The sequence below is a fragment of the Aulonocara stuartgranti genome, assembly GCF_965226115.1.
Source record: "Aulonocara stuartgranti genome assembly, chromosome: 3".
Taxonomy (NCBI): domain Eukaryota; kingdom Metazoa; phylum Chordata; class Actinopteri; order Cichliformes; family Cichlidae; genus Aulonocara; species Aulonocara stuartgranti.
This window is the reverse complement of record NC_138941.1, coordinates 72354184-72498362: the sequence shown is the minus strand read 5'-3', so window position 1 is coordinate 72498362 and position 144179 is coordinate 72354184. Positions and strand designations below refer to the sequence as shown.

General features: G+C 42.3%; 6 protein-coding genes, 1 long non-coding RNA gene and 1 pseudogene across 10 annotated transcripts in view; 7 read left to right on the top strand and 1 right to left on the bottom strand.

Annotated features, from left to right (window-relative positions):
• Window positions 1–18563, top strand: part of LOC309703197 (uncharacterized protein) — a 22474-nt gene extending 3911 nt beyond the window's left edge. Inside the window, exons 3-4 of the mRNA XM_082527909.1 lie at window positions 16520–16607; window positions 16709–18563. Of these exons, the coding sequence (XP_082384035.1) occupies window positions 16520–16607; window positions 16709–18114 (1494 nt within the window). The 3' untranslated portion in view covers window positions 18115–18563. The remainder of the gene's footprint in view (window positions 1–16519; window positions 16608–16708) is intronic.
• Window positions 5684–11217, bottom strand: LOC309703596 (uncharacterized protein). Of its 2 annotated transcripts, none has more exons than XM_082528514.1 (3): window positions 10978–11217; window positions 8816–10001; window positions 5684–8456 (listed from the first exon to the last, which is right to left on the bottom strand). In XM_082528514.1, the coding sequence occupies exon 2, from the start codon at window positions 9873–9875 to the stop codon at window positions 8817–8819; it is 1059 nt and encodes a 352-aa protein (XP_082384640.1). In that variant the 5' UTR covers window positions 9876–10001; window positions 10978–11217; the 3' UTR covers window positions 5684–8456; window position 8816. The 2 variants fall into 2 exon arrangements, with proteins under 2 accessions (XP_082384640.1, XP_082384641.1); XM_082528515.1 differs by having other exon boundaries at window positions 5684–8453.
• Window positions 18564–29576: 11013 nt separating the features above from the next.
• Window positions 29577–95709, top strand: LOC309703497 (uncharacterized protein). 2 transcript variants are annotated; one of them, XM_082528370.1, is made up of 11 exons: window positions 29577–30455; window positions 64427–64777; window positions 67300–67632; window positions 84820–84918; window positions 85606–85932; window positions 87179–87505; window positions 88012–88335; window positions 89304–89627; window positions 90460–90786; window positions 93321–93641; window positions 93720–95709. In XM_082528370.1, exons 1-11 carry the CDS (start codon window positions 30425–30427, stop codon window positions 93809–93811), a joined length of 2856 nt encoding a protein of 951 aa, XP_082384496.1. In that variant the 5' UTR covers window positions 29577–30424; the 3' UTR covers window positions 93812–95709. The 2 variants fall into 2 exon arrangements, with proteins under 2 accessions (XP_082384496.1, XP_082384495.1); XM_082528369.1 differs by lacking the exons at window positions 29577–30455; window positions 64427–64777; window positions 67300–67632 and adding exons at window positions 75626–76494; window positions 83569–83919; window positions 84409–84741.
• Window positions 45651–54267, top strand: LOC309703516 (uncharacterized protein). Its single transcript, XM_082528408.1, has 8 exons — window positions 45651–46112; window positions 48059–48406; window positions 48830–49165; window positions 49242–49352; window positions 50758–51081; window positions 51648–51977; window positions 52842–53150; window positions 53257–54267. Exons 1-8 carry the CDS (start codon window positions 46082–46084, stop codon window positions 53346–53348), a joined length of 1881 nt encoding a protein of 626 aa, XP_082384534.1. The 5' UTR covers window positions 45651–46081; the 3' UTR covers window positions 53349–54267.
• On the top strand, window positions 55152–63126 carry LOC309703757. The gene is made up of 3 exons (XR_014276022.1): window positions 55152–55394; window positions 62161–62278; window positions 62737–63126. It is a non-coding gene; the product is annotated as an uncharacterized lncRNA (long non-coding RNA).
• LOC309703635 (nuclear factor 7, brain-like) lies at window positions 57473–59434 on the top strand (annotated as a pseudogene). The gene is made up of 2 exons (XR_014280834.1): window positions 57473–57555; window positions 57657–59434. The product of XR_014280834.1 is annotated as a nuclear factor 7, brain-like (transcript).
• On the top strand, window positions 68018–70354 carry LOC309703663 (uncharacterized protein). The gene is made up of 2 exons (XM_082528610.1): window positions 68018–68553; window positions 70070–70354. The coding sequence occupies exons 1-2, from the start codon at window positions 68199–68201 to the stop codon at window positions 70255–70257; spliced, it is 543 nt and encodes a 180-aa protein (XP_082384736.1). The 5' UTR covers window positions 68018–68198; the 3' UTR covers window positions 70258–70354.
• A 1427-nt stretch (window positions 95710–97136) lies between the features above and the next one.
• Window positions 97137–109459, top strand: LOC309703508 (uncharacterized protein). Its single transcript, XM_082528395.1, has 9 exons — window positions 97137–97379; window positions 100775–101125; window positions 101966–102298; window positions 102366–102473; window positions 105593–105916; window positions 106372–106698; window positions 107255–107572; window positions 107865–108182; window positions 108872–109459. Exons 1-9 carry the CDS (start codon window positions 97343–97345, stop codon window positions 108961–108963), a joined length of 2208 nt encoding a protein of 735 aa, XP_082384521.1. The 5' UTR covers window positions 97137–97342; the 3' UTR covers window positions 108964–109459.
• The last annotated feature ends 34720 nt before the right edge of the window (window positions 109460–144179 follow it).

Below are 144179 nucleotides of genomic sequence, written 5' to 3'. Positions count from 1 at the left end.
CATCACTGAATATGTTTCCAAACCAACTTCATTCTAAGCCAAAGACTAGAAAATATGGTGAAGCAAATCTTCCCTTTGGCTTCACCTGCACAAGTGCCGAGGTAGGTCTCCCTGCAGGGTTGGTTTTCCCTTCATCGGGAGCAGCGCTGGGCTGTTTAAATCACGGACAAACAGGATCCCACAGCTGTTTATGTTTTTAAACCCATTTTGCACAGAGACATTTGTTGAAAAATGTATTGATAGCAATGTTGAATATTATTACACAGGAAAAAAAACAACTACAGTAAAATAATCACATCATGACGCCTCTGCCTTTGTAAATGGAGGGACAGTAACTGCCTGTAAAACCTGCAGACAGTCAGATTAACAGTATTTTGTCTCTATCTATCATTCTGCAATTCATCTCATGTAAACAATAACGTGGTGCACAGCGTGACGTGAAAATAGCCACATACCTTTGACGTTGCGTGACGAACTCTGTATTCCTCGTCCACACGTAAACGCAAAAAAATACTTTTAAAAATCTCAGTTTTCGGTGATTTGAAACGCCGTTTACGTGGACGAAACAGCTGCGTTTTCAAAAATACCCGTGTAGGTGCGGACGCAGCGTAAAAGAGTTAGTAGTTTATTTTATTACTACCTGTAATTTATTGCAGATTACTTGTATTTGCTTAATTGTTTACTAAATGTTTGAGGTATGAAATAAACCGCAATGGAGCAAAATATGGGTGTGTGTGGTTGGAGGATGTGTTCGTGCGCACGAGGGGGGCGGGCAAATTTTTCTTGTAAAACAAAGGGGGGCCCAGCAAAAAAAGTTTGGGAACCACTGGTTTAAACGATGTTAGCACAGAAATATTAGCTTCTGTCATGACTGATGAAGTTACTAGTTAATAAAGTTTCCAGTAAAGTGATTAATCACAGTGTGAACAAAGCCTGGCTCCTTTAATCCTGCATGACAAACCTCAGGATGCAGGTTATTATTACTCTTTCCTGCTGGCACACCTGTCACACCTGAGAGTCAGCTAGAAACTTACAGTGACGTGGACATCATGCAAAGACTGCCAGACTCTGTAATACTGCAAATGATCAGTGACTCAGGTTAACACTAAACTTTAAACGGCACCTCTGTGTCTCTGTGTGCTGAACATCTAGGATTGAGTCAGGCTGCGTCAGCTGAAGCTGTTATTTGTATACAGGGGTGGGTTTTTATATAAATTTATATGGTTTCTTGTGTTCTGGGGGCCTCTGGATGTCTGGAGTTTTGATCTCCTCCATACCTGCTTCACACCCTGGAGGACAGGGCTGTGGCCCCCCCACACTCCCTAGCAGATCGTTACATGGAGAAACCTTTGGAATGCAAGCGTGTAACTCCCTCCAAGTTGAAAAACGAACACAAGGCGTTCTTGATTTACTGGCATTTATTGCACACGGGCGCCACCAACGATGCCACCAGAGATGCCGTAACGATGCCGTGAGAACTGTACAACAACATAAAATAATCAATTTCCACCGTACATTGTTCTCATAGAGAATAAACAATAAAGTACATTATTAAACAACACAAATGCTTACAATTTCACCTTCACAAAATGCTAACATATACACGTGGTTACCATAACTCGCTCGCTCTATCACAAACAAACATCTTATTTTCTATCACAACATATACAAATTGCATACCTCATTGGCCGCATTAACTTGCAGGGGTTAAATGAAATGCTTCTTGTAGTGTCACTCTTTCCCATGGTCGAACACTCCGTTGCATGCGTCTACATATCTCTACCACCACCAGGGAGAGACGAAAGCATGCTGCGCTCTACCGAGTGTAGCGTGTACCAGAATATACCGTCGACCTCAAACAACAGACTAAACATTGGTTCCACCCCGGAAACATTCTGTAAACCCTTGTAAATGTATTTACACCAACAACATACATTACATCGCACATATATTAACAATAAGGTATTTCACTTATTCATTGTAACTTGAACCATAAAATTGTCTCAAATTGCATAACTGCTGCTGACGGCAGCCACAAAGCACGCTGATCCACACAGGTATGCACACGGGTGTTCACTGCTCGTAGACCCAAATTACACCTTTCTTGGCTGCTACTTCGAAGCACATCTGTCCTGCGTACTGCACAACAACATTGAATATTTAGTATTTACTGCTGTTTACACTTAGCTAGATTAATGCGATGGTGTTGTGTTTAGTATGTTGCTTTGTTTTTTGGTTTTTTTGTCTTTTTTTGCTTGTTTTCTATTCCTCTCTCAACAGGTGATCCAGGAGATTTTTTTTTCTCCCCCCTTTCTCACTGTCCCTCTCCCCTTCTGTTTTTCCCTTCCTTCCTCTTTCTTTCTCCCTTTCCTATCTCTCACTCATGTCTGTCCCGTCTGTAACATCTGAAAATAAAATATAATAAATAATAAAAACAAAGATCGACCAAATGGACCAATACGGCAATGCCACGATGATCCATTTGGCAAAGTAAATCCATTGGGTATCCTTGTTGGTCTTCAGACAACAATTCTGATGGCTAAAGAACCAAATGGGACAGGCGAAAAAAAATAAAAAAATAAATAAAAAAAATAAATAAACTGTGTCTCTGTGTGCTGAACATCTAGGATTGAGTCAGGCTGCGTCAGCTGAAGCTGTTATTTGTATACAGGGCTGGGTTTTTATAATCGATTTCTCGATTAATATCGTTTCTGGCTTGGATAACGTAAAATCGATTCATTAAAATCCTGAATCAATTTTTTAATATAAATTTATTTTGCCCGAAATGCCAGAATCTCAGGTGAAATCTCACAAAATTTCAACAACCACCAAACAGCTAAGACAGTAAATGAGAGCAGGAACATGGACTCTGCACAAAGACGTAAACACACAGCGCGACCCGCGGATCAGAATCAGTTAGATGTCGCCTTTCTCACGGTCGGGGCTGAAAGCCGACAGCTGGCTGATTCTGATCTGTCGGCGGGTCCGCGCTTTGTGTTCACGCCCTTTATGTGCTGATTCTAAAGCAGATTCGGGACCTTGTGAATCGGAATTGAATCGATTCTAGAAATCAGTGACGATACCCAGCCCTACTATATAGAAAGGCCCGAGGATCACTGGAGAGACCCCAAACTTCCTCAGTTGTCAAAGATTATATTTGTGCTTGTGTGTCTGACTGTCTTGTGTCTCCTCTGCAGGGAGAGTTCAGGTCCAGGATCAAACAGGGGACATAAGGAACAGAAGCAGCTCCATTGATCCGACTCCTCTGATGGCTGATCAATCAGTTTGATCTGTGTGTTCTTTGATTATTGATCAGTGATGTCAGAGTGGAGTCAGTGTGATGTTGTTGTTGTGTGTTTGAGACTTTTAGTGTCCATGAAGGTCTCTGCTGCCGTAGATCCTCTGAACTGTGACAGAGGTCTCACTCTGGAGGAAACTCTCAGCACTTTCCAGCAGCTCCTCCATCATGGAGGACGTTCCCTCACTGTAACAGGTGGAGGAGAGAGGAGAGGAAGCACAGGTGGATCCTCTGAGGAAGAGGAGCGTCCTACAACCACATGATCACATGACCAGAATGGTATAAGTACAAAGTCAGATTAATGGGTTTGCAGGTGTCCTTAAAGTCAGATTCCTGACATCATGTTCACCAGGGAGGACAAAGGATAACTGTTTGCTGAGCTGAGCACTATATGCAGTCCGCCTTTGTTTCCGCGTCTTCATTCACTTTGAATTAGTTCCACACGGCTCACTTGTTTCTCCTTCTCCCAGCTCTGAGCTGCAGCCGGGGCCTGGGGGCGGGCACTCGGCGCCTGTGATTAACCCCTTACATGCCGCTCAAACATAGACAGGTCTCAGACCGTGGTATCGATCCCCGGTATCGGGGGACTTTTAACGAGTACGAGTACTTTAGAAAATGTGGTATCGAGGCCGATACCTGATACCGGTATCGGTGCATCCCTAGTGGTGACGGCAATAAAAAACACATTTCCTGTTTGTATACATTTTTTACAAATAAGACATTATGGGAGAAGGAGGGAGGAGTGTGCACAACACAGGATGAATGGACTCAAATGTGGAAAGCACAATGGAAATGCACTACCTCACAAAGATGGAGGGAATTTGGATGGAAAGTTTTGATTAGGTTCTTTATCACCTCTTACCAAAAGATTTATTATGATAGGAATCCCCCGTATGCTGGAGAAAATATGGACACAGATGACTACACGTCTGATATGTGCAGGCAGAATTTTAAAGCTTGTGTGAAATGGGGTCAATGCAGTTCTTAAGCATGCATGCAAATGTTCATTAGTCAGCTGTGAGCGAGTCTTTTCCATTCATCTTTAAATGCCAGATTTTCACTTGGTAAAATGGACTGATTCTTATATAGCTCTTTTATACTCCCCCAGAGTTGTAAGTGCTCTATACAACACATTCACCCAGTCACACCCATTCTCACAAGCAATACCTCTATACTGAGGGCTTTCTAACTACACTCACACACATTCATACTCCGATGGATGCATCGGAGAGCAACTTGGCGTTAGTATCTTGCCCAAGGATACTTGGCAGACTGGAGGAGCCTGGGATCGAACCTCCAACCTTTCAATCAATAGGTGACCTGCTCTACCTCCTGAGCTACAGCCACCCCATCCTTGCACATTCCCCACTCCCGCCACAACAAAGCAATTAATGCTATGAAAGACTTCACCCACAGGAGCCCCCTCCTCACTTCACACCTATGAGGGTTTCACACCACCTTCTCCCACTACAACCCTTCATATTCATGAAGCAGATGTGAGGAAGCAGTTTAACCCTTTAGAAATACTAAAGAACCAATTCAATTCAATTGTATCTATATAGCGCCAAATCACAAGAAAAGTAGCCTCAAGGCACTTTATATTGTAGTAGATACAGAGAAAATGTTTGTTTAGGTCAGTTATATTTCTTTGTGCAGTCATTTGGTTTGTTAAGTTTGCAGTTCTTTGCCTGAGTTCAGTTTTGTTTCTTTGACATTTTTTTGAGCTTAACATTAATTACTTTTGTAAATGTAATATTTGGGTTAAATGAATGAAAACTGTTTTTCTAATAATTCTTGTGACTCCTTCTGCTTTTTCAACTTGGTTCATCACACAGCCCTAAATATTTGTTTAATGTCCTGGTCAAATATTACTCCAAGGTGTTACTGGAGGCCAAGGTAATGCCATCCAGAGCAAGTATCTGGTTGGATACCATATTTCTAGGTATTTTAGGGCCAAGTATAATCACCAGCATAAAGTTAGTTGTCACCCAGGCTTTTATATCAAGCTCTGCTCTGTTCAAGCTATTAATTACTGCACGCAGGAGAGCCAAAACACATCAAACATTAAAGTTCAGTTATGCCAGCTTTAACCTTGGGATGCCTCAGCTTCTCTTTTATATCCCCCCACACTCAACTCTCTGCATCAGGAAGCTCCTGCCACTGGTCACCCTGGGAGTTTCGTCCTTCTACACCCGAACAGTTAGCAGATAACATAGTGAAGCATCGCCAAGAAGTTTTTACAAGGTCATGCTGACACAAAATTTGACTCTGACTTTAAACACTGGTCACTTCAGGTGTTGCTCTGATATACAGAAAATGACATCACGGCTCAAACTCTTTGTCAGTAAACCATTTCTTTATTTAACATATAAAATTTTGGTTTAATTGTTGCAGGATTTCATTACACAAACAAGCTGAAAAAAAACTGCAGAACACATGGATCAATGCATTCTTTAAAAATATAACAGGAAACAGATTTCTTAATCAAACTGCTGGAACAAAGTGAACCACTCAACACAAACACTACAGTGGAACAGTTTAGAAAGCTTAAAATGTAACAAGAGGCACATTTTCATTCATAGGGGCCTAATCAGATCTTTACAGAAGACTCCACCTGAAGTCTGTGGAGCTTGATCTCAAGGGTTTAAGTCTGACCCTGAAACCAGAAGAGGATCTTTCTGTCTCTGCAGATTCACTGCGATCCAGAGATGGCAATGATTTCAGTCCTGCATCACGCTGATGTTTGCACAGAGAAGATAATTTAGTAAATGTTTTTGAACATTGGTAACAGTAAACTTCATAATCATTATGCAAATTTTTACTCTGTGAATGTACTCGTGGCCATTGACCAGTGGTTGTTGATCAATGCTCATAAGAATTTGCATATTAATGATGAAGAAATTGACCTCACAGCCCATTGTTCATTCATTGGGCCGATTTCAGTCGTTATGCAAATGTACTGTTTACAAGATTAACGTAAAAGCGGGAATCAAGACGTAACAGTTTATTTGTAACATGGAATCGTTTGTGAGTGGAGTATGAACTGAGATTACTCAAACTCTTTCACAGATGAAGTTCTCTTTAATGGGTCTGCGCTCATGCTTAGTATGATCACATGATTGTGAAAAGGTTTTGTCACAGTGTCTGCACTTGTATGGTTTCTCTCATGTGTGGACTCGTTTATGCTTTTCAAGCTGACGTGCACGGATGAAAGATGACCCACACTGATCGCAGACATGCTTTTTAACGCCACTGTGAAGGAGTTCATATTGTTTGAAGTCCTTTGAAGTGGTGAAGCCTCTCCCGCATTCTTTACAGTACCGTATTTTCGCAACTATAAGGCGCACATAAAAGCCTTAAATTTTCTTTAAAAAGTGCGGCGCGCCCTATAGTGCAGTGCGCCCTGTGTGTGTTGTAAGGAGGACGTAGTAGAGAACACCATGAGAACACTAAAGGGTGAAGTGTGGGCGTTGATTGTATATACCGGGACAATCGCACATACCTGTATAAAAGGTCAGGTATGTGCGTTATGCAGAACATCATTGTTTTAACAACCCTGAAAACGGCAAAGAGACACGCTTATGAAGCGCAGTTTAAACTGAAGGCCATCAGCTACGCGGAGGAACATGGAAATCGAGCAGCCGGGAGAGAATTTAAGATTAATGAATCGATGGTTCGCAAGTGGAGGAAGCTGGAAAACAAGCTCTGAAAGGTCAAGAAAACACAGCTGAGTTTCCGCGGACATAAGGCGAGGTGGCCCGAGTTGGAGGAAAGACTCGAGCAGTGGATCATCGAGCAAAGAACAAGTGGGAGAAGCGTTTCGACGGTCACCATTCGACTAAAAGCAGTTTCGCTAGCAGAAGAAATGAAAATTGAACATTTCCAAGGAGGTCCGTCTTGGTGCTTTCGTTTCATGAAACGGTGCCATTTTTCCATCCGGACCAGGACTACGGTAGCGCAGCAACTTCCAGCGGATTATAATGAAAAGCTGGCCATCTTCCGCTCCTACTGCAGCAAACACATCGGCGACAAAAACATCCAGCCCAGCCACATCACAAACATGGACGAGGTCCCGCTCACTTTCGACATCCCGGTGAGTCACACTGTGGAGAAGCAGGGGACCAGCACGGTAGCGATACGCACAACGGGGTATGAAAAGTCTTCTTTCACTGTTGTGCTTGGCTGCCATGCTAATGGACAGAAACTGCCGCCTATGGTGATTTTTAAGAGAAAGACTTTGCCTAAAGAGAAGTTTCCAGCATGAATCATCATTAAGGCAAATGAAAAGGGCTGGATGGATGAGGAAATGATGAAAGAGTGGCTGAGGGAGGTGTATGTAAGGAGACGAGGTGGTTTTTTCCACGCATCACCATCGCTCTTAATCTGTGACTCTATGCGTGCCCATCTCACAGCCGATGTGAAAAAACTAGTGAAACAAATGAACTGTGAGCTTGCTGTCATTCCGGGAGGCCTGACAAAGGAACTCCAACCGCTGGGCATCGGTGTGAACCGGCCGTTCAAAGTAAGGCTGCGAGCGGCGTGGGAGCGATGGATGACCGATAGAGACCACAGTTTCACTAAGAGTGGAAGGCAGCGCCGGGCAAGTTACGCCACAATTTGCGAATGGATTGTAGATGCTTGGACTAACATGTCTGCTGGCACTGTTGTTTGAGCTTTCGCAAAAGCCGGCATCATTTCCGAGGAGCCGCACGGCACTGAAAGTGACTTTGACGGTGAAGACCGTGAACCTGGAATGTTTGATGGAGATTTAGCGCAGCTGTTCAATTCAGACACAGAGGATGAGGACTTCGATGGGTTTGATTGATGACAATTACCGGTATTAAAAATGTGAGTACTAAACTCAGTTTTGCTTCCGCTTAATTGTTAAATACGCATACTTGTATGCGCCCTATAACCTGGTGCGCCTTATGTGTGTGTTAAATACAGTAATGGCACACACAACTGAGACTGCGCCTTTTAGTATGGTGCGTCTTATGGTCGTGAAAATACGGTAGTTCATTTTGTCTCCAGTGTGTCTACGTTGATGTATTTTCAGAGTCCTTCAATGACTTAAAGTTTTTCCACAAAGGTCACAACAAAAGTCTTTCCCACAGCGATTACAGGGTTGAGAAATTGATCCATTTGTGTCGCTCTGCTTCTAAACAAAAACACAAAGACAGTAAGTCAGTCCTTCAACATTTTTCTCCTGAACGTCACCTGAAATAAAGAGCATCTCTGCCAAAGTCCAATTACATTTTACTGTTTACATTATCACACTCAGATCAATTTAATGTGCTATAAAAATGATAAGAGTAAAAACATTAAATTAAAACTAGTTTAATGCTACAATAACAATAACAATTCTCAAACACTATCCCTAAAAACCTGTGATTAGAGTCTGAATAATCATTCAGAGCTGCCTTTCCATGCAGTAGAATTGCTAACATGCTAACACAATTTGATGAGCAGAGTTGTTTCAAACAGTCGGGCTGACAAGATAAAAATATAAATACATACCTCACAGTAACCGCACTTGTAGAGTCTTTCTGGTGTGGATCTGTTGGTGTGCTTTCAGGTAATGTGGAGATTTAAAAGTTTTCTCACACAGGTCACATTTATAAGGTCTCTCCTCGGTGTGGGTAAACATGTGACGTCGTAACTCTGCGTTTGTTGTAAACTGTTTACCACACTGATCACAGCTGTACACGTCATGTCTGGTGTGAATGCGTAGGTGTGTATTTCGGCTCCCTATCCGGCTGAAAGTTTTTCCACAAATGTCACAGCTGTACGCCTTAATTTCAGAGTGGGTAACTAGATGACTCTGTAAGTTGCTACTGTGAGTAAAAGCTCTGCCACACTGATCACAGGTGTACGGTTTAACTCCATTGTGGATGAGTTGATGTGATTTTAAGTTTGAAATGTGCGTAAAAGACTTTCCACACTCGTCACAGCTGAATGGTCTCTCTCCAGTGTGGATCAGTTGGTGTGTTTTTAATGTTTGAGACTGGGTAAAAGACTTTCCACAGTCTCCACAGCTGAACGGTCTCTCTCCACTGTGGATGAGTTTGTGTGTTTTTAAGTGTCCAGACTGCGTATAAGATTTTCCACACTCGTTACAGCTGAACGGTCTCTCTCCAGTGTGGATGAGTTTGTGTGTTTTTAAGTGTCCAGACTGCGTATAAGATTTTCCACACTCGTTACAGCTGAATGGTCTCTCTCCAGTGTGGATCAGTTGGTGTGTTTTTAATGTTTGAGACTGGGTAAAAGACTTTCCACAGTCTCCACAGCTGAACGGTCTCTCTCCAGTGTGGATGAATTGGTGTGTTTCTAAGCTTCCAGACTCGGTAAAAGACTTTCCACAGTCTCCACAGCTGAATGGTCTCTCTCCACTGTGGATGAGTTTGTGTGTTTTTAAGTGTCCAGACTGCGTATAAGATTTTCCACACTCGTTACAGCTGAATGGTCTCTCTCCAGTGTGGATGAGTTTGTGTCTTTTTAAGTTTCCAGAATTGGTAAAAGACTCTCCACAGTCTCCACAGCTGAATGGTCTCTCTCTGGTGTGCATGACCTGATGCATTTTTAGGGAAGCTTTCACAGTAAAATCTTTCCCAAACTCGTCACGGTTGTATTTTTTTCTTCCGCCTCTTTCTTCAACGAAATTGTCGGCCTCCTGAGAGCGTTGACTTCTCGATCCACGTTGGTCCTGCAGTGACAGAGATACAAACAGAGGCAGTGATTTGTGGGAAATGCATTATTCTAACCGGCCTTTTAGTAGTGGTATTTTGTGAGCTTATATATATATATATATATATATATATATATATATATATATATATATATATATATATATATATATATATATATATATATATCCCCCAACTCCACATATATATGTTGGAGATTTGTGTTCATACTGGAGTGCAAAATTAGAACCAATGGAAGATGGACAAGAAAAGTTCAAAGCCATCATGTCTTCAGTTCAGAAAAAGGAGAAAAGAAGAGGAGAAACGAGCAAAAGATGCAGGTAAGCAGATGTGTGATTGGATAATGGCAGGTCATCCTGAACCAATCAGAGTCAGAATACTTTATTAATCTCTAAGGAAATTATGTGGGTTACAGTTGCTCCAAAAAGAGATGGTAAAAATAGCAACAGTAACAGACCAAACTCCAGACAATACATTATGTTACAGATTTTAATATTAAATAGTCATTGTCAGTTGTTGATTTGTCCTGTTCTCATTGTATGATAAATTATGATGGCTGTTTGCATACTCTCTCTCTTCATGTGTGTGTGTGTGTGTGTGTGTACGTACAACAGCTTTATGTTAATGTACAATCCTTAATATGTTTTGTCTGTGTGTGTGTGTGTGTGTGTGTGGGGGGGGGGGGGGGGGGGGGCGCCAGAGGGAGTTTTCGCCCAGGGCACCAAACTGGCTAGGACCGCCACTGTTTGTATGTGTGTGCAAAAGCAAATGTGCCAGGCCTCAAAGACAATGGGTGGTTTGCACAACAAAAGCAGGATGTGAATCGAGCATATGACCCGTACAAATCTCAGCAGGGGTGATTAACGCACCAGAAAATAAAAAAGTCAGTGATTCTAGTAGGTGTTGGTTTCAAGGGATTTCTGCAAATTTGCGCAGGGTTAGTAAATGTAGTGTTGAAGTTAGCTCGGTGCTTACCTTTAGATGAGCCCACAAACCGAGAGATGAAGCTGGAACTCTTTCCAAACACAGGAAACAGGTCAGGGAGCAGAGACCCACGTGGTTCACGCTGATCGCAGCTACGATCCAGGAGACAAGGGTGGGCAGATCGATGCAGATATCGATCCAAACGTTGGTAGTGGTATATGATCGATACTTTAGTTTGTTTCTCTCCTGGAGGCTCACTATTTACTCGCTCTGGATGAAAAAGCAGCTCTGTCTGTGTGAACACCTCTTCTTATGCGGCAGACGCACTTTGCTCCGCCCCCTTCTTCCTGCCCTGCTGGGATTTGTTACTGTGCCGTCACGTGACTCAGATGCGCTCAGAGACGCATTTGGACTGCAGAGAGAGAGAAAGAGGAGCAACATGTGGAGATATTTTCTGACTGTAAATGAAAATGCTGGAGAACAGCTGGAAGGCGTGTCAAGCCACAGGGGACCACAACAAGCTGCAGAGTTCAGCTTATTTTTTCACACCTCAGTTAAACGCTGTGACTGAAGTCTCACTGCACACACTCAAACTTAGTGTTTGTGTACACCTTGGTCATTATAACCTGACACTGATCAGCGCTGCTCTGACGACCACACTCACATCCATGTAAGCATTTAACTGGGATGATCTGGATTTACTGCACAATGCTGAACGTGTCCTTACAGTACAGGGAATAACTCTGTGTGTTCCTGTAGAGAAACTCTGGGTTTGTGTGCTGACGAGCATCTCTCACAGTATGATACAAAGGCTCACTCATACCTTTCCACACATGTGACAAATTCAAAAAGATGCTGAAACCTTTAGAACATCATAAACTACACATTGTTGTACTCTTTTAGGATGGAACAGCTTTCAGATTTATTTACTCTTGAAAGGATAAAAGATGTTTTTAAGAATTTTGCATTCAAGAGGAGAATGTTTAAATAAGTCATGTAAATGAGAATGTCAAAGTTGGTGGCTGCAGTATATACAAATTGGTGTATCTCAAAAATAAAATTATGAAGACACTCAAAATTAATTTGGAAACTGTTTTATGCAACTTTTTTACATTTACAATTTTCAGGGATGAACCTCTGAAATTACTTTAACTAGAAATGCATGTAAAAATACCACTATTGCAATTTATGTAGTTACTGATGACTTAATGCATACATATGATTAAAATTTGGGATATAATGGTTGTATTGATGTATAGCAACTTCAAATACTCCCAGAAATGGCACTGCAACATGTAAAAATATAAAGATAAGCTCAGGCGGACTGGGTTCTTTAGTAGGTCTAAAGGGTCAAACTGCGTCCTCACATCTGCTTCATGAATATGAAGGGTTGTAGTGGGAGAAGGTGGTGTGAAATCCTCATAGCTGTGGAGTGAGGAGGGGGCTCCTGTGGGTGAAGTCTTTGATGGTGGTGATGGCTCTGTGCTGGTGGGAGTGGGGAGGTGGGGGGATGATGGACCAAAGTGTCTCTATTGTTGGGGAAGGTGGAGGTGTCGAGGCTGCTTGATGTCTCATCAAACCAGCAGTAAAAGTCGTTGAGGGTGTTGGCCAACAGCAGGTCGTCAGTGGAGTGGGGCTGTGTGCTTATATCCTTACTCTCATTTCCCTTAGCGCATCTGTAACATGCAACTTCTGTCGGTGCTACTGGAAACTGCATTTCCATCACACTATATGTTGTGATGATCTCAGTTCAGTCATGGTGTGTTCTGCAATCCTGCTGAATTGTGTTCCAGTCCCATCGACTGTGTATGAGCGTACAAACAAGCGTATGGCGGGGATGAATCGGAATGTCGTGAGCCTCGGCATCACATCATCATAGTGGGTGTCACAGTAATACTCGGGCAATTCGGAGTCTGGCGAGTCTGAGAGGTCCCATGCTTGTATGTCTCCCTCTGAAAAATGAGAGCAATAACAAGATGTTATATTTTGTTGCATAGATACTCACACACACACACCCACACACATTTAACCTACCATTTGGTTTATTTAGTTGTCAGACGCCTTATGATTTTAGGTTTGCACAGGGTAGAATGCATGCCAGTCTTCAGACAAGTCGCAAAATCATCAAAAACAAGGCGTTTTCTAAGATCCTCGTACGCAGTGTTGAGCCTATCCCTCTTGATGGTGTCGTCAATCTGGCTAAAGAGACGCAGCATAGCTCTCCAGTCGCACCACTGTATAAAAACATGTCCTTAAACCATGTAGTGCGCTCTTCTATGTTATTCTATGAATGTTATTTGTGACCATCTGTTGTGTTAAAACTAGTAACCCCTGTCTCACTCTTAGTTCAACATCCCGAAATCCCGATTTTTAAATAAAATGATCTCATCAACCCGTGAAAGAAACCCCAGTAGATGCGTAAAAACTAGTTAAATTAAAACTAGTGGTTTGATTAAATGAAACGCTTGTGAACAAGCTGACTTTACCCATTCAGAAGAAATTCCCACTTGTGCCGTTTTTAAAATGAAATGCATGCATCGCTGCAAGCTGAGATATTGTCAGGATTATAAAATTAGTGTGATTAAAACACTATTACCAACACGTTTGACTAGATGTAAATAAAAAGCATCCCCTCTTTGTTAAGGTGCACTGTGAAGCAACGCGGCTTCCAAAACAAAGAATTGCTTTTAAGAACACACACGTCTGTATAACTGAATGTTGAGATACACCAAAGTGATGAAAATAGTTTCATTAAAAACCCTATGGTTTGTTTAAATTAAAACCCAGTTAAAAACACATAAACTCATACAACCCCTCTGACGCCCTGTGTGTTTCCACACATGAACTCGCATGCCCCCGAGCGCACCTGAACGCGCATGCGCACACGCACGAAACCGGTCAAACCGCTTTGATTGGCCGCCAACTTGGACTAATGCCCCCTTATTACCACTGTGGGGAAAACACGTAAGACTGCAGTGAAGCGATGCAGCAGATGAATCCCTGGCCAAAGGTATCGTACTTAAATCAGACTACTGATCCAGCCACATCAGCCTTTTGTGAGGTCTGTTTAAAGTAGACTAAAGATGAACTGCAGCTTCCTGACTGTGAGCACAGAAACACATGTTCATACATACAGCTGCAGCAAACTTACATTCATTTTAAATAGATTTGTTACTCTGATGTCTGTCTCTGTGTTAGTCCTCTGACAGACTGGTGACCTGTCCAGGTGTGCTCTACCTATGACTACTGGGACAGGCTCTAGCCTCTGTAATAGAAACTTTCTGTTATTCTCATTTAAAGTATTTAAGTGCTTATGCATATGCTTAGTTGTGACACTGTTATAGACTGTTCAGTGAAAACTAGATGAACTTACTTCAGCAGTTTGAGAAAACAACTCCCTTTACAGGTGCTGATAAGGCCAAGCGCACAAAACAGCACAACCATTGATCCGTTTTTGTGGATGGATTGATCCGATCCACAAAAAAACATTTGTGTCATCGTGTTTAGATTATTGTAATGTCCTGTTTACCAGCCTGGACAAATCACGTTGTTCTCACCTCCAAGCGAGCTCACATTACTGCTATTTAATTTTCTTTATATTGGCACCAAATAAATTTCAGGATTTGTTTCAAAATTCGCGTGTTAACACACAGAACACTAAATGATCACGTCCTAGATTATTTATCTCAGCTTCTTACAAAGTAAACTGCTGCTCGTTGTCTCCGTTCAGACTCATGATGTGTCAGTTGTTCCCTGTAAACGACTAAAGACTAAGTGTGACAGAGCCTTTCAGTCTGTGGCACCAAGGCTGTGGATCAGTCTGCCTCCACAACTACGTTTAGTCGACTCTGTGGATTCTTTAAAAAGCTGTTCAAATGTTTCTGTTTTACAGACTTTCTAATGACAAACATTTTATTGAATTATTATTAATTTATTTTAAAACTACCTGTTTATTTTACTGTCTTACTGAATCTTTATTTTCACCTAATGTTCATGTTTATTTGAGCCTTTTGTGTGAAGCGCTTTGTGACCGCTGTGAAAAGAGCTTAATAAATAAACTTCAATTACTTATCTCTGAAAATCAATCAGTCAATAATTAATCAGTGAGTTTGTGCGTTTGAGTTTGTGTGTTGATGGAGGCCACGCTGCTCTCAGAGGACTGTGTGTGGTTGTGGTAAACGTGTGAGCTGCTGCTGCTTCTTCCTCACATGTTTGATATGTTTCATATTTCCAGCTGATGCTGATCACCCTAACCTTAACATCACAGACCATCCTTTGGTTCTTCTTCTGTTCCTCTGAAACTTCCTGTGTGGTGCCTTTCAAATTAAAAGCCCTCCCTGACTGTAAAGACTGGACTGTGCTGCAGCTGGTGGAAACAGTGTGTAGGTGTGTTGTGTTTGATGGAGGACTGAAGTGTGTGTCCAGCTGAGCTCTCTGTGTGCTCATGTATACAGATGCTGATAAACACATGTTTGTATTTGGACCCTGTTACTGATCAGGACCTGCTGTGTGTTTCCTGTCCACAGGTCTAAAAAGAGTCACACTTCCTGCTGTGGTTCAGATGTTCAGCGTGTTGCTTTGTTTCTCACATGTTGGCTCCACGGTCTCTGCTGCTGTGGGCTGATGTCATGCAGCAATACAGCTGCTCAACATCTGGCCTTGTTTTCATCAGCAGATATTTGGCTTTTAGATCAAATGATATTTGCATGCAACCTTCAAACACGTGTGGAGAATTCATTATTTCTTTTTAGTAAATAACAGAAAAAAGAAAGTAAGAGAAAATTTATTCTGTAAAACGTGAAAAATTCCACACACATGTAACTCACCACTGTGTGAACATCACAGGGGAGAAATCGTTTCTCTGAGTCAGAGATGAGTGTCAGTAACACAAAAGTAACACTCAGTGTCATGCAGTGACTTTTACACAACCAGATCAGATGAACCAACTCACACTAAAACATGCATTTTGCTGCACTCTTTACACTTATTTCTTTTCTTTCTGCTCTTTTATATATTTTGTAAAACCACAAAAAATATTTTATATCAGCAGCAATTTTCCTCAAACTGCTGCATCACAGCTTTCATGCTCTGACCTGCATGTGAAATGAGATAAAAGCTCTTTATCAGTAACTTATACAACTTCTGGCAGGTTAATGTCTGAACTTTGGAGTGAAACACACCCTTAGTTACAGGAAATAACACCACTGTCTGTAACAAAGTGAATCCACCTTAACACCACCTGTGTGTGTGTGTGACTGCATTACACTCCCACTGCTGGGAACCTGAACAAGAACCAGAACAAAGTCTAAAATAGAAGCTGACAAACAGCTGCACCACCGAGTGACACTTTATTTTATAAACTTCACAACAGGTTTCATGTTGTGACCTGTGGAGGTGAAAAGACACAAAACCTGTTTTACAGCTTTTGAGCTGCAGGCAGGATTGAAACACACCTTAGTTAAAAGTCCAACAGCAACATTTGTCTCCTCCCCTCACGTCACTCAAATGCGACAAACCAGGAAACAGGAAGTTCTTCGTCCTCAGTAAAGAGAGACGCACAGACGATCAGACTGAGCTCAGACCAAACTAGCAGCTTCCTCTGAGTGAGTCCAGCTACAGGAGAGAAAAGTGGAAAACTCCAACACTGCTGCTTCAAGCTGCTGACGCTCCACACACTGAATGTGAGTTTGAGCAAAAACACGACTCAAAGGAAGTTTCAGTGAAGGTGGTAGAGGAGGGAGGGGAGCCAGGACTGACTGTACTTCCTGTCTGCTGTTTTCAGCTTCACTCACAGACTCAATGGCTTCCAGATCAGAGGAGGATCTCTGCTGTCCGGTCTGTCAGGAGGTCTTCAGAGATCCTGTTCTTCTGTCATGTAGCCACAGCTTCTGTAAAGACTGTCTGAAGAGATGGTGGATAGAGAGACCAACACACGAGTGTCCAGTTTGTAAAAGAAGATCTTCAAAGGAAGAACCACCTTTAAGTCTGGCTTTAAAGAACCTGTGTGAGTCGTTCTTACAGGAGAGAGATCAGAGAGCTTCAGAGGCTCTCTGCAGTCTGCACTCTGAGAAACTCAAACTCTTCTGTCTGGACCATCAGCAGCCAGTGTGTCACATCTGCAGAGACTCAGAAAAACACACCAATCACAGATTCAGACCCATCGATGAAGCTGCACAACAACACAAGAAGGAACTTCAGGAAACTCTGGAGCCCTTAAAGAAGAAGTTAAAGGTTTGTGAAGAAGTTCAAGTGAAGTTTGATCAAACAGCAGAACACATTAAGGTCCAGGCCCGACACACAGAGAGGCAGATTAAGGAGCAGTTTAAGAAGCTTCACCAGTTTCTAGCAGAGGAAGAGGAGGCCAGGCTGGCTGCACTGAGGGAGGAAGAGGAGCAGAAGAGTGGGATGATGAAGGAGAAGATGGAGGCTCTGAGCAGAGAGATAGCAGCTCTTTCAGACACAGTCAGAGCCACAGAGGAGGAGCTGAGAGCTGAAGACGTCTCATTCCTGCACAACTACAAGGCTGCAGTGGAAAGAGTCCAGCGCTGCCCCCTGCTGGATGATCCACAGCTGCCCTCAGGAGCTCTGATAGACCAGGCCAAACACCTGGGCAACCTGACCTTCAACATCTGGAACAACATGAAGGACATGGTCTCCTACACTCCTCTCATTCTGGACCCAAACACTGCTCATCCAGAACTCATCCTGTCTGAAGATCTGACCAGTGTGAGACCAGGAGGAGAGAAGCAGCAGCTTCCTGATAATCCAGAGAGGATTCATTTGTTCTGCTCTGTCCTGGGCTCTGAGGGCTTTAACTCAGGGACTCACAGCTGGGATGTTGATGTTGGAGACAGTACAGGGTGGGGACTGGGTGTGTTAGCAGAGTCTGTGCAGAGGAAGGGAAGCATACGGTCTGGATTATGGATAATATGGTTTGATGAAGGTGAATACTCAGCACTCTCACCATCAGCAGAATCTGCTATCTCAGTAGAGAAGAAGCTCCAGAGGATCAGAGTGAATCTGGACTGGAACAGAGGAAAGCTGTCGTTCTCTGATCCTGATACTAACACACACATACACACCTTCACACACACTTTCACTCACAGGATGTTTCCATATATTGACACTGATGATAAACTGAAGGTGTTGCCATTGAAGGTGTCAGTGTCAGTGCAGCAGATGAGTTGAGGATGATGATGTTTCTAATGTTGTTTCCTGTCAGTGAGTTGAAGCTGTTAAACTGCAGCTGTCCTCCTGCTGCCTCGTTGTTCCAAAGCTCTTTGTTTCTCTTTTAGTTTCACTCTTTCTTTCTGTTTCTGCTGTCCACCTTTTCACATGGAAAATCATTTCACTGTTTCTCACTGAATGACTCCCCAAACTAGATTTGAAATTCTATAAAGTTTCTAATCATTACAAGTGATTCATGTTTCTATTTGATGTGTAAATGGAGATGATTTAGTTTGCTGGGATATGGACTGACATGTGTTGAATGGGAGGAGCAGTTTGTTGTTGTCTTCTTGTCTGTTTATGACAACAATAAATATGTTGTTGAAACAATGATTCATGTTTAACTCCATATATGAAATGTTTCTGCTCTTTGAATTCTGTTTGATTAAAGACTTTCTTCATGACACAAATGAGATTTCAGTGTATTAATAGAACTAAATAAGCTCAGAGTTGAAAGGCTGGAGTATTATGTACGTGCTTCACTGTCAGGATCTTCAGGGGGATTCAAAGGGAAACATCAAACTGCTGTAATGAGATAAACTAGTTGGGCTGAACACACTTATCTGTAGTTTGTCTCCATCCAGGATCATCAGAATATAATGAACATGTGTGAAGAGCCACAAAATGCTGCTGCCCTCTCAGCATGATGAGCTCCAGCCTTTGTTAGCAGGACAACAGGAAACATGAGACAACTTTCAGAGACAGTAACCAACTGTGGCCACAAGATGGCAGCAGCTGATCTGAGATCCTTTATTGGACAGAAGGACTCTGCTCTGTGACGTCATCAGAGAGACGGCCTTCACTCTGATAGATCTGACGTCATGTCTGCACTGCGATGATGAAAGCTGATAAACACATTGTTATTGATCCATGAAATCACCTCTGTCCTCTCAAGTGTAGCTGTTTACAGAGCTGAAGAAGTCCTTCATCATCAAAACAGACAAACATGTATTTCCTGTATTAAGTGACGTCATCCTCACTCTGACCTCTTACATACATTCTGTTCAGTTTTCCTGCTGTAAGAAATAAAGTGTGTGAAAATAGAAATGCAGGGAAACATCCATTAATCACAGCTGAGCCGTTTGTTTCTGACTCACATTCAATGAGGCTTCAGGTGTAAATACCTCAGAAGTGTTTGTGAGTTCAGTAGAAGCAGACCCAGTCGACCATCATGGCCTCCACAGCACTACACAATGCAACAGAAAGGCCTTCATCATCTGCTGAACCACCTCTGAACCACGACGCTCTCCCTGCATCTAAAAGCTGTTAGTCAGGATGAGATGCTGCTGTGATCGCTCACAATTTACCTGTGAGACCTTTGTAAATATTGTCTTTGTTTCTGGAGGAAACACCTTTAGTCTGTTTGTATTTGGAGTGCAGATCTGGGCGTCCATCACTTTAACCTGCACACGTTTAGTTATTGAGTGTAGTTGATGTTTGGCAGCATTTTATAAGTGACAGTTCATGAACGGTGAAGGAACAGAGGACGCCTGACCATCCTACCTGTGTCAGTAAGAAGACTTTCATCACAACTTCACAACTTAACACAACTGAAACCTGAATTCAGTGTTGCATAGTTTACTAACAGTGTGTGCTGACACTGAAGTTAGCAGTTTGTTTCCTAAGAGCTGCTGGGACAAACCACAGTGAGCGGCTACAGAGTTTAGTTAAGGTGGTTCTAACATGTGACCTGTTGAATTATTTACAGGGATTTATTTTTCATTTAAAGCATCATTTGTGAAGTTTTTATGAAGTTTACTTCTTTCATGTTCTTTGTGTAACGTTTAATGTAATTTCCAACAAGCAGACCTGTGATCACTTTGACTCAGTACGATGGATTGTTTGGATTTGTCTTTGTTTCTCTGGCTTTTCTTGTGTGTCTTTGTATGTTGGATAGAGTCATGTGACCTGCCCATGGACGACACATGGAAATGAGCAGTTTAGCTCAAATCTGGCAAGTTTCCATCTTCTACTGTTTCATATTGATTTTATTGAAATGAGCCATCCTGTTAAATAAGTGAAAATAAAAACAACTGGGTAACTTTTAGTCTGATCCAGTTTTTTTCTTCTTGAGTGAGTGTTTACATCTCAAAACGCTCGCTCACAGCTTTTCATCATCCTGTTTCAATGAATAAAACAGGTGTGAGGTCACTTCCTTTGGGTGGAGTCAGCTGCTGGTCACCTTGAAACAAACACACAGCTGTTCCACTTGTCAGCTAATCAGCTTGTAGCATATGCACAGTTTACAGAACCCCTTTTCTGTAAATTTAATTAATTAACCTGCTAAGCAGATAGCATATGATATGAATACCACTGTACTTTCAAAATATAGAAAGTGATTTGTAGAGGGACAAGCAAAATTTACTCTTTTAAACTCTGCCAAATTAAAAAAAAAAGACTAGTTTGTTTGTTTTTTAAAGTACAAGCTTACTGGTCAGAGCTAAAGTCCTACACAAAACTTTTTGCTTTGTCTTAATTTGAGGCTAAAAGCTGATTATCTGAGCACCAAAGATTTGTTTCTAAACCTCAAAGTAGATGTAACATGTCATCAACGTTAAAGAGTTTTAGGGGGAAGAAAACTATTAGAACCACAACGCAGAGCGACTTTCCTTTTATTGAGTGGTTTTCTTTTTTTAAACACTCGTATTAAGAGGAAATGCAGCTTCTGTTGCGACGTGTGAACATCTTTCTGTGTGCAGTTTAACCTCTCCACTAGTGCAGACCCGTGCAGTCTTTTTTTGTTCTCTCATTTTACGGATACAGTTTGTTTTTTTAAATAGAGCTAATCTCAACATCGCCATCACACATTCAGACTGTTTGACTTTCATTTAGAACTCATCACTTCCTGTTTTTCTAGGATTCTTTGTCCTGGGCTCAGAAAGAACAGCCTTCATTATTTTGACCATTTAGCGAGACCAACAGGAACATCACAAGTCCTTCATTCCTTTTTTAATGTCTTTATTTGAAGTTTACTGATGTGTTTATTCTTTCTGGCTGTGTTTTTTTCCTTTGTTTAAGAAAAATAGAATTGAATTAATAATCTTCATAACTTCTTTTCAGATGTAGTCTGAAACACTTTCAGTTTGTTGAAAATTGATGGATCCTTAATGAATGGGCCTCAGAGCCGCCCTCAGTGTCTAATGTGGACACAAAGTTTCAGGTTAAATGCACAAATGAGGTAAGTCCTGTATTCATCCTCGTCCTCTGCTTCTGTTATTATTCATCCAGTCTGGCTGCAGACCTTAGGTTTAGTAGTGCAAAGGATAAACATCCTAAAGGTCAAAGTTCAGTTCATTTTATTGATAAAGAGATAAGAGTGTGTTTTACAGGAGAATGTGACATGTTATAAAAGTTGGTGGCAGCAGCTGAACTCTGAGCTGTGACAGTGAAGCAGTGTGAGAGTGTCAGTAGATGATCAGCAGAGGAAAGTGAAGCTGCTGTGAGCTGATGTCCTGAAGGGCTTTTAAAGAGTCTCTGAGTTTGACAGGAACATGAAGATGTTTGTGGTGTTTGTGATCCTCCTGCACGGTAAGTACACCTTCCTCTCTCTGCTCTCATCATCAGCTTTTCTTTCATCTCTCTCTCTTTAATGTGTTGAAGTGCAGCAGGAGGAGATTTCCATCAAACACTGGATTCTGATTCAGATCAAACTAACAATCCAAAGCAGCAACTTTCAAATCTCTGGATTCTTCTTGGTGCCTTTCAGATGAGCTCATGTTACAACTGGTTTTCCAGTCAAAGCACACAGATCAGAATACACAGCACTTGGACTCTCGCACACTCTTGTTGGTAGCTGTTTCATTCAGCCTGATCTGTATATATAAACTCTTCAGATTTGTCAAACACCTGTGATATAGTTATTTCTAATCATCCCTGTAAAAAGCACAGCATTTCAGTTGGGTTATGGTCTGGACTTTGACTGACCCATTGCAAAATCTTGATTCTTTTCTCCTTCAGAGATTCAGACATGTAGATTTGCTGGTGCGCTTCCTCCAAAGGACATTGTTCCAGAAGTCATGTGACCTGTACTGCCATGTTTAGAAAAGAAGCTTTGTCCTCGTAGACTTCTGCAAACTGTCTTTATTTGTAATACAATTTAAGAGGCAGTTGTTTGGTTTGCTTGTGTTTGTATTTGTGCCAGGACCACCTGTACATTTCACTAATAATGTTTTGTGCATGAATTGCACATCAGCTTTAAGGGTTTCTGTGCAGCAGCTGTTACAGCTGAACTGTTTGATCATTACTTTTGACCTTTTCAGCTGTTTAATTATACATTTCTGATTCAACAGGATATTAATTTTTTTATTTTTTCTCCTTGCACAGTGGTCATCTGAGTGGCATCTCAGACTTCAGAGCTCAGAGTGAACGTTGAACGTCGCTTCACTCAGACATTTACATCAAAAACTGTTGAACAAACCAGGAGAGAGAGAAACCGAATCTTTTCACACTAAATTTTTATTCTCTGCTTAACGTTTTGTTGATCAGGAGAAGCAGGATTAGGATCTTGGGCAGAGTTTAACCCTCCGTTGTGCGTTATGTGAAGGAGCTCCACTTGTTTCTGTGGTAACTTAAGCTGCAGACCTTCAGATTTTTCCAAAATTGGCTTCGTAGATTAGTTTTCATGAACCCTGCTGTAGAAAGTCCTGTTCATTTTTGTGGTTGGTCATATGCTGCCATCATTACACCAACACTGCATCAAAATTCTGGTCCCTTTCAAAGGTCCCTCAGAGAATGCAACACTTTCTCTTTAAAATAATTTCTTTGATTTCAATCTGATTAAATTTAGATTACATGGATAGACTGAGTGTGGAAGTTGCAGATAAGGTAACCTGCATTCCAGCACGTGGATGCTGACACAAACTCAAAGCATGCTGTTAATTTGTCTTTCTGCTTGTGTGTCCTTACAGTTTCCCAGCATGCCTTGGCTGTGGTGGTGGAGGTGTATGAGGAGGCAAAGTCTGTTCTGCTACCCTGTCAGTACTCTGGTATTATTCCTGAGAAAAATCCCACAGTGATGTGGACTCGCAGTGATCTCAGTCCCACGTTTGTCCACCTGCGACGAGAAGAAGGTGATGATCTCAAAAAGCAGAACCTCCGCTACAGCGGGCGCACATCAATGAGGCCTGATGCTCTGGAGACTTCAGACTTCAGCCTCACTCTGAGAAAACCAGACCTGATTGACAGCGGCGTCTACACCTGCTCCATCAGTGATGGGAAAGAAGAAACGGGACAGAGAAATGTGCAGCTAAAGGTCAAAGGTCAGCAACTGATTATTTAAAAAACAACTGCTTACCACATTTATGAGAAAATACAGGGATTTAATACAGTTATTATTAAAAAAAGAATTTCACACTGTACTGAATGAATTAGCTTTTCTGGTTTACGTTATTTTCACTCATTAAAAGGTATAAAATATCAACTGCACAAAAATATACTGCTTTAATGCATCATGTTACTTTCTCATATTATTTGTGGTTTGGCCACTGAATTGATTTAGATTTTGCTTTGCTTTGTTTTGGTGGGGTTGTTGTTTTTTGCTTTTTATTTCTTTTCCAAACACCTGATAATAACCTACACTCTTAGAGAGCTAAAAGCATTTACATTGCACATCATGCATCCATCCTTGGAAAGCACAGCTGGTTGGTTATTATCATGTTGTGGTCTGTTTATACTGTAGGTGAACTGCTTTCCATCAAACACCAGGATTTGGTACTGGAAGACCTCCAACTGAATAAAATACATATGCTTTCATTAATTTTGAATACTTATCAGCAGATTTAACCACAAAAACAGGGGGCAAAATATTTTGTGTATGAATTGCCATTTCTTCTTTTCACCTCGAGATGGTCCAGGACACCCAGGCTCAGGCGACCGAGGACCCTCAGGATTGGGTTTAGACAGATCGGTACCCGCATTTGGTCATGCTGTCTCCTCTGACAAGCAGGGCTTGCAAGCAGAGACTTGGGCAGGGCAAGACCAAAAAAAGTTTTTGTGTTGACCAGGGCAAAAGCTGACACCAGGGACCCAGCGTCAGCAGACAAAATCTGTTACTAGCTTGGACCTAGATGCACCTGATTCTCAGGTTACACAGGTTTCTCAGGGATCTCTGATTGCTCCTGCTGGGGCTACACAGGGCTCATATCCTGTTTCTGTTCCTCACCCTGAGCACCTGCTGATGTTAGCACAGGCAGGGCCCACCTGTAGCCTTGGGCTGTCTATGAAAGAAGCTGGTGAATTGGTGCAAGGGTGCGGAAGGAGACAGAGGGCAGCCTGGCTATTGGTCTGGTGATAGGGTGGCTGGCCACAGGTTAAGCCAGCCCACCCTCTTTACCAGAGACTAAAGTGGAGATGGGGCACAGTTGTAAGGATGTGGAGCCAGAGATGACAGGTGAGGTGTGTCTAGATGGTGGGTGGAAGCTGGGATTACAGTCTCTGGAGCTGGGTTTCCATAATAATCCCCTCATGGCAGAAAGTTTCACATATAAAACAATGATGTGCACTTAAAACTTCAGTCCTGAAGTTTTTCAGAAATCTTGAAAAATATTTTTGTGGCCCCCATAAATATTCACCCCTATGGAAAAATTCTGGAGGTTCCCCTGTCCTTAGCGCGTGCCTCTAAGATCTGTTACAAACAAACTGCATATTACATAATCGGCTCTCAAACCTGGTCAGCAATTCATTTTGATTTGATCAAAAATAATTTCAAACAACTTCTATAGCAATTAAATTAAATGGTACTAGTCTTACAGAGTAAGCTGGTGAGTAACATATTTCCAAGAAGTACAGTAACCTAAGCAGAAAGTTAGCGGCCATCCAGGTCTTTATGTCTTTTAGACATTCCTGCAGTTTTTCTAATTGGTGTGTGTTATCTGGCTTCATAGAGCTGGGTGTCATCTGCATAGCCGTGAAAATGTATGCTATGTCTTCTGATGAAACTGTCTAAGGGAAGCATGTGTTAATAGAACTGGTCCTGGGACTGAACCCTGTGAAACTTTGCATGAACAAATGAGTGACTATTAGATAGATATGATTCAAATATGATTAATAAATGGTAGGACGTCCTTGAGCACTCTTGCAACTCTGAAACCTGCTGCTGTCTGTCATGTTGTGTTTGTTGTCCTCTCAGTCTGTCAGGTGGAGGTGGAGGAGGGGGTGGAGTCTGTCCAGCTGCCCTTTATAAATACAGAAAACCTGCCTGAAGATGCTAAAGTGGAGTGGAGACACTATGAACCATTTAGGACCGTTTATGTGTATCAAAACGGCTCTGACCAGCCTGACAAACAGGACCAAGTTTATGTGGACCGAATACAGATGAATGAAGACCTGCTGAGAACTGGAGACCTCAGTCTGACCCTGAAACAGCCCACAGAGAGAGACAGTGGAGAATACAGATGTGAAGTGGACAGCACACAGATCTACAGATACAAAACTGTGCTGCTCAAAGTCAAATGTTTGTGTGTGTGTGTGTGTGTGTGTGTGTGTGTGTGTGTGTCTCTGACTGTCTTGTGTCTCCTCTGCAGGGAGAGTTCAGGTCCAGGATCAAACAGGGGACATCAGGAACAGAAGCAGCTCCATTGATCCGACTCCTCTGATGGCTGATCAATCAGTTTGATCTGTGTGTTCTTTGATTATTGATCAGTGATGTCAGAGTGGAGTCAGTGTGATGTTGTTGTTGTGTGTTTGAGACTTTTAGTGTCCATGAAGGTCTCTGCTGCCGTAGATCCTCTGAACTGTGACAGAGGTCTCACTCTGGAGGAAACTCTCAGCACTTTCCAGCAGCTCCTCCATCATGGAGGACGTTCCCTCACTGTAACAGGTGGAGGAGAGAGGAGAGGAAGCACAGGTGGATCCTCTGAGGAAGAGGAGCGTTCCTACAAACCACATGATCACATTCAATTCAATTCAATTTTATTTATATAGCGCCAAATCCCAACAAAAGTCGCCTCAGTGCGCTTTATATTGTACAGTATAACCTATAATAGATACAGAGAAAAACCCAACAATCATATGACTCCCTATGAGCAAGCACTTTGGCGACAGTGGGAAGGAAAAACTCCCTTTTAACAGGAAGAAACCTCCGGCAGAACCAGGCTCAGGGAGGGGCGGGGCCATCTCCTGCGACCGGTTGGGGTGAGAGAAGGAAGACAAGATAAAGACATGCTGTGGAAGAGAGACAGAGGTTAATAACAGATATGATTCAATGCAGAGAGGTCTGTTAATACATAGTGAGTGAGAAAGGTGACTGGAAAGGAAAAACTCAATGCATCATGGGAATCCCCCGGCAGCCTACGTCTATTGCAGCATAACTAAGGGAGGATTCAGGGTCACCTGGTCCAGCCCTAACTATATGCTTTAGCAAAAAGGAAAGTTTGAAGCCTAATCTTAAAAGTAGAGATAGTGTCTGTCTCCCGAATCCAAACTGGAAGCTGGTTCCACAGAAGAGGGGCCTGAAAACTGAAGGCTCTCCCTCCCATTCTACTTTTAAATACTCTAGGAACAACAAGTAGGCCTGCAGAGCGAGAGCGAAGTGCTCTAATAGGCTGATATGGTACTACAAGGTCATTAAGATAAGATGGGGCCTGATTATTTAAGACCTTGTATGTGAGGAGCAGGACAATAATGAATTACAGTCGTCCAGCCTGGAAGTAATAAATGCATGAACTAGTTTTTCAGCGTCACTCTGAGACAGGATATTTCTAATTTTAGAGATGTTGCACAAATGGAAGAAAGCAGTCTTACATATTTGTTTAATATGTGCGTTGAAGGACATATCCTGGTCAAAAATGACTCCAAGGTTCCTCACAGCGTTACTGGAGGCCAAGGTAATGCCATCCAGAGTAAGAATCTGCTTTGATACCATATTTCTAAGATTTTCAGGGCCGAGTACAATAACCTCAGTTTGAGCTGAATTAAGAAGCAGAAAGTTGGTGGCCATCCAGGTCTTTATGTCTTTAAGACATTCCTGCAGTTTAACTAATTGGTGTGTGTTATCTGGCTTCATGGACAGATAGAGCTGGGTGTCATCAGCATAGCAGTGAAAATTTATGCTACGTCTTCTAATGATGCTGCCTAAGGGAAGCATGTATAATGTAAACAGAATTGGTCCTAGCACTGAACCCTGTGGAACTTCATAATTAACCTCAGTGTGTGAAGAGGACTCTCCATTTACATGCACAAATTGGAGTCTGTTAGATAGATATGATACAAACCACTGCAGTGCAGTACCTGTAATACCTACAGCATGTTCTAATCGCTCTAATAGGATATTATGGTCGACAGTATCGAACGCTGCACTGAGGTCTAGCAGGACAAGCACAGAGATGAGTCCACTGTCAGAGACCATAAGAAGATCATTTGTAACCTTCACTAAAGCTGTTTCTGTGCTGTGCTGAGCTCTGAAACCTGACTGAAACTCTTCAAATAAGCCATTCCTCTGCAGATGATCTGTTAGCTGTTTGACAACTACTCTTTCAAGGATTTTTGATATGAAAGGAAGGTTGGAGATTGGCCTATAATTAGCTAAGACTGCTGGGTCTAGAGATGGCTTTTTGAGTAAAGGTTTAACTACAGCCAGCTTGAAGGCCTGTGGTACATAGCCGATTATTAGAGATAGGTTGATCATATTTAAGATTGAAGCATTAATTAATGGCAGGACTTCTTTCACCCCTGACCAGAGGGGTTTACTATGAAGTCACATTGATGGATTTTTGTGTCAGGAAGTTGTCTATTTTTCTTTATTTCAAACATGTAAATAATCAGTAAGTCACCATGACGGTATCAAAGGAACATGTTCCAGTTTGAAGGTCGGTCTCTACCAAAGCAGACCTGTGATCATTTTAAGATTGTGACCTGTGGTCTGTATGTCATCTGTCCTTGTCCTGGTCCTCTAATTTACTACATGAACTGAACTACTGAACTGCACTGAAACAGGAAGATCACCCTGTTGGCTGTAATGTTAGGGTTTATAGAGCACATCACATTCTGTACTGAGACTAAACATCTTTTAAACACTTATTTATTAAATCCACGCTATGCTTTACAGAGAGCGATAAATCTAAGTTTTTTAGAGCAAGGCTCCATGATGTAAATCAGCCTTAATACATGTAGTGTAGTGTTTCATGCCCACTTTGTGTTGTTTTGAGTTCGTCTATGGACATTTCACAAATCGCTACAGGCAGGACTATGTGAATAAGCACTCAACATGTTTGACATATATTTTTATAAGGATGCTTACAAACATGCACTATTCTTCTTAAATAAATCCCAATAAATGTATCTTGCTAACGTTTAATGTTCTTCTTCTGTGGTGTTTGTGGTCTAAATGACATACATCACCCCTGAACCAGGATTTGAGGCTTATTGAGAAAACTTCAACTTCTCTATTTTATTAAGGTCGTACACATCTTGTTGGAGTATATCGCCATGGTTACTGAAGCTGCAGCGATAATATGATCTAGAGAGGTTAACGTTTGAGATTAGACATCAAGGGGTTCAAAACCACAAACTGGACTAATCAGATCTCTGGGAAAGAGTCTCACTCTTCCTGGGGGAGGGTCTGCAGGTTTAAGAGCATCTAAATTCTTTATCTGATGAGGATAAGGAAGAAATACACATTCTCAGAGAGAATTTATTTTTGATTTTTTTTCCCCCGATGGCTACAATTTTAAAGCATTTTTGTTGTTCATGAACATCAGGAAGAATTGCAGAATGTGAAACTGAAATTACTGCGTCCAGATGATCAGAAATCATTTGTGGGATTTCTTTACCTGGGTTATTGAGCATGCATCGAGTTTTCCTGTAATCCAATGTTTTTCATACAGTTTGGTGCATCCGAATCATTTGATGGTAATGAGGTAAATAATGAGCCGACATTTTCCTCATGACACCAGCGATAAGCTCTGAACCCTCATTTTACCTGAACACGCCTACTGCTGATTCAGGAAAAATGTCCACGTTACCTGGTGAAAGTCACACTTTGTAACGTGCGGTGGAGACGACGCCAGCTGCAGATGTGTGCAGGTGGATAGCGAATGAGCAACAACTTCTAACTTTCCACAAGTACTCATTTATTTCAAATATCAAAAATAAAAGCGCCAGCTCTACCACACACGAGAGCACACTAGTCCGCGTACACAACGAAGAAGAATAAAAAAGAGGGTAACCTACCAGTCATGACACAAGAGACGCCACCATGCGGCGATACACTGCATTACAACACGCCACTGTTGAGTAAGTGTATTTGTAATGTTTTATCGTAAGTTTAATCAATAAACAAGTTCAGGGCGCTGAGAGTTTAGTTTGGAGATAAGAGGTATAATACATAATATTATACCTCTGGCATAATACATATGCCAGTGAAAGTAATAACCAGTTAACCTGGAAGACAGGACACTGTTGTTAGAATAGAATAGAATAGAATTCAACTTTATTGTCATTGCACATGCACAGGTACAGGGCAACGAAATGCAGTTTGCATCCATCCAGAAGTGCTTTAGTGATATAGATATATTACAATATATATTAGCAATAGTATAGATATGTAAGTATATTACAGAAATGGGTCTATTATGGTATGTTATAATGTACACGGTATGAAGTATGTTGTGAATATTCTATAACTAAGTATGTACAGGCTGTAGTGAGTACAAGCTATGTACAGGCTATGAACAGGATATAAATATGAAAAACTATACAGAATATGAAATAAATAACTTTACAGAAATCTGAGATATACAGCTATACAGAAATGGGAACTATGCAAGTTGTAAACAGTTGTAGGATTAAAGATTATTGAATGTACAGAATGATTATTTACACAGAGCTATACAGTAGTGCAGTTAAGATAAGTGAGGGTGTAGATAGTTTCTACAGAGGCTATATAAAGTGCTAGTGGTTGTGAGTGGTGGTTCAGTCCATGTTATTATTGTGTGTTTGAGGGTACAGTTGTCCATTGTGGGTGTGTGTATGTCCAGTCCATGAGTTTAACGTGGGTCAGATGTCAGGAGGCAGAGTTCAGGAGTCTGACAGCTGTGGGGAAGAAGCTGTTCCGGTACCTGGTGGTCTTAGTCCGGAGGCTCCTGTAGCGCCTCCCAGAGGGCAGGAGGGTGAAGAGTTGTTCACGTGAAACCGAAAGTAAACAGTATAGCTGGTGTTACTCCCTCCACTGTCTTTTATCGACGGCTCCAAATGAGATATAAATCCCCAAATATTAAGAGCAACAATGAGAAGTATTTGGATTTAACTGGTTGCTGTTTCTTGCAGGAGATTGAAGATGCTGCTGTTGCTCCTGCTCCTCACGAGCGGTAAGAAACTCTTATATACTTTATGTAAACAATGTTTATCTTGCACTCAGACCGAAGTTTTATCGCACAGGTATATACACGCAGTGTGTGAAATTACCGATGTAATGATGGCTTTATTTGTAAGAGAGCGAGGGGTGGTGTGAGAAAGTCTGGACCGACTTTGTGTTGAAAGTTTGAGCCTGGGAGAGGCTAACTAGCCGTGCTAAGCTAGCTCGGTGACACAGGTCATGGCTGCAGATCTGAGATAAAAGGCTTTATTGACAGGTCCGATAATCCTTTATATCACAACATCATTCTCAGACAGGTGACAGGAACATGCAATGAAGTGGCCATCTATATCTGCTATTGTTACCAAAGTGTGACTGACTGGAATGTTAAAATCGAAAGCTTTTCTTTTTTTTTGTTCAGAACTGTGAGGATTGTTTATTTCCTGTTTAATCTCGCAAACTACCACTGATGCGGTAACCGGAACTGATTCCCTCTGAAAAGTTTGATTTCACCGCAGCGTTTCACTAACTTCCCAGAAAATAAAACTAAGTTGTTTAAGTAAAAATCTTTTTCAAAGAAGCACCGTCAACGTGCATAGTTTAGCTGGGCAGGAAGTCAGAAACAGTAACAGTCTAAAACAAAGCGACAACAAAAACCCAGTGCAGACTAAACTTCACTTAAAAGTATGTTGGAGAGTCGTGGACACACTTGCAGATTTGTGTCTGGGCTCGGTCAAAAAGTCAGATAATATAATATAGAATACAAATTAATAATTACTGAATTGATTACTGGTGAAAAGAGCCGAAAAGAGAGTTTGATTAACAATTTCATGGGGTTGTTTATGGTCTGCCTCCTGAAGTCAAACATAAACAGACAGTGACAGAAGATACTTGACCACATGAGTTATTTCGGTGTTACATACCAGTGATTTACAGTAAATACTACTTTGACACTGTTCCAAATGACACAGAACAAAAGTAATGCTCATAATAAAGGCTGCTATATAAGAACAGACATAAATAATGAAATCAGGATAAACTTTAAAATCCCTTTAAAGGCATCTTGATGCATTCTTAATCATCCAGGAAAGTAAATCTCCAAAAGTTGATTCTGTTCATCTGGACGTAGCGTTTTGTGGGAGAAACGTTTCGTCACTCATCCAAGTGACTTCTTCAGTCTCAGCCAGAGATGGGCAGTAACGCGTTACAAGTAACGCGTTACAAGTAACGCGTTACTGTAATCCGATTACTTTTTTCAAGTAACGAGTAAAGAAAGGGATTACTATTGCAAAAACGGTAATTAGATTACCTTTACTTTCCCGTAGGAACGCTGCGTTACTGTGTTACTAAAACCGTGATTTTTTTGCGAGAATGTCTCATGACAGTGACGTAAGCGAGTGCGACGGTCATGACAACAGCTGTGTGCAGATCAACAATGGATCACATATCGAGTACGGGAGAGAGTATGAGCGTGCAGCGTTTAAAGTGTGGAAGTACTGACCTTACTTTGAGTTTGATTCCATAAAAAGTGACAAAAACATTAGCGTCCATCGTGCGTGGGAAGAAAACATCTTTTTACAGCGAAAAAACCCCTAAACTTCCAAGCAAGCTCCGAGTAGCTACGACGTAATGGGAAACTCACAGAGAAACTGCCGTATCCTTCCACTGACCGCTGCGGCACACCTGCACCAGGGTAAACCTCCGCCTACCCAACTCCTGCTTTACAGGTGAAAATAGAGCAACAGGACCGCTGAGTCTTTGATTTTATTTATTTTCTGCTGTGTTTTACTTGCATCTATTTGAAAGACTGAGTGTAAACACAAAAAAAAATATTTTATGTGCTGGAATGTGCAGAAAATAGGTTTAAATATTAAACAAATTTCTTCCAGTCAGAGAATGTTGCATATAATTAAATTTTTGCTTGATGCATAAAGTTAAAAGATTAAAATTAATAAAACTATAAAAGTTTTAAAAAGAGACTTTTCCATTTGATTACATTTTGTATGATGGATTATGCAGAAAAAGTAGAATTGGGCTGAAAGATCTATCGCTTTATCACCTCTTCAGGTTGTAAATCGTGTTTTTAAAAAGTAACTAAGTAACTAAGTAATTAATTACTTTTGAAAATAAGTAATCAGTAAAGTAACGGGATTACTTTTTGGGGGAAGTAATCAGTAATTAGTTACTGATTACTTTTTTCAAGTAACTTGACCAACACTGGTCTCAGCTGACTGCAGGTTTCCTCAATCTTATTTCCCCAACCAGTACATTTGCATAATGACTGAAACCAGCCCACTGAGGAACAATGGGCTGGGAGGTCAGTTCGTTAATCTTAATTATGCAAAATCTCATGACCAACAACCACTGACCAAAACCCACTGATCAAAGGCCATGAGTAGCATTCAGAGTTGGGGAATGGCTGCAATCACAGCATTGTAAGATGGCGAAAGATGTACCCTTAGGCCCCCTCCTTGATTCAGAGATGGTCTTTCCCTTTTCACGTAATTGGCCTCCTTGACTCTGCGCTCAAACCAGCGTTCCTCCCTGTCCAGGATGTGGACATCATCATCATTGAAAGAGTGTCCACTGGCCTGTAGGTGTAAATAGACTGCAGAGTCCTGGGCTAAACAAACAAACAAACAAACAAATAAGAAAAAACCCATTAATATTTCCAAAAATGTAGTGTTTGTTTTTTAAAATTTCAAATATTGTAGAACAAGACAAAACTGCAAACGTGAACGCATTTTTATTTTCTTCTCACTCTTAACTGAAGCTGCGAGTCCTAGTTCTGCCCTGGTCCTCCTCCATTAGGACATGCCTAGAAAAACCTCAGTTTGGAGGCATCCTTGTAAGATGCATGAACCAGCTCAGCTGCCATCTTTTGATACGGTAGTACTCTAAGCCTAAATCATAATATAAAATGAGTAACAGTAGGGTGGACATTAGGTAAGGCTGCACTTTTTGCAGCGATCTTGTTTAGAAAACTATTTTTGTATCAGTAATATGTTTTCTTTTTGTCTGTTAATAATCATGTGAAACTGCACATGATTATTTGCAGCTAACAGGTTGTTAATGCTATCCACCAAGTCTAAAAACAGCATGTTAATACTTGGAGATCCTGAAGACATGCTCATCCAACTGAGCTAAACCTGCGCCCGAACTTGTTACCTGATAACTGATTACCACCTATTTAAACGTTAACTGTAACGGAATAGAGTTTCTCATATTGTGTATTTTAAATGTGTCAAGCCAGTACATGTATTCCATTACTCCCCAACACTGACTACATCTCTGCCTGTTGGAATATTTTTAGTTGATCATTTAAAGCTATTTCTGCTCCTAGTGGTCCATTTTTGCAGCTGGGACCTAACCCAAATTCTTCCTTAGGAGTGTTTTGGGAGAATGTGTTCATCCATTCAGGACAGAAAAGGACACTTGGATAATCTGTGCTGAGGAGCATTAAACTGTTCTTGATACATCGAGAGGTCCTTCAGACACAGCAGCCTTTTCACTCTATTTAAATATGTAAAGATTAACATTCTTTGTAAAATGTTCCCTAAAGATAATGTTACTTGTCATCTATTATTTCAACACTAAACCAAACCCAAACATTCCTTTGATTTCTGTTTTTGTGTCTTCACAGTTTCCCAGCATGCTCTGGCTGTGGTGGTGGAGGTATATGAGGGGGAGAATTCTGTCCTCTTGCCCTATGTTTACAAAGGTTCTATACCCGAGGACAATCCCACAGTGATGTGGACTTGCAGTGACCTCAATCCCAAATCTGTCCACCTACAAGGAAAAGGAGGAGACGATCTTAAAGGGCAAAACCAGCGCTACACTGGGCGCACATCAATGAGTCGTTATGCACTAAACACAAAAGACTTCAGTCTCACTCTGAGGAAACCCAAACTGACTGACAGCGGTATTTACACCTGTTCCATCAGTGCTGGAGGAGAAGAACATAGACTGAGTGACATCCAGCTGCACGTCAAAGGTCAAATCTGCTGTTATGAAAGAGTAAAAGTCAGTACAGTAGATAAAGCTCAAATAGTCCCAAAAGCAAGGCAAGGCAAGGCAAGGCAAGTTTATTTGTATAGCACAATTCAACAACAAGGTGATTCAAAGTGCTTTAAGCAAGAAGAAAAGCCAAGTTTTTTCTGAAAGTCTTGATTAACCTAACAGAAAGATTTACAATGGACCTAACCTTAAGATGAAACAACAAAACATGAGCAAGAAAGTGAACTCAAATAAGATCTTATTGATACAGCCTCTGTGGTATATGGCATTACATTCTTTTAGGTCTGCAGAGTTGTCTTCTCTTCTCAGGGAGACAAATCTCAGTAGACTTTTTACATATTGTCCATGAGGAAAAATTCAAGATTTCTTTTAAAACACTGAAACATTCATTATGATCCCTCAATTGTCTGTAGCTGTAGCACCAGTTCATAAATTCCAGTTTAGTTATCACTCAAAGCAAAGAGTAGTGATCCACATTTGTAAAATCAGAGGTCAGAAATGCAGAAACTTGTCATTTGCCATGAGTGTGACTGCTATTGGTCCTGTATTTGATATTGTGGTTTCTTGTCCTTTCAGATCACCCCATGGAGGTGAAGGTGGAGGAAGGCTCAGCGTCTGTCATCCTGCCCTGCAAAACTGAACCTGACCTGCCTGAGGACACCAGAGTGGAGTGGACTCGCTCTGACCCAGAACTCGTGATAGTTCACGAGTATTCAAACAAAGGTGGCAAACTTATGAAACAGGACAAGTTTTACAGAGACCGAATGGAAATGAATGAAGACCTGCTGAAAACTGGAGACTTCAGTCTGACCCTGAAACAGCCCACAGAGAGAGACAGTGGGAGATACATCTGCACCATCTACAGGGACAAAGACATCCTGAGACAGAAAGTAGAGCTGCACTATGTCAGAGGTCAGAGCTGGTGGACAGTGGCTCAGATTAACTTCAGAATTCAAAGGTCATAATTTATTTATGCATTTATTTTTTGTTTCTCCACAGAAAAACTTCCACTTTGGGCCACAGCTGTCGTAGTTCTTCTTGTTCTGCTGTTTTTTGTGGGTCTCAGTCTCATATATAGTGTAAAACCCTATTTCATGTCAGGTGAGTCTCTCGTGCCAGACACACTAATGGCTAACAAGTGTCCCCTGGTGGCTCCTTAACGGTCACTCAAAAGTCCAGAGGCTGAAACAATTCCTGTCCTTCAGCTTTCTTTAAAACTCTGAAAACTTGCTGCTGCTGTTTGTACAGTTCATGTTGTTTGTTGTCCTGTCAGACTGTCAGGTGGAGGTGAAGTCAGGGGTGGAGTCTGTAAAGCTGCCTTTCAAAACCAAAACAAAAAAAATACCTGAAGATGCTAAAGTGGAATGGAAGGACAGATACAACAACAAAGTCCATGTGCACCAGAATGGTCGTGATAGGATTGAAGACCAAAGCCCAGCATACAGGGAGCGAACAGAGATGAAGCGCAACCCGCTAAAAACTGGAGACCTCAGTCTCATCCTGAAATACCCCACAAACAAGGACAGAGGCACCTACACCTGCACCGTCTACAACAAGGAGGGAGAAAAACTCCTGAATGACACACACGACACACACGTGGAGCTTAAAGTCAGAGGTCAGTGTGTACTTAGTTTTCACTTGTATTTCATATAATATTAACTTGTGACCATTCACTGATGATAATGGGGAAAATGTTGTGCTTCTGCAGGAATCTTTATATTGAGACCAAGTCGTGCCATCAAACTGCCTTTGTTCACTTTGACTCTCAGTTAAATGAGGCATTTTGTGTCTGTGCCAGATCTTTTTCGCTGAATGAATATACTGAGGCTATACACGTTAATTAATTACCTAGATTAGATTACTTTGTCTTCATTTGGCTGCTCATTTTAAAGGTTGCCACAGCAGGTTATCTTCCTACATCTCCCCCTCTTCCAGCATCCACCCCTAACAGTCTTGCTGTTCTCCTTCTGTCACAAATCACCTTTGATATTGATCTCCACCCAATCCACCCCGCCTGCATTCTCCTTTATCACCTCCCTTTGCACTGTCCATTCCTTTCAAGGGCTGACTCCAGGTAGTTAAACTCATCTACTTGCACTACTTCTGCTACTTCCATGTTCACCTTTCCACCTGTCTGCCTCTCATGCATGCACTTGTATTCTGCTATGCTTCTACTGACACTGCACATCACCCTTGTTTGTGAAAATCATCTCTCTCTAAAGTTAGAGGATACTTGTTAAACAACAGGAAGTGTTAGAAAGACTGGTGTGAGCCTGCTTGTTGCTGCAGATCTTCTGAAACCTGGGGGTGGAGTTTTAAGACTGTCACTCTGAGTCACTCTGATTTTCAATGTCCAACTTTGTTCTATATTTTTTTTTATTGATTGAAGCCACAGCAGAAAAGACATAAGTAGGATGTGATAAAAGAAGTATCACCAGCCTCACTTGCCCAGGAGTGTGTAATCTTTCTCCACTCCAAAATGCAGAAAGCTTCTGCTGTAATCTACCTGCAACTGGTGAGGAAGAAAAACCTGCTGCTGCCTGTACAGCTCATGTTGTGCTTTGTTGTCCTCTCAGTCCCCCAGGTGGAGGTGGATTCAGGGGTGGAGTCTGTCCAGCTGATCTGCAAAATCAGAGTTCGTCTGATAAAAAAAGACCTTATAGTGGAGTGGACGGAGAACAACAAGAAGGTCCATGTGTATCAGAACGGCTTTGAACAGCCTGAAGAACAGCACCAGGATTACAGAGACCGGACAGAGATGAATGAAGACCTGCTGAAAACTGGAGACCTCAGTCTGACCCTGAAATACCCCACAGAGTGGGACACAAACACCTACACCTGCACCGTTTACAGCAGGGAGGGAAACATCCTGCTGATGAAACAAGTGGAGCTTAAAGTCAGAGGTCAGTGCGTACATAGTTTTGCCTTGGATTTGAAATCATACTCATTTTTGACCTTTGTAAACAATTTTTTAAAATTTTTTAACTAGAAATGCAGCAATGAGAGTTATTGCAATACAACAACTAAAAATAATGGGTCAGTTACTGATGATACTAAAAACATTTTATCCGACCGTTTTGGAAAGCCATATTAAAGCCATATTAAAGCCATATTAAAGCCATATTAAAGCCATATAAAGCCATATTAAAGCCATATAAAGCCATATTAAAGCCATATAAAGCCATATAAAGCCATATTAAAGCCATATTAAAGCCATATTAAAGCCATATTAAAGCCATATAAAGCAATGGCTGTTGAATAACCTTTTGCTTCGGTGCACCCAGATTTTTCAACCACATCAATTAACACCGCATTTTCACATTTGCACTTTTTCAGGGGGAAATTGCCATCCATACAGACAATATTGATTTGTAAATGATTAACTAACAATCTTGTCAACACAAAGTTCTTTATTTGAAGAACATTTCTACAAGAAAGATAAGTTACTGAAAAAGTGGTTGTGCTTAAAGTGCTTTGGCACTCTTTGGCAATATTGTAGACAATGATAAACTTAATCATCGTCTGACGCTTAAAGGCAGTGGGAAGAGGGGACACTTGGGCCTTTATCACAGCATTCTGGATACACTGTGTATCGTATTAGCAGCAGTCACAAATGCAGTATTGCCGGCCATGGTCTTTCCACACTCACCATAGTAAATGCAGTGCATCATGTTGCCAGCTTTATAACAGATAACCGCCTTAAAAATATTCTGCAGAAGAACAAAGACTGAAGAAAAACATGAATCAACATATGAACATTACCTGATGCTGCTTTTAGCCTTTAGCCTTTAGACTTTTAGCCCCGATGGCACAAACATGCCAGAAAGCTCTGTGTTTGTCTTTGTGTAGAATCTGTTTACCTGCTCTCATTTACTGTTTTAGCTATTTTGGTGGTTGTTGAAATAGTTTTGTGAGCTCCCAGAGCTTCTGGCAAAATTAATTTACATTGAAAAAAATGAATTCAGGATTTAATGAATTAATATTGCTTTATTCAAGCTAAAATAATTTTAAATCAATTATTGAAACCCAGCTTACTACTCACCTCTGTCTATCCGCCTGCACTTTCAAACATGTAGGCTGACAGGACTATCTGAACCACGACCAATCAGAGAGGTCCCACCCCTGACTACATTTGATTGGTTTAGACCACGATAGGGGCATAATGTGTGTTTGTTGTTGACCACATGGAGATTTTTCAGAGTTGCTGAGACTTTAAAAAAAACTTTTTTTCTTTTCCTTTTTTTTTTTTTACTCAAAAGGCTGGTCGACCTACGATTTTCTTTTAGTTGCACCACTGAGAAATTAAGTCGCATATGTGAACAAATTGATCACACTCTAGAGCCCTGAAAGGGAATGGGTTTTTTGTGTGTAGCTCAGTCTATTTCAGATTTCCATTACACCAGCTTAGTCTTCATGCTTCAGGTGAGTTTGGGAGAGGTCAGTTCTTGGCAGTCTGAGGCCTGCTTTAGTCCCTGATCTGAAGACTGCATCCCTAATTCTTAGATGTTTTTAAAACCTGATATATTGTGATTCATATTCAAATGTTTTAAGTTGGAGTTGATTATATTCAGCAATCGTCTGAGTGATGCAGCTATTTTGTCCAGATCACTTATTTTAATTGTGTGCTTTAAGTGTGGATACGTGTCACCTTGTTTATAGTCCAGTTCATGTTGCTCACTGGTATTTTTCCACATCTTCCAGTGTTACATTTAGCTTAGTTTTAGTTTGCAGTGCTTTGAATTTTACCCAGTTTCTTGAGGCTTTCTTGGCTATGCCAACATTGCATTTGTTACATATATATTCATGAAGACATGAGATCCATTTAGCTTCCTGTTTACAAACCTTAAGATCACTGCTGGGTTCTTGTTGGTGTTGGTGAAACAATGACATTGTTTGTCCTGGTGCGTTGTTCCAAGTCTGCAATCCTGCTCTCCAGGTACGCTATCTGCTTCTTCTTCCTCACATTTTTAATACAGAGCAACTTTAACTTAACAAAGTCCAATATACTTTTCTATTACATCCCAACAGCAGATATAAAAAAGACTTTTTCTGAAAGACTATTGTCAGCTTCCTCATCTGTGTCCTCGTAGGCCCAACGTTATCTGGTGAACAAGCTCAGTTAGCTGTGAACTTGTCAGCTTAAAATTGATTTTAGTTTGAATATCACAATATCGATTCAGTAAAATCCAGGATTGGTTTTTAAATATGAATGTATTTTACCAGAAACGCCAGAATCTCAGCTTAAAGCTCACACTGCTGTTTTAGCTGTTTGGTGGTTTCACAAACCACCAAACAGCTAAAACAGCAAATGAGAGCAGGTAAGCGGATTCCATACAAACAAGTAAACACAAAGTGCAGACGGCACATACATGGACACACTGTCTGTGCTTAAAGATGACAAATTATACTATTTCTGACTGTTTGAGTCAAAATTGAATTGAAACGAACCAGAATCAAATCGATTATAGAAATCAGTGATGATACCCAGCCCTACTGCCGACTAGCCAGCTTCTTGGCTAGTCGGCAGCTACTCTGCTACTGTTCTGCTACTCTGAGTCCAATATCCAGTATCAGAGTCATAATCCAGACAGGGTCATACCAGAGGTTTTGGACACTTGATTATTTTTCAGATTGAAAATCAATCTCAAAAAAATTGCTTGCATTTTATCACCTTGCATTGTCTATTGTTTTGTTATATTGAGTGGTTTTCACTTTGACAATTTTGCACTTACTTGGGCTAAGAGAAACATTTCATCCCATAAAGGGAAATTGAACTTGAAAGTCTAAATATGTTTAACTTCTTTCATAGGACACCCTTCATGGAACAAGTTCTTGATTCTCTTTCGAAGACAGCAAGTAAAGCTTTGAGTCTGGACATGTGACAATAACACTTCTTTTAGCAAATGGTTATCTCTGCCACTGACTGGACAGAGAAGAAATGCAGCACTGTCTTTGTTCAGTGGAGAAGTCGGACATATTTCAGACTGAAACTAGTCAAACAACTCATGTTGTGCTTTGTTGTCCTCTCAGTCCACCAGGTGGTGGCTGATTCAAAGGCGGAGTCTGCCAAGCTGCCCTTCAAAACCAGAGTTAACCTGTCTGAAGAGGATAAAGTGGAGTGGAAGGACAGAAACATCAGGAAGGTCCATGTATATCCAGAAGTGTCTGACCAGCCTGAAGAACAGCACCAGGTTTACAGAGACCGAACGAAGATGAATGAAGACCTGCTGGAAACTGGAGACCTCAGTCTGACCCTGAAATACCCCACAGACTGGGACACAAACGCCTACACCTGCACCGTCTACAGCAGGGAGGGAAACATCCTGCTGATGAAACAAGTGGAGCTGAAAGTCAGAGGTCAGTGCTGCAGTGTGTGTGTGTGTGTGTGTGTGTGTGTGTGTGTGTGTGTGTGTGTGTGTGTGTGTGTGTTAGGGACTGTGGGGAATCTTTGTGCATTAGTTATTTGATACGATGTCTTGCACTATCCTACTGTATATTACTGTATACTACTATTCTTATTGTATATATTGTATATCTTATTCATCTGTTCCTCTGTCTCTCCTGCTGCTTTGAGCATGTACATGACCAAAGAATTCCCCTCGGGATAAATAAAGTTATTCTTTCTTGTAGAACTGCGGTTTTAAGCAATGTGGTTGAAAAATTTGGGTGCACCTAACTTTTGTGCTGGTGCACCTAAGAAAAAAAGTTAGGCACACCAGTGCAACCATGGCAAAAAGTTAATCTAGAGCCCTGTATAAAATATTTGATCAGATGATAATGGTAGAATGTATGTATATATTTATTTATTAAAATAGTTTATTGTAGAATGGAAGTTCAGAAATTAAAAGATAAGATAAGATAACCTTTATTAGTCCCACACGTGGGAAATTTGTTTTGTCACAGCAGGAAGTGGAGAGTGCAAAAGTTATGAGGCAAAAATTAGAATACAATAAGAATAAATACAGTACACAACTGTACAGAATAAAATAAAATACTATATACAGTAGAATAAAATAAAATAAATATACAATAAGATAAAAATAGAATACAAATACAAATACTATATACAACTGAGTAAAAATACAACGATGACAGAAAGGATTATTGCACTTAGTATTATTGCATATGTATGGATGTGTGTGCTTGATCAGTTAAAGTCTTTATTATGGAGTCTGACAGCAGTGGGGAGGAAAGACCTGCGAAATCTCTCCGTCCCACACCGTGGGTGCCGCAGTCTCCCACTGAAGGAGCTGCTCAGTGCTGTCACAGTCTGCTGCATGGGGTGGGAGATGTTGTCCAACAGGGATGACAGCTTAGCCGCCGTTCTCCTGTCACTCACCACCTCCACTGGGTCCAGAGGGCATCCTAGAATAGAGCTGGCCCTTCGGATCACCCTGTTCAGTCTCTTCCTGTCCCCAGCAGAGATGCTGCCGCCCCAGCAGACCACGCCATAAAAGATAGCAGAAGCCACAACAGAGTCATAGAAGGTCTTCAGGAGTGGGCCCTCCACTCCAAACGACCTGAGTCTCCGCAGCAGGTACAGCCTGCTCTGCCCTTTCCTGTAGAGGGCGTCTGAGTTATGAGTCCAGTCCAGTCTATTGTTCAGATGAACACCAAGGTACCTGTAGCTGTCCACAGCCTCAATGTCCATACCTTGGATGTTCAGTGGTTGCAGTGGAGAATGCTTGTGCCTGCGGAAGTCTACCACCAGTTCCTTGGTTTTACTGGCGTTGATCTGGAGGTAGTTCAGCTGGCACCAGTCCACAAAGTCTTGAGTCAGTCCTCTGTACTCCTTGTCGTCCCCATCAGTGATGAGGCCGACTATTGCAGAGTCATCAGAGAACTTCTGCAGGAAGCACTGGGTGGAATTGTGGGAGAAGTCTGCAGTGTAGATGGTGAAGAGGAACGGAGCCAGAACCGTTCCCTGTGGGGCCCCCGTACTGCAGACGACCCTGTCCGACACACAGCCCTGAGTCCTCACATACTGTGGTCGGTCGGTGAGGTAGTCCAGGATCCAGGTAGTGAGGTGATGGTCCACTCCAGAGTTCTCCAGCTTGTCCTTCAGAACTGAGGGAAGAATGATGTTGAAGGCACTGGAGAAATCAAAGAACATGATTCTCACAGTGCTTCCAGCGGTCTCCAGGTGAGCGAGGGAACGATGTAGGAGGTGAATGACGGCATCATCCGCTCCAATGCCAGGCTGGTAGGCAAACTGAAGTGGGTCCAGTGATGAGCTTGTTAGGCGCCGAAGCTGAGCCAGGACCAACCGCTCCAGGGTCTTCATCAGGTGGGATGTCAGAGCCACCGGCCTGTAGCTGTTGAGGTCCTTGGGGCGTGAAGTCTTTGGCACTGGTACAACACAGGAGGTTTTCCAGAGCTGTGGGACTCTTCCCAACCTCAGGCTCAGGTTGAAGAGGTGCTCCATCACCCCACACAGTTGGTCCGCGCAGGACCTGACGACCCTCGAGCTGATGCCATCTGGGCCCGCTGCCTTCTTGCCATTAATCCTCCTCAGTTCCCTCCTAACCTGGGTGGTTGAGAGAGACAGGCTGGAGCCTTGTGTTGAGTGTGTATTGGATGCTGCAGTTGGGGGTGGGGGGGAGTGAGCAGGGTGAATAGAGGAGGTGTGAAGTGTCTGAGGTGGAACAGAAAACTCACCTAACAGTAAAATAATGGTTTAGTCCTTAACAGCTAGAGTATTTAAGGCTGCCAGTTGTCATTAGACAGGAGAGTGATTGTGCTGTGAGAAAGCTTAATCTGCCAGTGATTGTCATGGCCTTAAAGCTATATGGGCAAATAAACACTTCTTGCTTACACCATACTGTGTCTCAGTCTTCCTTTCTGTAAATCCAGCCAAAAAAGGCAACCCTTGGCTGTGAGCCAAGACCAGCTGTGACAGGAGAGTTTACTCTGATGCACATAGACCAAAGATATAAGTTAAAAGAAACCACAGCACCATCAGACTCTGATCATCTCCAATTGCTCTAAAACTCTTTAAAGATTTCTGTCCTCTGCTCTGATCTGCTTCTATCCTTTACCTTCCTCTATAACTCTGAAAACAAACCTGCTGCTGTCTGTACAGCTCATGTTGTGTTTGTTGTCCTCTCAGTCTGTGAGGTGGAGCTGAAGATGGCGGCGGAGTCTGTCCGGCTGCCCTTCAAAACCACAGAAAACCTGCCTGAAGATGCTAAAGTGGAGTGGAAGGACAGATACAACAGGAAGGTTCATGTGTATCATAATGCATCTGACCAGCATGAAGAACAGGATGAGGATTATAGAGATAAAACAGAGATGGATGAATGCCCGCTGAAAACTGGAGACCTCAGTCTGACTCTGAAAAACCCCACAGAGGGAAACACTGGGAGATACACATGTTACATCCGGAGAAAGGAAGACATAATCAGATTGAAAACAGTGATGTTAACAGGAAAAGTAAAAGGGGGGTTGCATGCTCCCTCTAGGTGTGATCTTTCAGAAATACAATATCGCTTTTCATAGTTATGCTGATGATATACAGATCTACTTTGAACTAACTGATGATCTCTGTCTCTGCACTGTTTGTGTGAGGTCAAATAATGGCTCTTAGGAAACTCTCTTAAATGATAAGAAAACGGAAATCGTGGTATTTGATAGTAATATCCCTCACGGCCAACTTCATGATGCCCTTGGTTCCCTTGCCAGTTCCATCTCTGACACTGTTAGCAATTTGGGTGTGTTGCTGGATAGCTCTTAAATTTGATAAACAAGTGTCTGCTGTAGATAGATCTAGCTTCTACCAACTGTGGCTAGGCATGCCCTCTGACTGGAACTGGGAGGTTTGCCTCTATTATCCCTGTTCTTGCTGATCTGCACTGCACCCATTAAATACCGTATCCAATTTAAAATACTGCTGCTTACTTTTAAAATGATCAACAACACAGCGCCAAGCTACCTTATTGAATTCCTTAGATTGTACATCCTTGTTAGAGCACTAAGATCAAATGGTGCAAAATCTAGAGGTGACTGTGCGTTTGCCTTGGCTGCACCTGATGTGTAGACTTATTCTGTTTCTCTTTTATACATTTCTTTTATGGCTTTGTGCTTTTACCATGTTTTTATTTGATATGCATTTCATTGCTACTTAGGTAACTGTTTGTACAGTCATTTGTATAAAGAGTAAACAGGACTGGTGAACTAGCGCAGCAGTTTTTCTGGACCTTTGCTGCCCTATTATGGTTTTTTTTTTCTGAATCTTTGGTTTTTATTCAGCCTTTTCTCTATTTTTTTTCCAATGAGTCTTAGCTGCACACAGCCTTTGAAACACATTTAACACGAAACCACCGAAGACTTACATTAAAGTCTCTGTTTCTGTACCTATTTTCGTGTATTCTCATTTGTTTGGCTCCCTGAGTGTCAATTCCTCCTTCTGTCTCATCTTCCTCTGTTCCCTTGTCTTTCACTGTTAGGGTGATATTCTGCCAAGTGTGAAGTTGATGAGCTTCACAGTTACAACAGGTTAACATGTCTGAATAACATGATGAAAGTACAAGCATGAACATTTTAAACATGTTTTTTATATTTATTTATATTTCAATAATATGTTTTAATCCAGCAGTTTAAGGTCGCGCCCAAGTATATCAGTCTCAGACTAAAGTCTGTGCTAATCGACACCATTGCAAAATGTTCATTTTCAGAGGTGGGCTTTCTGCATCATTATCCTGTTGCATAATCTGAGTGAGCTAAAGAGCATGAACTGATAGCTTCATATACTGTATTACTGTGTCATACAGTAACAAACGGCGCCTTAAACCATCTACAACTGAACAGCTGTACCTAATAAAGTGGCTTCTCACAAATGTAGTGACGAAACCCCTGTGGCTGAGACTTTGTTATCGAACTTAAACTTTATGTGAGCCCTTTATTATTCAGTATTGAACGTAGCCAGTCTGCTCTTTATTCCAACTGCTTTCTTTCCACATCTGTCTGCACAGTAACGGGACTTCCTCTGTAGTTAATTTATGCTTTCTATTTCGTGTTGCATTATTTTATTTTTAGAGCACGTTACCTGACTGGTTTTGTCCCTGCACTGTTCTGTGTAGCATCTTCAAATGTCCACTAGATGTCACAAAGACACAGTGAACGTGGAACATGCGTGAACCTGTCGTGTGGATTGTGACATGCTCTGAATCCACAGACACGCACAACAACAGGGAAATTACACAAAATGCACTCAAAAGATTGAAGAGTTCGTTTTAACCTATGACATAACAGGACTTAACCATCAAAGACGGCAGCAGTGATTGTAAGGAGCGGTTCTGAATCAGGCCTGCATCAGCTGCGTGAGTCGCTGTGTAAACCACACACAGCAGTGCTCAGTCTGTGACTGTGCTGCAACAAACAAAAGTAAAGGTGTTCTTATGCTGTGGCGTTTGGATGGTTCTACGTGCTGAGAAGCAAAACAAATCCTGTTTGTCGTGTTTTTCCTGGAACACACCAGCAGCTGTCAGTAGTTACAGCTGGAGGAAGGCGGGGCGTTTCCCTCACATACAAAACACAAAGTTCCAGGAACAGTGAGGCGTGTGTGGGAGCTCTGCTTTATCCGGGGTTACCGGACTTTGTGGCTGCTGTGGTTTATAAAGGAGGATGAAGATGTTGCTGTTTCTCCTCCTGAGCGGTAAGAAACTCTCTGAGCTCCGTTTACCTGTTTAACCTGCACTCAGTCACAGCACAGCGCCACAAATTCACTCATTCCCGGAAAACAGCGAGTGTGTGAACGATGTCTGAGAGGCCTAGGACCAACAGACTGCGGGCTTTCAGGTGAAAGTTTCTAGCAAGAGACACTAACTAACCACAGTAGCTATGTGCTACAGTAGCTCAGTGTGCGTGGGCGACGCTGATATGAGACATGAGTGCAGGGCTGATAAGCGTTAAGTCGCATGTGATTATTAATGTTTGGAGAAAACGACACGAGGTCAGTGTGTTGCTGTCGGTCATCAGAAAGCAAACACCTCTTTTCTTCTCTGCTCTGCTGTGTGGTTTTCCTGCGATCTAAAACTATTTTACAAATGCGGACAAACCTGAAAAAATACTAATTACACAATATATTAAAAACCTAAATGCATGTGAGGAACCGTGGAGTCATTTTTGACTAGCACATGTCCTTCAACGCACATATTAAACAAATATGTAAGACTGCTTTCTTCCATTTGTGCAACATCTCTAAAGTTAGAAATATCCTGTCTCAGAGTGACGCTGAAAAACTAGTTCATGCATTTATTACTTCCAGGTTGGACTGTTCATTATTATCAGGATGTCCAAAAAACTCACTGAAAAGCCTTCAGCTAATCCAAAATGCTGCAGCAAGAGTGCTGACAGGGACTAGAAAGAGAGAGCAGATTTCTCCTGTTTTGGCTTCCCTTCATTGGCTTCCTGTTAAATCCAGAATTGAATTCAAAATCCTGCTCCTCACATACAAGGTCTTAAATAATCAGGCCCCATCTTATCTTAATGACCTTGTAGTACCATATCACCCTATTAGAGCACTTCGCTCTCGCTCTGCAGGCCTACTTGTTGTTCCTAGAGTATTTAAAAGTAGAATGGGAGGGAGAGCCTTCAGTTTTCAGGCCCCTCTTCTGTGGAACCAGCTTCCAGTTTGGATTCGGGAGACAGACACTATCTCTACTTTCAAGATTAGGCTTCAAACTTTCCTTTTTGCTAAAGCATATAGTTAGGGCTGGACCAGGTGACCCTGAATCCTCCCTTAGTTATGCTGCAATAGATGTAGGCTGCCGGGGGATTCCCATGATGCACTGAGTGTTTCCTTTCCAGTCACCTTTCTCACTCACTATGTGTTAATAGACCTCTCTGCATTGAATCTGTAGCGACTTCCTCAGTCGCTAGAGGCCGGGGACTGAGCTTGCCTATTTGCCTGATGCGCTGTCAACTTTACGCCATAATGCGAGAGGTGGAATTGCTTACTTGTTTATTAAAGTGCTTGAAAAGTTTACAGAGCAATAAAACATCACAGGCTCTAACGCAACAATTAAGGGGAAACTCGTTGTGCTGCGGTCAACAAAAACTACGGCTACCCAGCCCTCTGTCAAAATCAAACCAGTGAAAGACAGACTGACAACGCTCTCTTAATGCCACCGCTAGCACCCATGTGACTCCCATTACACATCACCATAGCAACCAAACAAATGAAAACCCAGTGATCATCAAAAATTCAATACATTTAGTTATGGCTCCTACAGAATCAAATCTGTTATATGATTGTTGGGTTTTTCTCTGTATCTACTGTACAATATGAAGCGCCTTGAGGCAACTTTTGTTGTGATTTGGTGCTATATAAATAAAATTGAACTGAATTGAATGTGCACCAATGGCCTGATACTCACAGATTACATCAATTTCTAATTATGCTTGAATTAACAAATTTCTAGTTATTTACAAATTGAAACAATAAAGGGCAATTAAGTTCTAGATTTTATTTATGTTTTGGTCATTTGTGTGTTTGTACATCTGGTTTCCGGCTATAATGTCACTTTTCATTCATCATTTAAACTCTGGGTCAAACCCACAACATGTATTTGATTTGAGTTTCTCTTTGTGTGTCCTCAGTTTCCCAGCATGCTCTGGCTGTGGTGGTGGAGGTGAATGAGGGGGAAAGGTCTGTCCTGCTGCCCTGTCTGTTCTCAGGTATTACACCTGAGGACACCACAGTGATGTGGACTCGCAGTGACCTCGATCCCAAATCTGTACATCAACGACGAGAAGGAGGAGACGATGGTAGAGGACAAAACCAGCGTTACAGCAGACGCACATCAATGAATCGTTACGCTTTCATCATTAAAGACTTCAGCCTCACTCTGAGGAAACCCACAAAGACTGACAGCGGCAACTACACCTGCTCCATCAGTGCTGGAGGGAAAGAACGGAGACTCAGAGACATCCAGCTGCAGGTCAAAGGTCAGCAACAAGCCCAACACCTGCCATAATTACAGGTCAATACTCTAGTCAAAGGTCAGCAACAAGCCCAACACCTGCCATAATTACAGGTCAATACTCTAGTCAAAGGTCAGAGGTCAAACTGACGCAAATTAATTCCGAAAGTCTTGTAAAAATACAGATGAAACCCGCAGCATTATTTAGCACAGATGTAACCTCAGAGGACACACAAACAACAAAGCAGGAGATGACTGCAGAGAACTGCTGCAGCCTCTGGAAAATGTGACAGACTCATGTCAGCTCGTGTGCAGAGGGCTGTGTTTACCACACATATTTCTGTAAATATGTAAATAAATGACATTCTATGCATCACCCAGCACAAAACACTCAGAGGAATTTTGCTGCCACTTTTACAGTTGACACTTTGGTTTCTTGTCCTCTCAGACCAGCAGGCGGAGGTGAAGGTGAGGGAAGGGTCACAGTCTGTCATCCTGCCCTGCAACACAACAACATCTGACCTGCCTGAGGACAGCACAGTGGAGTGGACTCGCTCTGACCTCGGACTCATCACAGTCCATGAGTATTCTAACAGAAATGATGACCTTATGACTCAGGACGAAGTTTACAGGGACCGAACGAAGATGAATGAAGACCTGCTGAGAACTGGGGACCTCAGTCTGACCCTGAAACACCCCAAAGTGAAAGACACGGGACGATACATCTGCACCATCTACAGGGACAAAGACATCCTGAGACAGAAAGTAGTGCTGCAGGTCAAAGGTCAGTGCTGTAAGTTGAGGTCAGAGGTCAGTTTTCTAGATACAGGTCAGAAATCTTTTTTTATGCTTCTCCACAGAACCATTTCCATCCTGGTCCAAAGTTTTAGTGGGTCTCCTGGTTCTCCTGGTTGTTCTTGGGGTTTCTGGAGGTCTGTTATTTTTTCATTTGCGGCAGTATTTCATGTCAGGTGAGTGTCTTCTACTACACTACCCATAATGCCGAGCGTTAGCAGGTGTCTGCACATTTTTCAAACCTCTTTTCCCCACTCTGCGACACACCTGCCGGGGATCAAACACTGGTTTGTGGCTCTATAAAAAGGAACTCCGTAAATCTTTGACATCTGACAAAAAGTCAGAGCACTCTTGAGACAACCATTCATTTAGTGTTAATGGTGATAACTTCATCAATTTCTTCACAAATACAATTTTAACCATTAGAGAAAGAATTACCCACAAGATCAAGGTGGCACGGAGGGAGGTTAGCCAAGTATCGGAGCTGCAGAAAGGTGCTACAAGAAGGTGCCTAAGAAGTCCAGCAAGCTGTCGATGTCTGAGGCCTTGCAAACTGCCAACCAAATACGCACAGACTTGACCAACTGCCAAAAAATGTAGTCAGATGATAACAAATAGAGAAGGTCCTACCAGTGGCTGGACAAAGCTGGACAGAGGCACTAATCATGGCAGCACAGGAACAAGCTCTGAGCACAAGATCCATAGAGGCTGGGGTCTATCACACCAGGCAAGACCCCAGGTGCAGGCTGTGTAAAGATGCCCCAGAGACAATCCAGCACATAACAGCAGGGTGCAAGATGCTAGCAGGCAAGGCATACATGGAACGCCATAACCAAGTGGCCGGCATAGTGTACAGGAACATCTGTGCCGAGTATAACCTGGAAGTTCCGAGGTCAAAATTCTCCTAGGGTGGTGGAGAATGACCGAGCTAAGATCCTGTGGGACTTCCAGATACAGACGGACAAAAGGTTGGTGGCTTACCAACCGGACATAGTGGTGATAGACAAACAGAAGAAGACGGCTGTAGTGATAGATGTAGCTGTACCGAGCAAGCTCAGGGTACGCAGTGTTATTGTATATGCATGTTTCTGCTTTAATCTGCTGATGCTGCTTTGGGCTTGGTGGAATTTAAACACAACAACATTGCTGGCAGAGGTAATGTGATTTCACTATAGTGTAAATTGCATAAACCAGCACATCAAACAGGAAGTCTAGATTGATTCTCTCTTTAACAAAACCTAAACTCTGATCCAATTCAAAGCTTAGACAGAGCTGATAGTTGAGTGGATTTGACATGTTCTCATTGCCTTGAAGCCTTCTAAATGTCTTCCTTTCTTCTTCTGATGAAAACCCAGAAGTCCTGAGTAGTCTTTCAGGCATGGTATTCATCAGCCCCAGGCTGAGGCTCAGTCTGTCTGTTCTTCTTCATCCAACATGTCTGCAGCACTTTACAGGACGCTGCAGACGAGTTACCAAAGAACGAGTCAGGAACAAACTGAGACACAATCTGACTGAGACTAGAAGACAAGGAGGGACAGGGAGGTCATGTGACCATCATGTTGTGCTTTGTTGTCCCCTCAGTTTACAAGGTGGTGGTGGATTCAGGGGAGGAGTCTGTCCGGCTGCCATGCAAAACTATGGTCAGATTACCCAACGATGCTAAAGTGGAGTGGACGGACAATTCCATTTCCAACAGGAAGGTCCACGTGTCTGACCAGGTTGGAGAACAGGACGAGGTTTACAAAGACCGAACAGAGATGAAGAGGAACCTGCTGAAACCTGGAGACTTCTGTCTGACCCTGAAATACCCCACAGACAAAGACACACACATCTACACCTGCTCGATCTACAGCCACGAAGGAAATCGTCCAATCATGAGCAAGAAAGTGGAGCTCATTGTCAAAGGTTAGTCGTGTGTTTATATTCAGAACTCACAGATATTTCATATAATCCAAATTTGTGACCTTTTACACACTAATTTTCATTATGTGTGTGTGTATATGTATATGTATGTGTATATGTATATGTATATATGTGTGTGTATATGTATGTGTATATGTATATGTATATATGTGTGTGTGTGTGTGTATATATATATATATATATATACACATACACACAGAGCGCAGGAAGCCCTGCAGTTACAGAGAAACTGTCTGAGTCGCATTGTTGCTGCAGTTTACCTGCAACTGCTGTGAAGAAAAACAGGCTTTAGATTTTGTTGATCCAGCTAAAACAAAGAAAGTATGGATATGTTGACCTTGTTTCATAGGACACCTCTGTGATAATAAGTGCAGTATCATTGTCTTTCAATAACTGCAAATAAAGCTTTTATTCTAAAATAACCAGCTCTGCTGCTGATTGGACATCAAAGGCAACTTCAGGGGAATCAGTCAAACATGTTTTAATTGCAAATATTTAACTTATTCAGTGCAATGCTTATTGTGCTCAGTGCTCTGTTGTTGTTTCAGTCCCCCAGGTGGAGGTGGTGGATTCAGGTGTACAGTCTGTCCAGCTGCCCTGCAAAGCCACAGTTAATCTGCCTGAAGACGCTAAAGTGGAGTGGACGGACAGTTCACACAGGAAGGTTCACATATGGCAGGACAGACCTGACAACCTTGAAGAACAGTTTGTGTTTTACAAAGATCGAACACAGATGAAAAACAACCTGCTGACAACTGGAGACCTCAGTCTGACCCTGACATACCCCACTGACTGGGATGGAAAGACCTACACCTGCACCGTCTACAACGGACAGGGAAACACCCTGATGAAGAAACAGGTGGAGCTTAAAGTTAGAGGTCAGATAATACTTTGTTTTTCACATGTGATGTACATAATATGGACGTTTCACCTTTTTAACACTTAATTTATCGCCATACTTTGTCCTTCTAACTGCTAGATTTCCTCAGTGAGCTAGGAAAGGTAGAGCTTCCTGATCAGCAACAGTTTGGAAATCGATCAGCATGAAGCTGAAGGAGAATCTGTCAGAGCACAATCTTAAAGTGAACTCTGAAGCTGATCTGCAGTCATCCCAGCGAGGTTGTACAACAATAATCGAGACAAGGACGCACAACACAAAGAAAGTCTACTTGGAAATCTTTCTTTAGTGAAAAAAGCAAGAGCAAACCAGATTTACACAAACTAAAAGCATCAAAAGTCAACAAAAGGTTCTTGATTGAAAAATTAGAAAATGTGGAAAAGGGACTTACAATATCATTTCCATTACCTTAGTTTCAACTCTGTTTGTGCTTTGTCTTTATTCAGTTGGAGAAGATTCTCAGCTGCTTTTAATGGTGTAAGCATCAGTTCCACATCTTTAACTTAGAAACATTTTGGGGCTTCAAAAAAAGAGATGTACAACTGATTGTCATCTGCATTGTGTAACAAATAATGTCAAAGTGCCTGAACTCTGGTGAAGAGGGAATGGATATAACAGAAATAGTAAGGGTAAACTGCTTGTCTTGCCTATGGTGTGTCACAAGGTTCAGTAGAGGACCTGTGCATCCACGTAATCATCAGCTGTGAACAACAGAACAAAACACTGAGACATGGACAGGCAGTAAAGTCCAAGCTTTATTAATCTCATATGAGAGGGAAGAATTAAAGTGTCAACTCAAATAGAAATTTTCCCTCACAGCTCATGTTGTTTGTTGTCCTCTCAGTCTGTCAGGTGGAGGTGGAGGAGGGGGCGGAGTCTGTCCAGCTGCCCTTTCAAACTACAAAAGACCTGCCTGCAGATGCTAAAGTGGTGTGGTGGGACATTCATGACAGGAAGGTCCACGTGTTATCAGACCAGGCTGGAGAACAGGACCAGGTTTACAGGGACCGAACAGAGATGAATAACAACCCGCTGAAAGCTGGAGACCTCAGTCTGACCCTGAAACACCCCACAGAGAGAGACAGTGGGACATACAGATGTAAAGTCTACGGGAGAACCAGCAGATACAAAAAAGTGCAGCTCAGAGTCAAAGGTTTGTTTGTTTGTTTGTTTGTTTGTTTGTTTGTTTGTTTGTTTGTTTGTTTGTTTGTTTGTTAGTTAGTTCGTTCCTGTCTGACTGTCTTGTGTCTCCTCTGCAGGGAGAGTTCAGGTCCAGGATCAAACAGGGGACATCAGGAACAGAAGCAGCTCCATTGATCCGACTCCTCTGATGGCTGATCAATCAGTTTGATCTGTGTGTTCTTTGATTATTGATCAGTGATGTCAGAGTGGAGTCAGTGTGATGTTGTTGTTGTGTGTTTGAGACTTTTAGTGTCCATGAAGGTCTCTGCTGCCGTAGATCCTCTGAACTGTGACAGAGGTCTCACTCTGGAGGAAACTCTCAGCACTTTCCAGCAGCTCCTCCATCATGGAGGACGTTCCCTCACTGTAACAGGTGGAGGAGAGAGGAGAGGAAGCACAGGTGGATCCTCTGAGGAAGAGGAGCGTTTTCAGGCTATGTCCACATGTGCATGGGTACTTTTTGGACTTTCATCCACATGATTAGCGATCCACATGGATCCCTGACAACCAAGGGTTTTTATTTATTTATTTTTTTTACAACTGCTAAGTGAAGATTCTCAGATTCAGAAGATTTTCTGTATTTACATGAGGACAAAGAAACAGATTTTGTCTCGCACCTTCAGAGGTTTGTGTGTCTTTATCTATTTGTTAGATGTCAGTCTGCATCCTGTTATTGTTTGTGGGCTTTTGATTGGCCAACACTTCCTCACAGTTATGGTTATGTTGCCGCCTGGTGCTTCTGCATGCTCTTGGCAGCAGTTGAGTTTATTTATTATTGAGATTTTAAAAAAATACTTTGAAAATGTGTTTGAAAAGATATCTTGTATCATGTAATATATTAATTTTACTACATGAAAGAAAAACACAAGCGTGCCTTCACTTCAGTTATAAACCCAATCATAGTGTTAAAGTATTAAAGTTGTTTGTCTCAAACTGACCTGTGACCAGCTCCACTCAGTATGAGCTGTTCACTGTTTCTCTTTGCTTATTGGTTGGATCTGCACACAGAGGTCAAGACTGATATTTTTACATTTTGTATTTATATAATGATAAACTGTGAAATAAAAACTTTGTAAGGTTTCATTTGATCAGTGTTGTTCTTCTTCTGTGGTGTTTCTGATGCTCCTGATGTGTTTGGGGCTGAATGTGGGCTTCAGGAAAGTTCGATTTAAGACTTTTTTTAAACCTCATAACATCACAGAGAATTAAAATTTGGGCATTTTAAAAAAGTTAGATGGAAACTTTGGTATCTATGTCATTGTGTTGATTCTGTCCTGAGGGCATTAAACACCTCTTTGCCTGCAGAAACAAACTGTCTCACACATATGAAGTTGTTTGCACACAGACAAAAACATCTTCCTCCTCTACACCGATTTAACAGGAGAAATTGGATCAGATTAAAACGGTATGTGCTGCCTATAAAAATAAATAACTCTCATTACATTCATCAGTTACTCTTTTTACTTATAATAAAGAGAAACTAACTGCTTCTGCTTAATAATCCAGAGTTATATTTGCCTTTAATCAAGGGTGAAATGTACCGTGGTACTCCTTTTCCCACTCCACAGGTTATCAGGTATGTTGGAGTTTCTCCACCTCAGTATCAGGCTCAGAGCTGCTGAATCCTGTCATAAAGGCCACCTGGTGAATAATTCCTCATATCCTGTATCTGATTGGTCTGTGGGAATGTGGTGATTTTAAAGTTTAAAGATCAGCAAATATCTGAGCTCACAGTTTTCTCCCTCTCTTTTCACACACGCAGTGTTTCAGATATTTATAAATACAATCTTCTGAATATTAGCTTCCACTAATTAGGCAAAAAGTAAAGTCTGATGAAACTAAGTCTCTTTCATTTTAGTAAAAGAACATCAACAAACTTATCTGATAAGAGGAGGAGTGCAGTTTCCTCATACTTTCCATCCTGTTCATCCACTTTTCTGTTAGCCACGCCCCCACAGGTGAACCAGCAAATCACTGCCTCCGTTCTCACAAACGTCTGATCTGTGGCCGGCCGGACTTCATTCCACAGATGTGCTTTAACAAAGTGTGAAGCTGAACTCTGAGCTGTGACAGTGAAGCAGTGTGAGAGTGTCAGTAGATGATCAGCAGAGGAAAGTGAAGCTGCTGTGAGCTGATGTCCTGAAGGGCTTTTAAAGAGTCTCTGAGTTTGACAGGAACATGAAGATGTTTGTGGTGTTTGTGATCCTCCTGCACGGTAAGTACACCTTCCTCTCTCTGCTCTCATCATCAGCTTTTCTTTCATCTCTCTCTCTTTAATGTGTTGAAGTGCAGCAGGAGCAGATTTCCATCAAACACTGGATTCTGATTCAGATCAAATAATACGACTGCTGGAAGTTTCAATAACTACGTACTTTATCAAAAAATTTTCATAGTTTACCATGTTTCTGTTTTTCTCTTTGTTCATTAAGTTTAGTTCATTCACACGTTTGGTTACAGTGTTGTACTGTGCAGTTCAAGAGGATGTATTCTCTTTAATAGAACTTTTTCAGCTGTTTTACTTTAATTCCTCTTTAACTTTTCACACATTAGCTTTAATTAGCTTCGTGAGTCATTTCAAATGAAATATACATATGGAAAATAAAATGTGCCCATTAGAAACAATTAGGCACTGATAAGATTCATCTGGTTCAGAGACATCGTTTCTGTGGACACCGGCAGCTGGAGACCTGATGGTTCAACAGTCGATCCTGTTATAGTTTCTTAAAATGTGAAATGTAAATTGTCAGTGGACATCCGTGTGTACTCCATGTGATGAAGAGAAGAGATTTATGTCAGGTCTGAGTGGACCTGAGAGGCAGGATTAGAGGTTTAGTGAAGTCCTATCCGGTTTAACTGAGTGATATGAAGTGATCCACTTCTTACCAGGATCAAGTAAAAAAACAAACAAAAAAACAGTGAATGTCCATCAACCTGCAAACAGTGAGAGCCTCTATGGTTTTTATATAGATTCCACACTGAAAAAATAAAGATAAGAATATTTTTATACAAAATGTAGATTCTTAATAACATCTCCAGAAGTCGATTCTGTTCATCTGGACGTAGCGTTTTGTGGGAGAAACGTTTCATTACTCATCCAAGTGACTTCTTCAGTCTCAGCTGACTGCAGGTTTCCCCAAATCTTATAAAGAGTATGTTTGCATAATGACTGAAACCAGCCTGCTGAAGGAACAATGGGCTGGGAGGTCAGTTCCTTAATCTTAATTATGCAAATTCTCATGACCATTAATCAACAACCACTGATCAATGGCCATGAGTGCCTTTCACAGAGTTGGGGAATGGCTGCAATCACAGCATTGTAAGATGGTGACAGATGTACCCTTAGGCTCCCTCCTTGATTCAGAGATGGTCTTTCCCTTTTCACGTAAATGGCCTCAGTACTGGAGTACTTACAAGGTTTATTTACAGGAAAAAAGCAAGACTGGACTGGAACACCAAGAGAAAAGAAATAAATCTTGAAATCATGAAGCGTACCTTAACACAAGCAGATGTTTGATAATCAGAGAGTTCATTGTATTTACCAGTTTCCAAAGGACATTCGTGGTCCTCATTTAAGTTAAAGCAGATATTTGTGTTAGAAAAGTCCCTAAAAGACACAAGTGTCAAGCATAGTTTTTTGGCAGTTTTTACTGGTGTCACATCTTTTTTTAGGTTAAATTTAGCTATGACATCAGCAACCAAACTGTTGATGATAATCACTTTCTGGTAAGTTTTATGTTCTGAAATCCTCCATTATGTCTAAGATTTGGAAATACAGCAAAATCAAAATCAGGGCTAAAATGAAGAAATCCATCCTAAAATCATACAGAATGTCTCATCACTCACAGAACTTTAATACTGTACTTATTTGTGACCTGAGGTAAAGGGTGTTTGACTGGCCCTTACTGAGGTTAGCAGTGTGTTTTACCCAAAATATGTGAGTCAGGTGCACTGATGATTACTGATGAATAAATTAAATCTTTTAGTTATGTGAGAAATCTGATAGTTTTGCTTCAAAGTCTAAATAGATTCTACAAAAGTAATTAAAATTAAGAGTAATGTTGTGACATGTGCAGCTGGAATGGAGGAAAACCTGTTTTATAGCTTTTGAGCTGCTGGCAGGATGAAAGTCTAACTCTGGAATGAAGCACACCTAGGCTACAGGTAAAACAACATTGTTCTCCTCCCCTCACATCACTTACATGCAACAAAACCAGGAAACAAGATGTTTTTCTTCTTCAGTGCAGAGAGACGCACAGACGATCAGACTGAGCTCAGACCAAACTAGCAGCTTCCTCTGAGTGAGTCCAGCTACAGGAGAGAAAAGTGGAAAACTCCAACACTGCTGCTTCAAGCTGCTGACGCTCCACACACTGAATGTGAGTTTGAGCAAAAACACGACTCAAAGGAAGTTTCAGTGAAGGTGGTAGAGGAGGGAGGGGAGCCAGGACTGACTGTACTTCCTGTCTGCTGTTTTCAGCTTCACTCACAGACTCAATGGCTTCCAGATCAGAGGAGGATCTCTGCTGTCCGGTCTGTCAGGAGGTCTTCAGAGATCCTGTTCTTCTGTCATGTAGCCACAGCTTCTGTAAAGACTGTCTGAAGAGATGGTGGAGAGAGAGACCAACACACGAGTGTCCAGTTTGTAAGGAAATATCAGTTTATGATCCACCTTTAAACCGAGCTTTAAAGAACCTGTGTGAGTCGTTCTTACAGGAGAGAGATCAGAGAGCTTCAGAGGCTCTCTGCAGTCTGCACTCTGAGAAACTCAAACTCTTCTGTCTGGACCATCAGCAGCCAGTGTGTGTCGTCTGCTGTGCCTCAGAAAAACACACCAATCACAGATTCAGACCCATCGATGAAGCTGCACAACAACACAAGAAGGAACTTCAGGAAACTCTGGAGCCCTTAAAGAAGAAGTTAAAGGTTTGTGAAGAAGTTCAAGTGAAGTTTGATCAAACAGCAGAACACATTAAGGTCCAGGCCCGACACACAGAGAGGCAGATTAAGGAGCAGTTTAAGAAGCTTCACCAGTTTCTAGCAGAGGAAGAGGAGGCCAGGCTGGCTGCACTGAGGGAGGAAGAGGAGCAGAAGAGTGGGATGATGAAGGAGAAGATGGAGGCTCTGAGCAGAGAGATAGCAGCTCTTTCAGACACAGTCAGAGCCACAGAGGAGGAGCTGAGAGCTGAAGACGTCTCATTCCTGCACAACTACAAGGCTGCAGTGGAAAGAGTCCAGCGCTGCCCCCTGCTGGATGATCCACAGCTGCCCTCAGGAGCTCTGATAGACCAGGCCAAACACCTGGGCAACCTGACCTTCAACATCTGGAACAACATGAAGGACATGGTCTCCTACACTCCTCTCATTCTGGACCCAAACACTGCTCATCCAAAACTCATCCTGTCTGAAGATCTGACCAGTGTGACTGAAGGAGAGAGGCAGCAGCTTCCTGATAATCCAGAGAGGTTTGATTGGTCCTGGTCTGTCCTGGGCTCTGAGGGCTTTAACTCAGGGACTCACAGCTGGGATGTTGAAGTTGGAGACAGTACAGGGTGGGTACTGGGTGTGTCAGCAGAGTCTGTGCAGAGGAAGGGATACATACTGTCTGGATTATGGACAATATTGTTCTATGAAGGTAAATACTCAGCACACTCACCATCAGCTGTCACTGATCTCTCAGTCCAGAAGAAGCTCCAGAGGATCAGAGTGAATCTGGACTGGAACAGAGGAAAGCTGTCGTTCTCTGATCCTGATACTAACACACACATACACACCTTCACACACACTTTCACTCACAGGATGTTTCCATTCATTCAAACTGTTGATGATGGTAAAGCAAAGGTGTGTCCGTTGAAGGTGTCAGTGTCAGTGCAGCAGATGAGTTGAGGATGATGATGTTTCTAATGTTGTTTCCTGTCAGTGAGTTGAAGCTGTTAAACTGCAGCTGTCCTCCTGCTGCCTCGTTGTTCCAAAGCTCTTTGTTTCTCTTTTAGTTTCACTCTTTCTTTCTGTTTCTGCTGTCCACCTTTTCACATGGAAAATCATTTCACTGTTTCTCACTGAATGACTCCCCAAACTAGATTTGAAATTCTATCAAGTTTCTAATCATTACAAGTGATTCATGTTTCTATTTGATGTGTAAATGGAGATGATTTAGTTTGCTGGGATATGGACTGACATGTGTTGAATGGGAGGAGCAGTTTGTTGTTGTCTTCTTGTCTGTTTATGACAACAATAAATATGTTGTTGAAACAATGATTCATGTTTAACTCCATATATGAAATGTTTCTGATCTTTGAATTCTGTTTGATTAAAGACTTTCTTCATGACACAAATGAGATTTCAGTGTATTAATAGAACTAAATAAGCTCAGAGTTGAAAGGCTGGAGTATTATGTACGTGCTTCACTGTCAGGATCTTCAGGGGGATTCAAAGGGAAACATCAAACTGCTGTAATGAGATAAACTAGTTGGGCTGAACACACTTATCTGTAGTTTGTCTCCATCCAGGATCATCAGAATATAATGAACATGTGTGAAGAGCCACAAAATGCTGCTGCCCTCTCAGCATGATGAGCTCCAGCCTTTGTTAGCAGGACAACAGGAAACATGAGACAACTTTCAGAGACAGTAACCAACTGTGGCCACAAGATGGCAGCAGCTGATCTGAGATCCTTTATTGGACAGAAGGACTCTGCTCTGTGACGTCATCAGAGAGACGGCCTTCACTTTGATAGATCTGACGTCATGTCTGCACTGCGATGATGAAAGCTGATAAACACATTGTTATTGATCCATGAAATCACCTCTGTCCTCTCAAGTGTAGCTGTTTACAGAGCTGAAGAAGTCCTTCATCATCAAAACAGACAAACATGTATTTCCTGTATTAAGTGACGTCATCCTCACTCTGACCTCTTACATACATTCTGCTCAGTTTTCCTGCTGTAAGAAATAAACTGTGTGAAAATAGAAATGCAGGGAAACATCCATTAATCACAGCTGAGCCGTTTGTTTCTGACTCACATTCAATGAGGCTTCAGGTGTAAATACCTCAGAAGTGTTTGTGAGTTCAGTAGAAGCAGACCCAGTCGACCATCATGGCCTCCACAGCACTACACAATGCAACAGAAAGGCCTTCATCATCTGCTGAACCACCTCTGAACCACGACGCTCTCCCTGCATCTAAAAGCTGTTAGTCAGGATGAGATGCTGCTGTGATCGCTCACAATTTACCTGTGAGACCTTTGTAAATATTGTCTTTGTTTCTGGAGGAAACACCTTTAGTCTGTTTGTATTTGGAGTGCAGATCTGGGCGTCCATCACTTTAACCTGCACACGTTTAGTTATTGAGTGTAGTTGATGTTTGGCAGCATTTTATAAGTGACAGTTCATGAACGGTGAAGGAACAGAGGACGCCTGACCATCCTACCTGTGTCAGTAAGAAGACTTTCATCACAACTTCACAACTTAACACAACTGAAACCTGAATTCAGTGTTGCATAGTTTACTAACAGTGTGTGCTGACACTGAAGTTAGCAGTTTGTTTCCTAAGAGCTGCTGGGACAAACCACAGTGAGCGGCTACAGAGTTTAGTTAAGGTGGTTCTAACATGTGACCTGTTGAATTATTTACAGGGATTTATTTTTCATTTAAAGCATCATTTGTGACGTTTTTATGAAGTTTACTTCTTTTATGTTCTTTGTGTAACGTTTAATGTAATTTCCAACAAGCAGACCTGTGATCACTTTGACTCAGTACGATGGATTGTTTGGATTTGTCTTTGTTTCTCTGGCTTTTCTTGTGTGTCTTTGTGTGTTGGATAGAGTCATGTGACCTGCCCATGGACGACACATGGAAATGAGCAGTTTAGCTCAAATCTGGCAGGTTTCCATCTTCTACTGTTTCATATTGATTTTATTGAAATGAGCCATCCTGTAAATAAGTGAAAATAAAAACAACTGGCTAACTTTTAGTCTGATCCAGTTTTTTTCTTCTTGAGTGAGTGTTTACATCTCAAAACGCTCGCTCACAGCTTTTCATCATCCTGTTTCAATGAATAAAACAGGTGTGAGGTCACTTCCTTTGGGTGGAGTCAGCTGCTGGTCACCTTGAAACAAACACACAGCTGTTCCACTTGTCAGCTAATCAGCTTGTAGCATATGCACAGTTTACAGAACCCCTTTTCTGTAAATTTAATTAATTAACCTGCTAAGCAGATAGCATATGATATGAATACCACTGTACTTTCAAAATATAGAAAGTGATTTGTAGAGGGACAAGCAAAATTTACTCTTTTAAACTCTGCCAAATTAAAAAAAAAAGACTAGTTTGTTTGTTTTTTAAAGTACAAGCTTACTGGTCAGAGCTAAAGTCCTACACAAAACTTTTTGCTTTGTCTTAATTTGAGGCTAAAAGCTGATTATCTGAGCACCAAAGATTTGTTTCTAAACCTCAAAGTAGATGTAACATGTCATCAACGTTAAAGAGTTTTAGGGGGAAGAAAACTATTAGAACCACAACGCAGAGCGACTTTCCTTTTATTGAGTGGTTTTCTTTTTTAAACACTCGTATTAAGAGGAAATGCAGCTTCTGTTGCGACGTGTGAACATCTTTCTGTGTGCAGTTTAACCTCTCCTCTAGTGCAGACCTGTGCAGTCTTTTTTAGTTTCTCTCATTTTACGGATACAGTTTGTTTTTTTAAATAGAGCTAATCTCAACATCGCCATCACACATTCAGACTGTTTGACTTTCATTTAGAACTCATCACTTCCTGTTTTTCTAGGATTCTTTGTCCTGGGCTCAGAAAGAACAGCCTTCATTATTTTGACCATTTAGCGAGACCAACAGCAGCATCACAAGTCCTTCATTCCTTTTTTAATGTCTTTATTTGAAGTTTACTGATGTGTTTATTCTTTCTGGCTGTGTTTTTTTCCTTTGTATAAGAAAAATAGAATTGAATTAATAATCTTCATAACTTCTTTTCAGATGTAGTCTGAAACACTTTCAGTTTGTTGAAAATTGATGGATCCTTAATGAATGGGCCTCAGAGCCGCCCTCAGTGTCTAATGTGGACACAAAGTTTCAGGTTAAATGCACAAATGAGGTAAGTCCTGTATTCATCCTCGTCCTCTGCTTCTGTTATTATTCATCCAGTCTGGCTGCAGACCTTAGGTTTAGTAGTGCAAAGGATAAACATCCTAAAGGTCAAAGTTCAGTTCATTTTATTGATAAAGAGATAAGAGTGTGTTTTACAGGAGAATGTGACATGTCATAAAAGTTGGTGGCAGCAGCTGAACTCACAGTGTTAGTCCTGTAAAACACTCATATACAGTATTATTATTATGAGTATTTATTGTATGGACTCTAACTGTAAACTCAGTAAAGGGAAAATATTTTAGCTCAAACACCAAAATTCATTCAAATTAGATTTTTCCTCCACACGATTCAGATTTTATTGCTGGCTTCTTCATAAAGTTGGATCTGACTTCAGTGTAAATGACCTTTGTCTGATGTCTCTTATTTAATGAGCTTGTTTCTCCTGCTTTTCCTCACTTTCCTCAGTCTGCCCCGATCTGATCGAGGTTAAAGTTTCTGTTGGAATGATCTGAGCAACAGACGTCCTCCCTCACTGAAGTGTGAAACTTTGTGTGGTTCACAGTGTCAGTGTGAGCAGTGTGAGAGTGTCAGTAGATGATCAGCAGAGGAAAGTGAAGCTGCTGTGAGCTGATGTCCTGAAGGGCTTTTAAAGAGTCTCTGAGTTTGACAGGAACATGAAGATGTTTGTGGTGTTTGTGATCCTCCTGCACGGTAAGTACACCTTCCTCTCTCTGCTCTCATCATCAGCTTTTCTTTCATCTCTCTCTCTTTAATGTGTTGAAGTGCAGCAGGAGGAGATTTCCATCAAACACTGGATTCTGATTCAGATCAAACTAACGATCCAAAGCAGCAACTTTCAAATCTCTGGATTCTTCTTGGTGCCTTTCAGATGAGCTCATGTTACAACTGGTTTTCCAGTCAAAGCACACAGATCAGAATACACAGCACTTGGACTCTCTCACACTCTTGTTGGTAGCTGTTTCATTCAGCCTGATCTGTATATATAAACTTTGTCAAACACCTGTGATATAGTTATTTCTAATCATCCCTGTAAAAAGAACTGTTGGCCCACTCTGCTGTACAACATTGCTTCAGTTCATTGAGGTTTTTGGACATTTGTTTATGCAAAGCTCTCTCTTAGTTCCACCACAGCATTTCAGTTGGGTTATGGTCTGGACTTTGACTGACCCATTGCAAAATCTTGATTCTTTTCTCCTTCAGAGATTCAGACATGTAGATTTGCTGGTGCGCTTCCTCCAAAGGACATTGGTCCAGAAGTCATGTGACCTGTACTGCCACGTTTAGAAAAGAAGCTTTGTCCTCGTAGACTTCTGCAAACTGTGTTTATTTGTAATACAATTTAAGAGGCAGTTGTTTGGTTTGCTTGTGTTTGTATTTGTGCCAGGACCACCTGTACATTTCACTAATAATGTTTTGTGCATGAATTGCACATCAGCTTTAAGGGTTTCTGTGCAGCAGCTGTTACAGCTGAACTGTTTGATCATTACTTTTGACCTTTTCAGCTGTTTAATTATACATTTCTGATTCAACAGGATATTTATTTTTTTATTTTTTCTCCTTGCACAGTGGTCATCTGAGTGGCATCTCAGACTTCAGAGCTCAGAGTGAACGTTGAACGTCGCTTCACTCAGACATTTACATCAAAAACTGTTGAACAAACCAGGAGAGAGAGAAACCGAATCTTTTCACACTAAATTTTTATTCTCTGCTTAACGTTTTGTTGATCAGGAGAAGCAGGATTAGGATCTTGGGCAGAGTTTAACCCTCAGTTGTGCGTTATGTGAAGGAGCTCCACTTGTTTCTGTGGTAACTTAAGCTGCAGACCTTCAGATTTTCCAACATTGGCTTCGTAGGTTAGTTTTCATGAACCCTGTTCATTTTTGTGGTTGGTCATATGCTGCCATCATTACACCAACACTGCATCAAAATTCTGGTCCCTTTCAAAGGTCCCTCAGAGAATGCAGCACTTTCTGTTTAAAATAATTTCTTTGATTTCAATCTGATTAAATTTAGATTACATGGATAGACTGAGTGTAGAAGTTGCAGATAAGGTAACCTGCATTCCAGCACGTGGATGCTGACACAAACTCAAAGCATGCTGTTAATTTGTCTTTCTGCTTGTGTGTCCTTACAGTTTCCCAGCATGCCCTGGCTGTGGTGGTGGAGGTGTATGAGGAGGCAAAGTCTGTTCTGCTGCCCTGTCAGTACTCTGGTATTGTTCCTGAGAAAAATCCCACAGTGATGTGGACTCGCAGTGATCTCAGTCCCACGTTTGTCCACCTGCGACGAGAAGAAGGTGATGATCTCAAAAAGCAGAACCTCCGCTACAGCGGGCGCACATCAATGAGGCCTGATGCTCTGGAGACTTCAGACTTCAGCCTCACTCTGACAAAACCAGACCTGATTGACAGCGGCGTCTACACCTGCTCCATCAGTGATGGGAAAGAAGAAACGGGACAGAGAAATGTGCAGCTAAAGGTCAAAGGTCAGCAACTGATTATTTAAAAAACAACTGCTTACCACATTTATGAGAAAATACAGGGATTTAATACAGTTATTATTAAAAAAAGAATTTCACACTGTACTGAATGAATTAGCTTTTCTGGTTTACGTTATTTTCACTCATTAAAAGGTATAAAATATCAACTGCACAAAAATATACTGCTATAATGCATCATGTTACTTTCTCATATTATTTGTGGTTTGGCCACTGAAATGATTTAGATTTTGCTTTGTTTTGGTGGGGTTGTTGTTTTTTGCTTTTTATTTCTTTTCCAAACACCTGATAATAACCTACACTCTTAGAGAGCTAAAAGCATTTACATTGCACATCATGCATCCATCCTTGGAAAGCACAGCTGGTTGGTTATTATCATGGTTATGGTCTGTTTATACTGTAGGTGAACTGCTTTCCATCAAACACCAGGATTTGGTACTGGAAGACCTCCAACTGAATAAAATACATATGCTTTCATTAATTTTGAATACTTATCAGCAGATTTAACCACAAAAACAGGGGGCAAAAATATTTTGTGTATGAATTGCCATTTCTTCTTTTCACCTCGAGATGGTCCAGGACACCCAGGCTCAGGCGACCGAGGACCCTCAGGATTGGGTTTAGACAGATCGGTACCCTCATTTGGTCATGCTGTCTCCTCTGACAAGCAGGGCTTGCAAGCAGAGACTTGGGCAGGGCAAGACCAAAAAAAGTTTTTGTGTTGACCAGGGCAAAAGCTGACACCAGGGACCCAGCGTCAGCAGACAAAATCTGTTACTAGCTTGGACCTAGATGCACCTGATTCTCAGGTTACACAGGTTTCTCAGGGATCTCTGATTGCTCCTGCTGGGGCTACACAGGGCTCATATCCTGTTTCTGTTCCTCACCCTGAGCACCTGCTGATGTTAGCACAGGCAGGGCCCACCTGTAGCCTTGGGCTGTCTATGAAAGAAGCTGGTGAATTGGTGCAAGGGTGCGGAAGGAGACAGAGGGCAGCCTGGCTATTGGTCTGGTGATAGGGTGGCTGGCCACAGGTTAAGCCAGCCCACCCTCTTTACCAGAGACTAAAGTGGAGATGGGGCACAGTTGTAAGGATGTGGAGCCAGAGATGACAGGTGAGGTGTGTCTAGATGGTGGGTGGAAGCTGGGATTACAGTCTCTGGAGCTGGGTTTCCATAATAATCCCCTCATGGCAGAAAGTTTCACATATAAAACAATGATGTGCACTTAAAACTTCAGTCCTGAAGTTTTTCAGAAATCTTGAAAAATATTTTTGTGGCCCCCATAAATATTCACCCCTATGGAAAAATTCTGGAGGTTCCCCTGTCCTTAGCGCGTGCCTCTAAGATCTGTTACAAACAAACTGCATATTACATAATCGGCTCTCAAACCTGGTCAGCAATTCATTTTGATTTGATCAAAAATAATTTCAAACAACTTCAATAGCAATTAAATTAAATGGTACTAGTCTTACAGAGTAAGCTGGTGAGTAACATATTTCCAAGAAGTACAGTAACCTAAGCAGAAAGTTAGCGGCCATCCAGGTCTTTATGTCTTTTAGACATTCCTGCAGTTTTTCTAATTGGTGTGTGTTATCTGGCTTCATAGAGCTGGGTGTCATCTGCATAGCCGTGAAAATGTATGCTATGTCTTCTGATGAAACTGTCTAAGGGAAGCATGTGTTAATAGAACTGGTCCTGGGACTGAACCCTGTGAAACTTTGCATGAACAAATGAGTGACTATTAGATAGATATGATTCAAATATGATTAATAAATGGTAGGACATCCTTGAGCACTCTTGCAGAAATTGTGTCTAAAGACACGTTGATGGTTTTGAGGAAGTAATTAAAGATATATTGGAGGAAAAGAGTCTAAATAAATTTCTCCCCCTGACTATAGTTCTTCTGATCTGGAGGAGATTAGTGCCTTGTTCAGCTCCTTCTTCCAAACCATCTTGAAGTGTCGCAGAGCAGAATGGAGGTGGAAAAAGGACACTTGTCTGTTTCAAAACCTCCCCTGATATGTGTAATGCAGTTTCGATTGATGAGGTTGCCACCACAAAGGCTCCCAGTTGATCTTGTGTTTTTCATCCATCTGCCTCAGCCAGTTGTTCAACTGTTTTGAACCAGTTTAAGCAAGTGACTCTGGGATTCATACAGGATGTGGTTCATCACATTAAGCCCTCAGGTTTCCCTCAAGATGCTGCTGCTCCTTGATTTTAATAAACAGGTTTTTCCTAGTATAGGTCAGTTACTGTTGGCCATCATGAATACCAGTTTGTCTTTTGGTGTGGTTCCTGCAAACTTTAAACATTCATCAGTGCAACCTTTATTTAAGAAACCTGATATTGATCAAATTATGTTAGCTAATTTTATGCCTATCACTAAGCTGCCTGTCCTTTGAAAATTTTTAGAAACAATTGTTTGTACTCGTTTGAAGTCTTATTTGGAAAAGCGTGATAGCCTGGACTTTTTGCAATTCAGATAGTTTTGTTTTATTGTCCTCTCAGACCAGCAGGTGGAGATAAAAGTGGAGGAAGGCTCAGAGTCTGTCATCCTGCCCTGCCAAACAAGACCTGGCGTACCTGGTGACACCTCAGTGGAGTGGACTCGCTCTGATCGAGAACTCATGACGGTCCATGTGTATCCAAACAGAAGTGAGAACCTTAAGAAACAGGACGACCTTTACTGTGGTCGCACAAAGATGAGTGAAGACCTGCTGAGAACTGGAGACCTCAGTCTGACCCTGAAATACCCCACAGAGAGAGACAGTGGAGGATACATCTGCACCATCTACAGGGACAAAGACATCCTGAGACAGAAAGTAGTGCTGCAGGTCAAAGGTCAGTGATGCATAAATAAGTCAAAGGCCTTAGGTGTAGATGCAGGTCAGAGATCAAAGGTTATGTTGTTATTTTTTTTCCTTATGTTTCTCAACAGAACCATTTCCATCTTGGGCCATAGCTTCCATGGTTCTCTTGGTTCTCCTGGTTCTTCTTGTTTCTGGAGGTCTTTTATTTAATTTCCGATACTATTTTAAGTCAGGTGAGTGTCTCCTACTACACTACCCATAATGCCGTTGCTTAGCAGGTGTCCTCTGGTGGCTCCTTGACTGTGGCTCACACAAACTTGTTCCAGAAGCTGAAAGAGTTGAGAGTTACATGAGACACATGAGATCTTCATGGTTTATGTGCTGATGTGTGTGAGACATGGCCGACTGTGGAGGCTCAGTCTGTCTGTTCTTCTTCATCCAACATGTCTGCAGCACTTTACAGGACGCTGCAGACGAGTTACCAAAGAACGAGTCAGGAACACATCAGGAACAAACTGAGACACAATCTGACTGAGACTAGAAGACAAGGAGGGACAGGGAGGTCATGTGACCATCACAGCTGCTGCTGATGTCATCATGTTGTCCTTTGTTGTCCTTTCAGTCCCCCGGGTGGTGGAAGTGGTTTCAGGGCAGGAGTCTGTCCAGTTGCCCTGCAAAGCCAAAGTTCACCTGCTTGAAGACACTAAAGTGGAGTGGATAGACAGTGATAATGACAAGGTCCACGTGTATCAGAACGGCACTGACCACCACAATGAGCAGGACCAGGTTTACAGAGACCGAACGAAGATGAAAGAAGGTCTGCTGAAAGCTGGAGACCTCAGTCTGACTCTGAAATACCCCACGGAGAGAGACACAAAGACATACACCTGCACTGTCTACAGCACTAAGGGAAATGTTCTGATGAAAAAACAAGTGGTGCTTCAGGTCAAAGGTCAGTACAGCCTCAATAATAGAAATGTGGTTAGTTCATTTATGGACCCTTCAAGTAGAATGTACATGAACTGCTGAGGTTTTTAGGGCAAAAGTATTCATATACTGTGCTTTGCATACAGTATATCTAGAGGTACCCCTAGTTTCTTTATATTTTGCTGCCAATGAGCCAAAGTTTCTTCTAATTTTATAATTTCATAAAATGGTCTTGAGCAATAGTTCTCCGGGTTTTCTGAAGTTCTTTCAATGTTTTACTTTGGGCACTGGCTGCTTTTTCACCCATTTTCATTCACACAAATACAAATTGAATATTTAAATAGAACTTTGCATTTAAAAGATCAATTTTAGTACTTAGACTGGTCTTTGTACATTATAAACTACAAAACAGAATTAAACACAGTATTTGAGTTTCTGCCAAGGGTGCAATTGCAGTACTACAATTGCTTACAAGAATAGGCACATTCATGTTCTCTACTTGCGCTTTTTTGTGTTTTAAATGATGAACACAAATGCATCAGGGACTTCAGTTCAAACCTGGTCCACAGATAGCTGTCTGTTCACTGTTTTTGTCAGTCATCATTCTTTTAGTTTAATTCAATTCAGTTTTTTTATACAGCATCAAATCACAACAACAGTGACCTCAAGGTGATTTACATATAAAGGTAAAGACTAACGATTAAATACCGATTGGTAGATAGACACATAGTGAGTGAAAAAAGGTCAGTGAAGAAGAAAAACTCAATGCATCATGGGAATCTCCGGCAGCCTACGTCTATTGCTGCATAACTAAGGGAGGATTCAGGGTCACCTGGTCCAGCCCTAACTATATGCTTTAGCAAAAAGGAAAGTTTGAAGCCTAATCTTAAAAGTAGAGATAGTGTCTGTCTCCCGAATCCAAACTGGAAGCTGGTTCCACAGAAGAGGGGCCTGAAAACTGAATGCACCTCCCATTCTACTTTTAAATACTCTAGGAACAACAAGTAGGCCTGCAGAGCGAGAGCGAAGTGCTCTAATAGGGTGATATGGTACTACAAGGTCATTAAGATAAGATGGGGCCTGATTATTTAAGACCTTGTATGTGAGGACTACTTCTCAGGCTTTTCAGAGAGTTTTTAGGACAACCTCTGTCTGCATAACAATGAAAATGTGCCCTGTAGTGACACTGTCTAAGGGAAGCATCTACATTGTGTTGGTCCTAGAACGGAACCCTGTGGAACTCCATAATTAACCTAAGTGTGTGAAGAGGACTCTTGTATCTAACAATCAGCTGCAGTTGAAGCAGCAGCATTGTGAGAAACAATGTTTCTGAGGAACTCTTCAGAAATGAAAGCACAATATGGACCCACTTCAACACCTCTCTTTATGTTTGATTGGAGTGTTTGATGTTATATTTGTTCATTAATTTTGCTGGAGACCTCCCTGCTGGGATGTCCAAATACATTAATTTATCTAAAGAAAATGTGATCACTACCTTTGCTGTCTGTACAGCTCATGATGTGCTTTGTTGTTGCTCTTAGTGCCAGAGGTGGAGGTGGATTCAGGTGAGGACTCTGTCCAGCTGCCCTGCCAAACCACAGTTCACTCACTGAAAGAAGCCAGAGTGGAGTGGACGGACAAAGAGAACAGGAAGGTCAACGTGTATCACAACACCTCTGACCTGCTTGCATTACAGCATCGTTTTTTTCAGAAACCGAACAAAGATTAATGATGGCCTATTGAAAACTGGAGACCTCAGTCTAACCCTGAAATACCCCACAGACTGGGACAGAGGAATCTACACCTGTACTGTCTACAACAGGTATAGAAAGATCCGGATGAAGAAACAAGTGGAGCTGAAAGTCAGAGGTCAGTGCTGATTGACTGGTTTGAAAAACTCTCTAATGCGTTAAACCAAAATAATTAACTTTTAAATGAGTGAACCTGTTTTGAAAATGTTAAGAATACAACGTAGAGACATTTGTGTTTAAATGTAGAGCACAAAGTAAAAAATTGTTAGAAACATAAATACTCAAATAAAGCACAAATACACAAACACTATTAAACTAAAATACAAAAACAACGTATTTGTACTCTGTTACTTCTCACCTCTCAAGATGTTTCACTCGGATTTTGTTCTCAGATATTGAAGTTGTGTCCCGTTTTCATCATCCTACAAAACTATTCATGTTCAGCATGACTGATGGAACAAATCCATTTAGTTTGTCTCATGCCATCTGATCATCAGCAGTTTTGAGTGGGATTAATTTGCATTCATTGAACATCGTTTTCGAGTCAACTGCATCAAACTTTGATTCCAGCCAAAATCAGTGATGCTGAAAGGGAATACATGAGGCTGTACAGCTTCTTTAGAAATGAGAGATGAGCTGAGTCGATCCCAAGGATTCAGTAATGTTGCAGCAGAAACAAAAACATTTTGATTTGATGAAGGTTTCTGTGGCTTCATGTTGCAGATGTGTGTGAAAATCTGATCAGTAAAATACAATTAAGATTCATTGGCAGAGAGGATTGTTCTGGACAGAAACAAGATCATGACAGAGGGCATGTTTGATTTAAACTCCTCTTCAATGATACATTTTAAATCCCCCCAAAAAACAGCAGACAGCAGCTCTACAATGACAGGAGACATTACAGACACTGATCACCTCAAACGTCTTTAAAACCTGCTTTGACTTTCTACATTTCTGTCCTGTTACCTTCTGCTCTGATCTTCTTCTGTCCTCCAGCTTTCTCTGCAACTCTGAAACCTGCTGCTGTCTGTCATGTTGTGTTTGTTGTCCTCTCAGTCTGTCAGGTGGAGGTGGAGGTGGAGGAGGGGGTGGAGTCTGTCCAGCTGCCCTTTATAAATACAGAAAACCTGCCTGAAGATGCTAAAGTAGAGTGGAGACACTATGAACCATTTAGGATCGTTTATGTGTATCAAAACGGCTCTGACCAGCCTGACAAACAGGACCAAGTTTATGTGGATGAATGAAGACCTGCTGAGAACTGGAGACCTCAGTCTGACCCTGAAACCGGAGAATACAGATGTGAAGTGGACAGCACACAGATCTACAGATACAAAACTGTGCTGCTCAAAGTCAAAGGTAGGTGTGTGTGTGTGTGTGTGTGTGTGTGTGTGTGTGTGTGTGTGTGTGTGTGTCTCTGACTGTGTTGTGTCTCCTCTGCAGGGAGAGTTCAGGTCCAGGATCAAACAGGGGACATCAGGAAGAGAAGCAGCTCCATTGATCCGACTCCTCTGATGGCTGATCAATCAGTTTGATCTGTGTGTTCTTTGATTATTGATCAGTGATGTCAGAGTGGAGTCAGTGTGATGTTGTTGTTGTGTGTTTGAGACTTTTAGTGTCCATGAAGGTCTCTGCTGCCGTAGATCCTCTGAACTGTGACAGAGGTCTCACTCTGGAGGAAACTCTCAGCACTTTCCAGCAGCTTCTCCATCATGGAGGACGTTCCCTCACTGTAACAGGTGGAGGAGAGAGGAGAGGAAGCACAGGTGGATCCTCTGAGGAAGAGGAGCGTTCCTACAAACCACATGATCACATTCAATTCAATTCAATTTTATTTATATAGCGCCAAATCCCAACAAAAGTCGCCTCAGTGCGCTTTATATTGTACAGTATAACCTATAATAGATACAGAGAAAAACCCAACAATCATATGACCCCCTATGAGCAAGCACTTTAGTGACAGTGGGAAGGAAAAACTCCCTTTTAACAGGAAGAAACCTCCGGCAGAACCAGGCTCAGGGAGGGGCGGGGCCATCTCCTGCGGCCTGTTGGGGTGAGGGAAGGAAAACAGGATAAAGACATGCTGTGGAAGACAGACAGAGGTTAATAACAGATATGATTCAATGCAGAGAGGTCTATTAACACATAGTGAGTGAGAAAGGTGACTGGAAAGGAAAAACTCAATGCATCATGGGAATCCCGGCAGCCTACGTCTATTGCAGCATAACTAAGGGAGGATTCAGGGTCACCTGGTCCAGCCCTAACTATATGCTTTAGCAAAAAGGAAAGTTTGAAGCCTAATCTTAAAAGTAGAGATAGTGTCTGTCTCCCGAATCCAAACTGGAAGCTGGTTCCACAGAAGAGGGGCCTGGAAACTGAAGGCTCTCCCTCCCATTCTACTTTTAAATACTCTAGGAACAACAAGTAGGCCTGCAGAGCGAGAGCGAAGTGCTCTAATAGGGTGATATGGTACTACAAGGTCATTAAGATAAGATGGGGCCTGATTATTTAAGACCTTGTATGTGAGGAGCAGGACAATAATGAATTACAGTCGTCCAGCCTGGAAGTAATAAATGCATGAACTAGTTTTTCAGCGTCACTCTGAGACAGGATATTTCTAATTTTAGAGATGTTGCACAAATGGAAGAAAGCAGTCTTACATATTTGTTTAATATGTGCGTTGAAGGACATGTCCTGGTCAAAAATGACTCCAAGGTTCCTCACAGCGTTACTGGAGGCCAAGGTAATGCCATCCAGAGTAAGAATCTGCTTTGATACCATATTTCTAAGATTTTCAGGGCCAAGTACAATAACCTCAGTTTGATCTGAATTAAGAAGCAGAAAGTTGGTGGCCATCCAGGTCTTTATGTCTTTAAGACATTCCTGCAGTTTAACTAATTGGTGTGTGTTATCTGGCTTCATGGACAGATAGAGCTGGGTGTCATCTGCATAGCAGTGAAAATTTATGCTACGTCTTCTAATGATGCTGCCTAAGGGAAGCATGTATAATGTAAACAGAATTGGTCCTAGCACTGAACCCTGTGGAACTCCATAATTAACCTCAGTGTGTGAAGAGGACTCTCCATTTACATGCACAAATTGGAGTCTATTAGATAGATATGATACAAACCACTGCAGCGCAGTACCTGTAATACCTACAGCATGTTCTAATCGCTCTAATAGGATATTATGGTCGACAGTATCGAACGCTGCACTGAGGTCTAGCAGGACAAGCACAGAGATGAGTCCACTGTCAGAGACCATAAGAAGATCATTTGTAACCTTCACTAAAGCTGTTTCTGTGCTGTGCTGAGCTCTGAAACCTGACTGAAACTCTTCAAATAAACCATTCCTCACCAGATGATCTGTTAGCTGTTTGACAACTACTCTTTCAAGGATTTTTGATATGAAAGGAAGGTTGGAGATTGGCCTATAATTAGCTAAGACTGCTGGGTCTAGAGATGCTTTTTGAGTAAAAGTTTAACTACAGCCAGCTTGAAGGCCTGTGGTACATAGCCGATTATTAGAGATAGGTTGATCATATTTAAGATTGAAGCATTAATTAATGGCAGGACTTCTTTCACCCCTGACCAGAGGGGTTTACTATGAAGTCACATTGATGGATTTTTGTGTCAGGAAGTTGTCTATTTTTCTTTATTTCAAACATGTAAATAATCAGTAAGTCATCATGACGGTATCAAAGGAACATGTTCCAGTTTGAAGGTCGGTCTCTACCAAAGCAGACCTGTGATCATTTTAAGATTGTGACCTGTGGTCTGTATGTCATCTGTCCTTGTCCTGGTCCTCTAATTTACTACATGAACTGAACTACTGAACTGCACTGAAACAGGAAGATCACCCTGTTGGCTGTAATGTTAGGGTTTATAGAGCACATCACATTCTGTACTGAGACTAAACATCTTTTAAACACTTATTTATTAAATCCACGCTATGCTTTACAGAGAGCGATAAATCTAAGTTTTTTAGAGCAAGGCTCCATGATGTAAATCAGCCTTAATACATGTAGTGTAGTGTTTCATGCCCACTTTGTGTTGTTTTGAGTTCGTCTATGGACATTTCACAAATCGCTACAGGCAGGACTATGTGAATAAGCACTCAACATGTTTGACATATATTTTTATAAGGATGCTTACAAACATGCACTATTCTTCTTAAATAAATCCCAATAAATGTATCTTGCTAACGTTTAATGTTCTTCTTCTGTGGTGTTTGTGGTCTAAATGACATACATCACCCCTGAACCAGGATTTGAGGCTTATTGAGAAAACTTCAACTTCTCTATTTTATTAAGGTCGTACACATCTTGTTGGAGTATATCGCCATGGTTACTGAAGCTGCAGCGATAATATGATCTAGAGAGGTTAACGTTTGAGATTAGACATCAAGGGGTTCAAAACCACAAACTGGACTAATCAGATCTCTGGGAAAGAGTCTCACTCTTCCTGGGGGAGGGTCTGCAGGTTTAAGAGCATCTAAATTCTTTATCTGATGAGGATAAGGAAGAAATACACATTCTCAGAGAGAATTTATTCTTGATTTTTTTTCCCCCGATGGCTACAATTTTAAAGCATTTTTGTTGTTCATGAACATCAGGAAGAATTGCAGAATGTGAAACTGAAATTACTGCGTCCAGATGATCAGAAATCATTTGTGGGATTTCTTTACCTGGGTTATTGAGCATGCATCGAGTTTTCCTGTAATCCAATGTTTTTCATACAGTTTGGTGCATCCGAATCATTTGATGGTAATGAGGTAAATAATGAGCCGACATTTTCCTCATGACACCAGCGATAAGCTCTGAACCCTCATTTTACCTGAACACGCCAACTGCTGATTCAGGAAAAATGTCCACGTTACCTGGTGAAAGTCACACTTTGTAACATGCGGTGGAGACGACGCCAGCTGCAGATGTGTGCAGGTGGATAGCGAATGAGCAACAACTTCTAACTTTCCACAAGTACTCATTTATTTCAAATATCAAAAATAAAAGCGCCAGCTCTACCACACACGAGAGCACACTAGTCCGCGTACACAACGAAGAAGAATAAAAAAGAGGGTAACCTACCAGTCATGACACAAGAGACGCCACCATGCGGCGATACACTGCATTACAACACGGCACTGCTGAGTAAGTGTATTTGTAATGTTTTATCGTAAGTTTAATCAATAAACAAGTTCAGGGCGCTGAGAGTTTAGTTTGGAGATAAGAGGTATAATACATAATATTATACCTCTGGCATAATACATATGCCAGTGAAAGTAATAACCAGTTAACCTGGAAGACAGGACACTGTTGTTAGAATAGAATAGAATAGAATTCAACTTTATTGTCATTGCACATGCACAGGTACAGGGCAACGAAATGCAGTTTGCATCCATCCAGAAGTGCTTTAGTGATATAGATATATTACAATATATATTAGCAATAGTATAGATATGTAAGTATATTACAGAAATGGGTCTATTATGGTATGTTATAATGTACACGGTATGAAGTATGTTGTGAATATTCTATAACTATAAGTATGTACAGGCTGTAGTGAGTACAAGCTATGTACAGGCTATGAACAGGATATAAATATGAAAAACTATACAGAATATGAAATAAATAACTTTACAGGAATCTGAGATATACAGCTATACAGAAATGGGAACTATGCAAGTTGTAAACAGTTGTAGGATTAAAGATTATTGAATGTACAGAATGATTATTTACACAGAGCTATACAGTAGTGCAGTTAAGATAAGTGAGGGTGTAGATAGTTTCTACAGAGGCTATATAAAGTGCTAGTGGTTGTGAGTGGTGGTTCAGTCCATGTTATTATTGTGTGTTTGAGGGTACAGTTGTCCATTGTGGGTGTGTGTATGTCCAGTCCATGAGTTAACGTGGGTCAGATGTCAGGAGGCAGAGTTCAGGAGTCTGACAGCTGTGGGGAAGAAGCTGTTCCGGTACCTGGTGGTCTTAGTCCGGAGGCTCCTGTAGCGCCTCCCAGAGGGCAGGAGGGTGAAGAGTTGTTCACGTGAAACCGAAAGTAAACAGCTGGTGTTACTCCCTCCACTGTCTTTTATCGACGGCTCCAAATGAGATATAAATCCCCAAATATTAAGAGCAACAATGAGAAGTATTTGGATTTAACTGGTTGCTGTTTCTTGCAGGAGATTGAAGATGCTGCTGTTGCTCCTGCTCCTCACGAGCGGTAAGAAACTCTTATATACTTTATGTAAACAATGTTTATCTTGCACTCAGACCGAAGTTTTATCGCACAGGTATATACACGCAGTGTGTGAAATTACCGATGTAATGATGGCTTTATTTGTAAGAGAGCGAGGGGTGGTGTGAGAAAGTCTGGACCGACTTTGTGTTGAAAGTTTGAGCCTGGGAGAGGCTAACTAGCCGTGCTAAGCTAGCTCGGTGACACAGGTCATGGCTGCAGATCTGAGATAAAAGGCTTTATTGACAGGTCCGATAATCCTTTATATCACAACATCATTCTCAGACAGGTGACAGGAACATGCAATGAAGTGGCCATCTATATCTGCTATTGTTACCAAAGTGTGACTGACTGGAATGTTAAAATCGAAAGCTTTTCTTTTTTTTGTTCAGAACTGTGAGGATTGTTTATTTCCTGTTTAATCTCGCAAACTACCACTGATGCGGTAACCGGAACTGATTCCCTCTGAAAAGTTTGATTTCACCGCAGCGTTTCACTAACTTCCCAGAAAATAAAACTAAGTTGTTTAAGTAAAAATCTTTTTCAAAGAAGCACCGTCAACGTGCATAGTTTAGCTGGGCAGGAAGTCAGAAACAGTAACAGTCTAAAACAAAGCGACAACAAAAACCCAGTGCAGACTAAACTTCACTTAAAAGTATGTTGGAGAGTCGTGGACACACTTGCAGATTTGTGTCTGGGCTCTGTCAAAAAGTCAGATAATATAATATAGAATACAAATTAATAATTACTGAATTGATTACTGGTGAAAAGAGCCGAAAAGAGAGTTTGATTAACAATTTCATGGGGTTGTTTATGGTCTGCCTCCTGAAGTCAAACATAAACAGACAGTGACAGAAGATACTTGACCACATGAGTTATTTCGGTGTTACATACCAGTGATTTACAGTAAATACTACTTTGACACTGTTCCAAATGACACAGAACAAAAGTAATGCTCATAATAAAGGCTGCTATATAAGAACAGACATAAATAATGAAATCGGGATTAACTTTAAAATCTCTTTAAAGGCATCTTGATGCATTCTTAATCATCCAGGAAAGTAAATCTCCAAAAGTTGATTCTGTTCATCTGGACGTAGTGTTTTGTGGGAGAAACGTTTCGTCATCCAGGTGACTTCTTCAGTCTCAGCTGACTGCAGGTTTCCCCAACCAGTACATTTGCATAATGACTGAAACCAGCCCACTGAGGAACAATGGGCTGGGAGGTCAGTCTGTTAATCTTAATTATGCAAAATCTCATGACCAACAACCACTGACCAAAACCCACTGATCAATGGCCATGAGTACCATTCAGAGTTGGGGAATGGCTGCAATCACAGCATTGTAAGATGGCGAAAGATGTACCCTTAGGCCCCCTCCTTGATTCAGAGATGGTCTTTCCCTTTTCACGTAATTGGCCTCCTTGACTCTGCGCTCAAACCAGCGTTCCTCCCTGTCCAGGATGTTACATCCTCATCATTGAAAGAGTGTCCACTGGCCTGTAGGTGTAAACAGACTGCAGAGTCCTGGGCTGACGAGGTAGCTCTTCTGTGTTGTGCCTATACTGTCCTTTTCCAGTATAGGTTTGATTACAGCAGTTTTTAGTGATTCTGGAAACACACCTGACATTAAAGAAAAGTTGACGATCTGTAACAGGTCTGACTCTAAAGTCTTTGAGACCTTTTTGAAAAAACTTGTTGGCAGGACATCTAAACAGCAGGAGGAGGAGTTCAGTTGACCTAAGATGTCCTCCAGGTCTTTGCTGTTAATCGGGTGAAACTGTTTCATGGTGTTTAAACAGTTTTTTGGTGGACACAGTACATATCCTGGATCTGCTGTTGATGTACCAATTGCTTGTCTAATTTTTTGGATTTTTTCTGTGAAGAATTTGGCAAAGTCATTGCAGGCCATGGTCGAATGAAGTTCAGCTGCCACTGACACAGGAGGGTTTGTTAGCCTGTCAACTGTAGAAAATAAGACCCGAGCATTATGGCTGTTTTTAGTGATGATGTCAGAGAAGTAGGACCTCCTTGCACTCCTCAGTTGTAAATTATAATTGTGAAGTTTCTCTTTATAAATGTCATAATGAACCTGGAGGTTTGTTTTTCTCCATCTGCGCTCAGCTTTCCTACACTCTCTTTTTTCATTTTTCACCAGTGTGGAGTTTCTCCATGGAGACTTTTTCCTTCCAGAGATAACCTTCACCTTAATGGGGGCAATAGTATCCATTACATTTAACATTTTTGCATTAAAGCTATTGACGAGCTCATTGACTGAACCTTTGGACAGGTCAGGTGTTAATGGGAAGACCTGGTTAAAAATTGCACTACTGTTTTCAGTTATACACCGTTTTGTGATCACTGTTGTTGATATATTTGTGTGGGCTGAGATTTTACTTTCAAAGAAAACACAGTAATGATCAGACATGCCCACATCAGACACAGTAATGTTTGAAATGCTCAGGCCCTTGGAGATCAGTAGGTCAAGAGTGTGTCCTCTATTATGTGTGGCCTCTGTTACATGCTGAGTCAGCCCAAAGTTGCCCAGAGTGTTACTCAGGTCTTTAGTCCCTTTGTCCTGAGGGTTGTCCACATGGATGTGAAAATCCATGTGGACATCATCTTATCACTCATTAGCTTATTATTCAAACATGACAAGTGAAATCTCTGCAGCTTAAACATGTGAGAGGTTGATCGCGCAGAGAATCGCTGAGCGTTATGTGAGTGCGTGTGTAAAAGCAGCAGGATATATATTTTAGTTCTGCTGAGCCAAATAAGACAGGTCAGGGTGAAGAAGTGACAGCCAAAGAAAAGCTTACCACAAAACGGAAAAGTTATGACGCCTTTGTTACTGGGACCAGTACTTTTAAGAAAGACCCCATTAGAAGGAATGAGGCGCATGAGGAATGCATCATTGCTCAGTCTGTAGTATTTTTCCCAGAACAAACACCAATTGCAAATAACATACTAAAAATAAACCCGAAAAATCTGTTTAGAACAGCTACTATGTTGCAAAGAGTGAACTACCACTGGCACAATTTAGCAGTCTTTGCAAACTTCAAACAGAAAACGGCCTCGATCTTGGTTCCACTTGCCTCTTACCCGTGACTTCAGTGGAAATTTCAAATTCAGGATCTGACACAGACTGATTCATGTCCTACACAGTTCTTACAAGTTCATAGAAATGTCTGTTCAATTAGAACCAAGTATTTGAGTTGATGATTGTAATTTTTATACAATGTTGTAATTTGTTTTTCAACATTTTTTGATTAATGTTTTGTTTCTGTTACAATATTATACTTTAATGTATAATATTGTAACAGAAACAAAACAGGAAACAAAACATCAATCAAAAAATTGCTCTCTTTTTATCTGAGTTACTGTGGTACGACATTATCTCCTCTTTCATAAAGGATGCACCAGTGCTGCCTCCTCTAGTAAATTAGGTAATAAAAGAAAAAAATTAGTATTTAGAGGACTCTGATCATGACTACAGATACTTCAGGGCAGGGGTCTCAAAACCTAAATGAGCTGTGGGCAAATGCTGGCACTGTCATCTCATGTGAGCACCACTTTAGTGTTCAAGTAGTACAAAACAAACAAACAAATAAGAAAAAACCCATTAATATTTCCAAAAATGTAGTGTTTGTTTTTTAAACTTTCAAATATTGTAGAACAAGACAAAACTGCAAACGTGAACACATTTTTATTTTCTTCTCACTCTTAACTGAAGCTGCGAGTCCTAGTTCTGCCCTGGTCCTCCTCCATTAGGACATGCCTAGAAAAACCTCAGTTTGGAGGCATCCTTGTAAGATGCATGAACCAGCTCAGCTGCCATCTTTTGATACGGTAGTACTCTAAGCCTAAATCATAATATAAAATGAGTAACAGTAGGGTGGACATTAGGTAAGGCTGCACTTTTTGCAGCGATCTTGTTTAGAAAACTATTTTTGTATCAGTAATATGTTTTCTTTTTGTCTGTTAATAATCATGTGAAACTGCACATGCTTCAGCAGCTGGAGCCCAAACTCCTCTCCTGTCATTAAGGCCACCTGGTGAATAATTCCTCATATCCTGTATCTGATTGGTCTGTGGGAATGTGGTGATTTTAAACTTTAAAGATCAGCAAATATCTGAGCTCACAGTTTTCTCCCTCTCTTTTCACACACGCAGTGTTTCAGATATTTATAAATACAATCTTCTGAATATTAGCTTCCACTAATTAGGCTAAAAGTAAAGTCTGATGAAACTAAGTCTCTTTTTCATTTTACCAACAAACTTATCTGATAAGAGTAGTAGGAGGAGTTCATTCTCTCACACTTTCCATCCTGTTCATCCACTTTTCTGTTAGCCACGCCCCCACAGGTGAACCAGCAAATCACTGCCTCCGTTCTCACAAACGTCTGATCTGTGGCCGGTCAGACTTCATTCCACAGATGTGCTTTAACAAAGTGTGAAGCTGAACTCTGAGCTGTGACAGTGAAGCAGTGTGAGAGTGTCAGTAGATGATCAGCAGAGGAAAGTGAAGCTGCTGTGAGCTGATGTCCTGAAGGGCTTTTAAAGAGTCTCTGAGTTTGACAGGAACATGAAGATGTTTGTGGTGTTTGTGATCCTCCTGCACGGTAAGTACACCTTCCTCTCTCTGCTCTCATCATCAGCTTTTCTTTCATCTCTCTCTCTTTAATGTGTTGAAGTGCAGCAGGAGGAGATTTCCATCAAACACTGGATTCTGATTCAGATCAAACTAACAATCCAAAGCAGCAACTTTCAAATCTCTGGATTCTTCTTGGTGCCTTTCAGATGAGCTCATGTTACAATCAGCTGTGTGTGTGTGTGTTTGCTTCCTGTGTTTTTTGCACTGATCTATGAATGAATCATAGATTCCTGGATACCATCCAAAACTGAAGAAGTCAGTTGGACGAGTGATGATTCACTTCTGCCACTGAAAACGCTACGTATAGATGAACCGAATCAACTTTTTGGGTTTTCCTTATTCTCTTTAATAGGACTGCATCATCTGTTTTTACTTCAATACCTTTAATAACCTCTCCTTTGTCAGGTATTTTTAATCTGCCTACATCCTTGTAGAAAAGTTAACATAAAGTGTGTATATTGGAAACAATTAGCTTCTCATAAGAAGCATCTGATCCAGACTTTAATACTCTGCCTGAACACAAAATGTGTCTTTGGACAGCAGCAGGAAAACCCAATGGTCCGACAGCCGTTGGTGTTATACTTCTTCACCGTGTGATGAAGACATTTATGTCAGGTCTGAGTGGACCTGAAAGGCTGGTGCCAGAGGCAGGATTTTAGTTTAGTGAGTTTCTGTCAAAAAGTCAAAGTGTTCTGGAAAAAGCAGTTCTCTGAAAAAGTTCATTAGGAAACATTGAAGCTCCATCAGTCTACAAACAGCGAGAGCCTCTATAGTTCTTTCACAGTCCATAGTGGAAAAACTACATTTCTATGTCATATATAGATTCTTAAGAACCACGGGATTCCTCCTTTTATTGATTTACTTTATTAAAATAGGATCACTGTAATTTTCATCTCTTTTGTTCCTTGTTGCTGTCAGAGGATTTAACTCTGCTGAGGTTGCTGCTGAAAAAAGTCAGAGACTGCGACGCCAGCTGCTGTTGTAGTAAAAAATTTGTCTGTGAGCTGTGATACTGATATCTGTTAACTCTGACACAGCTCTAAATCGACAGAAATTCATAATGTTTTAGTTGGATATGCATTTTGTACAATTGTTTGTAGACAAAGGTTTTTGAGATTTTAAACCCCACTCTGCACAGTGGGGACGTGGACGCTGGTATGGTTTGGCTGCCGCTGCTCTCTCTATACTTAGAGCTTGGTATACTTAGACTAGCTTGTTGTATCGTCTGCACCTGTGCCTGTAATGGCTGCATGGTCTGGTGTGTTGTGCTTCATTGTCTTAGCTGTTTGGCCTGTGTTCTCTTGGCCATTTTTACTGTCACTTGTTGGCTAAATCACTGGCATTTACTGTCCACATGATGAGCTTTCTCCAAAGGGTAGCTGGCCGGCCTCTCCCTTAGAGATAGGGTGAGGGGTTTAGCCTTCCAACAGGGGCTCAGAAGGGGGCTGCTGCTCCTCCTTTTCAAAAGGAGACAGTTGAGGTGACCTATGATGCCTTCTGGAGATCTCCTGGGTAAGCTATTCCAGACATGTCCAACTGGGAGGAGGCCCCAGGGTAGACCTAGGACATGGTGGAGAGATTATATCTCTCAGCTGGCCTGGGAACGCCTTGGTGTTCCCTAAAAAGGCTGGAGAAAGAAATGGATAGATACTATAATTATAAAAGGATTATAATGCTCAACCTTTCCAAAAGAAATATGAAACATTGTCTTGCAACAAAAAAACATTCAAGAAAGAAGACAGAAAGTGAGGCTTGGACTCTATGGATAATGGTGACGTATGTTTTTGACACTGAAAAAATAAAACACTGCTAATATCCTTATTCAAAAATCTTTCTCTCACTTTCGCAACCCTTGGCCGTGCGCTACGTCCGTTTTTTTTCCTCCTTCTCCATGACTTGGCGTGGTACTGAAATAGAGAGACACGAGCCTTCGCTGACACGGCCCCATAGACCCACCCATCTCCTGTAGCTCAAGACTGAAGCTCAAGTTTTTATAATTTTCACTCTTTAACAATTAATTTTCTAACAAAAGAGTTTTAATCAATTTAAAAAAAACTTAGTTATCCTTCATCCTTCAGCTGTCTCAGCCTCTTCAGCTTCCAGAGAGAAACATGTATAATGCATGTTTTTGCCAATCCAATCAGTCCATTTTTGTAAGTTTAGCTTGTGTTATCTTGCCCTGCTCAGTATCTGAGAGAATGTTTTGGAGGAATAGTGTTTCTCTTCACTGCTGCACAGAACTGATGATATTCTGATTCACGGTGCACTGAGGTTATTCAGGGTGCAGCCTGTTCACTCATTTTAAAATGTAAATAACAAAGAGTTCGTTCCTTGAATTTATGTTTCTGATTACATTTAGTGTTTCTTGTTTTTTAGTAAATTTGGGTTCTTTCTGTTTGTGCTCAGTTTCCCAGTATACCACATTGGCTGTTGTGGTAGAAGTTTATGAGGGAGAAAGATCTGTCCTCCTGCCCTGCCTGTACTCAGGTTTCATACCTGAGGACTCCACAGTTATCTGGACTCTCAATGATCTTGTTCCCAAACCTGTCCACCTACGAGGAAAAGGAGGAGATGATCTTAATGGGCAGATCCAGCAGTACACAGGACGCACATCAATGAATCCCTATGCTCTCATCACAAAAGATTTCACCCTTACTCTGAGAAGGCCAACAAAGACTGACTCGGGCAACTACACCTGCTCCATCAGTGCAGGAGAAAGTGAACGGAGACTGAGAAGCATCCAACTGCATATCAAAGGTCAAACCCTAAAACCTGCTGTACTTATTGGTCAGAAGTCAGTGCTGCAGACAAAGGTCACGTAAAGCTGAAGATAACTAAATTGTTCTAAATGTCTTGATGAAACCAGCGCAGTAAGAAACTAGGACTGCTGTGGAAGCCACACCAAAAAGCTGAGCTCAGTCACTCAAAATATGACCTTTTACACATCAGCCAATTTGAAACATTCAGAATTTCCTTTCCTTAGATGTGTCAGAACAAGTGATTTGATGATAAGCAGGTGATTTAATGCCCATAATATTCATTGTGATCCCTCACCCATTTGTGAGTGTAGCAATATTACATAAATTCCAGTTACAATAGAAAACAAAAAGAGCCAAAGACTGTTTTGGTACATTATTAATGTTTACAGAACAGAATCAAAGATCAGGAATGTGGATACTGAACCAAGCTCCATTTACAATCAGTGTCAGTGCAGCTGATTCTACGGTTGTTTTCTTATCCTCTCAGACCAGCAGGTGGACATGAAGGTGGAGGAAGGCTCACAGTCTGTCATCCTGCCCTGCAAAACAAAACCTAACATACCCGAGGCCACCAGAGTGGAGTGGACTCGCTCTGACCTCGGACTCATGGTGGTCCATGAGTATTCAAATCAAAGTGGCCAACTTATGACTCAGGACGAAGTTTACAGAGACCGAACGAAGATGAATGAAGACCTGCTGAGAACTGGAGACCTCAGTCTGACCCTGAAACACCCCACAGAGAGAGACACAGGACGATACGTCTGCACCATCTACAGGGACAAAGACATCCTCAGATGGAAAGTAGTGCTGCAGGTCAAAGGTCAGTGCTGTACTTACAGGTCAGAGGTCAATGTTGTGGACACAGGTCAGAAAACTTTTCGTTTTCTTTTCATCACAGAACGGTTTCCATCCTGGGCCACAGCTCTCCTGGTTCTCCTGATTCTTCTTGTTATTTCCGCGGTTCTATTATTTCATTTCCGGCACTATTTCATGAAAGGTGAGTGTCTCCTACTACACTACCCATAATGCCGATGGTCAGCAGGTGTCCTCTGGTGGCTCCTTGACTGTGGCTCACACAAACTTGTTCCAGAAGCTGAAAGAGTTGAGAGTTACAAACAGCTGATACAGAGAGCTGAAGAGAAACTTCCAGGTTTGTTCCAGAAGTCAGAAAACCTCCTTCAGACTCAGTCATTGATCAGTGAAACAGCTCCACAACATGACTTTACTAAACAGTGTGTGTGCTTCACTGCATTGATCTGACACAGAGGCTGCATGTGGACAAGCTGTTCTTCTTCTGTGGTGGTAAACAGCAGCTGACATGGAAACATGTGCTGACAGTAAATGTTGCAGCAGCTTCAGTAAATGTTCCTCCTTGAGTTGTGCTCAGTCATGTGGTGGAGAGCTTCAGATGTTCAGACACATGAGATCTTCATGGTTTCTGTGCTGATGTGTGTGAGACATGGCCGACTGTGGAGGCTCAGTCTGTCTGTTCTTCTTCATCCAACATGTCTGCAGCACTTTACAGGACGCTGCAGACGAGTTACCAAAGAACGAGTCAGGAACACATCAGGAACAAACTGAGACACAATCTGACTGAGACTAGAAGAGAAGGAGGGACAGGGAGGTCATGTGACCACCACAGCTGCTGCTGATGTCATCATGTTGTGCTTTGTTGTTTTCTCAGTTTACACAGTGGAGGTGGATTCAGGGGAGGAGTCTGTCCGGCTGCCCTGCAAAGCTATAGTCAGATTCCTTAAAGACATTAAAGTGGAGTGGACAAACAGAGACAACAGGAAGATCCACATATATCAGAATGGCTCTGATCAGCCTGGAGAACAGGACGAGTTTTACAGAGAACGAACGAAGATGAAGACAAACTTGCTGAAAACTGGAGACCTCAGTCTGACTCTTGAATATCCCACAGATGAAGACACAAACACCTACACCTGCTGCGTCTACAGTATGAAGGGAGACATCTTGTTAACAAAAACTGTGAAACTCAGTGTCAGAGGTCAGTGCTGTTGTCATTGGGCAGAACGTAGTTCATTTTTATTTGTATTTCATATGATATACATTTATGAGATTTTTAAGACTAATTTTCCTCAAATATTTTAACCTTCAACTCAATACAGTTCCTCAGTGATTTAGAAAGGCAGAGTTTATTGATTAGCAGCAAGTTGGTTGAAATTTACCAGCATAAAGCTAAAGGAGCATTTCTTAGAACATGTAGAAAATGAGACAACCCATATGGAAAAGATATATATATAAATCTTATAAAGTTTGTATCTGTCTTGTGTGAAACTTGTATGAAAAGCATATAAGAGTGAAAACAGATATAAGATCCCTTGAAAAATTAAATAATGAAACTTGTATGTTTTGGATACTTACTAAAACGATGTATGAAAGTAATGAGAAAGTGGCCACTTTCATGAGTGATCACATATAAGTTTTTACTATTTCTTTTCCATATGGGAATGACGGTTTGTAAAAGTTTTTCAGCAAATTTGAAAAAGGATGATTAACATTATCTCATGGATTAGATACACACACACACACACACACACACATACATATATATATATATATATATAGATATAGATATAGATATATATAGATAGATAGATAGATCTATCTATCTATGTATATATGTAGAACAACGTCTGTCTGAGATATTTATTTACGTACGGATACAAGAACTATTTCACACCACCTGTAAGAATATAATGCAAAATATCTGTCTGGCAGAGAATCATCTGCACTTACATTTTTGCTGGAGTATGAAATGTTTTATTTAAATACTATTATTACTAATAATAAACATGCATAGCCAATTGATCTGTATCTGGAGCAGAAAGCCTAGTTAACAAAGAAAGTTGATGATCACTTTGTTAATAAACATGATCTCTGACTGGGGTCAGGTAACACAATTAAAGCCTGGATATCCTGAATTTGCTTCCCAAGATGCCCCCAGGTAACTAGTTGTTTCCTGCAGTGAGCTACTTGATTCTCTTTCAAAGAACAACAACAAAGCTTGTCTCTGGACATGTGACAGTGATGTTGAGGTCTTTAAGAAACAGACAGCTGTGACGCTGATTGGAAAAACAACAAAGGCAATATTGTCTCTGTTCAGTGGCATAATCTGACTGATTAGTAAAATGTGTTTTGACTTGAAATATTTCACTTCAACTACTAAATGTAAATCATGCTCAGTGTTGCTGCTTTTTTCTGTATAGCTCATATTTTTGGTGTCTTCTCAGTTTACACAGTAGAGGTGGTTTCAGGGGTGGAGACTGTCCTGTTACCCTGCAAAACCAGGACTAACCTGCCTGAAGATGCTAGAGTGGAGTGGATGGACAGTGACTATGAGAAGGTCCATGTTTATCAGAATGGCTTTGACCAGCTGGAAGAACAAGACCAAGATTATAAAGATCGAACACAGATGAATAAAGAACTGCTGAGAACTGGAGACCTCAGTCTGACCCTGAAGTACCCCACAGACTGGGACACTGACATCTACACCTGCACCATCTACAGCAGGGAGGGAAACATCCTGAAAAAGAAACAAGTGAAGCTGAAAGTCAGAGGTCAGTGCTGTAGATCAAGCTCAGGGATCAAAGCAAAGTTAGTTTTCATTTGTACGTAGTTGTGGTAGCGGGTCTTGCCACTGTCGATGCTTTTCAGTAAGGATAAGAGTCAAGTTGTGGTTTGCACACACTATAAATACTTCTAATTGTATATTTAACGTGCCTGGCTGTGGAGTGCCGACTGCTCACAAGCTCATGCGGATGTCTGCTGTGCAGTTTCCTGTATAAGAGGAAAAAGGTTAATGAGCTATGGAAGACAGGTCCTTCAGTTTTACAGGCACTGTTTCCACACCACTCTACAGCTGTGCAGTTAAAGCACGCCCCAACAGCCACATACCCCAGGGTGAGCTAGAAATATGTTACAAGGATCCCAAACTCATCTGCCATTTTCTGGGCTTAAGAGAGAAACAGACTCCACTTGTTTGTGAGGTTACAGTTTTGTAAAAAGAACCTTGTGTCACATTATATAAGAAGAAAGCTCATTTTCTGCTTTGTTGTGCTGTCAGGTATCAAGGTGAACGGGGTTTCAGACAGCGAGTCTGTCCAACTGCCCTTCACAACCACAGAAAATCTGCCTGAAGATGTAAAAGCAGAGTGGATAGACAGAGAGAACAGGAAGGTCCACGTGTATAAGAACGGTTCTGACCAGCTTGAAGAACAGGACAAGGTTTACAGAGGCCGAACAGAGGTGAATAAAGACCTGCTGAAAACTGGAGACCTCAGTCTGACCCTGAAATACCCCACAGACTGGGACACAAAGACATACACCTGCACCGTCTACAAGGAGGGAAACATCCTGATGAAGAAACAAGTGGAGCTGAAAGTCCAAGGTCAGCGTGTGCTTGAAATCTGAACGCCATTTTTGACATTGATTTCTGCATCCATTTTCTTTTGCCTAATTAGTTCAGAGCAGAGGTAGGTGGGTGCCTGTAGCTTACCCCAGCTACCATGGGGCAGGAGGTGGATACACCAAGGATAGATCGCCAATGTGTTGCAGATCACAATCTGTTGTTAACACAGAGAGACAGACAACCATTCACATTCACATTTATGGGCAATTTAGAAGCTAACCAAACAATAATATCTTTGACCTGTGGGAGGAAGCCAGAGTACAGACAGTACAGACAGAACCCACGCAGACAGAAAAAAAAATGCAAAATCTTCACAGACAGACCCCAGCCAGGCGGTGGAGTCAAACTCAGGCAACAGTGCTAACCTTCTCGCCATTACCCACTTAATTTCTCAAATCATTTAAGCATATTAAAGGTGGTGCTTGATTCTTATATCACATTAGTGATGGTACGTCTGTCTGTGGTGTGGATCCAAACAGAAAAATAACTGTTAATAAACTTCTCAGTGGGCAGTGGCCTCGGGGACTGTCTGGAAGTGGGAAGCAGCCCAGCCAATGATTCAGTTTGCTTTGAGGAAACAGTCCATCTGATGTTATCAGATCATCAACTTTGAAGGAATTCATTTGATTTGACTGAATTCAATTTTCAGTGATGCTGTTTGACCTTGAATCTTTTTTAGAAATACAAATGTTCCATTTTATATCTACGACAAAAAGACCCAGACAAAAGCTCCACACTGACAGGAGAAATTGCTGTAAAGTAGGAAATGGACAAAAATAGCACCATCAGTCTCTGATCATCTCTAACATTTTGAACTTGTTTTCACTTTCTAGATATCTGTCATGTTACCTTCTACTCTCATATGCTTCTGTCCCTCAGTTTTCTCTACAACACTGAAAAGCCAGCTGCTGTCTGAACAGCTCATGTTGTCTTTGTTGTTGTCTCAGTCTGTCAGGTGGAGGAGGAGGAGGGGGTGGAGTCTGTCAAGCTGCCCTTCAAAACAACAGAAAACCTGCCCGAAGATGCCAAAGTGCAGTGGAAGGTCAGTGGTGATAGGATGGTCCATGTGTTTAAGAACGGCTCTGACCAGCCTGAAGAGCAGGACCAGTTTTACAGAGACCGAACGAAGATTAATAAAGACCTGCTGAGAACTGGAGACCTCAGTCTGACCCTGAAACAGCCCACAGAGAGAGACAGTGGAGAATACAGATGTAAAGTCTACGGGAAGATCAATAGATACAAAAAAGTACTGCTCAAAGTCAAAATCACAGGTTGTTGTTTTTTCCTTTGATTCTTTGTATGTATGTGTTGTTGTTGTTGTTGTTTTTTAACTAGAATTCCTAAAATATGTTTGATATACACATGTGTGATAGAAAACATTTTAAACTTGACATGAAGACATTTGGATCAGGAATAAGTTGGCTTGTTTTTATATTTATTTACGTGTGTGTGTGTGCGTGTGTGTGCGTGTGAGTGTGTGTGTGTGTGTGTGTGTGTGTGTGCGTGTGCGTGTGTGTGTGTGTGGATAGATAGATAGAGATCAATTTGGCTCAAAGTAATTAATATGGTGTGCATTTATAGTTCATTTCAGGTGTTTTCAGTTACTTAAAACAATTAAAAGAGAAAGGAGTTAAAATAAGCAATTTGTAAGATTTAAAGTAATTGAAAGTTTATTCTTGCTAAGTGGAGGCTCGACAATTTATTACTGCTTCATTCCTAAAGCTTAGAGTCTAAAGACCATTTATTTATTAATTTATTGAAAAAAGTTAGTACAGCAAGCCATAAAATAAACGATAAAAACCCCAACAAAAAACAGAGCCATTCATAACTCTGCACCATCTATGTTCAGAGATTGAGGCTCAAATCGGCTCAAAGTGTCCCATTTTCACTGATTGTTTCCCGACGACATGCTTCACGTGTGATATGGATCCTCTGCTGAAGGAATCTGCTTTCTATCCACAACCTGTTGATCCGTATCTGACTAACAGCAGCGCAGGAAGCCCTGCAGTTACAGAGAAACTGTCTGAGTCCCATCCAGTCAATGCTGCTCAGTGTTGCTGCTGCTGGCTGTTCAGGTCATTTTCTGCTTTGTTCTATTCTCAGTCCCCAAAGTGGAGGTGGATTCAGGCATTGAGTCTGTTCAACTGCCCGTTGAAATCAAAGCTCACCTGCCCAAAGACGTTAAAGTGGAGTGGAAAGATGGTTCATACAGAAAGATCCACATATATCAGAACGGCTCTGATCAGTTTGAAGAACAGGACAAGGTTTACAGAGACCGAACAGAGATTAATGAAGACCTGCTGAACACTGGAGACCTCAGTCTGACCTTGAAATACCCTACAGACTGGGACACAAACACCTACACCTGCATCCTCCTCAGCAGGGAGGGAAAGATTCTGCTGAAGAGAAAGGTGGAGCTGAAGGTCAGAGGTCAGTGCAGCCTCGTGTAAGCATGTATGCAAAATCTAAGGTCCATTTTTGGCATTGATTTCTTGCAATATGAGCCTAACTGTGACGACCAGATGTTGTCAGTACTTCGCAGGGACTTGTTTCCATACAGAAGAATATCTGATGAAGTAGAACTTAAAAATACCAATACACATGATCACTGCAAAAGTATATTAAATGAAATCCAGATACTTATAAGCTGTGAACAGTGGTTTATTCTATTATTCTTGAACAAAATACAGAGTACTGCACCAACACTGAAGTCCAGGCTTTGTTAGCTGAGATTTAATTAGACTATTACCACCAGAATCTGCAGCCATTATAATTGGGAGCCAAGAACACTGTGAAGGCCCTCTTGTATCTGCTCCATTTATTATTTTATGCCTTTTTGCGGTCCTTAACATGCTTCAAAAATACATGAAATTTTGCACATGCTTCAGGCCTGGTTGACATATTTTATTGATTTCATACATGGGCATTTCAAGATGGCTCTAGAACACCACCTATACAGGATGTGATGAATTCCTACAGAGACACACTTTGAACATTCACACATACACATACATATGCCACCTGTAAGATTTCAACAACAACAAAAATCAGCCCAGGCACTAGGAGGTGATGCATCCATATGTTGTCTGCCATGGAGCCCAGACCTACAACTCCATCCAGGCTTTCCTGCACCCCTTTGATAGTCCTAGTTCACAATGGTGCCTGCATTTTTATTTCATCTGAAATATCTGGCCTCCTTAGTGTGCCTCCCAAATCTTAGCCACTCTCTTTAGATGTTCTTGAATTGACTGGAGTTTAGCCCTCTCAGTGCTCCTAATCTTCAGTACCTAGGTGGCTCTAAAGTGCTGCCAAAGTCCATTTCTAACTTGACTGAAGTAATTGCTGTCCCACACTGTCTTCCTTCTCTCACCCCAACTGGTTGCAGCAGATGGCCCCACCCCTCCCTGAGCCTGGTTCTGCCGGAGGTTTCTTCCTGTTAAAAGGGAGTTTTTCCTTCCCACTGTCACCAAAGTGCTGCTCATAGGGGGTCATATGATTGTTGGGTTTCTCTCTCTCTACTGTACACTAAAAAAAACCCACTTTAAGGCGATTGTTGTTGTGATTTGGAGCTCTATAAATTGAATTGAATTGTCAGAGGTGGAGTTTGGTAACTAGTCAATGTCACGATGGACAGATGGCACGTACACAGGCTGGCCAGACGATGCAATTCTTGGTGACATCTGTACCTTTGGAGGAAAGCTCCAAGTTTGTTCCATCTGTGTCTAAGATCTTGTGAATTATTCTTGTGATAGGGTGAATCTCTTCTCTTCATCTTCGTCTGACTCCTGAAATCAATAGTAACAGTACTCTCTGTCTGAGTTTTCTATCTCTAAATCATCAGTTTTCTCCTTCTTTTACTGTCCCAGAAAATCTCCCATTCACTCTCATTCCCACAGATCCACTGTGGTTCTTCTTCTGGCTTCTTCTATCTCTTCTGTTTTGTTCTGAAATCTCATGTTGCTGTAGCCACTTGTACTTTTTCTCTTTTTCTGGGATTCTTTGCACCTCACTGTAGTCTCTGACAACTGGTGAGTGATGGGTTTTTCTCCATTCTACCACTGGCAGCATGTCCACTAAAGATAACGCTCCTGATGATAGAGTGCTAAATTGTGTAACTTCAGTTCGCTGACAGAGCTGAATATAAACGTGGAGCCATAGATGTGGCCTCTACAGATGCTGGTCTGGCTTCAGTCACCTTGAGACTCTGACTTTGTGTCGGATGATGCTGCCTCTTCCTTTTAATCATCGTTTGACACACTGTTGTTGTTATTATCACCAGAAGATCTCTCTTAATTTACATATCAGCTTTCCTTGGACCCCAACGTTTTCTTCCTCCTCCTTTCCATGCGACATGTGCCTTATCATGTTCCTCTTTTGGTCTTTGATGTAGGCACCCAGGCTGTAAACACTTTTATTGCATGTGGCAAAAACAGTTTTAACCCGATTGGTCAAAACGTTGGACGAAGCCTTTAGACGCCATGTCAGCCTCATGTTTCATCTTCTGCACCTTTCCAGCATCTCCCTGTATGGAGACGTCTCTTCTCGCGTCACCATGGCAACCATCGCTTGTCATCCAGGCTTGTAGAGAGAGAGAAGGGGGAAAGAGAGCATTCCCTAACAGCAGAATTTATAGCCCTGTTTTTCTCTAGGAGAGTCCACCTTAAATCTTTATGCTTTCTGGTGCCATCACCATCCAGGCAGACCATCCACCTCAAATTCCTTCTCCCTGTTCATATCTGTTAGTGTCTAAGTCTAACAGTCTAAATCCAAAACTATTCTACAAAACATATCTCTGTGCAGTAAAGAATGAAACAAATGTGTGATACAATTTGTGAGGTCATTGCATAAAATACAATAATGGGGCTATGTGAGCCTTAAAGATAAAAATAAACATTATTGTCCTACAGATTTCTCTATAGCTCTGAACCTGCTGTCTGTCTGTCCTGTGTTTGTTGTCCTCTCAGTCTGTCAGGTGGAGGTGAAGGAGGGGGTGGGATCTGTCCAGCTGTCCTTCAAAACAACAGAAAACCTGCCTGAAGATGCCAAAGTGCAGTGGAAGATCAGTGGTGAAAGAATGGTCCACGTGTATGAGAACGGCTCTGACCAGCCTGAAGAACAGGACCAGTTTTACAGAGACCGAACGAAGATGAATGAAGACCTGCTGAGAACTGGAGACCTCAGTCTGACCCTGAAACACCCCACAGAGAGAGACAGTGGAGAATACAGATGTGTAGTCAAAACAGAGGAGATCAAGAGATACAAAACAGTATTCCTCACAGTCAAAGGTTTGTTTGTTTGTTTGTTTGTTTGTTTGTTTGTTATTTTCATAGTTCCTGTCTGACTGTCTTGTGTCTCCTCTGCAGGGAGAGTTCAGGTCCAGGATCAAACAGGGGACATCAGGAACAGAAGCAGCTCCATTGATCCGACTCCTCTGATGGCTGATCAATCAGTTTGATCTGTGTGTTCTTTGATTATTGATCAGTGATGTCAGAGTGGAGTCAGTGTGATGTTGTTGTTGTGTGTTTGAGACTTTTAGTGTCCATGAAGGTCTCTGCTGCCGTAGATCCTCTGAACTGTGACAGAGGTCTCACTCTGGAGGAAACTCTCAGCACTTTCATTTTATTTACAGCACTTGAGATTATTTATTTAGCTATTTATTTATTATTGATTATGATCGTGGCTCAAGAGTTGGGAGTTCGCCTTGTAATCGGAAGGTTGCCGATTCGAGCCCCGGCTTGGACAGTCTCGGTTGTTGTGTCCTTGGGCAAGACACTTCACCCGTTGCCTACTGGTGGTGGTCAGAGGGCCCGGTGGCGCCAGTGTCCGGCAGCCTCGCCTCTGTCAGTGCGCCCCAAGGTGGCTGTGGCTACAATGTAGCTGCCATCACCAGTGTGTGAATGGGTGGATGACTGGATATGTAAAGTGCTTTGGGGTCCTTAGGGACTAGTAAAGCGCTATATAAATACAGGCCATTTACCATGAGAGATTTTTTTTTTTAAACTAACTTGGACAAATACCCGTTTAAAAAAAATATCTGCAGCATCACATTAATGTAAGCGTGCCTTCACTTCAGTCACAATCATGGTGTCAACGTATTAAAGTTGTTTGTCTCAAACTGACCTGTGACCAGCTTCACTCAGTGTGAGCTGTTGATTATTTCTCTTTGTTTATTAGTTGGATCTGCACACAGAGGTCAAGACTGATATTTTTTACATTTTGTATTTTTATAATGATAAACTGTGAAGTAAAAACTTTGCTCACAATCACAGTCTTCACCAGAGTAACATCAAAGCAGTAATCTTTGCCAAGTGTGCGCCATAGTAAATCCAGTTCACTGTGTATTTCTGCCTTACCCTTGTACATATTACCCCAGTCCCAAGTATACTTGTGTAGTTAATTCCCATGTGATCATTGTTATCACTGCCTACACTTAGTCACTGTTTCACTCCACCTGTATATAGCAACTGAACTCCACACCAGTGAGTATTCACGTTTTTCACTTTTTCACTAATAAATACCTGACACACACATCTGGTGCCCGTGTTGTATCTGTTTTGGGTCTATACGGCTCACACCGTGACAAAGACTTCAACACTGCATCTAAATGCTGAAGTACTTTTTACTGACATTTACAGAAAGAACTGTTTGAAGAAACTTAATGTGCAGAGAGAAAATCTCCTGAACTCAACCTTTACTACAATCTCTGTGGACACGGGCAACTGGAGACCTGATGGTCCTGTTATACTTCTTTACAATCAGAGTCAACAGTAGAGAAATCTGACTGTGCTTCAGCACAACAAGAATAAAAAGCATTTCAAAAATGCTGCTGATGCACTTTAAATGTCGTCTGAGCAGAGAATCACTTTTGCTTTGCTGTGTAGTGTGGGACAGCACAAAAGCACTGAGGACTCTTTTGTTGGTATTTAGAGAATTCAGACAGCTCTGACCCTTCAATCTCACTTCACTCGGTCTAAAACATTTATAACGGATCATTTATTTTCCCATTATACTGCCTGTATCCACCCACTGAAAATGGACGTGGATGGTTCATTGACTGCAAGCAGGCTGGTTGCCATGTGTGCCAGAATAGGGAAGCAGGAGAAATCTAAAAAACCTGCAGATAGTGGCTTCAGTGACACTGTTCCTATCACTCAGTTTCACTTCAGCTCTTTGTATGTTGGCTGGTAGATGGTACAACAACAGCACAGACAGGAGTGGCCCACAGACTGACCACGTTTACTGTTTCTCTTCATTTATTGGTTGGATCTGCACAGGGACTACAGATGAGGCTAAATCTGATATTTTTACATTTTTGTAATTTTATAAACTGTGAAATAAAAACTTGATAAGGTTTCATTTGATCAGTGTTCTTCTTCTTCTGTGGTGTTTCTGATGTGTTTGGGGCTGAATGTGGGCTTCAGGAAAGTTTGATTTGAGACTTTTTAAACTTCATAACGTCACAGAGAATTAAAATTAGGACCAATTTAAAAAGTTTGACAGAAACTTTGGCATGTATGTCTACGCTTTGTTTCTGTCCTTTGGTTCACTAAATGCCTCACAGCCTGCAGAAACAACATTAAAATGTGAATTTGTTTGCACACAGACAAAAACATCTTCCTCTACACCGATTTAACAAGATAAATTGGATTAGAACAGTTTGTGCTGCATATAAAAATAAATAAATCCCACTACATTCAGTAACCTCATCAGTTAAAACTAACATCTTATGTTTAATAATTGAGAGTTATATTTGCTTTTACTGAAGTCAGTTTCTTTGCATAATAAGAATATTATCAGTGGTGCCTGGTGATGACCACACTGAGCTTTTTCCCCCCATACTTACATAAATCATGTCCTGTTTTCCTGTGTGATCCTCGAGGCCTCAGAATAATCCTGCTGTGCAGCTCTCTGCTGTTGTCCTGTGAAAGCAGCAGATCCATAATGCAGACTTCTGTTTGTGTCGTTAGACGCTCTGAATACTGGTTTATCACAGTCCACACAGAGCTGTTTAGAGTCCACTTCAGGAGTGACGGCTGCCACAGTGCCCTGCTTACCTGACCTCTGCTGGATTGTTGGTTCAGGCCACATAACACCAGGTTATCATGTCAGATCTTTATTTCACATGAACCCACAGAGACTTTAAATCAGCAGGAATCCAGATGAAGCCCTGAAACAGCAACATGACCTCATTGATGGGCAGCTAACTTGGTGTTGAGGAGTTTGCCTCAGGGCTCCTCAGCTCAGACGACAGCATGCTGTCTCCAAACCAGGACAAAACATAGAAACCTGTCTGTGGCTGTGTATCCAGCACTGGGCCACGGTATGTATGTAGTATGTGGACAGGGTGAAATGTACCGTGGTACTCCTTTTCCCACTCCACAGGTTATCAGGTATGTTGGAGTTTCTCCACCTCAGTATCAGGCTCAGAGCTGCTGAATCCTGTCATAAAGGCCACCTGGTGAATAATTCCTCATATCCTGTATCTGATTGGTCTGTGGGAATGTGGTGATTTTAAAGTTTAAAGATCAGCAAATATCTGACCTCACAGTTTTCTCCCTCTCTTTTCACACACGCAGTGTTTCAGATATTTATAAATACAATCTTCTGAATATTAGCTTCTGCTAAATAGGCTAAAAGTAAAGTCTGATGAAACTAAGTCTCTTTCATTTTACCAACAAACTTATCTGATAAGAGTAGTAGGAGGAGTTCATTCTCTCACACTTTCCATCCTGTTCATCCACTTTTCTGTTAGCCACGCCCCCACAGGTAAACCAGCAAATCACTGCCTCCGTTCTCACAAACGTCTGATCTGTGGCCGGCCGGACTTCATTCCACAGATGTGCTTTAACAAAGTGTGAAGCTGAACTCTGAGCTGTGACAGTGAAGCAGTGTGAGAGTGTCAGTAGATGATCAGCAGAGGAAAGTGAAGCTGCTGTGAGCTGATGTCCTGAAGGGCTTTTAAAGAGTCTCTGAGTTTGACAGGAACATGAAGATGTTTGTGGTGTTTGTGATCCTCCTGCACGGTAAGTACACCTTCCTCTCTCTGCTCTCATCATCAGCTTTTCTTTCATCTCTCTCTCTTTAATGTGTTGAAGTGCAGCAGGAGGAGATTTCCATCAAACACTGGATTCTGATTCAGATCAAATAATACGACTGCTGGAAGTTTCAATAACTACGTACTTCAGCAAAAAATTTACATAGTTTACCATGTTTCTGTTTTTCTCTTTGTTCATTAAGTTTAGTTCTCTCACATGTCTGGTTACAGTGTTGCACTGTGCCGTTTCGACAGGAGCTATTTTCTTCAATACGACTGCTTCAGCTGTTTTACTTCAATTTCTCTTTAACTCTTCACACATTAGCTTTAATTACCTTCATGAGTCATTTCTAGTCTGCCTACGTCAGTGTAGAAACATTTATACATATGCAAAATAAACTGTGCCCATTAGAAGCAATTACACACTGATGAGATTCAACTGGTTCAGACTTAAAACTGAACCTTTATTACAGTCTTTGTTCCCATTGGCAGCTGGAGACCTGATGGTTCAACAGTCGACCCTGTTATATTTCCTTAAAGTGTGAAATATAAAATGTCACTGGACATCTGTGTGTTCACCATGTAATGAAGAGATTTATGTCAGGTCTGAGTGGACCTGAGAAGCAGATATCAGTGGCAGGATTAATGAAGTCCGGTCAGGTTTAACTCTGAGTTCACAATAATATGAAGTGATCCACTTCTTACCAGGGTCTGGACTAGAGATAAAAGTTCTCTGGAAAACAGTGATTCTCGATCAACCTGCAAACAGCCAGAGCCTCTATGTTTTTTTTATAGAGTCCACACTGAAAAATTAAAGATTATTTATTTTTTATATGGAATATAGAGTCTTAATAACAGCATAATTCCTCCTCGTATTGATTTATTTTGCATAAAATCAGCTTTCTTATTATTTTTCATCACTTTTGTTACTCATTTGCCGTTGAAGAATTTAACTCTGCTGGGTCAGAGAGCACAGTACCAGCTGCAGTCACAGTCGGGCGTCCCTCTGTGAGCTGTGATACTGACATCTGTTAACTCTGACACTGCGTCTGAATACATGATCACATAAACAGACATTCATGAGGTTATGAATATGACTATTGTACAGTTATTTGTAGACCAACGTTTTTAAAATATTCACACACACATGCATTCTTCTGAATAATGACTTCAACCAGTCAAACAGTTATTAATGTCCCTTATTGTTCCAAACAAAGTTACAGCAACATTTTTACAGATTAAACTAAAATGATTCTCCTTTATTGAAGTTTACCTGCAAACATCAATAATCTAAACCCATTGCTGCCATTAAGTATTCACACATGTAATAGAAGAAAACAACAGCAATAATTATTATTATAATAATAATACGTTTAATATGAAATATTTGAAAAATTTAACAAACGCTGAATCCAGTTTTAAAGTATGAAGATAAATGAAAAGGTTTCAGTCCCACACGGGTGGGGGGTAAATTAAATAAGTTATTTATTTAAGCTGTTAAACCCCCAAACCAAAGAAAAAAACATCTGTGAATCCAACTTTTGGTTTTTCTTTCTCTTATCAGCGAGGTTTAGGTGATGTCACGGTTAGTGTGTGTAGCCAAAAATTACATCTGAACAAAGAAAATTCTGCTCATTTCATTCATAGTTTCACTTTCAGCTGCACAACCCTCACAGCTGGATTTTGCCTCAGGTCAAAATAATCAAACACGAAGATACAAACATGCTTCTAGTTAATATGGACGATATATAAAACACAATCAATAAAATCTCCACCAGAAACCACTCACTGGTTTCTTGACTTTGATTTCTGTGAAGCTTCAGTGTTAACATTTTGACCACTGCTGTGTTGTCTTTTCGATATTTTTTTCTGTGTTTTTTGGTTTCTTTTGTTCTTTGAGGCAGAACCCACATTACTGCGCCACACATGTAGCCTCCACAGCTTTAAGTTATTACACTTAAACTTTGTTAAAGTATGTTTTAAAATGGAACACTTATAAAACTAGAGTTCACCAAACAGAGTCTGACTGTGCTTCAACACAACAAAAATAAAAAGCATTTCAAAAATGTACCTGCTCATCCACTTTAAATGTCGTCTGAGCAGAGAATCACTTTTGCTTTGCTGAGAACTGTGAAGCACAAAGGCACTGAGGACTCTTTTGTTGGTATTTAGAGAATTCAGACAGCTCTGATCCTTCAGTCTCACTTCACTCTGTGAAAAACATTTCTAATTAATCATTTATTTCCCCATGACATTGTCTGTATTCACAGACTGAAAATGGACATGGATGATGCTGGTTGACGTGTGTGCCAGAATAGAGAAGCAGCAGCACCAAGAGAAAGATGGAAAACCCTGCAGTCACACTTAACACTGTTCCTATCACTCAGTTTCACTTCAGCTCTTTGTATGTTGGCTGGTTGGTGGTACAACAACAGTACAGAGAGGAGTGGCCCACAGAATGACCACTGCCTCCCTCTGAAAACAGAGCCCTATGCAGGTAGATGGGCTGTCCATAACTGCTCAGGGACTGCAAACACACCAGTCCACTAAAGAATAATTGTGGCGTAAATAAAACTGAAAATTTAACTAAACTCAGGCTGGAGCACTGAAGTTTCATCAAACATAGAAACCAGGCTCAGTTTCAGCTGCTGTGAACAGAATTTGCGCTCTAACTGCAGGTGCAGTCAGTGTGATAGCCTAGCTGTTACTGTTTCCACATCAGTGTGAGTGTTTTCATGGTTCTTTTAAAGCTCAACCTGAAAACACATCATGGATGCATCATTTCATAGATGCAGCCAAGAAGCAACCTAGGGTTAGTATCTTGCCTACAGCAAGATATTTGTCATGCAGATTGGAGTAGCTAGGGATATGACTCAGTGAGTGAATAAATAAAAGTGTTCTGTTGACTCTCCAACATGTTTTCAAGCATATATTGTTGTAGTGAATGTCAGTCAGCTTGGATTGACCTATTCTTATAGGAGTTGTCACGATCTGCGGCTGCAGACTGTGTGTGTTTCTGTGAGGACCTAAATGCAGACAACAAGAGGCAAAACTAAATTTTAATGGAAGGCGTATTATGGCAGATACAAAACATGAACAGAACAGCTAAACTGAAATAAACGCAGAACTGACTATGAAAAAAAAAATGAATAGGAAAATCAATGCTGAGGAAAACTGAAGCTGTTTTGTGTTCTCAATACCTCGAGACATCTGTTGGAGTGCAGCAATTTCACTCTTTGAAAGATTAAAATGTTATTTCTTTTACTTCAGTGGGACTGATAACATTTATGCTCTTTGTTGTTTGTAAAACTTGTTCCTGAAGGTAGTATTAGTTAATAGTGCATCATTTCAAGATGAATTTGATTTCTGTTTCTGTTCTTCCAGTTTCCCAGCATGCTCTGGGTGTGGTGGTGGAGGTGAATGAGGGGGAAAGGTCTGTCCTGCTGTCATGTCTGTACTCAGGTTCTATACCTGAGGACAACACCACAGTGATGTGGACTCGCAGTGGCATAGATCCCAAATCAGTACACCTACGTCGAGCAGGAGGAGACGATCTTAGAGGACAAAACCAGCGTTACAGAGGGCGCACATCAATGAATCGTTACGCCTTAATCACAAAAGACTTCAGCCTCACTCTGAGGAAACCACAACTGACTGACAGCGGCAACTACACCTGCTCCATCAGCAATGGAAGACAAGAACGGAGTATCAGAGCCATCAAGCTGCAGGTCAAAGGTCAGAACAAAACCCAAAGGCCTGTTGTACTTAAAGGTCATAACTCAGTACTGACAAAGACAAACAAAGGTCAGAGGTCAAACTGAAGTGAAGTATTTCCTAAGCGGTTCTGAAAGTCTTGATGATACCAGCAGCAACTTTTGACTTGAGATTTGCCTTCACTGAAAACAGCAAAACAAGAATAACAAAGCAGAAGAAAATAGGATCTTGCAGCTACAGCCTTTGGTGATAATAAGAATTACTAAGTTCAGCTTCGGGTCAGAGGTTCATGTCAGGGAGACACACACACATCTGCACATATATTTATAAGTGCCTGCTGTCATTTTATACATCATTCAACATGAAACATTCAGGTTGTTTTGCCAGAACCAATGTTTTTATGCTAACCCAAAATTTGAATTACTTGACCCCCAACATATTCATTATGAACTTTTAGTAACTGTAGCAGCATCTCATAAATAACATTTAACACTGAAAACAAAAAGAGAGAACATTATTGTTAATGGTTGCTGAACAGTCAGGTCAGGAATGTAGATACTGTACTGTGCTCCAGTTACAATCAGTATTACTAGTCCTATATGTTAATATGTTATATGTTAATGCGCGCTCAGTCATCCAGGTAAGAAAATCCAAAAATCTGTTCGCTTAAACAGAAGTTGTCCTCCTTCTCTCCCGGATCGCCTGGAGCTTTCTTTAGATGCCTTGCTAATTATAACCAAATCAAGTAACTTGGATGAGTGAGGAAATGTTTTTCCCACAGAAAACGCTATGTCCAGGAACAGGATAAGCTTCGGGGGGTTCTAGTCCTATGGTTTATATTGCGGTTTCTTGTCCTCTTAGACCAGCAGGTGGAGGTGAAGGTGAGGGAAGGCTCAGAGTCTGTCATCCTGCCCTGCAAAACAAAACCTGACCTGCCTGAGGACACCACAGTGGAGTGGAGTCGCTCTGACCTCGGACTCATCACAGTCCATGAGTATTCTAACAGAAATGATGAGCTCATGACTCAGGACGAAGTTTACAGAGACCGAACGAAGATGAATGAAGACCTGCTGAGAACTGGAGACCTCAGTCTGACCCTGAAACACCCCAAAGTGAGAGACAGTGGAGGATACATCTGCACCATCTACAGGGACAAAGACATCCTGACAAAGAAAGTAGTGCTGCAGGTCAAAGGTCAGTGCTGTACACAGAGGTGAGTGCTATAGATATAAGTCAGAAGTCATATTTATTTTCTTTGCAGAACCATTTCCATCCTGGGCCAAACTTTTGTTGGCACTCCTGGTTATCCTGCTTCTTGTTGTGGTTTCTGGAGGTCTTTTATTTCGTTTCCGGCAGTACTTCATGCCAGGTGAGTCACTTCTACTACACTACCCATAATGCCGATGGTTAGCAGGTGTCCTCTGGTGGCTCCTTGACTGTGGCTCACACAAACTTGTTCCAGAAGCTGAAAGAGTTGAGAGTTACAAACAGCTGATACAGAGAGCTGAAGAGAAACTTCCAGGTTTGTTCCAGAAGTCAGAAAACCTCCTTCAGACTCAGTCATTGATCAGTGAAACAGCTCCACAACATGACTTTACTAAACAGTGTGTGTGCTTCACTGCATTGATCTAACACAAGTCGTGTCCAAATTCATGGGCTGCATCCTCCTGATGACCCGGCCTTCGCGGTCTACGTGGGCCAGGTCCTCAGAAGGTCGGGTAGGCCGGAAGTAAACTGCCGTGAAATTGGACGGTCTAGCCTTCTGATTAGCGTCACCGCTGTCTCGGTGGAGTTTAATAAACTCAGCCGTCTGCTCCTTGCTATCTAAAATATAACAGGACACTGGCGTAAATTCTCGACCATCTCACACTTCTGTTTAATCAGTTTTCTGTTTGACGTTTATTCAGCTGTGTGAAAACCAAGGAGGAACCCACACGGAGGATTAATAAAGTTTTACCTAAACTAATCTAATCTAATAACTTTAATCTCAGCCAAACCGATTTACTCACGAACAAACAAAACACTGAAAAAAGCCCAACAATAACATTTTTAGGTTGTCTAAGTTACTTATATATTACGTTTAACTGGAGTAGCGAAAGTCCGCGGTGATCTGAAAATGATGTGCCGGGAGTTGTGCCGTTCTCGGCCGCATCAGTGATCCTCGAGCTCCCGGCTAGCTATTGAGCTGGTGGGTAGCAGATGTCTCCGAAAACGTTGAAGCACTTTTGCAAATATGCGATGTCTTGATAAACCGAGCAGATATTTGATGTTTACACAGCTACTTTCTCTACTGAAAATATGTTAAAAGCTTACTTTGTGACCCAGAAAGATTAATAAGACTAATTTTAAAACTAAGTAATTTTTAAACTTAGTAGCGGCCACCATTGTTGGAAACTGGAATTTGGCTGGGCCACGCTATGAATTCTGGGATATGGTAGGCCACGAAGGACACACCCGACCCATTCTTCAAATTCGGGGAAAAGGAGGACGCATTTGTCGGCTGCATTCGGAGGAGTCTACGAATTTGGACAGCCTTCGGCGCGTCGCTGTGATGTAATCGGTCTACAAATGCGTCCTCAGGAGCAGTGTTGGGCAAGTTACTTTGAAAAAGTAATTAATTATAGTTAGTAGTTACTTCTTCAAAAAAGTAACTGAGGTAGTAACTGAGTTACAATATTCTAAAAGTAATTAATTACTTGAAAAGTAACTATTGCGTTACTTTAAAAAAAAAACGTTTAACCCTCTGGGTCCAGGGTATAATTGATCATTTGTAACTACTTTTGATGTTCCCACATTTTACCTTTAAAAACTATTTACTTTGCCTTGTTTGGTCTCATTCTTTTCAGCACAGCCTCACGTGTCTGAATTTACAGTCATGTTTTCATGTTGACATACTGTATTAACACGATTGATCTAAAATCAGACAAAAACATAATATCCGAGTAGAAAAAGTTATATTTTTTACTGTAACAACCACAAACATGTTTAATGATCATATTTCATAACTTTAAATGCAAATATAAATTGTCAATTTTAAAATCCTATGCACAAGTTTGCAAACAACAAAGTTATTTGCATCCATTTACCTTTTACCTTGATTTTTTAAAATAACCATTTCAAACTATTTACAGAACAATCAGCTGTTCTTCAATAAGATGCCACAAATTATTTGTGCCACTCCAAAAACATAATTTCTGTCCACTATAAAGGAGAACATCACAGCCTGATACCTGCAGGTCTGACAGCAGCAGGTGTATCACTCCTGTTTCTACCTGGAGACAGCAGTCGCCTCATTGTTCTGACACAACACAAAACTATCCACAACACTACACACTAACTACAAAAGACAACACATTAACTACAGACTCCAAACACGCTAAACGTCACAAATCTCTCACATCTCAAAACTCGCTCGCTCTCTCTTTTCCTGCTCTCTCTCGCCGTCACTCCTAAAACTTCCCCTGTTTTATTTAATTTTTTTGCTCAAAAGCAGAGAGGTCTCGCTGCGCTGTCATTAGACAGTAAACGTGACGAAACTATTGAGGAAAAAACGCTGCGTATATATTGTTTATCATGACTCTGGTTTTACGTGGCCTATCAACACAATTTACAAACTGGTATCTATCACCTTGTTGCTTTGTCTTTAAGTGGTCATGTGATTGACTTACCACGACTACTTTATTCTTCCTCAGTCAAACAGCAGCACTCATGCGATTGTTTTGCCCCCTTAGCTCCAGGTGTTGTGCTAGACAGTGATCGTGATTACCGTCCGCGGGAGCGTGCAGCTGCTTAAAGCTGTAGCGTCCAGATTACTTACAGCTACTTCCGTACAACTGATATAAGATGCGGTAAGCTGAGCACAGCTTCAACCGTCTGTTTGTTGAAAAATAGTAAAGGACCGCATTTCCTTGTTAGTAACTGTAACGCCGTTGTAAGGATAGGAATAGTAATTAGTTAGATTACTCGTTACTGAAAAGAGTAACGCTGTTAGTAACGCCGTTACTTGTAACACCGTTATTCCCATCACTGATCAGGAGGATGCGGCCCATGAATTTGGACACGACCACAGAGGCTGCATGTGGACAAGCTGTTCTTCTTCTGTGGTGGTAAACAGCAGCTGACATGGAAACATGTGCTGACAGTAAATGTTGCAGCAGCTTCAGTAAATGTTCCTCCTTGAGTTGTGCTCAGTCATGTGGTGGAGAGCTTCAGATGTTCAGACACACGAGATCTTCATGGTTTCTGTGCTGATGTGTGTGAGACATGGCCGACTGTGGAGGCTCAGTCTGTCTGTTCTTCTTCATCCAACATGTCTGCAGCACTTTACAGGACGCTGCAGACGAATTACCAAAGAACGAGTCAGGAACACATCAGGAACAAACTGAGACACAATCTGACTGAGACTAGAAGACAAGGAGGGACAGGGAGGTCATGTGACCACCACAGCTGCTGCTGATGTCATCATGTTGTGCTTTATTGTTTTCTCAGTTTACGAGGTGGGGGTGGATTCAGGGGAGGAGTCTGTCCAGCTGCCGTGCAAAGCTATAGTCAGATTCCTCAAAGACACTAGAGTGGAGTGGAAGGACAGATATACCAGGACAGTCCATGTGTATGAGAATGGACGTGACCAGCGTGGAGAACAGCACCGGTTTTACAGAGGACGAACAGAGATGAACAGAAACCTGCTGAAATTTAGAGACCTCAGTCTGACCCTGAAACTTCCCACAGATGACGACAGCTCCACCTACACCTGCACCATCAGCAGGAAGGGAAACTTGCTGAAGAAGAAACAAGTGGAGCTCCATGTCAGAGGTCTGAACATAGTTTCATACAATAAACATATTTTATATTTGACACTATTTCCTCTCCATACTTCAGCCTCTTGGCCAGTTTAGGTTCTCAGTGGTTTAGAAAGGCAGAGCTTATTGATCAGCAGCAGACTGGATGAAATAAACCATCATAAAACTGAAAGAGCGTTTATCAGCTCACTGATGGATTGTATAGATTATTTTGTATTTCTTTAAGTAGAGCTGCAGAGTTCATGAAAAAATAAATCTTGTCATAGACAAACCTGATTTGGTTTGGATGGACTGTCTCTGCTGCTGATTGAACAGAAATAAAACAAAGAAACTGTTTATGTTCAGTGGGGCAGTTGGACATGTTTCAGACTGGAACCTGTCATTGCAAATATTTAATTTGAACCAGTCAAAACATGCTCAGAGTTGCTTCAGTCTGTACAACTCATGTTGTGTTTGTTGTCCTCTCAGTCCCCCAGCTGGAGGTGGTTTCAGGGGTGGAGTCTATTCTGCTGCCCTGCGAAACTACCATAAACCTGCCTGAAGTTGCTAAAGTGGAGTGGAAGACCAGATTCAACAGGAAGGTCCACGTGTATGAGATCAGATCTGACCAGCTTCAAGATCAGGACCACCGTTACAGAGACCGAACACAGATGACTGAAGACCCGCTGAGAACTGGAGACTTCAGTCTGACCCTGAAGTACCCCACAGACTGGGACACAGACACCTACACCTGCACCGCCTACAGCAGGGAGGGAAACATCCTGATGATGAAACAAGTGGAGCTGAAAGTCAAAGGTCAGTGCTGTTTTGTGTGTGTGAGCTGCAGATGCCATTGAAACTTGAGAAAGTGTAATAACTCCAGCTGTACATATCTTATCCATTTAACCCATTTATTATTTGCCAATGGTTGTATTCATAGTTTATTCATATTTTAACAGTTCCTCTTAGTATTCAACATCATTTAACATCACAACAACGTGGTCACAGACCTTTAGGTCCTACTGACCAACAACACCTGATGGTAATTAAATGTGCCTACCTTAAAAACTGTGCCATAAAGACATATCATAGTGTAAAAACAGAGGCACACAAACATAAATGGCTCCTAAAGCCCGGCCCCTTATGCACCAGACTTGACAATTCTAATTATAAAGAAAATAAGAAGCTATTAATAAAGTCTATTTTAGACACACAAAACCAAACCAAAGCCATCTGCAGAAGAATTTTTCAAAAAAAAAAAAGAAGATATCTCCAGGTTTTAGATTTTGATCTGCTTCTGTCCTTCAGCTTTCTCTACAACTCTGAAAAACTGCTGCTGCTACAGCTCATGTTGTGTTTGTTGTCCTCTCAGTCTGCCAGGAGGAGTTAGAGGAGGAGGTGGAGTCTTTCAAGCTGCCCTTCAAAACCACAGAAAACCTGCCTGAAGAAGCTGAAGTGGTGTGGAGAGACAGCAATGACAGGAAGGTCCACGTGTATAAGAACGGCTCTGACCAGCCTGATGAACAGCACCAGCTTTACAGAGACCGAACAAAGATGAATAAAGACCCGCTGAGAACCGGAGACCTCAGTCTGACCCTGAAACACCCCACAGATGGAGACAAAGGAGGATACAGCTGTAGAGTCTACGGGGAGATGCAGAGATACAAAAGAGTGCTGCTCAGAGTCAAAGGTTTGTGTGGTTTCCATGTGGTGGGGTGCGAGGCAAATACTGATGTACATAGTGAAATCCACGTCATCATTAACTGTGAAGAACAGCTTGCTCTAAACTGGAACAAATTACAGAGAAATGGACCAACAGTGAGGTCCAAGCTTTGTTAGAGATCCAGGCCTGCACACACACAGTGTAAACACAGTGAAACTACAGAGTACTGTGAGGAGGTACAAAAGCTCCTCCTTCTGTTCTACTCAGAAACCCACTGCTGCTGTCTGTACAGCTCATCTTTTGTTTGTCGTCCTCTCAGACTGTCAGGTGGAGGTGGACAAGAGGGAGGCGTCTGTCCAGCTGCCATTTAAAACAACAGCAAACCTGCCTGGAGATACCAAGGTGCAGTGGGGGGTCAGTGGTGATAAAATGGTCCATGTGTATGAGAACGGCTCTGACCAGCCTCACAAACAGCACCAGGATTACAAACACCGAACGGAGATGAATAAAGACCTGCTAAAAACTGGAGACCTCAGTCTGACCCTGAAACAGCCCACAGATGGAGACAGTGGAGAGTACAGATGTGAAGTCGACGGGGAGGTCAAGAGAAACAAAACAGTGCACCTCAAAGTCAAAGGTTTGCTTGTGTCTCTGTGTGTGTACATGTTTTGACATCTTTGTGAGGACACAAACCTGGCATGCTACAATACTTGTGGAGTCTAACGGTCACTTGTGGGGACAAAATGCCCATTTCGATGAGTTCGAAGGCATTTTTGAGTCTCAAATTGTGGTTTAAGTGTCAGTGTAGCGGCAATCTTCAGTCCTTCGTTTCCGCTTCTGCAGGACAAAAATCTTCTGACTCGTGCTTTTCTAACATAGTTTGTATGCCGCTGAAACTGAAAACTGCAAAACAAATATCTCCAGTTCGACCCCAGTTTGTATTTTCCTGATATTATACCAAAAACAACTATAAACAGCAACGGTTAGAAAACTGTTGCTCCTGATTACTTGCCTAACCTTTCATCAACACGGCAGCTCAATACGACCACGTTTACGACACCTACCAACACTTTAAAACCACACAACAGATGAACAAATCAGAACAAATTAACGGAGCATATTATATCAGATTACAACATAAAATAACCAAGATTAAAATTAGAAACAGTGGTTAGGTTTAGGGTTAGGACTTCATTTTTGATGTTTAGGGTAAGCAGCTTGGGAAAGCATTATGTCAGTGACATGTCCCCACAAGGATGTAAATACATACAAACGTGTGTGTGTGTGTGTGTGTGTGTCTCTGACTGTGTTGTGTCTCCTCTGCAGGGAGAGTTCAGGTCCAGGATCAAACAGGGGACATCAGGAACAGAAGCAGCTCCATTGATCCGACTCCTCTGATGGCTGATCAATCAGTTTGATCTGTGTGTTCTTTGATTATTGATCAGTGATGTCAGAGTGGAGTCAGTGTGATGTTGTTGTTGTGTGTTTGAGACTTTTAGTGTCCATGAAGGTCTCTGCTGCCGTAGATCCTCTGAACTGTGACAGAGGTCTCACTCTGGAGGAAACTCTCAGCACTTTCCAGCAGCTCCTCCATCATGGAGGACGTTCCCTCACTGTAACAGGTGGAGGAGAGAGGAGAGGAAGCACAGGTGGATCCTCTGAGGAAGACATTATTCTGTTAAATGAGAGGAAACAAAGATATGATTGCTTCGTCTCAGTCCAATCGATCTGTTTTCATGTGTACCTCAGTGTGATTGTTTATGTTTATCTTTTGTATATTGTACAGAGTCGTGTGATCTGCCCCGGCATGACAAATGTAAATAATTTTATTGTAATGAGGCAGGTGTAGTTCTCTTATATTTATATTAATCTGTTCAGTGAACAGAATAAAAATGCCCTCTTTGATCTACTGTGGTTCTTCTTCTGTGGTGTTTCTGATGGAGCAGCTGCTCCTGATGTTTGAGGATGAGACCAGAGTTCCTACAGCTTCAGGTCAGAGAGACTGAAGCTCTCCAAGTGCTTTCTAATCGGAGATAAAGTATTTGAATTTCAGGAACAGGGCCATTCCTCCAATCAAGCATCTTCCAGTTCCTTTCTATATATAATCCCCCAGTTCTACAAGCGGTTCATTCTCATCTTCATGCCCGTCCACCCTTCCTTTTTTCACTTCTTTAACTTTCTCCCTTACAATTAGTAATTGGGAATCTTCAGGGGCGAGGCCTTCCCCAATTCACAGCTCACTTCATGTTTAAGCCATTCACCTTCATGTATTAAAATAATATCAAACCTAAAATGAGGACGTGGGCCCACTGAGTGAAAGTTTTTATCTGGCCAGCTTCAGTAAGAAATACAGATTATTCAAACAAACGTTATTAACCCGATCAAAAAACAGGGAATGTACTTAATGACTTCATACAGACATTTCATGTAGACTGAGCTCAGTTTTTAAATTTTTTTTTAAACTCTCAGAGTATCAGAGCCCACCACAGCTAAAACAATCAGTCTCACACATCTAAACTCAAATTTACTGGAATAACAATTATAATCCACGAGCTAAACAGTTTGTAAATATAACGTATAAAGAAATAAATAAAGTCAAATTTCTCATCTACTGACATGCTTTTCTTATAATTCGGCAGGTTGTTCCAAAAGTTAGACTATAATTACATATTTTTCATCAATATTTAAAATCCTGACCTGTACCTGTTGGTTAGATCTGCTGTAAGTAATATAAGTTTTTCACGTTTAGTTTAAATATGATACAGTCATTTAAAAAGTAAGGAAAGTTCAGGCACATAGAGCTAAAATAAAAATCATCATCGCTCTTTACATCCAACCTCAGTAGGTGGGGTTATCACCGTGGAGACAGACGGGCCATCTTTCTTGTCAAGTTCAACCCTCTCAAGGCAGGTGTTGCCAATTTGCAACAGTTAAAAACTAACAACCTGATTACCTCACATACATATTTTATGAGGATTTTTTACTCAGAAGTACCGCTGCAGGACTTGGTTGTGCATCAGCAACAAAAAGTTTAATTTGAGCCTGAGAGGGTTAAAGTGATATCTGATGTTTTCAATGTCACTGTGAGTAGGAGAGCTTAGAGCACAGTATTTTGTATGTTTTCCTGTGACTGACAGTACAGTCATGCAGTATATATACCAGCAGTACTAAGATTAGAAACAATTACCAGATGTCTCCAGCAGAGGGAGCGTGGAGCTGTTAAACTACCACATAGTTTCCTCTCTTCAGTCGTTACATATGAGCTGAGGAACATTTGTGTCTGAGCAGCTTTCATAGCAAACATGCATGTTTATGGTAACAAACATGTGCTCACATGTTAGAATGAAGGTAAACACTCCCACAGATTTCTGTACTGTCCATGCTGAAGGACATATCCTTGTCAAGAATGAGCCCAAGAATCCTCACAGTGTTACTGGAGCCAGGTTGGATACCACATCTATTATATTTGCAGGGACAAGTACAAGAATTTACTCAATTTATCTGAATTTCGAAGAAGAAGATTAGAGGTCATCCAACTCTTTAAGTCTTTAATACAGTAATTTAACTAGTTTGCGTGTATTATCTGACTTCTTTTTTTTTCATTTTATTTTAACAGGGCAAAACCTATACAGGACATGACACACAACAAGAACAAGCTGAAACAGATGGGGCAAAAGACAGATAGTGAGTGGGGTGCTGGGATGTAAGTCAGGTCAAATGAGATGGGATCCTAGATGTATGTCATTTATTATTTAACGATTTAATTTTAAACAAAAATAAAACATCTAAATCAATATTTATGAATTTCAGAAAAGCAGAATTAAACTTTCAATAAAAACCTCATTTCATAAAACCATTTTTGTATTCTGCATTCAAAAATTGATTTTCAAAATTGTTTTTAAAAAAAAAACAGAAAGAAATCAATAGATACAAAAATTAAGATTTATTACTGACATGTAGAATGGTGATTCCACTCATTTGAAACCCATTTTACCTCCTGTTAGCTCACAGGTTAGCTATGATATTAGAAAATGAATTAGCTTTGGGATTAACTATTTGATTTGCTATCTATTTTTTAAATCCCTGTCACGGATGAACGCTGTGTGTGGACAGGAGAGAAAGGCCCAAATGTACTCTAGGATACACAATATAAACTCAAAAACCTCAGCTTTATTCCTGACACAATCAAAGAGAAAACTAAACTGTGGAACACTAGAAACAACATGACAGTGTGACACGACACAGAGCAAAGAAAACACAGGGTTTAAATACACACAAGAGTATTCAGGGATTGGGAGATAGGAGGGAAACACAGCTAATGAGACAAGGGAAGCAAAACCAGACACACTGCACACAGGACAGGGACTATCAAAATAAAACCTGAAACAATTCACAAGGACAAGTACTTGAGGCTGAGAAACCGACTGAAGGAATGTTACACATGGTACACAAGGAAAATACAGTAACCCAAACTGGAAGCAAGAACACATATAACATTCAGAAAACCAAAACCACGAATGACCAATAAGCGAACACAAAACACTGGGTCAGACGTAGGACCATGACAACCCCAAAGCAATCCAAATTAACCACATGCTGCTTTTGATGTGAGGAGCTCTGATTGGTTGGACAGACACAGGCTGGCTGCCACTGCTGTTTGTGCTCATAGCTGTGCCCAGCTAAGAAGAGTGTGATCTTGTACAAAGGCCGTTCAGCCTCAAGATTTACACTCTGACCAGCACGGATATGTGAAGACTGAAGCTAAAGCTGTCCACCACAACTGATGGAAGACTGATGAATGTATTACGCCCCAGCAGTACAAGCTATCTACCATTTTTAGTAAGCTAATGTGCTCTTCGCAAATAAAGCTTAAAACACCTCAGACTATTAGAACTAAGGCTGGGTTTGAAAAATTTCAACCACCGAACAGCAAAAACAACAACAGGATTAAAGAGCAGGTAAACAGAAAAATATCGCAAAACTCTTAGCTGTGTCTCTAATCAAACCTGTATAACTTGCTTCACATCAACAGCATCAGGTAATGTTCATGGTTTTCTTCTGTTTTAGTTCTGCAGTATATTTTTAAGGTTATCGGCTGTAAAAAGTCAGTCCAGGACAATTTCCTTCATGTTTTTCTGTTTTATCCTCAGCTACTTTGACATAAAGACAATGTTTACACCTCTGATGAAGTCTCACAAGTGTCAGCTTTGTTTTTATACGCAGATATAAAAATATGGATATGTACAGATAAATGAGCAGAATTATACTATTTCTGACTGAGTCGAGTTGTGGATTGAATTGAATTGGTACTTTGTGAATCAGAATGGAATCAGTTATAGAAATCAGTGACGATATCAGCCCTAATTAGAACCAGCACTGAGGCCTATGACATTTATACAGTGTCAGAGCAAACTGCAACCTACAGCCTTTGAACTAGCTATTAAAATGCTGACAGTAAACACATCAGTCCAGATGTTACCACATTACTTTGTGAGTTAAAAGAACTGAGACAGGCTGATTATAATAACAGCTGTCTCAGTTCTCTCATTCCTTATATTCAGTGTTGGGACTAACGCGTTATTAAGTAACGCGTTACAGTAACTACGTTATTATTGTGGTAACGAGCACGGTAACTAGTTATTATGCCAAAACCAGGAACGCGTTACTCGTTACTGGGATTTAGATAGGCTCGTTATTCGTTACTTCGTGTGGTGGCTGTCGCGGAGCTTCCACAGATTCAATAACATTAGCGAGTGGTGGAGGCCAGCAGGTGGATGAAGGAAAAGGGAGGCAAGAGGAAAAGAGACCCGAAGCGGCCGCTGGTCCGAGTGTCAGGTGAACTGAACTTCAGGTAAGAAGTTATGACCTGCAGTCTCTCTGGGTCAGATATAAACCAAGTTTAGGTGGAGTTTATTTTCGTTATGCTGACTTTTTCGTACTGCGTGCTAGCTAGCATGACGGAGTTTCTATACAGCTGGGTGGTGCTATGTTACTGATAGTGAACTTTATTTTGTTCATACAGGTAATTATTAGAGTTGCCAACCGTCCCGTAAAAAACGGAATCGTCTCATTCAGAGAAAATATTACGCGTTTCGTATTGAGGTGAAAAGGAACAGTTTGTCCCGTAATTCAGATAGAATGGAAAAGACACAAAGCTGGATTTATTCTGTGTTTACGCTGCACAGCTGCCTCTTCTTCTCTCATCCTCTCACCCTCCCTCTCCTGTTTCTACTTCAATCATGAAACTGATCAATGATCAGCTGATCGGCTCTCTTGTTTGTTTATCGCTCACTTTGCGCCAGAAAGAGGAAACCAGCGGATGTCGCGGTAAACAACAGCAGCACGTTTAAGCTTGATCAGCTGTTGTTAGAATTTATTTAATATTAATTTCTAGTATCAGCTGATGTTTGCTGGAGCCACAGCTGTAAACCTGCTGGTCATGATATGGTTTGGATATGTGGTGAGAGGGAAACATGAAGATGAAACCAGGAGATGTCCTTACTGGATCATCAGAGCTGTGATGGAGAAACAGGTTTACCTTTTAGGTGACATGAATGAGTTGAAGGGAAGTTATGAACTGTTTCTGAGAGACAAATAACACCAGGATCCTTTTTTAGGTAGCTGACAGCTGGTAACTGTGCAGGTGCGGATCTAGCAAAGTGTTGCCAGGGGTCTACGTGGCATAAAAATCCCAAATTACTGCTGGCTTTCGTTAACATAAACCCAGCTAGCACAACAAAATGGCTTTTCTCAGACGGTTCAGTTGGACAGGTGCATCTTGGGTGAAATACTTTCTTATTCTCATTTAAAATGTCTCACTTTTAAAAGAATAATTATCTGAGTCTTGCAACAAACAATTGATAGATTGATGCATATATACCATCAGAACAGTGTACATCACTGTCACAACAGTGTTTGTTTTCATTCAAAGGCTTTATGATCTTTGCTATAATGGTGGGCCGGTCTCTAGTCAAAATGCCCGGGATGATTTTTTTGTCCCAGTCCAGCCCTGTATGCAGCTCATCTGCAGTCTGGTGTTACCTACATCTTCCTATTCAGAAGGCAGAATTTCCGAGTTCTGAGTACAATCGAAAGCACCACAACTGCAGTTTTTGTGTTGGATGTAAAAAGCAGGCTAGGATAGAATCAGGCGTGGGATTTCTCTCGTGGAAATGTGCACATTATTTTTTCCTTTCTATTGGCAGGTGGCACAGTGCACTTGTGGCAAGTAAGCAAGAAGACTGGAAAACTTGCTGGGTATCCAGGTACGAAAGCAACACATTATCAAGAGAATTCTGAGTAAAACCAAAGTTACTTTCCCTAGTAACTAGTTACTCTGAAAGTAACGAGTAACTTGAAGTAACTGAGTTACTTTTGCCAGAAGTAACTAGTAATGTAACTAAGTTACTAATTTAAAGTAACTTACCCAACACTGCTTATATTATCTCCAGTCTTAGCAGAGGGCAGCGATCACTTAGATTTCTCAATCTAAACAGTGAATGCATTTAAAGCATGAACTGCACACCTAGCCATCAAAAGTTTGGTAAAGTAGCATGAATACTGTAAAGTTTTATCTGAGACCATGAATCGTGTTTGATGATATTACACTCTGACTGTTCTTCTCCTTCATTTTTCAATTAGGTTTAATCAAATGTGGCAACTTTGTCTTGTGCTGTAAGATGAACCCACTGTCTTCATGAGCACACCTTTTTAAAAACACATCCTGTTCAAAGGTGATTTGTACACGGTCAAACTAATAGGAGAAATAAAAATACGAACACATAACGAGTTTGGATGTTGGCAGATCTGTAATTGGTTATGAGAACAAACACTGATGAAAGGGGTCAGTTTCACTTCTATTGAAAGAACTTTCGCTTTCCCTCAGCTTTGGTGAGCATTTAAGCATTAAACTACTCTCCTTAAAAAGTCGATTGAATTTAATGGTTTTCAAACATTTCATCACTCATCTGTGAGACTGAAGAAGTCACTTGGATGAAACAATTTTCCAAGGAAACATCCAGTGGAGCTAAGCTTTTGGGCATATCCTTGCCTATAATTTATCCATCAAGAGATTTTTTTTATGTATACATTGTTTTTCAGTTATTGTTCATCTTGTTTTTCTTATTATCTCCTATTTTCAGTCTTAGCAGCACCTCTCAGAGTAAACCACTGTAAACTTTCTGCCATTCATCAGACAACAACATCATTGAGCCACGTGGTATTCTTAGGAGATTAAGACCAAAAAGTGACACAAAAATGAAGACACAAATTAAATGCCGAATTAAAATCTACAACATGTTTAGGAAGACTTAAAAAAATAGTGATTGACTGCAACAAACCTTAATAACTTTTATTTATTAGTATTTGTTCTCAAGTTTAAAAATGATACACATGTAAAGCTATGTCAAAGGTTAGCTATGGTATAATTAGATGTGTATGTATACTCCATATATCTTCAGTATTATATGAATCATATGATGAAAAAACACTTACCTCACGTCTTTTCTTATCACAAAACCGATGAATCATCCACTGCCCTTTAGTGGCTGCTAGCCGCGTCCTTAGCATGTTTTATTTCCTGCCACTTCCCGCTGGTCTATCACATTATTGTCTCCCCAGAAACACTCCCCTTGAAATTTTCTTTTTTCCTATATTCATTGTGTTTTGTGTGTTTTTGCACAGTTTTTCTATTTGGTGGTGTTTTCCTAAGTTGCAGTCCATTTGGCCTCTCAGGGCCACCCTACTGCTGAAGAAAGAGTCGTTTTAGTTTTTTGAGAGAAAAACTGAATTATAACGTTTACATAATTATTAAAACACCTGACCTTTAATCTTTTGGGTGTGATGCAGCAAGCTTTTCACACCTGGGTTGGGACATTTTATTTGATTCTTCTTTCCAAACATTCTCAAACATTTGTCAGGTTGGTTGGAGACTGTTGGTGGTCCTCTTCAGGTTTCTGCAGACATGTTCAAAATTTACTTTGTGCCATGCGTTGATGCTTTTCTCCAATGTAGAGGTAGAGCACTCCTCTCTGCACTCCACATTTGTGTTCCAGAGGGATTCAATAGGTAGTGATAGGTAGGTAATTACAGTGGCTTGCAAAAGTATTCGGCCCCCTTGAACTTTTCCACATTTTGTCACATTACAGCCACAAACATGAATCATTTTTATTGGAATTCCACGTGAAAGACCAACACAAAGTGGTGAACACGTGAGAAGTGGAACGAAAATCATACATGATTCCAAACATTTTTTACAAATAACTGCAAAGTGGGGTGTGCGTAATTATTCAGCCCCCTTTGGTCTGAGTGCAGTCAGTTGCCCATAGACATTGCCTGATGAGTGCTAATGACTAAATAGAGTGCACCTGTGTATAATCTAATGTCAGTACAAATACAGCTGCTCTGTGACGGCCTCAGAGGTTGTCTAAGAGAATACTGGGAGCAACAACACCATGAAGTCCAAAGAACACACCAGACAGGTCAGGGATAAAGTTATTGAGAAATTTAAAGCAGGCTTAGGCTACAAAAAGATTTCCCAAGCCTTGAACATCCCACGGAGCACTGTTCAAGCCATCATTCAGAAATGGAAGGAGTATGGCACAACTGTAAACCTACCAAGACAAGGCCGTCCACCTAAACTCACAGGCCGAACCAGGAGAGCGCTGATCAGAAATGCAGCCAAGAGGCCCATGGTGACTCTGGACGAGCTGCAGAGATCTACAGCTCAGGTGGGGGAATCTGTCCATAGGACAACTATTAGTCGTGCACTGCACAAAGTTGGCCTTTATGGAAGAGTGGCAAGAAGAAAGCCCTTGTTAACAGAAAACCATAAGAAGTCCAGTTTGCAGTTTGCCACAAGCCATGTGGGGGACACAGCAAACATGTAGGGGACACAGCAAACATGTGGGGGACACAGCAAACATGTGGAAGAAGGTGCTCTGGTCAGATGAGACCAAAATGGAACTTTTTGGCCAAAATGCAAAATGCTATGTGTGGCGGAAAACTAACACTGCACATCACTCTGATCACACCATCCCCACTGTCAGATATGGTGGTGGCAGCATCATGCTCTGGGGGTGCTTCTCTTCAGCAGGGACAGGAAGCTGGTCAGAGTTGATGGGAAGATGGATGGAGCCAAATACAGAGCAATCTTGGAAGAAAACCTCTTGGAGTCTGCAAAAGACTTGAGACTGGGGCGGAGGTTCACCTTCCAGCAGGACAACGACCCTAAACATAAAGCCAGCGCAACAATGGAATGGTTTAAAACAAAACATATCCATGTGTTAGACTGGCCCAGTCAAAGTCCAGATCTAAATCCAATTGAGAATCTGTGGCAAGATCTGAAAACTGCTGATCACAAACGCTGTCCATCTAATCTGACTGAGCTGGAGCTGTTTTGCAAAGAACTGGCAAGAATTTCAGTCTCTAGATGTGCAAAGCTGGTAGAGACAGACCCTAAAAGACTGGCAGCGGTAATTGCAGCAAAAGGTGGTTCTACAAAGTATTGACTCAGGGGGCTGAATAATTACACACACCCCACTTTTCAGTTATTTATTTGTAAAAAATGTTTGGAATCATGTCTGATTTTCGTTCCACTTCTCACGTGTGCACCACTTTGTGTTGGTCTTTCACGTGGAATTCCAATAAAAATGATTCATATTTGTGGCTGTAATGTGACAAAATGTGGAAAAGTTCAGGGCTGAATACTTTTGCAAGCCACTGTATTTGTGCACACTTCCATCCAGCCTTAATGTGCACAGCACAGTCCAGAAATGGCAAACTATTATTTGTTGTATCTTCCTTGGTAAACGTTATGTTTCTATCCACCGAGTTGATGTGAGCAGTGAAGGATTCTACTTTTTGGGTTTGGATTTTGATACAGGTATCTCTGGAACACAAACTCGGGATAATCAGGACCCCACAGAGTGGGCTCATAGGTTGCTACTGCTACTTGAAGCAAAGAGTTTTTTTTGTTTTTTTTTTAATTCTATCATGGGGGACCGGCAAATCCAATAACAACTGCTTTTCCGCTCATCTTTCATCCAGCCATGTTTCAAAAAATCCTTGGAGCACAACAAGTTATACTAGCCTGGGGCTAGATTAGAATATAGATTAATTTTTATCTGATTTGATAAATGATGGTTAAATTCATTCCCATGAATTATTGTGTTTACCAATGAATAGAGAATGTAGTTAAGGTAATTACTTCTTATGACTCAGAGGTTTCTTAAAGTGTGCAGAGAAATCACTGATTACAATAAACATAAAGAAAAAGCTGTCAGGGTATTTCAGCCTTTCACATATTTTACTCTTAAGTTTCCATCCGTGTTTGTTTACTTTTCAGATTTAGTGTGTACAGCCAGACATAATGGCAGACTGCCAAAACTGACTACTACTCATAGTTTTACACCTATTGATCCACTGTCAGCCACACCCACAACTTCCTAATCCCTGTAGCTTTGTCAGCGGATCACGTCTTGTCCTGTGTCTGTATGAGCTTCGTGCCTTCTTTCAGTGAAATTGTAAAGAGGGATTGAGACAGTGTGAGGGTTTGTGGAGTGCTGTAATGAATGCTGTAGTGGAAGAAGTTCTTTGTTCATGTTGTTTTTTACTACAAATAATGAATAGAAGATGCAAACAAAAAGAGTGAGAGGGGCAGGAAAAGTTGAAGGTGGGGCTTTGTGTGTGTTAGGCTGAGGCTACAGCAGTCACCTCCAACCAGAGCACTTGGGTGCGAAAACTATGACGTCCTCCTCTTCCCTCAGAAGTGATCTGTGGCCGGCCGGACTTCATTCCACAGATGTGCTTTAACAAAGTGTGAAGCTGAACTCTGAGCTGTGACAGTGAAGCAGTGTGAGAGTGTCAGTAGATGATCAGCAGAGGAAAGTGAAGCTGCTGTGAGCTGATGTCCTGAAGGGCTTTTAAAGAGTCTCTGAGTTTGACAGGAACATGAAGATGTTTGTGGTGTTTGTGATCCTCCTGCACGGTAAGTACACCTTCCTCTCTCTGCTCTCATCATCAGCTTTTCTTTCATCTCTCTCTCTTTAATGTGTTGAAGTGCAGCAGGAGGAGATTTCCATCAAACACTGGATTCTGATTCAGATCAAACTAACAATCCAAAGCCGCTAAATCTGAACTTGTTACAATCACTTGCTCTGTGTGTGTGCGTTTGTTTTTGTTTTTTGGGGGTTTTTTTGCACTGTCCTATGAATGAATCAGATTCCTGGAAGGGTCCAAACTATTGGTTTGTTTAGCTTAAGTTTTGTATTTTCACTACAACTTGTGGAAGTTTCATTAACTATATATTTCAGCTACAATTTCCATTTTGCATCATGTTTCTGTTTAGCTCTTTGTTCATTAATTGTAGTTCTTTCACATGTTTGGTTACAGTGTTGTACTGTGCAGTTCAACAGAATCTATTCTCTTTGATAGCACTGATCAAGCTGTTTTTACTTCAATGCCTTTTTTTAACTCTTCACACATTAGCATTAACCAGCTTTGTGAGTCATTTCTAATCTGCCTATGTCTGTGTACAAATGTTTGAACATATGGCAGATAAACTGTATGCGTGTACGGTCCCTCGTTTATCGAGGAAGTTAAGTTCCAAAAATAACCTGCGATAAGTGAAATCCGTAAAGTAGACAACTTTATTTTTTACAATTATTATAGATGTTTTAAGCCTGTAAAACCCCTCACTATATCCATTATGGACTTTTATCAAAGAGGCATGAACATTTTAGCACTTTTATCTCTTGTTTAAATGCTTTCAAAGTTCAAACCTTTGTAGAAAACTGAGTAGAGTATTATAGAATGAAACCTAAGGCGCCCTTAGGTGCCTTTGGCGGTATAAAACGTTTCGCTGGATGCATTCTGTACTGTACAGGAGACACAGAACGAGATTGATTGACAATGGTCTACAGCCATTCACGACGCAGACACAATGCGCTGTAAAAAAAAAAAATTTAAAAAAAAAATGCAAAATTGCACAAAAACAATCAGCAAAACAGCGAGGCCACAAAAGGTGAACCATATTATAGCGAGGGACCACTGTATTAGAATCAATAAGGCACTGATAAGAATCATCTGGAACAGACGTAGAATTAACACTTTATTACAGTCTCTGTGCACATGGGCAGCTGGAGACCTGATGGTTCAAGTGTGGATCCTGTTATACTTCTAAAATTTGAGATGTAAATTCTCTGTGGACATCCGTGTGTTTACCATGTGATGAAGAGATTTATATGAGGTCTGAGTGGACCTGAGAGGCAGGTATGTATACGCAGATATAGACATGCACAATCACACATGCGTACCAGCATATCTGTATGTGGTGATGTAATCCTTTAATTCAGACTCCATGATTACAAAAGAGAAGGAAAGGTTCTGATGGGATTCTTGAAAATGTAGAGAGTGAAAACGAAGGGAGCGAAAGAAGAAAAAGGCCTACAGAAGTCTTATGGGTAGCTAGAGGTGGTAAAGTAAATCGATTTTGGTTTGGTTTAGGTAGCCTAACCTGGTGACTACTCTCGATTTTTATCTTTAGTATTTTTCTTGAACCACTGAGCCCTGAGTTGTTCCGAGCCCTTATCGGAGGAGACCAGTCCAGAGCATGACTGCCATGAAAAAAAAACAGCCCCCTGCCTGGACCCTGGGGAGGGGCTTCTTTTTATGACTTCCAACAAGATTAGTATGAATTTAGTGTTGTAAGCAGAGCTTATTGATGTGAGAACCTCTTGGGATTGACCACTCACACGGACTGAGATATCCCAAAATACTACTTGGAGCTAAAAAAACAAATATATATAAATAAATAAATAAATAAACAAAATAATAATAATACTAAATTTTCCTACCCGTCTCATGTATATATATATATATGTGTATATATATATATGTGTATATATATATATGTGTATATATATATATGTGTATATATATATATGTGTGTATATATATGTGTATATATGTGTGTGTGTGTGTGTGTGTGTGTGTGTATATATGTGTGTATATATATATATGTGTGTATATGTATATGTATATATGTATATATATGTATATATATGTGTGTGTGTGTGTGTGTGTGTGTGTGTATATATGTGTGTATATATATATATGGTAGTTGGTTCCATCCAACTACCAACCACCTCAGTAGCACATGGAAACTCCAGTCAGGCATCATAGCGGCTAAGATGAACAGGTGCACAGGTTGGTCAGCCTGGTCTTGCAGTCTTGGCTGACTACTCTGTCTTCCAGTAGCTGGTGTTTTGCGCCTCTGGTATTCTTACCAATTCCTTTCTGTGTGACACTCATAAATTGAGTCGTGTGCCGCCTGGATTGACTATAAGAAGGTCTATGGCGCAATGCCCCACACATGGATCCTGGAAATCAACACAAAATCAACAGGATCCTAAGAGCCTCCATCAGGAACTCAATGGGGATGTGGCGCACAACACTAGAGGCCAACTTCAAGCCCATAGCACAAGTCACCATCAAGTGAGGGATCTACCGAGAAGATGCTCTGTCCCCACTGCTATTCTGCAAAGGCCTGAACCCCCTCAATGCGATCATTGACATGACTGGCTGTAGAGTATGTTTAGTCTTCAGTTTGTTCAGCTATCTGTGTTTGTTTTACGTTTCAGATATAATGTGTGCAGTCAGACATCGTGGCAGACTGCCAAAGATGACTTCTTAGAAAAGGGGAGACCATTGTGTGTCCTCATAGTTTTACACCTGTTGGTCAACTTTCTGTCAGCCTCACCTAGAACCTTCAAATAGTTTTGTCAGCTGATCACGCCCTGTCCTGTGATTGGCTGAGCTTCAGGCCCTTTCTATGTAGGGATTAGTTTGTAAGAAAGATGTTTGTAGTTGTACTGCGAGTGTTGGGAGGTTCAACTACATATTTCAGCTATACTTAATACCTCTGTAACCCTTTACACATTAGCTTTACCAACTGTATCAGCCATTTCTAACCGACATACGTCTGTGTCGAAAAGTTTAAACATATGCAGCATAAAGTGTTTTTGTGTATTAGAAACAAAAAGGCTCTGATAAGCAGTTTTGGGCAAGTTATTTAAAAAAAACAATTAGTGAAGTTAGTTCTTCAAAAAAGTAACTGAGCTAGTAACTGAGTTACAATATTATAAAAATAAGTAATAAATAAATATTAGGAAAAGTAACTATTGTGTTACTTTAAAATAACGTTTAATCCTATGGCGTATAGGGCATAATTGGCCGTTTTTGACTACTTTTGATTTTACCTCTACATTTCATCTTTTAAAACTTGAAAAACTTAAAAACTCTTACCTTGTTTGGTATCATTCTTATCAGCACAACCTTTATGGCACAGACACACAGCTCTCGCTCTCACTCATCTGTACTGAGTTTCAGAAGCAGGGGCGATTCTAGGATCAGAGCTTTGGGGGTGCTGAGCATCCAGAGAGCTGCCCAGTCAGGCAAGTAGGGCTGCACGATTTTGCATAAAATGAGAATCACGATTTTTTTTGCACTTATTAACTGCACATCAACTTCATAACAGTTGAGACTGAACATAAAAACAATAAATAAACATAAAAACAACAAATGTCTCACATTTTGTCGTTGCCGCAAAATGTTGTACTGCTTGAAATTCCGTCTCCACCGTTGCTCGACGCTGCGTGTATAGAGCAGGTAGTGCAACAATAGAAAAATAGTTGCGGGACGGCACTGTGTAGCGTTTGTCTAGGGTGTTGATCAGGGCTGTGTGCCCTGTAGTAGCTAGAATAGGCTCTGGACAAGGATCAGAGAATGCATGAAGTTAAACTTGGTTATTTTTTAACTCTGAGTCAAACCTACAACAGGAACTTGATTTGTGTTTGTGTTTCTGTCCTTCCAGTTTCCCAGCATGCTCTGGCTGTGGTGGTGGTGGATGTGAATGAGGGGGAAAGGTCTGTCCTGCTCTCCTGTCTGTACTCAGATTCTATACTTGAGAAAAATTCAACAGTGATGTGGACTCGCAGTGACCTTGATCCCAAATCTGTACACCAACGACGAGAAGAAGGAGACGATCTTACAGGACAAAACCAGCGTTACAGCAGACGCACATCAATGAATCGTTACGCTTTGATCATTAAAGACTTCAGCCTCACTCTGAGGAAACCCACAAAGACTGACAGCGGCAACTACACCTGCTCCATCAGTGCTGGAGGAAAAGAACGAAAACTCAGAGACATCCAGCTGCAGGTCAAAGGTCAGTAACAAACTCAACACCTGCTGTAATTACAGGTCATAAGTCAGTACTGCAGGGAAAGGTTAAAGATTAAACGAACGCAAAACAAGTACAAACGTTTGTGGAAACAGCAAAACATGAGAAACAAAGCAGATAAAATGTGTTCTTAGTTCTATAACTTCTGAAAGACATGAGCTCTGTTTCATGTAGGTTCTACTGCTTGTGTGCAGATGTGTTTGTGTTTAGCTCAGAGAGGTTCAGCACACTCACGTCTGTACATATATCATACATGCATTAAAAGTTTATGCATGGCCCAACACAAAACCTTTAGCGGTATTTTGCTTCCGCTTCTACAGTTTATGTTTTGGTTTCTTGTCCTCTCAGACCAGCAGGTGGAGGTGAAGGTGGAGGAAGGGTCAGACGCTGTCATCCTGCCCTGCAACACAAAACCCGACCTGCCTAAGGACACCACAGTAGAGTGGACTCGCTCTGACCTCGGACTCATCACAGTCCATGAGTATTCTAACAGAAATGATGACCTTATAACTCAGGACGAAGTTTACAGAGACCGAACGATGATGAGTGAAGACCTGCTGAGAACTGGAGACCTCAGTCTGACCCTGAAACATCCCACAGAGAGAGACACAGGACGATACATCTGCACCATCTACAGGGACAAAGACATCCTGACACAGAAAGTAGTGCTGCAGGTCAAAAGTAGGTGCTGGAGATAAAGGTCAAAGGTCAATACTGTAGACACAGGTCAGAGATTAGAAGTCATTTTGTTTTATGTTTCCCCACAGAACCATTTCCATCCTGGGTCAAAGATCTTCTGGTTCTCCTGTTTGTCTTTGTGATTTTTGGAGGTCTTTTATATTATTTACGTCACTATTACATGTCAGGTAAGTGTCTTTCCTACTACACTACCCATAATACCAGTGGTTAACAGGTGGCCTCTTGACTGTGTTCAGACCAGACACATGAGATCGTGAGATCAAAGAACGAGTCAGAAACAAACTGAGACACAATCTGATTGAGACTAGAAGGCAAGGAGGGCGCAGGGAGGTCATGTGACCATCACAGCTGGTGCTGATGTCATCGTGTTGTGCTTTGTTGTCCTCTCAGATTACCAAGTGGAGGTGGATTCAGGGGTGGCGTCTGTAAAGCTGCCCTGCAAAACTATATTTAATTTCCTAAAACACACTAAAGTGGAGTGGAGGGACAGAAACAACAGGAAGGTCCATGTGTATCAGAACGGCTCTGAGCAGCCTGAAAAACAGCACCGGTTTTACAGAAACCGAACAGAGATGAAGAGCACATCTCTGCTGAAACCTGGAGACCTCAGTCTGACCCTGGCATATCCCACGGATGACGACAACTTCACCTACACCTGTACCATCTACAGCAGGAAAGGAAACATACTGACAAGGAAAAATGTGCACCTCCATGTCAGAGGTCAGTGCTGCTTATACAGGTCAAAGGTTTTGACACACTAGACTAGACACACTGACATGAGACAAAGACCAAAGTAAAACAGGAAACACACCAACTGAACTCTAGACATGAAAACTGAGGAGACAGAAAATAGAGTCCTAAAAAGCAGGACAGAAAGGCACAAAGAAAGCACAAAACATAGTTTTTACCTTGTTTCTCCCCGAATCCCACACAGTGCTCACGTCTGTGGCGTGAATTGTGAAAACCCCAACTCCAAATCTGTACAGTGGCTTCTCTCAGTTCCCAATACCTAGTGAGAAAACACATGAATTAAACTGCCAAGCAACACACACACAAAGTTCTCACTAACAAACCCATCGTGAACTCAATGATCCAGCACCGACTGAAGCTCAGCCACTCGCTTAAGTAGAGAGGCAACTGATGAAGGCAATCAGCTGGCTTCAGAGCAGGAACTCTCCTCAGCCTGATGATTCTTGTAATTCTTTCTTCCGGATACACACACTCATGTCCAAACACCTATACACATAAACAGGGACAAGGCTGTGCAGAGATTTTTAGATGGGCGGGTGCTCAAAGTTCAAAAGGGGCACAGAGAAAAGGCCGAATAACAACAACCCGCATTCATCAACAATCAAATATGGAATCACATCATACTATATCACTGTCATCAGGTGGGGACAAGGCAAAGCAAACATATTCCATGTTTACCTGATGGGTACAATGTTGCTCTTGTGGGGTTTCTGCTGCTCCTGCTGTGATAGTGCTGGAGGGCAGGGCTGTGCTGATCCGAGACTGTAGACATTAAATGCAAAGATTGGTGAAGGTGCTTGGAACCATAAGGAAACAAAATAAACTCGGCTCTGCCTGTGACTCAGTTTGCCTCTCTTACTCTTTCATCTCCTCATCTCATCTATCACTCTCCACTCGATGTCCATCTGACAACAAGGCACAGTTTGCTATTGCATTAATCTATTATTTAATTATCCACACTTCACAAATCTTGCACCTAATCCATAACAAAGTAATGATAGACAATGTTCTAGAACTATTCTTACGAAGCATTTATAGACCGTGTTATATCATGAATAATAATTTTTAAAAATCTATACACATAAAACAAACACTAATATAATCTGTTTCTTAATGTGTTTTCTTTAACATTTTCATTGCAAAGATGCCATTTTCTCCATTCAGACAAAACATGTTCAGAGCTGCTTTTGCTGCACAGCTCATGTTGTGTTTTGACTCCTCTCAGTCCCCCAGGTGGAGGTGGATTCAGGGGAGGCATCTGTCCTGCTGCCGTGCAAAACTACTATAAACCTGCCTAAAGATGCTAAAGTGAAGTGGATGACCAGATTCAACAGGAAGGTCCACGTGTATGAGAACGGATCTGGCCAGCTTGAAGATCAGGACAACCATTACAGAGACCGAACACAGATGAATAAAGACCTGCTGAAAACTAGAGACCTCAGTCTGACCCTGAAATACCCCACAGACTGGGACGCAGACATCTACACCTGCACCGTCTGCAACAGAGAGGGGGGAAAAATCCTGATGAAACAAGTGGAGCTGAAAGTCAGAGGTCAGTGCTGCTGCTGGGTGTGAGCTGCAGAAGAAGAAGAGATGATGAGATCTTCATGAACACAAATCTTATTTTGTGCTTTAGACTGTTTATGAAATTTGTTGTCCTCTCAGTCTGTCAGGTGGAGGTGGAGGAGGGGGCGGAGTCTGTAGAGCTACCTTTCAAAACCACAAAAGAGCTGCCTGCAGATGCTAAGGTGGTGTGGTGGAACAATGATGACAGGAAGGTCCACGTGTATAAGAACGGCTCTGATCAGCCTGGAGAACAGCACCAGCTTTACAGAGACCGAACAAAGATGAAGAGAAGATCTCTGCTGAAGCCTGGAGACCTCAGTCTGACCCTGAAACAGCCCACAGAGAGAGACAGTGGGAGGTACAGCTGTAGAGTCTACGGGGAGATCAAGAGATACAAAAGAGTGCTGCTCAGAGTCAAAGGTTTGTGTGTGTGTGTGTGTGTGTGTGTGTGTGTGTGAGTGTGAGTGTGTGTGTGTGTGTGTGTGTCTTACTGTGTGTGTGACTGTCTTGTGTCTCCTCTGCAGGGAGAGTTCAGGTCCAGGATCAAACAGGGGACATCAGGAACAGAAGCAGCTCCATTGATCTGACTCCTCTGATGGCTGATCAATCAGTTTGATCTGTGTGTTTGTGCATTTTCTACCTTAAATGTCCTGTATATTGACTGTTACCTGTAATGTCACTTTCTGACCAACAGCTGGCGCTCTTACAAATACCAGATCTGATTTGACTGCAGTTATATCAGAGGACATTTGGCCTCAGTCAGATGTGACTTGTGTCCAGTCACATCTGTCAGTGACCTGTAACACTGATGAATCGCTAATGAATTGATACACATTACGTATTAAGCAGAATATTGGGCTATTATTAATCTGAAGATTTAAGAACTGCTGCTGGAGCTGATGCTCAGTAATAAATAAATACACACAACACAAAATGCTTTTGCAGGTACCATGTATTTAAACAAAACCAAGGAAAAACAAGGGAAGAAAAGGAAAAATGTAAACAATCACTCTTTTCTTTTCTTTTTTTTCGCCTGTCCTGTTTGGTTCTTTTGCCATCAGAATTATTGTCTAAAGGCCAAAAAAGATGCCCAATGCATTTACTTTACCAAATGGACCATCCCAGCCTTGCCGTATTGGTCTATTGATTCACCTGTGCTTTTATTGTTTATTTTATTTTATTTTCACTTGCTACACACGGGACAGACATGACTGGGGAAAAGAAAAGGGAGAAAGAAAGAAGGAAAGAAAAACAGCGGTGAAGAGGAACGATGATAAAGGGCAAAAAACAAAAACCAACAAAACAGACAAAAAATGCATATATCAACCACCTGGATCACCTGTTGAGAAAGAAAAAAGAGAAAACAAGCAAAAAAAGAGACCAATATAATAAACAACATCATCGCGATTATCTATGTGAATATAACAGTAAATACTAAATATTGAATATTATTGTGCAGCACGTAGGATCGACAGCGCTCAGTGCGCTTTGGTTTGACAGTGTGGGCAGTTGTTGGTAGACGTATAACCCATCTTGAACATCCGATAACCTGTATTGAATTAATTGCAGACTGGGATTTCTAATTAAATGAAAGGTTTTTAAGCAAATCTGAGACCAGAAGTTTTGGTCTAAGTTAACTGATAAATCCGCTTCCCATTGAATCTCAGGGGTTAGAAGTTCATAGGTCACGATGCAGGGTCTCACACTATACGGCCTGATGCTCTGATGCGACCTGAGTGCTCAGACTGTGCATCCATAACATGAAGCTTATCATACAAAATCTGTCCCTTGCTCTCCCTCTCTCTGTCTTTCACTCACACAGACACACACCACCATCAACTTTGCTAAATTACTAATGAAAAACATTGACCAGGCAGCTGTGATTGAGCAGCAATGTCCATCCAACTCTTTTCATGGTTGCTGTAGTCGTGATAATTTTGTGAGGCCACATTGAAAAGCCTCGGATACGGAAGTGTAGAGCTGCCACCCAGGCAAAAGAAAAATAGAGCTATATCACGTAATACCGGGATATATCACACATGAAAAGTATATTGTTCTAACAATACTCAGGCGTGAAACTAGGAGGAAAGCCGACGTCCTCCTCTTCCCTCAAAAGTGATCTGTGGCCGGTCGGACTTCATTCCACAGATGTGCTTTAACAAAGTGTGAAGCTGAACTCTGAGCTGTGACAGTGTGAGCAGTGTGAGAGTGTCAGTAGATGATCAGCAGAGGAGAGTGAAGCTGCTGTGAGCTGATGTCCTGAAGGGCAACACCTTTTTTGCTCATAATACCCCCCCCCCACACACACACACACACACCCCAAAGCAACGCCGCCCTGGGCAACGGCCCATGTCGCCCCTATCAAAAAACCACCACTGCCTGGGAACAAAACAAACTATAGCCAAGGGTTAGATTGAAATATTGAGTCCTTAATTTCCATAGATTATTGTGGCTGACTTATAATAATAATAATAATAATAATAATAATAATAATAATAATAATAATAATAATGGATTGCATTTATATAGCGCTTTTCGAGAACCTCAAAGCGCTGTACAATTCCATTATTCATTCACTCTCACATTCACACACTGGTGGAGGCAAGTTACAGTTGTAGCCACAGCTGCCCTGGGGCAGACTGACTGACTCAGAGGTGTGTTATGGTGTGTGGGGTTATAATATTACCATATGCCATGTTAGACCCTTAATTAAAGACTGTGAATCATTATGTAGTTCTAGTTTGCATTATTCTCCTGAATTAGAAGAAGGTGATAACTGTTACATAACCTGGTGATAAAGACCTGTGTGTGTGTGTACCTGTGTATAGTGCATTTCACAAGTGGTGCCGAAACCCAGTGTCCGGCCGGCGTGGGGTTGTCCGACCCACAGGCTGCGCCGCCCGCCCAGCCTTTGCAGTTTCTGGCGCAGATGCTGGTGGAGATGGCAAAGATGAGCCAGGACCAGGCGGCGGCCCAGCGGGCTCACCTGGCTGCGCTGCAGGAGCAGACGGACTGGCAGACGCTGGTTCTGGAGCGGCTGGTTGGGGCCGCTGCTCCGCCGAAGCCCCCGCCGCTGTCGGTGGCGATGCCCCGGATGGGGGACGGGGACGACCCCCAGGTTTTCCTGGAGACTTTTCATGCCACGGCGGAGGCCTGCCAGTGGCCGCAGGTGGAGTGGGCTCCGCGTTTGCTTCCTCTGCTGTCGGTGGAGGCTCAGACGGCGGCCCTGAGTCTGCCGCCGACCTCGAGGAGCAGCTTCCAGGACGTGAGCTGGGCGGTGGTGGACAGGATGGGGCTCACCGCTGAAGATCATCGCCGGCGGTTCCGGGCCTGTCGGCTAGCCGCGGCGGATCGGCCGTTTGCTTGGGCCCGGAAGCTGCGTGACGCGGCGGTGCGCTGGCTGCAGCCGGGATCGTCAGAGGGCGAGACGCTGCTGGTGGACAAGGTGGTGCTGGAGCAGTTCGTGGAGGGGCTGCCCGCAGAGACGTTGGCGGAGGACCACCTTGCCGCTAGAGCGGGGGAGCCCGGGGACAGCGGCCGGAGGCCGAGCAAACAAGCCCCAGTGCCAGCACCGAGGCGCCGGGTACCTGCGCCAGGGCAGGCAGAGCGGGCGCCGGCGCTGAGCCCCACTAATCCTTTTGCTGCGTTTGTGCCTTCCCAGGGATCAGACATGAGCAGTGCCGCCCCTGAGCCACGGAGAACAGCACAGACGCCGGGGCAGGAGTGCTGGAAGTGCGGGCAACCGGGACACCTGAGGAGGGACTGTCCTCTGATGGAAGTGGGGCAGGTGTTCCGCGTTGCCAGTGCCCCAGCACCCTCTCCCGGTCCAGGAGGGACATACAGCATTCCGGTAAGGACTCGAAGGGGTATACGCCATGCTTTGGTGGTTCGCCCCGGGGCATTGCTGGAGGCGGAATGGGTGGAGGTGAAGTGTGTTCATGGTGATGTTCACAGGTATCCCATAGTGCCGCTGTTATTAAAGTATAAGGGCAAAACGCATAGAGTAACGGCTGCGGTTAGCCCGCACCTGTCGCATCCCCTAATTCTGGGCACGAATTGGCCGGGGTTTCATCATCTGTTGGGACAGTATGTGGGGATGCGATCACGACCGTTAGTAGCATGTAGTGTCTGCGCGGCGCTCAGCGGTGACGCGGGGTCGTCCGACACTGACTCCGGGGAGGGGGAGACGGCGGGTCCTTCATGGGAAGCCCCGCCGGCTCTGGAAGTTTCCCCCACGGGTGATTTCCCACTGGAGCAGTCTCGTGATGACACCCTACGCTCAGCCTTTGACCAGGTGATTGAGATTGATGGTCACGTGGTGCGCCCTGAAGCCGTGCGGACCTACCCGCGCTTCATTTTATCAAAGCATAGGTTATATCGAGTGAGTCGTGACACTCGCACGGAGGAGACACACACCCAGTTGTTGGTGCCGCAGGGCCGCCGGGAAACGATTTTCCAGGCGGCTCATTATAACCCCATGGCAGGGCATATGGGATACGAAAAAACTCTGGAGCGAATAACGGCCCGATTTTATTGGCCGGGCATCCGAGCGGATGTGCGCCGCTGGTGCGCATCCTGCCCGGACTGCCAACTTGTTAATCAGCCGGCCATACCAAAAGCGCCTTTGCGCCCGCTCCAACTCATGGAGGTCCCGTTTGAGCGCATTGGCATGGACCTCATCGGGCCGTTTCATCGGAGTGCACGCGGCTACCGCTTTGTATTAATACTGGTGGATTATGCAACGCGGTACCCGGAAGCAGTCCCGCTGCGCACCATCTCTGCAAAGAGTGTGGCGCAGGCACTGTTTCAGGTCATCTCCCGAGTCGGAATCCCGAAAGAGATACTGACTGACCAGGGCACGTCGTTTATGTCTCGTACACTGCGGGAACTGTACGAATTACTGGGCATTAAATCTATTCGGACCTGCGTCTACCACCCCCAGACGGATGGGCTGGTGGAGCGGCTGAATAAGACTTTAAAGTCCATGATTCGTAAGTTCATTAACGAGGATGAACGCAATTGGGATCGCTGGCTAGACCCTCTGTTATTTGCAGTGCGGGAGGTGCCCCAGGCCTCCACGGGATTTTCTCCCTTTGAATTGCTGTTCGGCAGGAAGCCGCGTGGGGTGCTCGACCTGATTAAAGAAAGCTGGGAGGACGGTCCGAGCCCCGCCAAGAATGAGATTCAGTACGTGTTGGACCTGAGAGCGAAACTCCACACTTTGGGGAGGTTGTCACGGGAGAATTTGCTCCAGGCTCAGCAGCGTCAGCAACGCCTGTATGACAGAGGGGCTAGACTCAGGCAATTTTCACCGGGAGACAAAGTGCTTGTATTACTCCCTTCTTCCAGCTCGAAGTTGCTCGCCAAGTGGCAAGGACCCTTTGTGGTCACACGGTGAGTCTGGGACGTTGACTATGAGGTCGCTCGGTCGGACAGGGGAGGGGCCACGCAGATTTATCACCTCAATCTCCTTAAAGAGTGGAGAGAGGTTGAAACCGCTTCTCTGGTAAGCCTGGTTAAGGAGAGAGATGAGTTGGGGCCGGAGGTGCCAAATTCCATCATCCCCGCCTCCCTCCCTTGTGATGACCATCTCACACAGGCCCAGAGAGCGGACGTTGTCGCGTTACAACAGCGTTTTGCAGATGTGTTCTCCCCCCTGCCCGGCCGCACGTCTCTCATTGAGCATCATTTTGTAACGCAGCCTGGCGTGACGGTGCGTTCACGGCCCTACAGGATTCCTGAGCATAAACTGCAAATCGTGCAGAGGGAATTGGCTGAAATGCTGAAAATGGGAGTGATAGAAGAGTCGCACAGCGCCTGGTGTAGCCCCATCGTTCTTGTGGTGAAGAAGGATGGGTCTATACGGTTCTGTGTCGACTATCGCAAGGTGAATGAAGTGTCACGTTTTGATGCTTATCCCATGCCCCGGGTCGACGAGCTCCTGGATCGGTTGGGCACGGCCCATTTTTTCACGACCCTGGATTTGACCAAGGGCTACTGGCAGATTCCCTTGTCTGCCGAGTCCAGGGAGAAAACGGCCTTCTCCACTCCGTACGGGTTGTACCAATTCGTTACGCTTCCGTTCGGCTTGTTCGGAGCCCCTGCCACCTTTCAGTGCCTCATGGACCGGGTGCTGCGTCCGCACGCTGCATATGCTGCTGCCTACCTGGATGACGTGATCATCCACAGCGACACCTGGGCGGAGCATGTGCAGCGGGTGGTCGCGGTACTGGAGTCCCTGAGGAGGGCGGGGCTCACAGCCAACCCGAAGAAGTGTGCGGTTGGACGGAGGGAGGTACAGTATCTGGGGTACCACTTGGGGGGCGGGCAGGTGCGTCCACAGGTGGAAAAGACGGCGGCTATCGCATCCTGCCTGCGCCCCAGGACTAAAAAGGAGGTGAGACGGTTTCTGGGGCTGGCAGCTTACTATCAGCGTTTCGTGCCAGGGTTTGCGCAGCTGACCAGCCCCTTGACCGATCTCACCCGAAAGGGTGCTCCAGATCTGGTTCAGTGGACGGGGCCGTGCCAGGCGGCGTTTGTGCAGGTGAAAAAGTCTCTCTGTGGGGAGCCGCTGCTTCACACTCCTAACTTTTCCCTCCCTTTTGTTCTGCAGACTGACGCCTCGAACAGAGGGCTGGGGGCCGTTTTGTCCCAGCAGGTAAGGGGGGACGACCGTCCCGTTCTTTACATCAGCCGGAAGCTGGCGGAGCGTGAAAGACGGTACAGCACTGTGGAGAAGGAGTGCTTGGCTATCCGCTGGGCGGTCGACTCCCTTCGCTATTACCTCCTGGGGCGCTCATTCACCCTCTGCTCGGACCACGCCCCGCTGCAGTGGCTCCACCGCATGAAGGATGCCAACGCCCGGATCACCCGGTAGTATCTGGCTTTACAGCCCTTTAAGGTGTGGCGGAGGTGTGGTCCCAGGCGCGGCTGCAGGGGAGGAGTGGTGCAGTGGGCTCAACGGGGCGGTGCTGGAGATGCCAGTGTGAACAGCTGATGGCGATTTGGACTGATAATGGTTTCCTTCCCTTTTTATAGTGAGACGGAGAGGAGCGGAGGGGAGGAAATCAGCTGGGACCGACAGCTGTCAGACTGTGTTCAGTCATAACCTGGGAAAACTGTAAATAAATGTGGAACCTGGTGATAAAGACCTGTGTGTGTGTGTACCTGTGTATAGTGCATTTCACAAAGAGTTTGAGCAATGCTCCACCATTTTGAGATCTGATGCTGTCTGCGTACGGTGTCCATCTCCCACGCGTGTGATCATTAAAATCATCGTTTGACTCAACCCGGCCGGACCAGTGTTGTTATTGTGGTTTTTCCTCTTGTATACATCCCCAATATTTGAATCCGTAACAGGTGCCAGTAGAAATCACTGATTAAAATAAACATAAAAAAAAGCCTGTCACATATTGAAAGGTTTTACTGTTCAGTTTTCAGCTGTTTTTGTTTTACATTTCAAATATGTGTGCAGCCAGACATCATGTCAGGAGTGAAAAACTGTGACTGTCCTGAAGGAGTGTGACTGGTCATCTGTCTTGTCACACAAGATGGAAATTATGGCCTGTGAGATTTGTTATAATTCTCCAGTTTCTGTGTTACTGACATTGTATCAATAGTTTTTTTGAATTGGGAAAAGAATGCTGTGTATAACTGAAGCTGTTATGCGTTCTTGGGCTACATGGTGTTCTGGTGGTTAGCACTGTTGCCTCTGAGCACAAAGGTCCTGAGTCCAACTCCACTGCTTCTCTGGGGTCTTTTTGTGTGGAGTTTGCATGTTCTCCTCATGTTTACGTCGGTTCCCTATAGGTACTCTGGCTTCCTCCAATGTCCAAAGAAATGCAGTTCATGGTATTAGGTTAATTTGTAATTCATTGGTGTGAACATGTGAATGGTTAGCCCTGGGACAAGCTGGTGATCTGTCCAGGGTGTAACCCCTCCCCCCCGTGACCCTGACTAGGATAAGTGGAATAGGATGGATGACGATAATGTTGGTTGTATTGCATCTTTTAACTCTGGGTCAAACCCACAACATTCATTTGATTTGTGTTTGTGTTTCTGTCCTTCCAGTTTCCCAGCATGCTCTGGCTGTGGTGGTGGTGGAGGTGAATGAGGGGGAAAGGTCTGTCCTACTATCATGTCTGTACTCAGGTTCTATACCTGAGGACAATCCAACAGTGATGTGGACTCGCAGTGACCTTGATCCCAAATCTGTACACCAACAACGAGAAGAAGGAGACGATCTTACAGGACAAAACCAGCGTTACAGCAGACGCACATCAATGAATCGTTACGCTTTGATCATTAAAGACTTCAGCCTCACTCTGAGGAAACCCACAAAGACTGACAGCGGCAACTACACCTGCTCCATCAGTGCTGGAGGGAAAGAACGAAAACTCAGAGACATTCAGCTGCTGGTCAAAGGTCAGCATCAAATTCTAACACCTGCTGTGATTACATGTCGTATTCAGTACTACAGAGAAAGGTCAGAGGTTAAATGAAAGCAAAGTATTTCTTAAACGGTTTCTGAAGGTCTTGATGAGCCCAGCAGGAACGTTTGTAGACTTGACCTCAGTGAAAACAGCAAAACAAGAGAAGCAAAGCAGAAGAAATTCGTTCTGTGCATGTGCAGATGTGTTTATGTTTACCTCCGGGAGGTTCAGCACACACACATCTGTACATACATTAAACACATTAAAATTTTATGCATGGCCCAACACAAAACTTTTAGAGGCCTTTTGCTGCCACTTCTATGGTTGACACTTTGGTTTCTTGTCTTCTCAGACCAGCAGGCGGAGGTGAAGGTGAGGGAAGGGTCAGAGTCTGTCATCCTGCCCTGCAACACAACACCTGACCTGCCTGAGGACACCACAGTGGAGTGGACTCGCTCTGACCTCGGACTCATCACAGTCCATGAGTATTCTAACAGAAATGATGACCTTATGACTCAGGACGAAGTTTACAGAGACCGAACGATGATGAGTGAAGACCTGCTGAGAACTGGGGACCTCAGTCTGACCCTGAAACACCCCAAAGTGAAAGACACGGGACGATACATCTGCACCATCTACAGGGACAAAGACATCCTGAGAAAAAAAGTCATGCTGCAGGTCAAAAGTCAGTGCTGGAGAAAAAGGTCAAAGGTCAATACTGTAGACACAGCTTAGAGATTAGAAGTCATTTTGTTTTATGTTTCCCCACAGAACCATTTCCATCCTGGGTCAAAGATCTTCTGGTTCTCCTGTTTGTCTTTGTGATTTTTGGAGGTCTTTTATATTATTTACGTCACTATTACATGTCAGGTAAGAGTCTTTCCTACTACACTACCCATAATACCAGTGGTTAACAGGTGGCCTCTTGACTGTGTTCAGACCAGACACATGAGATCGTGAGATCAAAGAACGAGTCAGGAACAAACTGAGACACAATCTGATTGAGACTAGAAGGCAAGGAGGGCGCAGGGAGGTCATGTGACCATCACAGCTGGTGCTGATGTCATCGTGTTGTGCTTTGTTGTCCTCTCAGATTACCAAGTGGAGGTGGATTCAGGGGTGGCGTCTGTCAAGCTGCCCTGCAAAACTATATTTAATTTCCTAAAACACACTAAAGTGGAGTGGAGGGACAGAAACAACAGGAAGGTCCATGTGTATCAGAACGGCTCTGACCAGCCTGAAAAACAGCACCGGTTTTACAGAAACCGAACAGAGATGAAGAGCACATCTCTGCTGAAACCTGGAGACCTCAGTCTGACCCTGACATATCCAACGGATGACGACAACTTCACCTACACCTGTACCATCTACAGCAGGAAAGGAAACATACTGACAAGGAAAAATGTGCACCTCCATGTCAGAGGTCAGTGCTGCTTATACAGGTCAAAGGTTTTGACACACTAGACTAGACACACTGACATGAGACAAAGACCAAAGTAAAACAGGAAACACACCAACTGAACTCTAGACATGAAAACTGAGGAGACAGAAAATAGAGTCCTAAAAAGCAGGACAGAAAGGCACAAAGAAAGCACAAAACATAGTTTTTACCTTGTTTCTCCCCGAATCCCACACAGTGCTCACGTCTGTGGCGTGAATTGTGAAAACCCCAACTCCAAATCTGTACAGTGGCTTCTCTCAGTTCCCAATACCTAGTGAGAAAACACATGAATTAAACTGCCAAGCAACACACACACAAAGTTCTCACTAACAAACCCATTGTGAACTCAATGATCCAGCACCGACTGAAGCTCAGCCACTCGCTTAAGTAGAGAGGCAACTGATGAAGGCAATCAGCTGGCTTCAGAGCAGGAACTCTCCTCAGCCTGATGATTCTTGTAATTCTTTCTTCCGGATACACACACTCATGTCCAAACACCTATACACATAAACAGGGACAAGGCTGTGCAGAGATTTTTAGATGGGCGGGTGCTCAAAGTTCAAAAGGGGCACAGAGAAAAGGCCGAATAACAACAACCCGCATTCATCAACAATCTAATATGGAATCACATCATACTATATCACTGTCATCAGGTGGGGACAAGGCAAAGCAAACATATTCCATGTTTACCTGATGGGTACAATGTTGCTCTTGTGGGGTTTCTGCTGCTCCTGCTGTGATAGTGCTGGAGGGCAGGGCTGTGCTGATCCGAGACTGTAGACATTAAATGCAAAGATTGGTGAAGGTGCTTGGAACCATAAGGAAACAAAATAAACTCGGCTCTGCCTGTGACTCAGTTTGCCTCTCTTACTCTTTCATCTCCTCATCTCATCTATCACTCTCCACTCGATGTCCATCTGACAACAAGGCACAGTTTGCTATTGCATTAATCTATTATTTAATTATCCACACTTCACAAATCTTGCACCTAATCCATAACAAAGTAATGATAGACAATGTTCTAGAACTATTCTTACGAAGCATTTATAGACCGTGTTATATCATGAATAATAATTTTTAAAAATCTATACACATAAAACAAACACTAATATAATCTGTTTCTTGATGTGTTTTCTTTAACATACAGTGTGTCTTTTTTAATATCATAATAATCCATAATTATGCTGATATGCATATCATCATATTGCATATGCAAGTCCCTCAGAAAGGCAGGAAAAGCCCTGTAACTTACTTTAAAACGAAATATGTTCCCTAAAACCGTGGACAGAACTACAGACCCATGACAGTTGTCTTTTTTCATGTAATTTGAACAAGCCTCTTAAAAAGTCGGTGATCACAGTCGGCCTCTCTCGGTTTTTATTACCACTGTTCATTTTAAAGCTCGGTTTTTAAAACCTTACAATGTAACTACAGCCCAGCCCATGCAGCAGTATAATAATGACTAATAATATATTGGAGTGGGCCTGATACTCATGTCCCATGACAGGCCCATGACAGTGCTGCCATCAAATTGCCTTTCTTTGCTTTGACTCTGTCTCCAACAAGAGGTGAAGCAGATGTTCTTACATTAATGGAATCACTAATAGAACAGATCACCTGAAAACGAGTAATGAATTTGCTGAAACAGATGTCTTTATTAATGAATTGTACTGACTAGTCTGTATTTCTCTCAGCTGAGCTGTTTCTGAAAGAAGAACTCGTTCATGTCACAGAACAGACGTCTTTATGACATAATGTATCTGGCATGCAGAGAATCATGTTCATTTAGATGTTGCTGACATTTAAAATTCAGTTTTGCTTTTATTTTGAAACATTTTTATTTTATTTCAATATTTTTTTAGTCTGAATAAATCAAACTTGCTTGATAGGACAGCTCTCAGGTAACAAGATGGCAAAAAAGTCTTTGACTCTGAAATAAAACAGCAGAGTTCTTTAAGACAGAGCTCTGCTGCTGATTAGACAGAAACCAAATAAGACACCGTTTCTGTTCAGTTGAACATGTTTCAGACTGGAACCAGTCAAACTTGATTTCATTGAAAAGATGCCATTTTCTCCATTCAGACAAAACATGTTCAGAGCTGCTTCTGCTGCACAGCTCATGTTGTGTTTTGACTCCTCTCAGTCCCCCAGGTGGAGGTGGATTCAGGGGAGGCATCTGTCCTGCTGCCGTGCAAAACTACTATAAACCTGCCTAAAGATGCTAAAGTGAAGTGGATGACCAGATTCAACAGGAAGGTCCACGTGTATGAGAACGGATCTGGCCAGCTTGAAGATCAGGACAACCATTACAGAGACAGAACACAGATGAATAAAGACCTGCTGAAAACTAGAGACCTCAGTCTGACCCTGAAATACCCCACAGACTGGGACGCAGACATCTACACCTGCACCGTCTGCAACAGAGAGGGGGGAAAAATCCTGATGAAACAAGTGGAGCTGAAAGTCAGAGGTCAGTGCTGCTGCTGGGTGTGAGCTGCAGAAGAAGAAGAGATGATGAGATCTTCATGAACACAAATCTTATTTTGTGCTTTAGACTGTTTATGAAATTTGTTGTCCTCTCAGTCTGTCAGGTGGAGGTGGAGGAGGGGGCGGAGTCTGTAGAGCTACCTTTCAAAACCACAAAAGAGCTGCCTGCAGATGCTAAGGTGGTGTGGTGGAACAATGATGACAGGAAGGTCCACGTGTATAAGAACGGCTCTGATCAGCCTGGAGAACAGCACCAGCTTTACAGAGACCGAACAAAGATGAAGAGAAGATCTCTGCTGAAGCCTGGAGACCTCAGTCTGACCCTGAAACAGCCCACAGAGAGAGACAGTGGGAGGTACAGCTGTAGAGTCTACGGGGAGATCAAGAGATACAAAAGAGTGCTGCTCAGAGTCAAAGGTTTGTGTGTGTGTGTGTGTGTGTGTGTGTGTGTGTGAGTGTGAGTGTGTGTGTGTGTGTGTGTGTCTTACTGTGTGTGTGACTGTCTTGTGTCTCCTCTGCAGGGAGAGTTCAGGTCCAGGATCAAACAGGGGACATCAGGAACAGAAGCAGCTCCATTGATCTGACTCCTCTGATGGCTGATCAATCAGTTTGATCTGTGTGTTTGTGCATTTTCTACCTTAAATGTCCTGTATATTGACTGTTACCTGTAATGTCACTTTCTGACCAACAGCTGGCGCTCTTACAAATACCAGATCTGATTTGACTGCAGTTATATCAGAGGACATTTGGCCTCAGTCAGATGTGACTTGTGTCCAGTCACATCTGTCAGTGACCTGTAACACTGATGAATCGCTAATGAATTGATACACATTACGTATTAAGCAGAATATTGGGCTATTATTAATCTGAAGATTTAAGAACTGCTGCTGGAGCTGATGCTCAGTAATAAATAAATACACACAACACAAAATGCTTTTGCAGGTACCATGTATTTAAACAAAACCAAGGAAAAACAAGGGAAGAAAAGGAAAAATGTAAACAATCACTCTTTTCTTTTCTTTTTTTTCGCCTGTCCTGTTTGGTTCTTTTGCCATCAGAATTATTGTCTAAAGGCCAAAAAAGATGCCCAATGCATTTACTTTACCAAATGGACCATCCCAGCCTTGCCGTATTGGTCTATTGATTCACCTGTGCTTTTATTGTTTATTTTATTTTATTTTCACTTGCTACACACGGGACAGACATGACTGGGGAAAAGAAAAGGGAGAAAGAAAGAAGGAAAGAAAAACAGCGGTGAAGAGGAACGATGATAAAGGGCAAAAAACAAAAACCAACAAAACAGACAAAAAATGCATATATCAACCACCTGGATCACCTGTTGAGAAAGAAAAAAGAGAAAACAAGCAAAAAAAGAGACCAATATAATAAACAACATCATCGCGATTATCTATGTGAATATAACAGTAAATACTAAATATTGAATATTATTGTGCAGCACGTAGGATCGACAGCGCTCAGTGCGCTTTGGTTTGACAGTGTGGGCAGTTGTTGGTAGACGTATAACCCATCTTGAACATCCGATAACCTGTATTGAATTAATTGCAGACTGGGATTTCTAATTAAATGAAAGGTTTTTAAGCAAATCTGAGACCAGAAGTTTTGGTCTAAGTTAACTGATAAATCCGCTTCCCATTGAATCTCAGGGGTTAGAAGTTCATAGGTCACGATGCAGGGTCTCACACTATACGGCCTGATGCTCTGATGCGACCTGAGTGCTCAGACTGTGCATCCATAACATGAAGCTTATCATACAAAATCTGTCCCTTGCTCTCCCTCTCTCTGTCTTTCACTCACACAGACACACACCACCATCAACTTTGCTAAATTACTAATGAAAAACATTGACCAGGCAGCTGTGATTGAGCAGCAATGTCCATCCAACTCTTTTCATGGTTGCTGTAGTCGTGATAATTTTGTGAGGCCACATTGAAAAGCCTCGGATACGGAAGTGTAGAGCTGCCACCCAGGCAAAAGAAAAATAGAGCTATATCACGTAATACCGGGATATATCACACATGAAAAGTATATTGTTCTAACAATACTCAGGCGTGAAACTAGGAGGAAAGCCGACGTCCTCCTCTTCCCTCAAAAGTGATCTGTGGCCGGTCGGACTTCATTCCACAGATGTGCTTTAACAAAGTGTGAAGCTGAACTCTGAGCTGTGACAGTGTGAGCAGTGTGAGAGTGTCAGTAGATGATCAGCAGAGGAGAGTGAAGCTGCTGTGAGCTGATGTCCTGAAGGGCAACACCTTTTTTGCTCATAATACCCCCCCCCCACACACACACACACACACCCCAAAGCAACGCCGCCCTGGGCAACGGCCCATGTCGCCCCTATCAAAAAACCACCACTGCCTGGGAACAAAACAAACTATAGCCAAGGGTTAGATTGAAATATTGAGTCCTTAATTTCCATAGATTATTGTGGCTGACTTATAATAATAATAATAATAATAATAATAATAATAATAATAATAATAATAATAATGGATTGCATTTATATAGCGCTTTTCGAGAACCTCAAAGCGCTGTACAATTCCATTATTCATTCACTCTCACATTCACACACTGGTGGAGGCAAGTTACAGTTGTAGCCACAGCTGCCCTGGGGCAGACTGACTGACTCAGAGGTGTGTTATGGTGTGTGGGGTTATAATATTACCATATGCCATGTTAGACCCTTAATTAAAGACTGTGAATCATTATGTAGTTCTAGTTTGCATTATTCTCCTGAATTAGAAGAAGGTGATAACTGTTACATAACCTGGTGATAAAGACCTGTGTGTGTGTGTACCTGTGTATAGTGCATTTCACAAGTGGTGCCGAAACCCAGTGTCCGGCCGGCGTGGGGTTGTCCGACCCACAGGCTGCGCCGCCCGCCCAGCCTTTGCAGTTTCTGGCGCAGATGCTGGTGGAGATGGCAAAGATGAGCCAGGACCAGGCGGCGGCCCAGCGGGCTCACCTGGCTGCGCTGCAGGAGCAGACGGACTGGCAGACGCTGGTTCTGGAGCGGCTGGTTGGGGCCGCTGCTCCGCCGAAGCCCCCGCCGCTGTCGGTGGCGATGCCCCGGATGGGGGACGGGGACGACCCCCAGGTTTTCCTGGAGACTTTTCATGCCACGGCGGAGGCCTGCCAGTGGCTGCAGGTGGAGTGGGCTCCGCGTTTGCTTCCTCTGCTGTCGGTGGAGGCTCAGACGGCGGCCCTGAGTCTGCCGCCGACCTCGAGGAGCAGCTTCCAGGACGTGAGCTGGGCGGTGGTGGACAGGATGGGGCTCACCGCTGAAGATCATCGCCGGCGGTTCCGGGCCTGTCGGCTAGCCGCGGCGGATCGGCCGTTTGCTTGGGCCCGGAAGCTGCGTGACGCGGCGGTGCGCTGGCTGCAGCCGGGATCGTCAGAGGGCGAGACGCTGCTGGTGGACAAGGTGGTGCTGGAGCAGTTCGTGGAGGGGCTGCCCGCAGAGATGTTGGCGGAGGACCACCTTGCCGCTAGAGCGGGGGAGCCCGGGGACAGCGGCCGGAGGCCGAGCAAACAAGCCCCAGTGCCAGCACCGAGGCGCCGGGTACCTGCGCCAGGGCAGGCAGAGCGGGCGCCGGCGCTGAGCCCCACTAATCCTTTTGCTGCGTTTGTGCCTTCCCAGGGATCAGACATGAGCAGTGCCGCCCCTGAGCCACGGAGAACAGCACAGACGCCGGGGCAGGAGTGCTGGAAGTGCGGGCAACCGGGACACCTGAGGAGGGACTGTCCTCTGATGGAAGTGGGGCAGGTGTTCCGCGTTGCCAGTGCCCCAGCACCCTCTCCCGGTCCAGGAGGGACATACAGCATTCCGGTAAGGACTCGAAGGGGTATACACCATGCTTTGGTGGTTCGCCCCGGGGCATTGCTGGAGGCGGAATGGGTGGAGGTGAAGTGTGTTCATGGTGATGTTCACAGGTATCCCATAGTGCCGCTGTTATTAAAGTATAAGGGCAAAACGCATAGAGTAACGGCTGCGGTTAGCCCGCACCTGTCGCATCCCCTAATTCTGGGCACGAATTGGCCGGGGTTTCATCATCTGTTGGGACAGTATGTGGGGATGCGATCACGACCGTTAGTAGCATGTAGTGTCTGCGCGGCGCTCAGCGGTGACGCGGGGTCGTCCGACACTGACTCCGGGGAGGGGGAGACGGCGGGTCCTTCATGGGAAGCCCCGCCGGCTCTGGAAGTTTCCCCCACGGGTGATTTCCCACTGGAGCAGTCTCGTGATGACACCCTACGCTCAGCCTTTGACCAGGTGATTGAGATTGATGGTCACGTGGTGCGCCCTGAAGCCGTGCGGACCTACCCGCGCTTCATTTTATCAAAGCATAGGTTATATCGAGTGAGTCGTGACACTCGTACGGAGGAGACACACACCCAGTTGTTGGTGCCGCAGGGCCGCTGGGAAACGATTTTCCAGGCGGCTCATTATAACCCCATGGCAGGGCATATGGGATACGAAAAAACTCTGGAGCGAATAACGGCCCGATTTTATTGGCCGGGCATCCGAGCGGATGTGCGCCGCTGGTGCGCATCCTGCCCGGACTGCCAACTTGTTAATCAGCCGGCCATACCAAAAGCGCCTTTGCGCCCGCTCCAACTCATGGAGGTCCCGTTTGAGCGCATTGGCATGGACCTCATCGGGCCGTTTCATCGGAGTGCACGCGGCTACCGCTTTGTATTAATACTGGTGGATTATGCAACGCGGTACCCGGAAGCAGTCCCGCTGCGCACCATCTCTGCAAAGAGTGTGGCGCAGGCACTGTTTCAGGTCATCTCCCGAGTCGGAATCCCGAAAGAGATACTGACTGACCAGGGCACGTCGTTTATGTCTCGTACACTGCGGGAACTGTACGAATTACTGGGCATTAAATCTATTCGGACCTGCGTCTACCACCCCCAGACGGATGGGCTGGTGGAGCGGCTGAATAAGACTTTAAAGTCCATGATTCGTAAGTTCATTAACGAGGATGAACGCAATTG

Coding starts and splice junctions, on each gene's coding strand:
- LOC309703596 (XM_082528514.1), bottom strand. CDS start 9,875: ATGCATCAGGTCATGCACACCAGAGAGAGACCATTCAGCTGTGGAGAC.
- LOC309703497 (XM_082528370.1), top strand. CDS start 30,425: ATGCTGCTGTTGCTCCTGCTCCTCACGAGCG. Junction 30,456..64,426: donor GCTCCTGCTCCTCACGAGCG/GTAAGAAACTCT, acceptor GTGTCCTTACAG/TTTCCCAGCATGCCCTGGCT. Junction 85,933..87,178: donor TGTGAAACTCAGTGTCAGAG/GTCAGTGCTGTT, acceptor GTGTCTTCTCAG/TTTACACAGTAGAGGTGGTT.
- LOC309703663 (XM_082528610.1), top strand. CDS start 68,199: ATGTTGTCCTTTGTTGTCCTTTCAGTCCCCCGGGTGGTGGAAGTGGTT. Junction 68,554..70,069: donor AGTGGTGCTTCAGGTCAAAG/GTCAGTACAGCC, acceptor TGTTGCTCTTAG/TGCCAGAGGTGGAGGTGGAT.
- LOC309703508 (XM_082528395.1), top strand. CDS start 97,343: ATGAAGATGTTTGTGGTGTTTGTGATCCTCCTGCACG. Junction 97,380..100,774: donor GTTTGTGATCCTCCTGCACG/GTAAGTACACCT, acceptor CTGTTCTTCCAG/TTTCCCAGCATGCTCTGGGT. Junction 102,474..105,592: donor CCGGCAGTACTTCATGCCAG/GTGAGTCACTTC, acceptor TTGTTTTCTCAG/TTTACGAGGTGGGGGTGGAT.
- LOC309703516 (XM_082528408.1), top strand. CDS start 46,082: ATGAAGATGTTGCTGTTTCTCCTCCTGAGCG. Junction 49,353..50,757: donor GCGGCAGTATTTCATGTCAG/GTGAGTGTCTTC, acceptor TTGTCCCCTCAG/TTTACAAGGTGGTGGTGGAT. Junction 53,151..53,256: donor AGTGCAGCTCAGAGTCAAAG/GTTTGTTTGTTT, acceptor TCTCCTCTGCAG/GGAGAGTTCAGGTCCAGGAT.